We start from the raw sequence: 144,179 nt of genomic DNA, 5'->3' as shown, positions 1-144,179 counted from the left end.
CTGTCATTGTCTGTCTCTCTCCCTCTTCTCCCCCCCCATCATCTCTGTCTCTCTTTGTCTGTTTCTCTCTCTCTCCCTCCCTATCTCTCCCTCTCTCTGTTTCTCTCGCTGTCTGTTTCTTTCTCTCACTCTGTCTGTCTCTCTCTCTCTGTCACTCTGTCTTTTTCTCTCTCTCTCTCCCTCCCTCTCCCCCACCCCCAACCCGTCTCTGTCTCTGTCTCTCTCTCTCTCTGTCTCTGTCTCTGTCTCTCTTTTTCTCTCTCTCTCCCTGTCTCTCTGTCTGTCTCTGTCTCTGTCTCTCTCTCTCCCCGCCCCCCCCCCCCCCCCACCGCCCCCCTGCTCTAAAGTGAGTGTTGGTCCTATAGAGAGAGAGTCTGGGTATTTAATGGAAAATGAGGAGATGGCAGGTGAATTGAATGGGTATTTTACATCTGCCTTCATTTTGGAGGATACAAGTAACATCCCGGAAACAGCTGGGAAAAGAATGGCGGGAGGAATTTGAGAAAATTACAATCCTTAGGGAAGTTGTACTGAGCAAACTGATGGAGCTGTGGGCTGACAAGTCCCTGGGTCCTGATGGACTTCACCCTAGGGGCTTAAAAGAAGTGCCGAATGAGGTTGTAGATGCATTGGTTTTAATTTTCCAAAATTCCCTGGATTCAGGGAAGGTTCCAGAATGTTACAGTCATAGCAAGGATGTAGAGAAAGATCAACTTAATGTGAGGTAAGTCCATTCAAAAGTCTGACAGCAGCAGAGAAGAAGCTGTTCTTGAGTCGGTTGGTACATGACCTCAGACTTTTGTATCTTCTTCCCGAAGGAAGAAGGTGGAAGAGAGAATGTCCGGGGTACGTGGCGTCCTTAATTATGCCGGCTGCTTTGCCGAGACAGCGGGAAGTGTAGACAGAGTCAACAGATGGGAGGCTGGTTTGTGTGATGGATTGGGCTACGTTCATGACCTTTTGTAGTTCCTTGCGGTCTTGGGCAGAGCAGGAGCCATACCAAGCTGTGATACAACTAGAAAGAATGCTTTCTATGGTGCATCTGTAAAAGTTGGTGAGAGTCGTAGCTGACATGCCAAATTTCCTTTGTCTTCTGAGAAAGTAGAGGCGTTGGTGGGCTTTCTTAACTATGGTGTCAGCATGAGGGGACCAGGACAGGTTGTTGGTGATCTGGACACCTAAAAACTTGAAGCTGTCAACCGTTTCTACTTCGTCCCCGTTGGTGTAGACAGGAGCATGTTCTCCACTAGGCTTCCTGAAGTCGATGACAATCTCCTTTGTTTTGTTGACATTGAGGGAGAGATTATTGTTGTTGCACCAGTTCACCAGATTCTCTATCCCATTCCTATACTCTGTCTCATCATTAGAAATCATAGAATCCCTACAGTGCAGAAGGAGGCCATTCGGCCCATCGAGTCTGCACCGACCACAATCCCACCCAGGCGCTACCCCCATATCCCTACATATTTACTCGCTAATCCCTCTAACCTACACATCTCAGGACACTAAGGGTCAATTTTAGCACGGCCAATCAACCTAACCCGCACATCTTTGGACTGTGGGAGGAAACCGGAGCACCAGGAGGAAACCCACGCAGACACGAGGAGAATGTGCAAACTCCACACAGACAGCGACCCAAGCCGGGAATCGAACCCAGGTCCCTGGAGCTGTGAAGCAGCAGTGCTAACCACTGTGCTACCGTGCCGCCCACTACGGTGGGTCGGATCTCAAACAATGTAAGTTTCTATGAGAGAAACTTATAAAATGATAGAAGATTGGCTAGCTAACAGATCATTTTCTGGTTGGCAAGATATATCGAGTGGTGTGCCACAAGGATCAGTGCCAGGACCTCAACCATTTCCAATATCTGTAAATGTCTTGGATGAAGGCACCGAATGTATGGTTGCTAAATTTGCTGATGACACAAAGATAGGTAGGAAAGTAAATTGTGAAGGGGACATGTGGTTACGCAGGAACATAGATAGAATAAGTGAGTGGGCGAAGATCTGGCAAATGCAGTATAATGTGGGAAAATGTGAAATTGTCCATTTTGGCAGGAAGAATAAAAAAGGAGCTTATTATCCAAATAGTAAACAATTGCAGAGCTTTGAGATGCAGAGGGATCTGGGTGCCCTAGTGCATGAATCACAGGGACAGCAAGTAATTAGGAAAGCTGATAGAATGTTATTTTTTTATTGCGAGGGGAATTGACTGCAAAAATCGGGAGATTATGTTTCAATTATAGAGGGCATTGGTGAGACCATATTTGGAGTACTGTGAACAGTATTAGAACAGTACAGCACAGAACAGGCCCTTAGGCCCACGATGTTGTGCCGAGCTTTGTCTGAAACCCAGATCAAGCTATTTCCTCCCTATCATCCCGAAGTACTCCATGTGCCTATCCAATAGCTTCTTAAATGTTCCTAAAGTTTCTGACTCCACTATCCCTGCAGGCAGTCCATTCCACACCCCAACCACTCTCTGCGTAAAGAACCTACCTCGGACATCCTTCCTATATCTCCCACCATGAACCCTATAGTTATGCCCCCTAGTTACCGCTCCATTCACCCGAGGAAATAGTCTTTGAACGTTCACTCTATCTATCCCCCTCATCATCTTATAAACCTCTATCAAGTCTCCTCTCAACCTCCTCCTCTCCAAAGAGAAAAGCCCAAGTTCCCTCAACCTTTCCTCATAAGACCTACCCTCCAAACCAGGCAGCATCCTGGTAAATCTCCTTTGCACTCTTTCCAGTGTCTCCACATCCTTCTTGTAGTGAGGTGACCAGAACCGCACACAATATTCCAAACGTGGTCTCACCAAGGTCCTGTACAGTTGCAGCATAACCCCACGGCTCTTAAACTCCAACCCCCTGTTAATGAACGCCAACACACTATAGGCCTTCTTCACGGCTCTATCCACTTGAGTGGCAACCTTCAGAGATCTATGGATATGAGCCCCAAGATCTCTCTGTTCCTCCACATTCTTCAGAACCCTACCTTTGACCCTGTAATCCACATTTAAATTTGTCCTACCAAAATGAATCACCTCGCATTTGTCAGGGTTAAACTCCATTTGCCATTTTTCAGCCCAGCTCTGCATCCTATCTATATCTCTTTGCAGCCTACAACAGCCCTCCACCTCATCCACTACTCCACCAATCTTGGTGTCATCAGCAAATTTACTGATCCACCCTTCAGCCCCCTCCTCCAAGTCATTTATAAAAATTACAAATAGCAGAGGACCAAGCACTGATCCCTGTGGCACTCCGCTGGTAACCGGTTTCCAGTCCGAAAATTTTCCATCCACCACCATCCTCTGTCTTCTGTTAGATAGCCAGTTGCCTATCCAATCGGCCAAACTTCCCTCTATCCCACACATCCTTACTTTCTTCATAAGCCGACCGTGGGGGACTTTATCAAACGCCTTACTAAAATCCATGTATATGACATCAACTGCACTACCTTCACCTACACACTTAGTTACCTCCTCAAAAAATTCTAGCAAATTTGTGAGGCAAGACTTGCCCTTCACAAATCCGTGCTGACTATCCCGGATTAAGCTGCATCTTTCTAAGTGGTCGTAAATCCTATCCCTAAGGACCTTATCCATCAACTTACAGACCACCGAAGTAAGACTAACTGGCCTATAATTACCAGGGTCATTTCTATTCCCTTTCTTAAACAGAGGAACCACATTCGCCACTCTCCAGTCCTCTGGCACCACCCCAAAGATCAATGCCAAAGGCTCTGCTATCTCATCCCTTGCCTCCCAAAGAATCCTAGGATATATTTCATCAGGCCCAGGGGACTTATCAACTTTCAGTTCATTCAAAATTGCTAGTACATCTTCCCTCCGAACATCTACTTTCTCCAGCCTATCAGCCTGTGACACCATCTCTTCCTCAAAAACATGGCCCCTCTCCTTGGTGAACACCGAAGAAAAGTATTCATTCAACACCTCTCCTATCTCTTCTGACTCCATGCACAAATTCCCACTGCCGTCCTTGACCGGCCCCAGCCTCACCCTGGTCATTCTTTTATTCCTCACATAAGAGTAAAAAGCCTTGGGGTTTTCCTTGATCCGACCCGCCAAGGACTTCTCATGCCCCCTCCTAGCTCTCCTAAGCCCCTTTTTCAGCTCATTTCTTGCTAACTTGTAACCCTCCATCGAGCCAACTGAACCTTGTCTTCTCAACCTAACATACGCTTCCTTCTTCCTCTGGACAAGACATTCCACCTCTTTTGTGAACCATGGTTCCCTCACTCGGCCATTTCCTCTCTGCCTGGCAGGGACATACCTATCAAGGACACGCAGCATTTGTTCCTTGAAAAAGTTCCACTTATCATTAGTGCCTTTGCCTGACAATTTTTGTTCCCATCCTATGCTTCCTAATTCCCGCCTGATTGCATCATAATTACCTCTCCCCCAATTGTAAACTATGCCCTGAAGTATGGCCCTCTCCCTCTCCATTGCAATAACAAAAGACACCGAATTGTGGTCACTATCTCCAAAGTGCTCTCCCACAACCAAATCCAACACTTGGCCCGGCTCATTTCCCATTACCAAATCCAATGTGGCCCCACCTCTTGTCGGCTTATCCACATATTGTGTCAGGAACCCCTCCTGCACTCACTGCACAAAAACTGCCCCATCCGAACTATTCGACCTATAAAGGTTCCAATCAATATTTGGAAGGTTAAAGTACCCCATGACAACTACCCTGTGACCTCCACACCTATCCATAATCTGCTTAGCAATTTCTTGCTCCACATCTCTATTACTATTTGGGGGCCTATAGTAAACTCCTAACAACGTGACCGCTCCTTTCCTATTCCTAACCTCAGCCCATATTACCTCTGTAGGCAGATCCCCTTCGAAATGCCTTTCTGCAGCCGTTACACTCTCCTTGATTAACAGTGCCACTCCTCCACCTCTTTTACCAGCTACCCTACACTTACTGAAACATCTATACCCCGGAACTTCCAACAACCATTCCTGTGCTTGTTCTACCCATGTCTCCGTAATGGCCACAACATCGTAGTCCCAAGTGCCAATCCATGCCCCAAGTTCACCTACCTTATTTCGGATGCTCCTTGCATTGAAGTAGACACACTTCAACCCACCTTCTTGTCTGTTGGTACCCACCTTTGACCATGATACCCTTCCCAGTACCTCACTACACTCACTGACCTCCGGACTACAACTCCTTTTCCCATCCCCCTGACAAATTAGTTTAAATCCCCCCGAAGAGCCGTCGCAAATTTCCCTCCAGGATATAAGAACATAAGAACATAAGAAATAGGAGCAGGAGTAGGCCATCTAGCCCCTCGAGCCTGCCCCGCCATTCAATAAGATCATGGCTGATCTGACGTGGATCAGTACCACTTACCCGCCTGATCCCCATAACCCTTAATTCCCTTACCGATCAGGAATCCATCCATCCGCGCTTTAAACATATTCAGCGAGGTAGCCTCCACCACCTCAGTGGGCAGAGAATTCCAGAGATTCACCACCCTCTGGGAGAAGAAGTTCCTCCTCAACTCTGTCTTAAACCGACCCCCCTTTATTTTGAGGCTGTGTCCTCTAGTTTTAACTTCCTTACTAAGTGGAAAGAATCTCTCCGCCTCCACCCTATCCAGCCCCCGCATTATCTTATAAGTCTCCATAAGATCCCCCCTCATCCTTCTAAACTCCAACGAGTACAAACCCAATCTCCTCAGCCTCTCCTCATAATCCAAACCCCTCATCTCCGGTATCAACCTGGTGAACCTTCTCTGCACTCCCTCCAATGCCAATATATCCTTCCTCATATAAGGGGACCAATACTGCACACAGTATTCCAGCTGCGGCCTCACCAATGCCCTGTACAGGTGCATCAAGACATCCCTGCTTTTATATTCTATCCCCTTCGCAATATAGGCCAACATCCCATTTGCCTTCTTGATCACCTGTTGTACCTGCAGACTGGGCTTTTGCGTCTCATGCACAAGGACCCCCAGGTCCCTTTGCACGGTAGCATGTTTTAATTTGTTTCCATTGAGATAGTAATCCCATTTGTTATTATTTCCTCCAAAGTGTATAACCTCGCATTTCTCAACGTTATACTCCATTTGCCATATCCTCGCCCACTCACTCAGCCTGTCCAAATCTCTCTGCAGATCTTCTCCGTCCTCCACACGATTCACTTTTCCACTTATCTTTGTGTCGTCTGCAAACTTCGTTACCCTACACTCCGTCCCCTCCTCCAGATCATCTATATAAATGGTAAATAGTTGCGGCCCGAGTACCGATCCCTGCGGCACGCCACTAGTTACCTTCCTCCAACCGGAAAAACACCCATTTATTCCGACTCTTTGCTTCCTGTCGGATAGCCAGTCCCCAATCCACTTTAACACACTACCCCCAACTCCGTGTGCCCTAATCTTCTTCAGTAGCCTTTTATGGGGCACCTTATCAAACGCCTTTTGGAAATCCAAAAACACCGCATCCACCGGTTCTCCTCCATCAACCGCCCTAGTCACATCTTCATAAAAATCCAACATGTTCGTCAAGCACGACTTTCCCCTCATGAATCCATGCTGCGTCTGATTGATCGAACCATTTCTATCCAGATGCCCTGCTATCTCCTCTTTAATAATGGATTCCAGCATTTTCCCTACTACAGACGTTAAGCTGACCGGCCTATAGTTACCCGCCTTTTGTCTCCTTCCTTTTTTAAACAGCGGCGTAACATTAGCCGTTTTCCAATCAACCGGCACTACCCCAGAATGCAACGAGTTTTGATAAATAATCACTAACGCATCCACTATTACCTCTGACATTTCTTTCAATACCCTGGGATGCATTCCATCCGGACCCGGGGACTTATCCACCTTCAGTCCCATTAGTCTACCCAGCACTGCCTCTCTGGTAACATTAATTGTATTAAGTATTTCTCCTGCTGCCAACCCTCTATCGTTAATATTTGGCAAACTATTTGTGTCCTCCACCGTGAAGACCGACACAAAAAACTTATTTAAAGACTCAGCCATATCCTCATTTCCCACTATTAACTCCCCCCTCTCGTCCTCCAAGGGTCCAACATTCACTCTAGCCACTCTATTCCTTTTTATATATTTATAAAAACTTTTACTATCATTTTTTATATTAATTGCTAGCCTAGCTTCATAGTCTATCCTTCCTTTCTTTATCGCTTTCTTAGTCTCTCTTTGTTGTTTCTTAAATTTTTCCCAATCACTTGTTTCTCCACTATTTTTGGCCACTCTGTACGCAGCTGTTTTTATTTTAATACTCTCCTTTATTTCCTTCGTTATCCACGGCTGGTTCTCCCTTTTCTTACAATCCTTGTTTTTTGCTGGAATATATTTTTGCTGAGAACTGAAAAGGATCTCCTTAAAAATCCTCCACTGTTCCTCAGCTATCCTACCTGCCAGCCTGCTCTCCCAGTCTACCTTAGCCAATTCATCCCTCATCCTATCATATTTCCCTCTGTTCAAACAGAGGACACTGGTTTGGGACCAAACTTTCTCCTCTTCCATCTGAATCAGAAATTCGACCATATTGTGGTCACTAGACCCAAGAGGGTCCTTCACAATAAGATCCTTAATTCTACCTACCTCGTTACACAATACCAGATCCAAAATAGCTCGTTCCCTCGTCGGTTCCGTAACATGCTGTTCAAGGAAACTATCCCGACAGCATTCTAAGAACTCTTCCTCCATTCCACCCTTACCGACTTGAGTCTGCCAGTCAATGTGCATGTTGAAGTCCCCCATGATTATTGCTGTTCCGTTTTTACACGCATCCCTTATCTGCTTGTTTATAGCCCTCCCTACCTCAACATTATTATTTGGGGGCCTATATACCACACCTACTAGTGTCTTTCTCCCTCTACTATTCCTCATCTCTACCCATAATGATTCCACGTTTTGTTCCTCAGAGCCTATGTCATCCCTCAGTACTACCCTGATATTATCTCTTATTAATAGCGCGACCCCACCACCTTTTCCTTCCTGTCTATTCTTCCTAAACGCCTGATACCCCTGGATATTCATCTCCCAGTCCTGGTCACCTTTCAGCCACGTTTCTGTAATGGCCACTAGATCGTACCCACTCGTGCTGATTTGCACCATCAACTCATTTACCTTGTTCCGAATGCTTCGTGCATTCAGGCAAAGTGTCCTTATTCCAGCTTTTATCTGGACCCGCTTTGATGAGTCGCGAACACCCTCTCCCTCTACTCCCTTATCTAAATTACCGCCTTCATTCACTTGCACCCTCTCCTCTACCATTAATTTTGTAATTCCCCTTACCCCTGCATCCTCCACCCCATCAATTAGTTCCTTGATCCTAGTCAACTCTTCTAGCTCCCCTCCCCCCAACCTATCTAGTTTAAATTCTCCCCAGTAACCTTAGCCAACCTACCGGCCAGGATATTGGTCCCCGTGTGATTCAAGTTCCACCCGTTTTTTGTATACAGATCACCCCTGCCCCTAAAGAGGTCCCAATGGTCCAGGAACCTGAATCCCTGCCCCCTGCACCAGTCCCTCAGCCACACATTCATCTTCCACCTCACTCCATTCCTGCCCTCACCTTCCCGTGGCACAGGCAGTAATCCTGAGATTACTACCTTTGCTTTCCTCTTTCTCAGCTGTCTCCCTAATTCCCTGTACTCCCTTTTCATGACCCCTTCTCCCTTCCTACCCACATCAGCGGTACCAATATGTACCGCTACCTCAGGCTCCTCTCCCTCCCACCTCAGGATTTCCGGGACGCGACTAGCGACATCCTGGATCCCGGCCCCAGGGAGGCAGACCACCATGCGAGAATCCCGCCTACCTCCGCAGAAACGCCTGTCTGTCCCCTTCACCATCGAGTCCCCGATTAATACCGCCTTCCTCCTCTTTTCCTTAGCCCTCTGAGTTACAGGGCTGGACTCCACTGCGGAGACACGGCCACTGCTGCTTCCCCCAGGCGGGCTGTCCCCCCCAGCAGTACTCAAGCAGGAGTACTTGTTGTGCAGGGGCAAATCCACTGGGGTGCTCTCAACCACCCTAGCCTTACCCTTCCTGGCCATCACCCACTTGGCCTCCTCCCGTTGCCCTGGTGTGACCACCTGATGATAGCTCTTGTCTATCACCTCCTCATTCTCCCTCATCAGCCTAAGATCCTCGAGCTGCAGTTCCAGCTCCCTAACACGGTCCCTCAGGAACCGCAGCTCGACACACCCCTCACAGATGTGGATGTCCGGGAGGCCAGATGCCTCCAGGACCTCCCACATCCTACACTGGGAACAACACACTGGTTTCACACTCATACTGGACACTTTATGTCAAGTAAGACAGTGAAAAGTTAATAAGAGTGTAAGGAAACAAAAACTCACCCCTGCTCGTCCAAGCCCTGTGAGCCAAAGCCCTGATATTGGTGCCCTTCTGGTTCAGGTGCACCCCGTCCTGTTGGTACAGGTCCCACCTTCCCCAGAAAGTGTTCCAATTATCCACATAGCTGAAACCCTCCCTCCTACATCATCCCTGCATCCATGTGTTTAACTGCACTCTCTCCCTGTTCCTCAACTCGCTATCCCGTGGCACCGGCAACATACCAGAGATGACAACCTGTTTTGTCCTGGCTCTCAGCTTCCACCCAAGCTCCCTGAATTCCTGTTTTAAATCCCCGTCCCCTCTCTTACCGATGTCTTTGGTGCCGACGTGCACCACGACTTGTGACTGTTCCCCCTCCCCCTTTAGAATCCTGAAGACACGGCCGGAGATGTCACGGACCCTGGCATCCGGGAGGCAACATACCATCCGTGAGTCTCTCTTGTTGCCACAGAACCTCCTATCTATCCCTCTAACAAACTAGTCCCCAATAACTATATCTCTACCGCTCTCCCCCTTTCCCTTCTGAGCCACAGGGACGGATTCAGCGCTGGCGATCTGGTCACTGCGGCTTACCACTGGTAGGTCGCCCCCCTCACCTGTATCCAAAGTGGAATACTTGTTGCTAAGGGGAACGACCACAGGCGATCCCCGCACCGACTGCTTCCTCCCAGCCCCTCTCACTGTCACCCATCTATTTTCATTCCCTGGAGCAACTATATCCCTGAAGCTTGTGTCTATGGCCCTCTCTGCCTCCCTGATGACCCTAAGCTCATCCAACTCCAGCTCTAGCTCCCTAACGCGGTCTTGGAGGAGCTGCAGATGGGTGCACCTCCCACAGGTGTAATCAGCAGGGACACTGACGGTGTCCCTCACCTCGAACATTCTGCAGGAGTTACATTGCACTCCTGCACTAAGGAGTATTGGTCTCCTTATTTACAGAAGGATGGAAATGCATTAGAAGTGATTCAGAGAAGGTTTACCAGACTAATACCTGGAGTGGGTGTGTCACCTTATGAGGAAAGGTCGGACAGGTTAGACTTGTATCCACTGGAGTTTAGAAGAATAAGGCAATTTGATTGAAATGTAAAAGGCCCTGATTTTGTATTTTATTTATTAGTGTCACAAGTAAGCTTATATTGAAAGGTTTATTTATTATTAATTAGTCACAAGTAAATTTACATTTACTGTGAAAACCCCCTAGTTACCACACTCAGGTGCCTGCTCAGGTACATTGAGGAAGAATTTAGCATGGCCAATGCACCTAACCAGCACATCTTTCGAACTGTGGGAGGAAACCAGAACACCCAGAGGAAACCCACGCAGACACGGGGAGAACGTGCAGACTCCGCACAGACAGTGACCTGAGGCTGGAATTGAACCCAGGTCCCTGGCGCTGTGAGGCAGCAGTGCTAACCACTGTGCCACTGATTTCTTCTTGTGAGAGAATCTAGAACTAGGGGGGGGGCGGTCACTGTTTAAAAATAAGGGGTCACCCATTTGAGACAGTTGAGGAGAATTGGTTTTTGAGCCTTTGAAACTCTTTCTCAACAGGTGGTGGGAGCAGAGAGTTTGAATATTTTTGAGGCAGAGGTAGATAGATTCTTGATAAGCAAGGGGGTGAAAGGTTAGGTTCTCAGGGTTAGGTAGGAATGTGAGGGTGAGGTGACAGTCGGGTCATCCATGAGCTTACTAAATGATGCAGCAGGTCAGAGAGGTCGAGTGGCCTACTCTGCTCCTAATTCCTGTGTTTATATGTCTTTCTAAACGACCTCACTGCATTCCCGAAATGATGGTTTTCACTAACGTGTAACTGGTGCGTGATCGACATCGGTCCATCCTGTAGCTCTGTGCAACCTTTGCAAGTAGCTCTGATGATGACTTTACCATTTCCTCAGTTCTCTATTCCCTTCTCTTGGTGAACAAACAAGTCAGAAGCGGCAGTTACTAATTTGCCTTGGTCCCAAACTGATTGCGAATCCACCGTACATTGAATCAACACAGAAAGCGGCTCCATCTCCCTCTCTCTCACTATGTGTCCTGATAGGATTCACTTCATATTCTGGTTTAGAGCTTCTGTAATGACCACTATTTGGCAAACAAATGTGTTCAGACCTGGTAATTATACCGGGTGTGGATAGTTATTACAGTCACACAGGATCTGCACTGGCTGACTGAGATTATCACGTGTAATGAGCTGATTATCAAATCTACATTAGAAAATTGAAAGCACAGAAGGTAAGGATATACAGCATTTAGAACGATTTGGCATGACTGTGTGTCTTGTGCGTTGTGTGTGGAAGAACTATGTCTTATCTTAACATATCGGCCGGGATTCTCCCATCCTGCTGCGCTGCTCCAGTAGCCTCTGCGCATCTCCCAGGGTGCAGAGCTGATTTTTCATATTGAAGTGAGTATTTCAACATGATTAGTGGGCCCTGTACGGTATTCTCCGGGGCCGTTAGCCTCTCCCCCCACTCCCCCTGCCAGGAGTGCTTCCCTCCAGCAGTGTTTACGACTGCCCCCCACTAACAGGGACCAGGCGCCCTGACCCCACTGGAGAGCACAGAGGACATTGAGGCACCCCGGGGAGGTCAGGGGTAAGGGGGGGGTGCCTCTTGGGCGGTGCCAGCCTGGCACCCTCGCACTGCCCAAGGGGCACTGGCACTGCCCACTGGGCACCAGGCAGTGCCAAGGGAGCGGGGCCAGAGATGGTGGGGCATACTGGGGGGTGCAGTCTGTTGGGGGGCGATTGGTGGTTGAGGGGTGACCCGCTGCCACTCTGCAAGAGGATCAGTGGGGGAGGGAGGGTGTGAGGAAATCGGGGCTGGGCGGTGGGGGGTGGGGGAGGTGTCGGGACTATCGGGGCAGGCAGGGAGATCAGGGCTGGGGGGGATGGGGGGACACACAACACAGGGTCTGGCCTGGGGAGGTTCGGGAGACCAGCGATCAGGAGGGGTTGCGGAGCTGGCCAGCGATCAGGAAGGCCAGTGATTGTGAGGCCGGCAATTGGGGAGCCACTGCACATGCACCGATCTCGGCGCTGGCAGATCGCCGCATGCACAGTGGCTCGCTCAGCGCTAAACTGCCAACCCCTCCAGCGGGAATAGTCCCCGTCCCCTGCTTTCCAGAGTGAATCACACTGAGGCACTCTGCAATGCCCAGAGTGTCAGAGATTCGCTCTGGTAAGTACGCTCAAATACCCAGTGGGAATTACTCCTGTTGTCCTGCACGCTGGGAATTTAGATTTCTTTTTGGGAGAATCCTGACCATCTCATCTGTTGAATTTCATAGCAAGAGGATTTGAGTATAGGAATAGGGATGTTTTAAAGCAATTGTATGGGGTAATGTGGAGTATTGTGTGCAGATTTGGTGTCCTTATCTGAGGAAGGACATCCTTGCTATAGAGGGAGTACAGCAAAGGCTTACTCAGGCTGATTCCTGGGATGGCAGGTCTGTCATATGAGGAGAAACTAAATTGGTTAGAATTATATTGATTGGAGTTTAGAAGAGTGAGAGGGGATCTCGTAGAAACTTATAAAATTCTAACAGGGTGAGACAGGGTAGATTCAGAAAGAATGTCCCCAATGGTCAGGGAATCCAGAATTGGCAGTCATAGTTTGCCGATAAGGGGTTAACCTTTTAGGACTAAGGTGGGGAAAAATTTCTTCACAAAGTTCTAACATGAAAACAAAAACAGAAAATGCTGGAAAATCTCAGCAGGTCTGACAGCATCTGTGGAGAGAGAATAGAGCTAACGTTTCGAGACTGGATGATTCTTCATCAGAGCCCTGATGAACTTTGGCTCTTTTCTCTCTCCGCCAGTGCTGTCAGATCTGTTGAGATTTTCCAAAATTTTCTGTTTTGTTTCAGATTCCAGCATCTGCAGTAATTTGCTTTTATTTGATTTGATTTGATTTATTATTGTCACATGTATTAGTATACAGTGAAAAATATTGTTTCTTGCGCGCTATCCAGACAGAGCATACCATTCATAGAGAAGGAAACGAGAGAGTGCAGAATGTAAGTTACAGTTATAGCTAGGGTGTAGAGAAAGATCAACTTAATGCAAGGTAGGTCCATTCAAAAGTCTGATGGCAGCAGGGAAGAAGCTGTTCTTGAGTTGTGACTTCAGACTTTTGTATCTTTTTCCCGACGGAAGAAGGTGGAAGAGAGAATCTCTGGGGTGCGTGGGGTCCTTAATTATGCTGGCTGCTTTGCCGAGGCAGTGGGAAGTGTAGACAGAGTCAGTGGATGGGAGGCTGATTTGCGTGATGGATTGGGCTACATTCACGACTTTTTGTAGTTCCTTGCGGTCTTGGGCAGAGCAGGAGCCATACCAAGCTGTGATACAACCAGAAAGAATGCTTTCTATGGTGCATCTGTAAAAGTTGGTGAGAGTCGCAGCTGACATGCCAAATTTCCTTAGTCTTCTGAGAAAGTAGAGGCGTTGGTGGGCTTTCTTAACTGTGGTGTCGGCATGGGAGGGACCAGGACAGGTTGTTGGTGATCTGGACACCTAAAAACGTGAAGCTCTCGACCCTTTCTACTTCATCCCCATTGATGTAGACAGGGGCATGTTCTCCTTTACGCTTCCTGAAGTCGATGACAATCTCCTTCGTTTATAAAAAGTGTCTCACCGATCTTCCTGAAAGCTTCATAAGTGTACAACAAAATTGATGCAGAGTGACCTTAATCAGGGTGGATACAAGTTTGACCCCTTGTATATGCTGCACTGATCTCGATAAAACTGTGCAACAGGGTGTGTGTTATTTTTCATTTGGAGAGATGCCTAAAGAAAATCAGCATGTTCTCAAATTAAATGTGTTCTCTGATGTACTCCAGGAAATGCTGTGTCGCTTAATTTTGCTTGCTCAAAGGGCTGACTTCAAGCGGATCATTTTAAAAGAGAAATCATCAATTCAACAACATTCTGTAGCATTCTCTGTTCGCAGAATCCAAGCTGGCTGCTGCATCTGAAACCAAGACACAGAGGCTTTTCTTTATATGAGAGAATTGATCAATTTGCTCAGTCTCGGAGCTCTCCTCCCACTCAACCCAGTGTCCCAGCTATCCCCGATTCATACTCCTTTAAGAAAAACAATAATCAATAAATTAAACAAATATGATAGAGGCGACTGCCCTTTGTGGGGGGGACTGCAAACAAAATAAAACGCCCAAAAGGAAACTTAACTAATTAAGTCAAAATGTCATTCCCGGGGGGGGCGATGATGCACCCCAGTTCCCGCGGCAACCACTGGTTGCAGAAGGCCTGAAGCATGCCAGTCCCCTATTTATATGTGCTCACTGAGATGATACTGTGCCTTTAAGAAATGTATCTTTATCATATGTCTTGTGAGGGGTATGTTGAAAATTGAGCTCTGTTTACAGTGCCGATTCGTCTGCTCCAGGCGACCCACGTGCTGAGAATGAAGGAGAATAATTGATTCTAGATCATGGGGTGTTTGTTTTAATCTGAGCTAATGCAGTTTTGTTTATTTTTTGGTTTTTCCCTGGAGTTTCAGAGTCGGGTTTAATTAGATTGATTGACAAGAGACAGAGTCATGTAAATGGGTGGAATTAAGCTTACAGGGGAAAACAGTTATATTCTGCTTGTGTCTGCAGGAAGCCAAGAGGTTTCTTTCCCTCTCTCTCTGAGGCCATTGTTTGAGTGTCAGAAGACAGGTGCCTCTCTGTATCTATCTCCAGGGGTGTTCAAAGACTTGAGGCCCACTTACCAGCATGTACGCCCATGTTGTTTACCAATTGATTTTGTAGAGGAGTTTAAGTCTATGAGGAATATTGCTTAAATTGGAACTAATAGAGATAGATTAGCATTTAAGAATTGCATCGTGTCATGTTTAAGTATTTCACTTGGTAAAAGTTAAGCTAATTCATTCGTTATATTTAAACTGTATTGTTAAATAAAGTTTGTTTTGATAAATGCTTCCGAGTGTGTCAATAGAATCATACCAGGAATAAAACATCTTATCCTCGCACTCGTGCCAAAATACAAACAAAGTTGGAGTCTAGTCTAATTTCACAATGTACCTTGGGGTTTCTGATCTGGTCCCTAACATCATGGACAGTTAAAACCCATCACATGTTTCACTTAACCTTAACAATGTAACTGACACCTTAACAATGTCATTGATGAGACATTGGCATCTTCAGAGGTAACTAATTAAGACTCACTGGTAAAAAAAAATTGTGCTTTCTCGGAAAATGATGACACTCTTGAGGGGAGAAAAAAGTCTCTCATGGCTGATAATTTTTTGATCTTTTCCTAGGTTCTGACAGGTTTATGGGATCACGAGATCCACCTCGTTTGATCAGTAGGGATCCATCCAGCTGGACTGTGGAGGATGTGATGCAGTTTGTTCGTGATGCAGATCCACAGTCTCTGGGCCCTCACGCAGACCTGTTCCGAAAGCACGTACGTGTACAATCCTGTATTGGCACAGGCCTCATGAGCCCATGGGCCAGGGATCCAGTGTATAGTTAGCATTAAGATCCAGGGAAGTGACTGCCTCTGCTTCTATAACCTTTCATCTCAAGCCAAGTCATGCTCAAATAAACACTAATATTACAATAATAAAGCCACTCAAATGTCAGAAGAGGCTTTGTTGTTGTAATTACCCCACAATCATGAAAATAATATTTTTAATTAAAAAGATTTTTAAGCTACGTTTCAATTCAACATAGTCCTTTCATCTCTTCTCTCATTCCCATATTTTTCATTTTAATTCCCTATCAAATTTATGTTTCTCTTTTAAAAGAAAAATGGTAATTAAAGTTTATGCCTAACCTTTCAGCTTCTTCCTGGTTCATTTATTGAGATGTGAACAATTTATAGCAAAGTGCTTTCCCTCACTGAAACACAATATCAGTCAGTAGACAGATGGATGAAAGAGTGGAATGCTTACATCACAATTATGCTTATTGTTTTAAAAAAAGCACTAAATGAAACAAGCGTGCATCCAGACAGCTAAACTCACTGCAGCATACAAAGGTTTAAAATCCAACAAGTTGTTCTTTTGGTATTGCATGCAGATGATTGAAGGTTCATTTTTAATGGTGATTCTACATGTAACTCCCTTTTGAAAAAGGTTACTTAACTTTTTACACTGTTCAAATGCGTTAAGCCCTCCTCACAACATTGCTTATGATAATGTTATTGGCGGCGCGGTGGCATAGTGGTTAGCACTGCTGCCTCACAGTGCCAGGGACCGGGTTCAATTTCGGGTGGCTGTCTGTGTGGAGCTTGCACATTCTCCCCATGTCTGCATGGGTTTCCTGTGGGTGATCTGGTTTCCTTCCACAGTCCAAAGATGTACGGGTTAGGTTAATTGACCATAGTAAATTGCCCCTTAGGGTTCGGAGGGACTAGCAGGGTAAATAAGTGGAGTTACGGGGATAGGGCCTGGGTGGGATTGTAGTCGGTGCAGACTCAATGGGCCAAATGGCTGCCTTCTGCACTGTAGGGATTCTATGTTTATGGGTGGCATGGTGGCATAGTGGTTAGTACTGCTGCCTCACAGCGCTAGGGACCCAGGTTCAATTCCACCCTTGGGTGACTGTGTGGAGTTTGCACGTTCTCTCTGTTTCTGCATGCGTTTCCTCCGGATTCTCCTGTTTTCTGCCCAGAGTCCAAAGATGTGCAGGTTAGGTGGATTGGCCATGCTAAATTGCCCCTTTGTGTCCAAAGATGTGCGCATTAGGTGGATTGGCCAGGGTAAATTGCCCCTTCATGTCCAAAGATACGTAGGTTAGATGGATTGGCCATGCTAAATGCATGGGGTTACGGGGAAAGGGCAGGGGGTGGGTCGGGCTAAGATGCTCTTCAGAGAGTCAGTGTGGACTCAATGGGCTGAATGACCTCCTTCTGCTCTATAGGGATTATCTGATTCTAATCCTGATTTTCAGGATTACTCTGCTTTCCTCCTCCTATAAGTGATAAGATTACAAGTTAAAATTGTGGAGGGTCCTCCAAATTTCTTCATGTGACCCTTCGACACTGCCCATGCAATAGATTGGTTATAAATAATCATTGTGTTGAAAGGTGAACAAGCGTAAATGGTCCCTTACTCTTTCATGGGATGTGGGCAAGACCAGCATTTGTTGCCCATTCCTAATTGCCCTTGAACTGAATGGCTTGCTAGAGGACAGTGGTGTGTGCCTGGAATTCACACGTGGAGGCCAGATCAGGTAAAGAAGGCAGATTTCCTTCCCTAAAGGGCATTACTGAACCAGATGGGTTTTTACAACAATCACTGGCCATTATTTCTGAGACTGGCTTTATATTTCAGTTGTTTTTAATGGAATTCAAAACCCCTCCAACTTTGTGGTGGGATTTGAACCTATATCCACAGAACATTAGCCTGGGCTTCTAGATTATTAGTCCAGCGGCCATATCACTCACTATACCATCCTCTTCCCATCAAGGCCCTGATGTCACAGTGAATAGATCAAAGACCTGGATGTAAATCCTAGAGCTTCAGCAATATTTCAGATAGACTATGGGTGGGATTTTCCGCAGCCCCCTTTGGCGTGTTTTGCGGAGGCCATTGGGCGGCGGCGGGATCTTCCAGTCCCAACATTGTCAATGCATTTTCGCATTGTTTGCACCCTCCGCTGCCAGGGAACGCGCGGTGTTGGATGGGGGGGTGTTCGCGAACAGCGAGACTGGAAAATCCTGCCAGCAAGCCCAGGCTGAAAATGTTGCCCTACGTTATTTGACCATTCATCAGCGATTTAAGGACAGTTCTCTATATAAATGTCTTTCCAATAGACCTCGGAAGGAAAGCAACCGTCGAAATCAAAACTGGATGAAATAGAACTCCTTTTTTAGTGGTCTCAGCTGCGTGCATCGCTGGAAGAGAGGCCTGATCTGTATAAAATGACCGAGTCATTCTAAGATTCGTGTTGATTATCTTAGAATCATAGAATCCCTACCGTGCAGAAGGAGGCCATTCAACCCAGCGAGTCTACACCGACTCTCCGATAGAGCATCTTACCAAGGTCTGCCACCAGCCCTATCCCCATAACTCAATGCATTTACCCCACTAATCCCCCAAACCTACACATCTTGGGACATTAAGAGGCAATTTGGCATGGCCAATCCACCTAACCCGCACATCTTTGGACTGTCGGAGGAAACCCACCCGGAAACGGGGAGAACGTGCAAACCCCAAACACACAATCATCCAAGGCTGGAATCGAACCGGGTCCCTGGCGCTGTGAGGCAGTGGCATTAACCACTGTGCCACTATGTTGCCCCTTATGGTGCATGTTCATAGAATCATAGAATCTCAACAGTACAAAAGGAGGCCATTCAGCCCATCACATCTGTACCGACCATATCACACACAGACCCTATTCCCCTAACCCCAATCATTTACCCTGATAATTCCTCTGACACTAGGGTCAATTTAGCATGGCCAATCAAACTAACATGCACATCTTTGGAGTGTGGGAGAAAACCGGAGCACCCGGAGGAAACCCACGTAGACATGGGGAGAACATACAAACTCCACACAGACAGTGACCCGAGGCCAGAATCGAACCCGGGTCCCTGGCGCTGTGAGGCAGCAGTGCTAACCACTGTGCCACCGTGCTGCCCTTAAAGGCAGCTGCTGCGGCATAAAACTGGCTTGTTTCTGGATCACACTAATGAATTGTTGAACTCGATTGCATTGCAGGAAATTGATGGGAAAGCTTTGCTGTTGCTACGGAGTGACATGGTGATGAAGTATATGGGACTAAAGCTGGGGCCAGCCTTGAAGATTTGCTATCACATTGACAGACTGAAGCAGGGCAAATTCTGATTCGTGAACTCGCTGCACTGGAACGCATTCAGAAACTACAGAACTCCAGAATGAGCCACTCCCTGCCCCCTTCCCGAAAGGATGAAGCCAGTGGGGATTTACTCACTTTGGGCTCCGCTTTCAAATGCCATGTGTCTTTCTAAGATACCAATGAAACAGGATTGTTCGGTACTTTGAATCACCAGGATTGATGACAGGAGAAACCTTGGACTGATACATTTTTATGTAAAGGCTACAGCTCACAGTGAAGTGTTGCTCCTCTGAATTTTCAGATTTGGATAGGAGATGCTTCTATCCAGCTGACATGAAACATTTTAAGAAAATGCTCTGGATATTGCTGTTGTGTAGCAGTCGTATTTCATTTTATGAGTTTATTTCAGTTATTCATTGCTTATTCCTCTTGACAGTGGGACCGGCTTGTATGTTGTACAGGCATTTCACTGTGACTGGCATCTGCTTGTGACCTAGCATCACTTTACACAACTCAGTCAATGTCTCTCATGCCTTTTAAGTGCTGGGAAGAGTTAGAGAGACTCAAAAGCAGTGACGATGTGATGCCTCCTGTCTTTCTTCAGTTTGCTCCAAAGGGGTAAGAAAGTTTAAAAAGTAAGTTAAAGGAATTTTTTATATATATGAATCGAGCCTCTAAACTAAGACTCTCTGAGAAGAAAAGTATGGAAGGTACTGCTCTTCCTTTCATGGTGAAAAGTCCAGTTTTTTTTTGTAGCAAGAATCTGATTTCTGTACTACAACACTATGTACAGCCTCCTTTTATTTGCTTCTTTGCTTGCTTTATTTTATTGCTTTTCTTTTTTTCATTTTTTTGTTACCAAGTCTAAAGTTTTGTACAAAATATTATGTAGCAGAATTGAACATGTAGCATTTGTGGTTTCCGAATTTTTATGTGTTGCAGCCATCCAGTTGAACCCATCAGTAACATAGACCAAGTCAATTGGGAGACCTCCATTATTTAAGTGGCCTGTTTTTTTTTTAAAACTAACTTTTAAATTAACTTTGCTTTGCCAACTCCTCACTAAACCCAGCCTATTTTTCTGTCCACTGACTGAAGGTGGTTGCTGGGATATGGTTCTGAGGGCGCTGGTTGCCCTCAGCTCCTTGCCCTGGCTGTCATTTTGTAGATTGGCGTGGGCAGTTAAATAACGCAGCCAAGCTTAATCCTGCCCTCACCCATGTATCTTTTCCAAGAGGAGATAATGGTCAATAATCGGGAATGGGAGCCCTGATCTTTTTTCCCCCACCCTATCCCAGAGCACTAAAACCCATTGCAATCCCGTGATTATCATCACAGCAGCGATGGGCTAATTTAGCTTGAACTGGAACTCGTCAAAACCAGGAACTTGTTGCTTTGTGTGGCTCAGATATGAGCAAATTTTATCTACAACTATCGGGGGAAGCAAGTTTGAGCTGTTCTTTTTAATGTTGTGATGATTCCAATGTTACATAGAAAGTACGGCACAGAAAGAGGCCATTTGGCCCAACTGGTCTGTGCTGGTAATAAAAAAAAATGCTGGAAAAGTTCTGCAGGTCTGGTAGGGGGCGGCACGGTGGCACAGTGGTTAGCACTGCTGCTTCACAGCGCCAGGGAGCCGTGTTCGATTCCCAGTTTGGGTCACTGTGCGTGTGGAGTTTGCATGTTCTCCCCATGCCTGCATGGGTTTCCTCCGGGTGCTCCGGTTTCCTCCCACAATCTGAAAGACGTGCTGGTTAGGTGCATTGTCCAGAACAGGCGCCGGAGTGTGGCGACTAGGGGCATTTTACAGCAACTTCATTGCAATGTTAATGTAAGCCTTACTTTGTGACTAATAAATAAACTTTTAGCATCTGTGGACAGAGAAACAGAGTTAATGATTTGAATCTGTTTGACTCTTCTTTTGAAACAGAAACTCTGTTTCTCTCTCCACAGACGCTGTCAGACCTGCTGAGGTTTTCCAGCATTTTCTGTTTTCATTTCCGATTTCCAGCATCAGCAATATTTTTGCTTTTATTTTGTGATCAATGCCAGTGTCTAATGCCTCACACTAACCTCCTCCCACCCCACCACAGCGGAACCATCAGCAAAACCCTCTATTCCTTTCTGCCTCATCTGATTATCCTGCTTCCCCTTCAGTGCATTTGTGTTATTTCAATGATTTCATGGGCTGGATTTAACACTCCCCCGCCAACAGGTTTGAAGGCGAATGGAAGCCATGCCCACCCCCTGCCCCCACGAAATGCTATCAGCAACAGGATGGATGTTCAACATCCATCAACCTGCCGGCCAATTGAGGCCATTATGTCCACTTAAGGGCCTCATCCTGCCACTGCCCGAATTTAACTGGTGGCGGGAGATGCCCTCGCCAGGCATTCATTGGGCTGATGGCAGAGGGGGGGAATCACTCCTTAACAGGCCGCTGGACCTTTCTGAGGCACTCATCCCAGGCCTGGTTCCTTCCCCCAATTATTGTTGCGTCCCATAGAATCCCTATAGTGCAGAAGGAGGCCATTCGGCCCATTGAGGTTGCACCAATCCCACCCAGGCCCTAGCCCCACAACCCATGTATTTACTCTGCTAACTCCCCTTGCCAATTTAGCATGGCCAATCCACGGAACCCGCACATCTTTGGACTGTGGGAGCACCCGGAGGAAACCCACGCAGACACGGGGAGAATGTGCAAACTCCACACAGTCACCCAGGGTGGAATTGGAACCTGGGTCCCTGTCGCTGTGAGACAGCAGTGCTAACCACTGTGCCACCATGCCACCTCCATCAATAGGATTTGCCAGGTTGGCCCCGGCAAGACTCCAAGCTCATCTGCCAGGCCGCCTCTCAGAATCACTGCAGCACTGGCAGTGGCGGGAGGTGTTACCAGCTGGCCTCCCAATGGCCAGCAGTTATCTGAGGCAGGACTTCCTGTTTCTGAGGGACGTAAGGTCACAGGTCGACTCAATTAATTCCCAAAACAGCAACCTTCTGAAGGGAGGGAGTGGGGTCTGTGGATCGCTGTTAAATCCAGCCACCTGTGGCAGAGTGTCCCAGAGAATAGTTCACAGAGAGGGAAGAATAGGTGGTCATTATAAACAATTGAATTACTTGAGCAATATTCAAAGTAAGTTAATTGTATGTTTAGCTACACTCATTGATAATGTTACAAGGCCTGATTAAGTATTAAGCAGGACAAAGGAATTCTTCTCACTGCCCTGCTGAAGGTTTTAGATGTTACCCTGAAAATCCCCTCCACCACATTGGAGAACTGCAGTAACAATAAGGCCAAAATAGAACCAAAATAGATGCAGTAGTGGATTAAAAGTCTAGAATGAGGTATACCTCCCAATCAATGAACAACCATCACCCTTTCATACCTTCCGGAGGAAACGCAAGTAATTTATACTGCACGTGATCTTAAACAAAGTTCCTCTCCTGTCACTCACCATATGGGTGGCACAGTGGTTAGCACTGCTGTCTCACAATGCCAGGGACCCGGGTTCGATTCTGGCCTCTGTTCATTGTCTGTGTGGAGTTTGTACCTTTTCCCTGTGTCTGCGTGGGTTTCCTCCGGGTGCTCCGGCTTCCTCCCATAGTCCAATGATGTGCAAATTAGGTTGATTGGCCATGGTAAATTGATCCTAGTGTCAGGGGATTAGTGGGGTAAATATGTGGGGTTATGGGAATAGGGCCTGGGTGGGATTGTGGTCGGTGCAGACTCGATGGGCCGAATGACCTCCTTCTGCACTGTAGGGATTCTACAATTCTATATGTAATATCTGGGTTTGGCCATTTGCACAATGGCTATTGTTGACTAATGCATATTCTTTGGCCCCTCTCACCTTGCCCATTTTATTCTCAATTGTGAATTCACCAATCCAACAGCTCCAGGATCAACAACTAATTAAAATATTGCCTTTTTTTTAAAGTCAGGAGTTGGTTCTTATCTCTGGAAGGGATTTTGAGTCTGGGAGCTGGAATGCTTGGTGGGAGTGGTGTAGGACAGAAATGATCCAGGAGGCCTCGTATCTGGAATAAATTCCGTGTTCAACATCTAAGGAACAGATGATCAATTCCTTGTTTTATTTTTAAGGCCATTTGTTGCATAAATTATTTCTATTCAAGGCTGCACCCGGGGGAAAGTGTTAAGACGATGGTGTTGATCAACCTGTTGCCATGCCAAGCTAGGAGATGGTGAACCTCACATTTTGGAAGCGAGCCTTTATTCTCTCCTTCCCCGTGGCCTATCTGTGGGTAGATTTCCTGGGGGGGGGTTGCTGTTAACACCTGTAAACCCCACAACATTCTCTTTGTAATCTTCAGTCATGTGCCCGCTTGGGAGTAAATGTCACCTCAGGAAGGAGCCAGCACAGAAATGTCCATTTAATCCATGATCTGCAACCAAAAGAATATTGGTATGTCAACTCGATAAACAATGACCACTGGAAGAAAGTGACCACCTTATTTGGACATAAATGTGTAACATCACAAAAAGACTTACTTAACACCAAGGTTGTATTCCAATTTTTAAATGAATGAAGAGGTTTTTTTTGGTTTAGCTGGCATACATCTGAGGATAAAGTTAACTCTACGATTGCCCCTAAATTCTGGATAAATGCACAGACAAAGCTTCATTGCCTGACCCTCGACTGCAGGGATTGTCTTTTAGTATTTTGTTATTGCAGCATGACATAAAAGCCACCAGAACGATCTGAGGGATGTTTTATCTTTCCAATGAATTGCAACCTGTAATATCCAACAACAAAAAAAATCTGTTAAAGGACTGAATATCACTGCTGCCATTTTGTGATGGTGTCACTGTCCACAAAGTGTCATTATCTGCAGAGAAAGCCTCTCGGGCCGTTAAGTATTAATGAAAAAAAATGGTCTGTGCATTGTGGCCCATTCCAAAAAAAAAACTTGTAAAATCAGATGCCTGGAAAAGATAATAAGCTATTGACCGTGTATAACTGAGGCCCTTTAAGGACAGGGCTTGTGTGAAAGCTCTGACTATTCTGCTTGGAAATGCGGTTTGCCAAACACTGTCTGTGGTAGAACACTAACCCGGGAGCAAACTATTGCATTCTCTCTCTCTCTTGCCACAGCCCCTGGTATGTATGACTCTGATCATTCATTGCCACTGGCATGATGCACTTGGTTTAACAAACATGTCCGTTTGTGCATTGAATATCAGTACACAACTTTGTTCATTAAATAAACCAATAATTTATTGTAAAATCTGCTGTTGACTTTCTCCCATATCTTCACTGGTTTATTTTGGTTTGATTTAATTTATTTTGCGCAGTGTATAATTACTGGGTGTTCACAGATTGTTACAATGTTTCCGAATTGACCATTTACATGAAGCCGTGTTCCAGTGGAATAAATGACCATGAGGGGCATCACTTGTCAGCTTGCAGCTACCCTAGTCCAGCATCCACTCCTGATGCACTTTGCTGCTTCGAACAGCAGGCAGCATTGAGAAGCATCCCTCAGAGGGATTGCTTTTGGTTGAGGAAGCAACATGCTAAATCCGTGCAAAGCATTATTCAACATGCCCAGGCCTCCAAGATGGGGGCAACTCAATCTCATTTGCACCTATGTGTTATTTTCTGATTTGTTCCTTTTGAATACTGGGGCTTTGTGAACTGAGCTCTCTTTAAAGAGCTTAAGGGATAAATCTTAAATTTAAAATGAGTCCTGGTGGCATCAACAACTTGAGGTGTATACGACTTGCCGAAACCCTAAATGTAACTTTAAAAATCCTGGATGGAGTTCACCGTGAGAGTTGGTACGTTACAGACAGCGAGCTATGAACAAGGAGATGTGATGGTACAACAATCATTCTCTACTGACTGAAACCTAATTGTAATCTGGATTTTTATTCTAACAGTTAGTTGCTGATGCATTTCATGAACAATTATTTCTGGGCACAGCGTCGGATTTTAGAAAGGAATTTCTAAGGTTTTACAATATGGAGCATAATTCAGACTTGTTTCCACAACTTGATGCAACATCATTTACTCTGCCACGGTCCCCCGACACTGAGGGGTAATTTGGCTCGGCCAATCAACCTAACCTGCAGATCTTTGGACTGTGGGAGGAAACTGGATGAAACCCACGCAGACACGGGGAGAACGTGTAAACTCCACACAGTCACCCGAGGCCGTGATGAACCCGGGTCCCTGGCACTGTGAGGCAGCACTGCTAACCACTGTGCCACCAGGCCGCCCACTGTGACTGCTTCACAGCGCCAGGGACCCGAGTTCAATTCCCACTCAGGTCACTGTCTGTGTAGACGATGCATGTTCTCCCCGTGTCTGCGTGGGTTTCCTCCAGGTGCTCCGGTTTCTTCCCACAGTCTGAAAGATGTGCTGGTTAGGTGCATTGACCCGAACAGGCACCAGACTGTGGCAACTAAGGGAATTTCACAGTAACTTCATTTCAGTGTTAATGCAAGCCTTACTTGTGACTAATAAATTACTTTATATCAGTGAACCTTGTGCTTAAACGTGTACCTACTGAAAACAATAGTTTGGCTTTAAAATTTCTTACACCCATTTTGTTGTCAACGTGGAATTAGGAGCAGGAGTAGGCCATTCGGCCCTATGTGCTGGTAATACTAAGTCCAACGGGCTTTTTGTTTCAATATTAGAATTGAAAATGGATCTGGTTAGAAACGGATGCAGACTGGGATCATTCCAAATTGTCCCAGAGATCGAGAGAATAGCTCCGGAATATTCCAGGATCGCTGAATGCGGCACTGCCGGAGGATTGTCTGTGCGATCCTACAGAATCTGTGGAAACTTGGGACAATTATTTAATCATATTAACAAACCTGCTGCTGAGGATAAATGTCGAAAGGAACCGGCCGATAACCAAACAAATAGATAAATCCCCAGGACCTGATGAAGTGTATCCCAGGATGTTGTAGGAGGCTAGGGAGGAAATTGTGGGTCCCTTAGCAGAGATATTTGAATCATCAATAGTCACAGGTGAGGTGCCTGAAGATTGGAGGGTGGCAAATATAGTGCCTTTGTTTAAGAAGAGCTGTAGGGAAAAGCCTGGGAACTACAGACCGGTGAGCCTCACATCTGTAGTGGGTAAGTTGTTAGAAGGTATTCTGAGAGACAGGATCTACAGGCATTTAGAGATGGAAGGACTGATTAGGGACAGTCAGCATGGCTTTGTGAGTGGAAAATCATGTCTCACAAATTTGATTGAGTTTTCTGAAGGTTACCAAGAAGGTAGATGAGGGCAGTGCAGTTGATGTTGTCTACATGGCAAGGCCTTTGACAAGGTACCACATGGTAGGTTGTTGCATAAGGTTAAACCTCACGGGATCCAGGGTGAGGTAGCCAAATGGATACAAAATTGGCTTGGTGATAGAAGACAGGATGGTTGTAGAGGGTTGTTTTTCAGACTGGAGTCCTGTGACCAGTGGTGTGCCTCAGGGATCAGTGCTGAGTCCATTGTTATTTGTCATTTATATTAATGATTTGGATGAGAATTTAGGAGGAATGGTTAGTAAGTTTGCAGATGACACCAAGATTGGTGGCATAGTGGACAGTGAAGAAAGTTATCCAGGATTGCAATGGGATCTTGATCAATTGGGCCAGTGGGCTGACGAATGGCAGATGGAATTTAATTTAGATAAATGCAATGTGATGCATTTTGGTAGATCGAACCAGGGCAGGACTTATTCAGTTGATGGTAGGGTGCTGGGGGGAGTTATAGAACAAAGAGATCTTGGGGTACAGGTTCATAGCTCCTTGAAAGTGAAGTCACAGGTGGACAGAGTGGTGAAGAAGGCATTCAGCATGCTTGGTTTCATTGGTCAGAACATTGAATACAGGAGTTGGGACGTCTTGGTGGAGTTTTTTGAGGAAGTGACAAAAACGGTTGACGAAGGAAGGGCTGTGGATGTCGTCTATATGGATTTCAGTAAGGCATTTGACAAAGTCCCTCATGGCAGGTTGGTTAAGAAGGTTAAGGCTCATGGGATACAAGGAGAGGTGGCTAGATGGGTAGAAAACTGGCTTGGCCACAGGAGACAGAGGGTGACAGTCGAAGGGTCTTTTTCCAGCTGGAGGTCTGTGACCAGTGGTGTTCCGCAGGGCTCTGTACTGGGACCTCTGCTATTTGTGATATATATAAATGATTTAGAAGAAGGTGTAACTGGTGTTATCAGCAAGTTTGCGGATGGCACGAAGATAGCTGGACTTGCGGATAGCGATGAACATTGTCGGACAATACAGCAGGATATAGATAGGCTGGAAAATTGGGCGGAGAAATGGCAGATGGAATTTAATCCAGATAAATGCGAAGTGATGCATTTTGGAAGAACTAATGTAGGGGGGGAGTTATACAATAAATGGCAGAGCCATCAAGAGTATACAAACACAGAGGGACCTAGGTGTGCAAGTCCACAAATCCTTGAAGGTGGCAGCACAGGTGGAGAAGGTGGTGAAGAAGGCATATGGTATGCTTGCCTTTATAGGACGGGGTATAGAGTATAAAAGCTGGAGTCTGATGATGCAGCTGTATAGAACGCTGGTTAGGCCACATTTGGAATACTGCGTCCAGTTCTGGTCGCCGCACTACCAGAAGGACGTGGAGGCTTAAGAGAGAGTGCAGAGAAGGTTTACCAGGATGTTGCCTGGTATGGAGGGTCTTAGCTATGAGGAGAGATTGGGTAAACTGGGCTTGTTCTCCCTGGAAAGACGGAGAATGAGGGGAGACCTAATAGAGGTGTACAAAATTATGAAGGGTATAGATAGGGTGAACAGTGGGAAGCTTTTTCCCAGGTCGGAGGTGACGAGCACGAGGGGTCACGGGCTCAAGGTGAGAGGGGCGAGGTATAACTCAGATATCAGAGGGACGTTTTTTACACAGAGAGTGGTGGGGGCCTGGAATGCGCTGCCAAGTAGGGTGGTGGAGGCAGACATGCTGGCATCATTTAAGACTTACCTGGATAGTCACATGAGCAGTCTGGGAATGGAGGGATACAAATGAATGGTCTAGTTGGACCAAGGAGCGGCACAGGCTTGGAGGGTCGAAGGGCCTGTGTCCTGTGCTGTACTGTTCTTTGTCTTGTTGAAGTTGTACAAGACATTGGTCAGGCCACACTTGGAATACTGTGTACAGTTCTGGTCACCCGATTATAGAAAGGATATTATTAAACTAGAAAGAGTGCAGAAAAGATTTACTAGGATGCTACGGGGACTTGATGGTTTATGAGTCAAAAGGAGATGCTGAATAGACTGGGACTTTTTTGTCTGGAGCATAGGAGGCTTAGGGGTGATCTTATAGAGGTCTATAAAATAATCAGGGGCATTGATCAGCTAGATAGTCAATATCTTTTTCCCAAAGGCAGGGGAATCTAAAACTAGAAGGCATTAGGTTAAAGGTGAGAAGGGAGAGATACAAAAGGGTCCAGAGGGGAATTTTTTCACACAGAGGGTGGTGAGTGTCTGGAACAAGCTGCCAGAGGTCGTAGTAGAGGCGGGTACAATTTTGCCTTTTAAGAAGCATTTAGACAGTTACTTGGGTAAGATGGGTATAGAGGAATATGGGCCAAATGCAGGAAACTGGGACTAGCTTAGTCATTAAGAAAAAGAGGTGGCATGGACAAGTTGAGCCAAAGGGCCTGTTTCCATTCTGTAAACCTCTATGACTCTATGAATGGGAAATATCAAGTCAAGATCCCTGTGCTTAGTTTTTTTTCATTTAATCCTCGCTCTCAAACTTTTTGTTTTCAAACTTAATCCGAAGGTGTTGGGAAATCATCCCATGGAATTTCGTAATCTTCATAGTTTCTGTTGAACCGACTTGCTCGTTGTAATGGAACATCGCAACATGAAACTCGTTCCAGGACTCCAATGAAGCGAGCAATGCTTCTCGCTACTGGTTTTAGTTCAATTCTGCATCGACCTGCCTCTGTCTGTGATCCAATTATTAACTAAAACTGGATTGATAATTTAAGGGATCCGTCCAAACTGCCAGTCTGGGGTTAGTGCTGCTTTTCTGTATTTACTAAAACAAAAATTATGGACCGTACAACACCTCACCTTCCGATTGGGCACTTTACAGCCTTCCGGACTCAACATTGAGTTCAATAACTTCAGAGTGCGAACTCTCCCCTCCATCTTCACCCCATTTCCATTCATTTTATCTTATTTCATTTTTTAAAATTTATTTTAATTTCCTCCGTCATTTCATTCAGCCACTTTTTAATAAAATCTTGCTTTCCATCTGGCGCGTTGCAGTGGGGGGCGGAATTTTACAGCCTTGCTCGAGAGAGACCAGAAAATCCCGCCCGAGGTCAACGGACATTTCTATTGTCCGCCCCTCGCCCGCTGTGACTCCATGGCGGGCGGGCCGGTAGAATTCGGGCACCACCACTCTCTGCATGAAAAACTTCCCCCGCACATCTCCCTTAAACTTTCCCCCTCTCACCTTGAACCTGTGCCCCCTTGTAATTGTTATCAAACCAGGCTCATTTAAGACAAGACCATTTTTTAAATTAAGACGAAATTGTCGCTGGTTCAAATCTTTGATGAGGCTCTTTGGATTAACCATTAACAACTGCTGTGTATTGAGATGATTCACACATTCCTCCGACCCTCAGTGCCGTTGCTTCAGAGAAAGCCAAATGTTTATTGCAATGTAATGGCTGTGAGTTTAATCGCGGGGGCCAGCACACGCTGCTGCTTTAATGGTTGATATTACATCAGTCTTTTACATCATGTCTTGCGGTCCTTTATTACATCAGCTCACCAGGATAATTTATATTAAAATAAAAGAAAACCACTCACAGACTGTAGAAGAAACAACATCGATGATAAAGGTATCCCTGCTCTCTCTCTCTCTCGCATTATGGACTCACCGAATTTAGAGAATAATGTTATCATTTTGTACAATTATGTTCTTAAATAATAGCCCAAGCGGGAGGAAGGATAGCAGATTGGATGAATAATCCAGAGTAGTAATGGCTTTAGACACATTGAGAAATGAGTGTGCTTTCCAGGTAGTCCAAGATTCGTTTTTGGAACTTTGGAACACAAAACGTAGCAATATTACCCTGATACATATTATTGGACCTGCCAAAATGCTACACAATTTGAAGTTACCCCCCCCCCAATGTTCGCTTCCAGTCTCCGTGTGGTTATAATCTTCAGTTCTTTTTTGCGTTTTAAAATCATCTTTAAAAAAATGTTTCCCCAATTCTTACAGCGACGAGTATTTGTTTTCCCTAAACGTGTCTTCTTTTCAACACACGGAGTTTTTTTTATTTTGGGAAGGTGAGATTTGAAACAGCTTTCTGATGTTCCCAGTGAACCTTTAGCAAGTTTGAGTGTCACCACTGACCATTAACAATTGTGGACATCGATTGTGGAACCCGGTGGCGGATAGTTTGTTCCCCAGGTACAGGAGAATTGTCGGCCTCAGTAACTGTTTCCAGTCGGTGCATATTTTCAGGCGTTGTTACCCTGCGGGGAAGGAGATTAAAGTCAAGTTGAAACTAACTCGAAATGAAGAAAAGACCATGTGAACCCAGGCCTTAGGCGAAGTATTTGAGAAATAAAAACATATTTTCTGTTTGCAAGGGACAATTCTTTGGAAAAAGAAACAGTTTTGTTCGGGAATTATTTATGCTAGTATATCCCCCGAAACATTGCTCTTTGTATCAACTACAGACCATGCTGTATTTAAAGTAAAGTAAAGCTTATTTATTCATCACAAGTAAGGCTTACATTAACACTACAATGAAGTTACTGTGAAATTCCCCTAGTCGCCACACTCCGGCGCCTGTTTGGGTCAATGCACCTAACTATCGCTTCTCGGCCTTTTGGCTAAGATCAAGTGTAGTATCGGATCTGCACTTGGTTGAGGTCATGAGGTTACGCTGAGGCTTCATATGTTTCATATGAAGCAATTTTTAAAAGCGGCATCTCGGCCTTTTGGCTAAGATGCAAATGAGCTCACGTCTTGGAGGAGGATCCTCCCCCTTCTCCAATCAGCTTGACTCATGTAGATCAGGCCCAGGACAGGGTGGTTTAGTCGCCCGCCCTGTCTTGTCAGCCTGGATCGGAAATGTCTCAACTTGTTGAGACTCTGAATTGGATTTGATTTGATTGAATTGGAAAAGTATTAAAAAAAAACACGTCTCTCAGAATGTGGGAGGAAACCGGAGCACCCGAGGAAACCCATGCAGACACGGGGAGAACGTGCAGACTCCACACAGACAGTGACCTGAGGCTGGAATTGAACCCAGGACCCTGGCACTGTGAGGCAGCAGTGCTAATCACTGTGCCACCGTGCCACCCACATTTAGTTCTATATTCTGTTCAAGACATGTGTGACCGGGCCAGCCCTTATTGCCAGAATCTTCTTAAGGTGTTGGTGAGGCATTTTCTTAAACTGCTGCAGCCCTTGTGGTCATGAAATGCATCTTTGTTTAAATAGGTCTGTTCCTTTAAGCCACACCCACTCTGAATTGTGGTGAATTATCTGTTGTGTGTTATGTTTGTTAATTGCCAGTTTGTCAGTCAATCCCACCATCAGAAAATTAATGACTTCCTTTTGATTACGGCGGCACGGTAGCACAGTGGTTAGCACTGCTGCTTCACAGCTCCAGGGTCCCGGGTTCGATGCTCGGGTCACTGTCTGTGTGGAGTTTGCACATTCTCCTCGTGTCTGCGTGGGTTTCCTCCGGGTGCTCCGGTTTCCTCCCACAGTCCAAAGATGTGCGGGTTAGGTTGATTGGCCAGGTTAAAAATTGCCCCTTAGAGTCCTGGGATATGTAGGTTAGAGGGATTAGCAGGTAAATATGTGGGGGTAGGGCCTGGGTGGGATTGTGGTCGGTGCAGACTCGATGGGCCGAATGGCCTCCTTCTGCACTGTAGGTTTTCTATGATTATTTTGCACACCTTTGATACCTTGAACTGTGCAATTTGAACTGAAATAGGCAAAAGACTTTCTGAGCTGGTAAGTATTAAAGGTTCTCCTTTAATAAAGGTTCACTGTTACTAAAGGTGTAATAGGCATAGTTGGAAAGTGAATGCTAAGGCTGACGAGGGCTGTGTTTCATGTTGAAGTTTCAGCAGGGGAATTTTGTTCCAAATGTGTAGACTTCAGCTTGGAGACAGGGAAGCCGGAGGAAGTCAGAGGCAGGAAAGGATAACAGTCATCAGCTGTCCCTCGATTCGAGGATGCTGTTTAGTCACGGTGGTGAGTTTCCGCCAGGGGTCTTCCTGTGACTGAACAGGCCGCTTTCCCAAACTGCAGATCTTTGGGCACACGCGGCGGAATGTCCCGCGAGGGTCGTGGGATCTGGAGTCTAAGATTCGCTTCCTTTTCTTTCCTTCTCTGCCTTCGTTCCGTCTTATCGTTAAGATGTTGTGACTCAAAGTACGGGACAGTTTGATGGCACTGGATAAAAGCAAATTACAGCAGATGCTGGAATCTGAAACCAAAAGAGAAAATGCTATAAAATCTCAGCAGGTCTGGCAGTATCTGTAAGGAGAGGAAAGAGCTGACGTTTCGAGTCCAGGCGACCCTTTGTCAAAGCTTTGTCAACGATGTACAGGTTAGGTTGATTTGCCATGCTAAATTGCCCCTTAGTGTCCCAGGAATAGTAGATTAGAGGGATTAGCGGGGTAAATATGTGGAGTTATGGGGAAAGGGCCTGGGTGGGGTTGTTGACGGTGCAGACTCGGGTCGAATGGCCTCCTTCTGCATTGTAGGGATTCTATGATTCTAAAAGGCATAGAAAGTGGGGATAAAAATCAGCCATGATTGAATGGCAGAGCAGACTCGATGGGCCGAGTGGCCTAATTCTGCTCCTATGTCTTATGTCTTATCAATCAGGAGTCTTTCATTTACACAACTGGGAAGTTTTGGCAGAACATCCAAAATCCTATTCTGGATGGTAAAACCAACTCCATGGATATGAGGATCACTGCCAGTATTTCTCTTCCACTGGAAGGTGTATCCCCGCCCCCACCCCCCCGCTTGTTCCTTCAGCTGCCTCTCCTCAGAAAGGCGGATCTCACTGAGGGCAAGGATATCGATTTGGAATCTTGAGCTCGTGAGATACAATCACAGTTCTGCTTCCTGGATAGTCACTCGAGATTATGAGTGTTCTAGCATTACAAATTGTAAATTTAAAGCGGCAAGATCTCGAACCCACAGGGTGTAGTTCCCCAGCCAGGAGAAAGTGGGCAGCTTATCTTTGGGCACCTATTCTAGCCCCCTCCTCACTTGGGTGAGCAGAGGGTATCCTGAAGAGGATTGCTCAATCACAGATGTTGCTGCCCAAAGCCACCTCTTTGCCAACACAGGTGTTCAACGACCCTCCTGCATCTGTCTCCTGTGTGCAGATTCTTGGCTAGGGACAGCCAAGCTCATAGCCCTATACCCATTACCAATTCTCCTTCGCCTCAGGACTGGGCAAATTGACCCTGGTAGAAGCCTGCAAGTGATTTGTTTAATGTGGGGATCTTGGGTTGACGTCATGATCTTGACGGGTTAGTGGTCAGATTTGGTGAGGTGTCAAACCATGGTGACCAGGAGCACCCTGCCATTTCTGCCGCCTTCTGCCTTGTTAGCCGGTGAGACGCACAGTCTTCCTTCACCTGTTCTGCTATTGAGGACTTTTTGGACTGCACTTTGTCTGGCAACTATCCCCGTGACCCTACCAAGAGCAAAAAGCACCTGACGGCATCACTCGGAGTGCGCAAGCTTCTGCAGCACATCAAAATGATGACCCAGGAAGGAAAAGTGTAAGGGTCATACAGTCCTCCATTGATGAGGGTAAAAGTTTTATATTTGAGATACTGGGGAACAAATTCCTTTCAATTATTGGTACAAATCAGTTTATTTGAAAGGTTGTCAGGTGATTTGAAGTTATCAAAGTAGTCAGAGGAACAAACAGGGTTGATAGAGAGAAACTATTTCTGCTACCTGGGGGATTCTATGACAAGGGGGAATAGTTTGGAAACTAGAACCAGACTGTTCAGGAATGAAATTCGAAAACAAGTCTTCACAGAAAGGGTGGTAGAGGTTTGGAACTCTTATTCACAAATAGCAATGAATTCTGGATCAATTATTAATTTTAAATCTGAAATTGATCAATTTTTTTCAGCCAAAAGTAATACAGAATAAATGAAATTTAGAGTATACAATAAAGAGAGAAACCTTCAAGGAAGTGCAGGAACAGAGGGACATCAGCGTGCCTCTACATAAGTCATTGAAGGTGGCAGAGCATGTTAAAAGAACAATTAATAAAGCATATCGTACCTTAAGCTTTATTAGTGGAGCCTTACAACAGTAAGGAGGCCATATTGAACTTATATCAGACTAGGTTTGAGGACTCTGGATCTGTACTCGATGGAGTTTAGAAGGATGAGGGCATTGAAACTTACAGAATACTGAAAGGCCTGGATAGAGTGGACGTGGGGAAGATGTTTCCATTAATAGAAGAGACTAGGATCCAAAGGCACAACCTTAGAGTAAAGGGACAACCCTTTAGAACAGAGATGTGGAGGAATGTCTTCAGCAAGAGGTTGGTGAATCTGTGGAATTCATTGCCACAGAAGGCTGTGGAAGCTGAGTCACTGAGTGTATTTAAGACAGAGGTAGATAGCTTCTTGATTGGTAAGGGGATCAATGGTTACAGGGCAAAGCGGGAGAATGGGGGTGAGAAACGTATCAGCCATGATTGAATGGTGGAGCAGACTCAATGGGCCATATGCCTTACTTCTGCTCCTATATCTTATGATCTTAGTTAGGCCCCATAGAGTCATAGAGGTTTACAGCATGGAATCAGGCCCTTCGCCCAACTTGTCCATGCCGCCACTTTTTTTAACCCCGAAACTAGTCTCAATTGTCCTGGTTTGGCCCATATCCCTCTGTACCCATCTTACCCAACTGTCTAAATACTTTTTAAAAGACAAAATTGTACCCGCCTCTACCACTACCTTTGACAGCTTGTTCCAGACACTCACCACCCTCTGTGTGAAAAAATTGCCCCACTGGACCCTTTTGTATCTCTCACCTTAAACCTATGCCCTCTAGTTTTAGACTCCCCTACCTTTGGGAAAAGATGTTGACGATCTAGCTGATCTATGCCCCTCATTATTTTATAGACCTCTATAAGATCACCCCTCAGCCTCCTGCGCTCCAGAGAAAAAGTCTCAGTCTATTCAATCTCTCCTTATAACTCAAACCATCAAGTCCCAGTAGCATCCTAGTAAATCTTTTCTGCACTCTTTCTAATTTAGTAATATCCTTTCTATAATAGGGTGATCAGACTGTACACAGTATTCCAAGTGTGGCCTTACCAATGTCTTGTACAACTTCAACAAGACGTCCCAACTCCTGTATTCAATGTTCTGACCAATGAAACCAAGCATGCTGAATGCCTTCTTCACCACTCTGTCCACCTGTGACTCCACTTTCAAAGAGCTATGAACCTGTACCCATAGATCTCTTTGATCTATAACTCTCCCCAACGTCTTACCATTAACTGAGTAAGTCCTGCAATAGTTTGATCTACCAAAATGCATCACCTTGCATTTATCTAAATTAAACTCCATCTGCCATTCGTCAGCCCACTGGCCTGATTGATCAAGATCCTGTTGCAATCCAAGATAATCTTCTTCACTGTCCACTATGCCACCAATTTTGGTGTCAGCTGCAAACTTACTAACCATGCCTCCTATATTCTCATCCAAATCATTAGTATGAATGACAAATAAGAATGGACTCAGCACCAATCCCTGAGGCACACCGCTGGTCACAGGACTCCAGTTTGAAAAACAACCCTCTACAACCACCCTCTGGCTTCTGTCATCAAGCCAATTTTGTATCCATTTGGCTATCTCACCCTGGATCCCGTGAGATTTAACCTTATGCAACAACCTAACATGTGATACCTTGTCAAAGGCCTTGCTAAAGTCCATGTAGACAACATCAACTGCACTGCCCTCATCTACCTTCTTGGTTACCCCTTCAAAAAACTCAAATTTGTGAGACATGATTTTCCACTCACAAAGCCATGCTGACTGTTCCTAATCAGTCCTTGCATCTCTAAATGCCTGTCGGCCCTGTCTCTCAGAATACCTTCTAACAACTTACCCACTACAGATGTGAGGCTCACCGGCCTGTAGTTCCCAGGCTTTTCCCTGCAGCCCTTCTTAAACAAAGGCACAACATTTGGCACCCTCCAATCTTCAGGCACCTCACCTGTGACTATCCATGATTCAAATATCTCTGCTAGGGGACCCGCAATTTCCTTCCGAGCCTCCCACAATGTCCTGGGATACACTTAATCAGGTCCCGGGGATTAATCTACCTTGATGCGTTTTAAGATTTCCAGCATCTCCCTTTCTGTTATATGTACGCTCCTCAAGGCATCACTATTTATTTCCCCAAGTTCCCTAACATCCATGCTTTTCTCAACAGTGAATACTGATGAGAGATATTCATTTAGGATCTTACACTTCTCTTGCGGATCCGCACATAGATGACCTTGTTGATCCTTAAGAGGTCATACTCTCTCCCTAGTTACTCTTTTGCCCTTTATGTATTTGTAGAAGCTCTTTGGATTCTCATTTGCCTTATCTGCCAAAACAATCTTTTTGCCCTCCTGATTTCTCTCTTAACTCTACTCTGACACCCTCTATACTCTTCAGGGGACCCACTTGATCCCAGCTACCTATGCATGTCATATGCCTCCTTCTTCTTCTTGACCAGTGCCTCAATATCCCCAGTCATCCAAGGTTCCCTACTTCTACCAGCCTTGCCCTTCACTCTGAGGAATGTGCTTACTCTGAACCCTGGTTAACACACTTTTGAAAGCCCCCCACTTACCAGACGTCCATCTGGAGCCTGTGTCCAGTTCTGGGCACCATGCATGAGAAAGGATGTGAAGGCATTGGAGAGAGTACAGCAGCGATTCACAAGAATAACTCCAGGGATGAAGAATTGTAGCTATGAGGATAGATTGGAAAGGTTGGGTTTGTTTTCCCTCGGGGAAAAATAAGGCTGAGAGGAGACTGAATGGAAGTATTCAAGATGTTGAGGGGTTTGGACGGGGTAAATAGTGAAAAACTGTTCCCTCTCAAAATAGCATCAAGAACTAGAGGGCACAGATTCAAAATAATTGGAAAAAGGAATCAAAACGATGTGAGGAAACAATTGTCACCCAGAGGGTGGTTTGAGGTTGGAGTGAACTTCCTGAGAGAGTGCTGGAGGCAGGTTCAATCGAGGTATTCAAAAGGGAACTGGATTGCACTCTGAAAAGAGAGAATATGCAAGGTTACGTGGAAAAGGCAGGGGAGTGGGACTGGGTAGAAAGCTCTTTCAGACAGCCAGTGAAGACTCAATGGGCTGAATGGTGTCCTTCTGCACTGTAAAGGTTCTGTGATTGAGAATATGGGGCAAGGGCCCATATGGAGTTAGGTTGCACATCAGCAATGATCTCATTCAATGGTAGGACAAGTTCAAGGGACTAGATATCCTGTTCCTGTTTCTATGTTCAACATAGGTGATGATGGGATTTAGTGCAGGATAAACCATAAAGTTTTAGGCTAGAATTTTGGATGAGCTGCAGTTTGCCAGATGAAGGGGATTGTGAGGACAGCCAGAAGACTGCTGGAATAATTGAATCTTGAGATGGCAAAGGTATAAATAGCAATGGATGGGCTGAATTAGGAGAGAGGTGGAAGAAGTTGTGGCAGTGAATAGTTGGTGGCCTTGCCATTGAGAGGATTGCAGAATGGAGATGTTAGCCACTGATCTGTGTCCTTTATGACTTCTCTTCCAGGTAGAGAATTTCTGCCCTTAATTAAGGGGAAATCCGGCAAGAAATTGTGGCCTTCAAATCTTGTGGGGCAATGGAAACATCAGAGACAGCACCAAACATCTAAGGGATTGCTCACACCTCAACAAAATCTGCAAGATGCTTTTTTAGTAAAGCAATGGATGATGACAATGTCAAGGCTCCTTGTTTGTCATTATTTGTGGGTAACTTAAATCCTGATTACTCCAAGGAGCTGCTGAGTTACATGCTGAAAGATTTACTCACCACGATCGACATTGTCCTGCAAAGACACGACATAGAAGTCTTCAAGAAACACAAACGAGCTCATGCATTCATCCGCCTGAAGACTGAGAGTGGAGTTCAAAATATCTTGAAACAACTTCAGGATCCTGCCATTTTGGATGTTAACAGTATGAAAGGATTAGTCGTTAAAGGGAAAACATTAAAGGTTGCCAAGAATATCCGTGACTTTTCAGAGAACACTTTTGACAAGGTAACATTTCATTATCCATTTGCATTTGTCTTCCTTTAACTCTTCCCATCGACATTTAGAGGTACCAGAAACTTGGAACAAAAATCACTCATTTGGATTGGGAATTGATGCCAAAGAATTGTGGGGGAGGATCCAAGGCAATAAAAGGGTAAATGAAAGCAAGCCAGGAAATGATACACCGATCTATTTTTTTTCTCACTGGTATGCAAATTTCTTAGCACTGATTTTCTGACTGACACTATTGTTTAACCATTGATAATTCAGTTAGTCTGTAAAAGGTCACATTTGAGTAAACTCCAGTTAGGTTTTGGAATCTGTAATGCAGGATGAAATTAGTTCAGGAGACAAGTTAGAAGACACTACTTCACACACAGGCTGGTAAAAATATGGAGCTCTGTCCCACAAGAACCAAGAGTGAGGTTAGTTCATTAAATTGGAAATTGATCTGGATTTTGCTCACCAGGGATATTAAGGGACCTGGAGCCAAGGCAGGTGAATGGAGGTTGCATAGAACGGTGGATCAGGCAAAAAGGGCTGAATAGCTTCCAGCTCCTGCGTTCCGAAGGCATGGGGTCATCAGGACCACTGGCCCAGATTCCTAAAGAGTCCATGTGCTTGGCTAATTAAATCAAATGTTTTGAGTGTGCATAAATTGCATTGGGGGGGGCGGATTTGAGTTAGAAAACATGGAAAATAGGAGCAGGAGGAGGCCATTGGCCCTTTGAGCCTGCTCCGCCATTCAGTATGATTATGGCTGATCATCCAACTCAATAGCCTGATTCTGCACCCCCCCCCCAACTCACAACCGCACCTCCCCCTCCCCCCCCACATTTCATTTGATCCCCTTTGCCTCAAGTGCTATATCTAACTACTTCTTGAAAACATTCAATGAACTACTTTCTAGTAGCGAATTCCTCAGGCTCACTTACAGGAGAGTACATATTACAGAGAAGGAGGTGCTGGAAGTCTTATCGCGCAGCAAAGTAGATAAATCCCCGGGATCTGTTGAAGTGTATCCCAGGACATTGCGGGTCCCCCTAGCTGAGATATTTGAATCATCGATAGTCACGGGTGAGGTGCCTGAAGATTGGAGAGTGGCAAATGTTGTGCCTTTGTTTAAAAAGCGCTACAGGGAAAAGCCTGAGAACTACAGGTCAGGGAGCCTCACATCTGTGGTGGGTAAATTGTTGGAAGATATTTTGAGAGACAGGATCTACAGGCATTTAGAGACGCAAGGACTGATTAGGGACAGTCAGCATGGCAATGTGAGTGGAAAACATGTCTCACAAATTTGATTGAGTTTTTTGAAGGGGTAACCAAGAAGGTAGATGAGGGCAGTGCAGTTGATGTTGTCTACATGGACTTTAGCAAGGCCTTTGACAAGGTACCGCATGGTAGGTTGTTGCATAAGGCTAAATCTCACGGGACCAGGGTGAGGTATCTAAATGGATACAAAATTGGCTTCTTGACAGAAGCCAGAGGGTGGTTGTAGAGAGTTGTTTTTCAAACTGGAGGCCTGTGACCAGCGGTTTGCCTCAGGGATCGGTGCTGGGTCCACTGTTATTTATCATTTATATTAATGATTTGGATGAGAATATAGGAGGCATGGTTAGTAAGTTTGCAGATGACATTACGATTGGTGGCATAGTGGACAGTGAAGAAAGTTATCTCCGATTGCAACGGGATTTTGATCAATTGGGCCAGTAGGCTGACAAATGACAGATGAAGTTTAATTTAGACAAATGCGAGGTGATGCATTTTGGTAGATTGAACCAGGGCAGGACTTACTCAGTTAATGGTAGGGTGTTGGGCAGAGTTACAGAACAAAGAGATCGAGGGGTACATGTTCATAGCTCCTTGAAAGTGGAGTCACAGGTGGACAGAGTGGTGAAGAAGGCATTCGGCATGCTTGGTTTCATCAGTCAGAACATTGAATACAGGAGTTGGGATGTCTTTTTGAAGTTGTACAAGACATTGGTAAGGCCACACATGGAATACTGTGTGCAATTCTAGTCACCCTATTATAGAAAGGATATTATTAAACTAGAAAGAGTGCAGAAAAGATTTACTAGGATGCTACCGGGACTTGATGGATTGAGGTATAAGGAGAGGCTGGATAGACTAGGACTTTTTTCTCTGGAGCGTAGGAGGCTTAGGGGTGATCTTACAGAGGTTTATAAAATAATGAGGGGCACAGATCAGCTAGATAGTCAATATCTTTTCCCAAAGGTAGGGGAGTCTAAAACTAGAGGGCATAGGTTTAAGGTGAGAGGGGAGAGATACAAAAGTGTTCAGAGGGGCAATTTTTTCACACACAGGGTGGTGAGTGTCTGGAACAAGCTGCTAGAGGTAGTTGTAGAGGCGGGTACAATTTTGTCTTTTAAAAAGCATTTAGGTAGTTGCATGGGTACGATGGGTATAGAGGGATTTCTCGAGGAATTAAGGGCTATGGGGAGAGAGCGGGTAAATGGAGTTGAAATCAACCATGATTGAATGGTGGAGTGGACTCGATGGGCCGAATGGCCTTACTTCCGCTCCTATGTCTTATGGTCTTATGGTCTTATGGATATGGGCCAAATGCAGGCAATTGGGTTTAGCTTAGGGGTTTTTAAAAAAAAGGGCGGCGTGGACAAGTTAGGCCGAAGGGCCTCTTTCCATGCTCTAAACCTCTATGACTCTGTGACCACTCTTTGGGTAAAGAAATTTCTCCTCATCTCTGCCCTAAATGGTCTATCCTATATCCTCGGACTGTGACCCTTGGTTCTGGACATCCCCACCATCGGGAACATCCTTCTTGCATCTACCGTGTCTAGTCCTGTTAGAATTTTATAGTTTTCTATGAGATCCCCCCTCATCCTTCTGAATTCCAGCAAACATAATCCTTACCGTCTCAATCTCTCCTCATACGCTACTCATGCCATCCCAAGAATCAGTCTGGTAAACTTTCACTGCACTCCCTCTAGAGCGAGAACATCCTTCTTCAGATAAGGAGACCAAAATTGCACACAATATTCCAGGCATGGCCTTACCAAGGCCCTGTATAATTGCAGCAAAACATTCCTGCTCTTGTATTCGAATCCTCTCGCTATGAAGGCCAACAAACCATTTGACTTTTTTACCGCCTGCTGCACCTGCATGCTTACCTTCAGTGATTGGGGTACGAGGACATCCAGGTCTCGTTGCACATTCCCCCTCTCCTAATCTATGGCCACTCGGATAGTAATCTGCCTTCCCATTTTTGCCACCAAAGTGGATAACCTCACATTTATCCAAATTATACTGCATCTGCCAATCATTTGTCCACTCACTCAGCCTGTTCACATCACGCTGAAGCATCTCTGCATCCTCCTCACAGCTCACCCTCCCACCCAACTTTGTGTCATCTGCAAATTTGGAAATATTACATTTAGATTTGTGAAGTTTCCTTTGTGATTTTTTCATTAATTAGTATCTCTTTAAGAGGCTGTCTGCCCCATTTCTTTGTTAATTTGACCCTTGTTTTGCCCAAAATAGTGGGCAGAACTTCAACAGAACAGCATACCATGATGACTCATTTTACTGCCATCACTCCCAGGCAGCAGCAAGTATATTGGCTGGAATTTTACCACTTCGCTCGCTCACATTCTCCATTGGCCTCGGGTGGGATCTTACGAGCCTCGGGCAGGCGAGGCGGTAAAATTCCCGCAATTATCTTTTAATTACTTTTGCAACATGAAACAATTCATTGTTTCCTAATAAAAGTTTCTATCGTTCTGTCCCATTTGAAAAAAAACACTGAAACTCTCCACTTAAGCAATGGCCGGGACTTAATGAATCTAGTTGTATGGAATTAAGCTGCTGTTACTTTAGCTAATTTCCATACTGTCATTTTTCACCCAAGTTATCCGAATTCCAGAATAATTCTGCAGTTTAAATCTCCAACCCCATGTTTTAATTCGTGGGTTAACTTTTGTCAAGTCGTTATAGAGTTAGTTAGGTGCATCACAGTTTTGCATCAGCTTTAAATAACTCGCAAGCTCTAACTGTTGGCTGTGTAAGTAATTTAAGCTCAGAACCACGTTGTGGCAAATACATCCCCTCTATATTTGCCTTGAGGTCATTCACACAAGTCTGGACATCACAATCCTGTTGTATGGATCTGATCTTTGCTGTACTGCGAAAGATCTTAGAATCATACAGTGCAGAAAAGACCCTTCAGCCCATCGAGTCAGCACCGACACATGAAAAACACCTGAACTTTCACCTAATCGCATCTATCAGCACTTGGCCTATAGCCTTGAATGTTAAAACGGAACAAGTGCTCGTCCAGGTACTTTTTAAAGGATGTGAGGCCACCTGCCTCCACCACCCTCCCAGGCAGCGCATTCCAGACCATCACCACCCTCTGGGTAAAGAAGTTTTTCCTCACATACCCCTGAACCTCCTGCCCCTCACCTTGAACCTATGTCCCCTCATGACTGATCTTTCAACTAAGGGGAACAGCTGCTTCTTATCCACTCTGTCCATGCCCTTCATAATCCTGTACACCTCGATCAGGTCACCTTCTCTACTCCAACGGAAACAACCCAAGCCTACCCAACCTCTCTTCATAACTTAAATGTTCCCTCCCAGGCAGCATCCTGGTGAATCTCCTCTGCACCCCCTCCAGTGCACATACATGAGACAGGATGCGATTTAACACAGACCTCCTGTTGGAAGAGAGACAAAACTAGCACCTGACCCATCCCAAAGATCATTTCACACTCGCCAGAGGACAAATCAAATGCAAGTTTGGTGTAAAGGAGAGAGCTGATTGGCTGCACACACCTTAGGAAATGGGTGGGGTGTGAGGAGAATGTACAAAAAGGTGGGAAAACAACAGGAGATGGACAAGAAATAAACAAAGATATTCTTAAATAAGTCAGGCAGGCCCTGTCAAGTACTTACATTTGAGACAAGAAGACAACAAGCCAAAATATAAGAGCAAGGTATCACAGGGGACAAGAAAGGTTGGACATGAGCTGAAAGAAAAGTGGCAGAGCACGAAGAAAAGGGGACGTGTCTTCTCTCTGTCCAACCCCAAAAACCTAACAATATCACTGTGTTTGTGTAAACATAGTTAAGGTTATGCCAGTTCATGTTGCTGCAATGTCTTTGACATTTCTGCACTATTTTGTTTGGAACTGATGAAGCCTGACATTACGTTGTACGATTAAACTGTATTTTATAAATCACATCGACAAATTTACACAAAGAAGCTTTAAATCCACTTGTTCCATCAGTGGTCCAGAATTATTGAATCCAGTTGTATGGAATTAGCGAGCCCCAGTTCTAATCCAGTTTCCCTGATTATGGTAAAGCTCATGATATTTCAGTTTATTTTTTCCTGGTTTCATGTACCCATTCAACAAGTTATGGATGAAATTTGTCCTGAAAGTCTGAGTTTCTGTTTAAAGAGCATTTGAGCAACACTAAAGAAGGTTCCAATTTTATTATGAATGTAACATCCATCAACCCCAGGGCTTAGGCTGATATCTAAAACCTATAACTAGATGACTTGCAAGAGGGAGGCAGTAGCCTATATTGGTATTATCGTCAGACTATTAATCCTGAAACCCAACTAATGTTCTGGGGACCCAAGTTCGAATCCCGCCACGGCAGATGGTGGAATTTGAATTCAACAAAAAATATCTGGAATTCAGAATATACTGATGACGATGAAACCATTGCGATTGTCGGAAAAAAAACCATCTGGTTCACTGAAACCAAAAGAGAAAATGCTGGAAAATCTCAGCAGGTCTGGCAGCATCTGTAAAGAGAGAAAAAAGCTGACGTTTCAAGTCCAGATGACCCTGCTTCCATTTGATTCACTAATGTCCTTTAGGGAAGGAAATCTGCCATCCTTACCTGGTCTGGCCTACATGTGACTCCAGAGCCATGGCAATGTAGTTGACTCTCAACTGCCCTCTGAAATGGCCTGGTCAAGGGTAACTAGGGATGGGCAATGAATGCTGGCCAGCCAGCGATGCCCATGTCCCACAAATGAATATAAAAAAAAGAGTACTGGACCTGTAACTTACTTTTGCGTTTTGACTATTCCCAGAACAGTTCTGCAGAGATGTTAAAACATGAATCCTACACTCAAGCACAAAAGGACAAGAAGAGACTGGAACAAACACAGGACACACTTGGAAGCAGTCCTGGGAAATCCAGCTACCTGACAAACAAAATCATTGATCATTTATCAACCCCCCTGAGTGGCACAAAATCAGACAGCGCCATCATTGGTGGAGAGATCTCTGGGCAGGAACGTTTATTTTATGGGGCATTGATGGGGAGTGAAACGAGGAATGTTGAATTCAAGCGAGGTGGAGGAGAATACCTGAATATGACTCTGAAGAACCACGTCAGGAAATACGTCTGTGCGTTTCTCAACAGCGAAGGGGGCAGTTTGTTTGTGGGTGTGAATGACGACGGCACCGTGTGCGGAGTGGAATGCAATCACAAAGATGAAGATCGGGTTAGACTTCTGATCGACTCAATCGTGAAAGGGTTTAAACCACCACTCTTCCCAAATTCCTACTCCATCACCTTCCTTCCAGTTATCAAGGATGGGGACACCGGAATGTTTCTGAAGGTTGTGAGGTTAACTGTGCATCCGCCCAAAAAGAATGGTGATATTTTACTGTATGAAACTGACCAAGGTGAAGTGTACATTCGCAGGGATGGCAGTATCCAAGGGCCACTATCGGGAAGTTCCATTCAGGAATGGTGCAGACAGGTAAAACACACATTTCAATGAATCATTAGGCGAGTATTTCATTCTCACGCTCCCAATCCAGTTTGCGTTTAGCCATGTAAATTATAAAATAGATCCTGTTTCTCCTATCAATTGCCTGAGTTGAGAATGAATACTGGTTTGAAAAGTCTGCCAAGCAATAAGTTTGAATAAGCTCACCCCTCACTCTTCTAAAGGAATAGAGATTAGTAAGCAGATCCAACAAGTAGTTAAGAAGGCAAATGGCATTTTGGCCTCTATTGCAAAGGGGTTGGAGTTTAATAATGGGGAAACTTTGTTGTAATTGTACAGGGTGTTGGTGAGGTCGCAGCTGGAATACTGTGTAGTTTTAGTGCCCTTACCTTAAAAAGGATAAAGTAACATTGGAGGCAGTCCAAAGGAGCTTCACCAGGCTAATTCCTGGGATGAGAGGGTTGTCCTATCAAGAGAGACTAAATAGTCTGGGTTTGTATTCCTTGGAGTTTAGAAGAGTGAGAGGTGACCTTATTCAAACATATACGATCCTGAGGGGGCTCGACAGGGTAGATAGTGAGATGTTTTCACTAGCGGGGGAGTCTCGAACAAGGGGACATTGCGACAAGATAAAGGGCCGGTCATTTAAAACTGAGATGCATCAAAATTTCTACTCGCAGAAGATGGTGAATCTCTGGAATTCTCTGCCCAAGGGTGGTGGAGGCCGGATCATTAGAAGTATTTAAAGTGGAGGTGGATAAATATTTGATAGATCGAGGAATAGAGGGCTATGGAGAAATGGCGCAGAAAAGGAGTTGAGGCTGGCATAGATCAGCCATGATTGAAGTGAATGGCGGGGCAGGCTTCAATGGCCTGGTGGCCGACTCCTGCTTCTATTTCTTGTGTTTTTGTATGAGAAAGGACAAGTATTTTCACAGTTTTGCTTCTTATAATTTGTGTGTAAATATACAGACATTTTAATTTGGAATTCTTGGATTCCACAACTTGACATTTTATCCCCCCAGGTCCTTATTTTTACTACCTTGTCCTGTTTAATCTCCTTCAAACATCCAGCTTCCAATGTATTTTGTGTGTACCTTTCCCTTGCTTTACCTTCTCCCCACAATACTCGATTAAATCTTCCTCAGTTCTGACTCAGCTCTTTTTGTGGATATATGAAATTGGCATTAAATTGATGGCCTGCCTTAACCTCGCAGGTGGACATAAAAGATCCCACTGCATTATTCAAAGAGTAGGGGAGTTCTCCCAATGACCTGTTCAACATTTATCTCAAAACCAACTCTTAAAAAAGCAGCGACGGCTGGAGTCACTGCGGAGTGAGATGAGAGGGGGTTTAAACTAATTTGTCAGGGGAGTGGGAAAAGGAGTTGTAGTCCAGAAGTCAGTGTTGAGGGTGGTGAGGTATTGGGGAAGGTATCAAGGTCAAGGGTGGGTACCGGTAGACAGGAAGGTGGGTTGAAGTGTGTCTACTTCAATGCAAGGAGCATCCGGAACAAAGTAGATGAACTTGGGGCGTGGATTGATACTTGGGACTACGATGTTGTGGCCATTACGGAGACGTGGGTAGAACAAGGACAGAAATGGTTGTTGGACGTTCCGGGGTATAGATGTTTCAGTAAGTGTAGGGAAGCTGGTAAAAGAGGTGGAGGAGTGCCATTGTTAGTCAAGGATAGTCTAACGGCTGCGGAAAGGCACTTCGAGGGGGATCTGCACACTGAGGTAATATGGGCTGAAGTTAGAAATAGGAAAGGAGCGGTCACGTTGTTAGGAGTTTACTATAGGCCCCCAAATAGTAATAGAGATGTGGAGGAAGAAATTGCTAAGCAGATTATGGATATGTGTGGGGGTCACAGGGTAGTTGTCATGGGGGACTTTAACTTTCCAAATATTGATTGGAACCTTTGTAGGTCGAATAGTCCGGATGGGGCAGTTTTTGTGCAGTGTGTGCAGGAGGGTTTCCTGACACAATATGTGGATAGGCCGACAAGAGGTGAGGCCACATTGGATTTGGTACTGGGAAATGAACCGGGCCAAGTGTTGGATTTGGTTGTGGGAGAGCACTTTGGAGATAGTGACCACAATCCGGTGTCTTTTGTTATTGCAATGGAGAGGGATAGGGCCGTACGGCAGGTACAATTGGAGGAGAGGTAATTATGATGCGATTAGGCAAGAATTAGGGGGCATAAGATGGGAACAGAAACTGTCAGGGAAAGGCACTAATGAAAAGTGGAACTTTTTCAAGGAACAAATACTGGGTGTCCTTGATAGGCATGTCCCTGTCAGGCAGGGAGGAAATGGCCGAGTGAGGGAACCATGGTTCACGAAAGAGGTGGAATGTCTTGTGAAAAGGAAGAGGGAAGCTTATGTAGGGATGAGGAAACAAGGTTCAGATGGCTCGATTGAGGGTTACAAGTTAGCAAGGAATGAGCTGAAAAAGGGGCTTAGGAGAGCTAGGAGGGGACATGAGAAGTCCTTGGCGGGTCGGATCAAGGAAAACCCCAAGGCTTTTTACTCTTATGTGAGGAATAAAAGAATGACCAGGGTGAGGTTAGGGCCGGTCAAGGACAGTAGTGGGAACTCGTGTATGGAGTCAGTAGAGATAGGCGAGGTGATGAATGAATACTTTTCTTCAGTGTTCACCAAAGAGAGGGGCCATGTTTTTGAGGAAGAGAAGGTGTTACAGGCTCATAGGCTGGAGGAAATAGTTGTTCGGAGGGAGGATGTACTGGCAGTTTTGAATAAACTGAAGGTCGATAAGTCCCCTGGGCCTGATGAAATGTATCCTAGGATTCTTTGGGAGGCAAGGGATGAGATTGCAGAGCCTTTGGCTTTGATCTTTGGGTCCTCACTGTCCATGGGGATGGTGCCAGAGGACTGGAGAGTGGCGAATGTGGTTCCTCTGTTTAAGAAAGGGAATAGAAATGACCCTGGTAATTATAGACCGGTTAGTCTTACTTCGGTGGTTGGTAAATTGATGGAAAAGGTCCTTAGGGATGGGATTTACGACCATTTAGAAAGATGCGGATTAATCCGGGATAGTCAGCACGGATTCGTGAAGGGCAAGTCGTGCCTCACAAATTTGATAGAATTTTTTGAGGAGGTAACTAAGTGTGTTGATGAAGGTAGGGCAGTTGATGTCATATACATGGATTTTAGTAAGGCGTTTGATAAGGTCCCCCATGGTCGGCTTATGATGAAAGTAAGGAGGTGTGGGATAGAGGGAAAGTTGGCAGATTGGATAGGTAACTGGCTATCTGATCGAAGACAGAGGGTGGTGGTGGATGGAAAATTTTCGGACTGGAGGCAGGTTGCTAGCGGAGTGCCACAGGGATCAGTGCTTGGTCCTCTGCTCTTTGTGATTTTTATTAATGACTTAGAGGAGGGGGCTGAAGGGTGGATCAGTAAATTTGCTGATGACACCAAGATTGGTGGAGTAGTGGATGAGGTGGAGGGCTGTTGTAGGCTGCAAAGAGACATAGATAGGATGCAAAGCTGGGCTGAAAAATGGCAAATGGAGTTTAACCCTGATAAATGTGAGGTGATTCATTTTGGTAGGACTAATTTAAATGTGGATTACAGGGTCAAAGGTAGGGTTCTGAAGACTGTGGAGGAACAGAGAGATCTTGGGGTCCATATCCACAGATCTCTAAAGGTTGCCACTCAAGTGGATGGAGCGGTGAAGAAGGCCTATAGTGTGTTAGCTTTTATTAACAGGGGGTTGGAGTTTAAGAGCCGTGGGGTTATGCTGCAACTGTACAGGACCTTGGTGAGACCACATTTGGAACATTGTGTGCAGTTCTGGTCACCTCACTATAAGAAGGATGTGGAAGCGCTGGAAAGAGTGCAGAGGAGATTTACCAGGATGCTGCCTGGTTTGGAGGGTAGGTCTTATGAGGAATGGTTGCGGGAGCTAGGGCTGTTCTCTCTGGAGCGGAGGAGGCTGAGGGGAGACTTAATAGAGGTTTATAAAATGATGAAGGGGATAGATAGAGTGAACGTTCAAAGACTATTTCCTCGGGTGGATGGAGCTATTACAAGGGGGCATAACCATAGGGTTCGTGGTGGGAGATATAGGAAGGATATCAGAGGTAGGTTCTTTACGCAAAGAGTGGTTGGGGTGTGGAATGGACTGCCTGCAGTGATAGTGGAGTCAGACACTTTAGGAACATTTAAGCGGTTATTGGATAGGCACATGGAGCACACCAGGATGATAGGGAGTGGGATAGCTTGATCTTGGTTTCAGATAAAGCTCGACACAACATCGTGGGCCGAAGGGCCTGTTCTGTGCTGTACTGTTCTATGTTCTATGAGTGTTTCCTGGACTATACATTTCAGGAAATGGTCACCCACTGACAGTGAGGGGTCAGGATAGCAGATAGATGGCCACCTGGAAGAGGCAGGAAGTACAGAAATCTTCAGGGTGTGTGTGCCACTCTCAAACTGGTACTTAGTATTGAAGACTGCTGGGAGTGACAACACACGGAAGGAGTGCAGCACAGACTATGGCACCAATGAGCAAGGATTGCATAAGGGGAACAGCAAAGATTAGAAATGCAGTCATAATAGGAGCTTCCATAGTTAGAGGAGACAGAGAAGCATCTATGTAATTGTCATTGTGAGTTCTGCATAGAATCATAGAATCCCAACAGTGCAGAAGGAGGCCATTCGGCCCATCGAGTCTGCAGCGACCACAATCCCACCCAGGCCCTATTCCTGTAACCCCACATATTTACCCTGCTAATCCCCTGACACTAGGGTCAACTTAGCATGGCCAATCAACCTAACCTGCACATCTTTGGACCATGGGAGGAAACCGGAGCACCCGGAGGAAATCCACGCGGACACGGGGAGAATGTGCAAATTCCACACAGACAGTGACCCGTGGCTGGAATTGAACCCGGTCCCTGGCACTGTGAGGCAGCAATGCTAATCACTGTGCCACCGTGCATAGCGTGTTTCCTCTCTGATGCTGGGATAAAGGACATCAAAAGTTTAAAGTAAAGTATATTTATTAGTGATAAGTAAGGCTTACATTAACACTGCAATGAAGTTATTGTGAAATTCCCCTAGTCGCCACATTCCGGCACCTGTTCACGTCAATACACCTAACCAGCACGTCTTTCAGGCTATGAGAGAAAACCGAAACACCCGGAGGAAACCCACGCAGGCACGGGGAGAATGTGCAAACTCCACATAGACAGTGACCCAAGCCGGGAATTGAACCCGGGTCCCTGGCGTTGTGAGGCAGCAGTGCTAACCACTGTGCTACCGTGATGCCCATCATGGAGAGAATGCAGATTATTCTGCAGGGGGAAGAGATTGATCCAGAAGTTGTCATAGGTGTTTGGTGTCATGGATATAGAGATGGCAGACACTGAGGTCCAATGGTCAGATTATCAGAGACGTAACGAAACAAGTTTGACCTCAAAGGTAGTAATCTCTCAATTACTCCCAATGCTATGCGCTTCTGAGTGTAGAAATAGGAAAATAGGGAGGCTCGATACATGTCTTGAGGCAGAGTGCAGAATGGAAGGCTTCAGATTGTTGGAACATTGGGACCAGTTCTGGGTTAGGAGGTGTCAGTTGAAGAGAAATGGGTTGCACTTCTATAGGACTGGGATCAAAGTGCTCATGTCAAAGTTCACTACTGTGGTTGCCGGGGGGGCGGCGGGGGGGGGGGGGGGGGGGTGGGGGGGGTCAAATTGGCAGGGGGATGGGAACAAATATTTGGATGTAGAAAAGAGGAATGAAGTGCATAAAGGAGGAGTAAGAGTTTTGGATGCTTGATTTGATTTATTATTGTCACAAGTATTAACATACAGTGAAAGGTATTGTTTCTTGCGCACTATACAGACAAAGCATACCATTCATAGAGAAGGAAACAAGAGAGTGCAGAATGTAGTGTTACAGCCATAGCTAGGGTGTACAGAAAGATCAACTTAATGCAAGGTATGTCCATTCAAAAGTCTGACAGCAGCAGGGAAGAAGCTGTTCTTGAGTCAGTGGGTACGTGACCTCAGACTTTTGTATCTTTTTCCTGACAGAATAAGGTGGAAGAGAGAATGTCCGAGGTGCATGGGGTCCTTAATTATGCTGGCTGCTTTGCCGAGGCAGTAGGAAGTGCAGACAGAGTCAATGGATGGGAGGCTGGTTTGCGTGATGGATTGGGCTACATAATACTGGAGAAGGAAGTAACTTCATATGAGAAAGGAGTAGACTAAGAAACACTATGAGGAACGCAAAGACAGGTTTAAAATGTATGTATGTAAATGCACAATGTGTGGTGAATAAGGTTGGTGAGCTGCAAGCACAGACAGCTACGGGGGATTATGTTGCAGTGACAATACTGGAAAGATGGCTTAAAATGCTGAGAACTGATGCTTAATATTCAAGGATATAAACATAGAACAGTACAGCACAGAACAGGCCCTTCGGGCCACGATGTTGTGCCGAGCTTTATCTGAAACCAAGGTCAAGCTATCCCACTCCCCATCATCCTGGTGTGCTCCATGTGCCTATCCAATAACCGCTTAAATGTTCCTAAAGTGTCTGACTCCACTATCACTGCAGGCAGTCCATTCCACACCCCAACCACTCTCTGTGTAAAGAACCTACCTCTGATATCCTTCCTGTATCTCCCACCATGAACCCTATAGTTATGCCCCCTTGTAATAGCTCCATCCACCCGAGGAAATAGTCTTTGAACGTTCACTCTATCTATCCCCTTCATCATTTTATAAACCTCTATTAAGTCTCCCCTCAGCCTCCTCCGCTCCAGAGAGAACAGCCCTAGCTCCCTCAACCTTCCCTCATAAGTCCTACCCTCCAAACCAGGCAGCATCCTGGTAAATCTCCTCTGCACTCTTTCCAGCGCTTCCACATCCTTCTTATAGTGAGGTGTTTAGTTCTAAAGTATTTAGAAAAGGTAGGGAAGAGAAAATGGAAGTGGTGTGACAATACTTATCAGGGAAGACACTGCAATGCTGGAAAGAGGTCTCCCTAGAGGGGATAAAAGATGGAATCCATTTAGTTAGAGTTGAGAAACAAACAGAAATGATCTCCAAATAGAAATACAAAAGCAAATTAGCAGGGAAATCAGCGATGTGCAAAGACTATAGAATGATGATATTGGGGGACATTAGTTAACCTGATATTGATTAGGATTGTGTTAAAGGGGTGAAGAGGGGGAGAGCTTCCTTGACCAGTATGTTCTCAACGGGAAACAGATTCAAAAGGCACCTGTGCAGAGGGATCTGGGTGTCCTTGTGCATGAGTCTCAGAAAGTGGATATGCAGGTGCAGAATGTTATAAGGAACGCAAATGGAATCTTGGCACTTATTGCAAAGGGTCTAGAGTATTAAAGTAGAGAAGTGTTGTTACAATTGTAACAAGTCCGACCTCGAGTCACTGTCTGTGTTGAGTTTGCACATTCTCCCCGTGTCTGCGTGGGTTTCCTCCGGGTGCTCTGGTTTCCTCCCAACGGTCCAAAGATGTGCGGGTTGGGTTGGTTGGCCATGATAAATTGCCCCTAGTGTCAGTGGATTAACAGGGTAAATATATGGGGTTACGGGAATAGGGCCTTGGTGGGATTGTGGTCAGTGCAGACACGATGGGCCGAATGGCCTTCTGCACTGTAGGGATTCTATAAGGCATTGGTGAGACCACACTTGGAATATTGTGTTCAGTTTTGGTCACCTTCTTTGAGGAAGGATGTGGTGGCACTGGAGGTGGTTCAGAAGAGGTTCACTAGATTGATTCCAGTTTTGAAGGGGCTGTCATACGAGGAGCGGTTGAGTAGCTTGTGCTTGTACTCGCTGGAGTACAGAAGAATGAGCGGGAATTTGATTAAGGTATATAAAATACTCAACGGGATTGGTAAAGTAAATGTTAACCAAATGTTCCCCTTTCTAGAACAGTCTTGGACAAGAGGTCATAGTTGTAGAGTAAGAGGGGTGAGGTTCAGGGCAGAGATAAGGAGAAACTACTTCTCACAGAGGGTTGTGAATCTATGGAACTCACTGCCCCAAAGTGCAGTGGACACAGAATCAATCAATGGATTCAAGAAAGAGATAGATAAATATTTGATCTAAGCAGGATAAAGGGTGATGGGGAAAAGGCAGGGAAGTGGAGTTAGGATGAGATGGAGATCAGCCACGATCATATAGAATAGCGGAGCGGGCTCGAACGGCTGAATTGCCTACTCTCACTCCTAATTCTTATGTTCCAATGTAACCGAACGAGGAAGGAGGCATTGATTGAGTTGGTGCTGGGGAATGAAGTGAGCCAAGTGCTTCCTCTAGGGGAGCATTTGTGTAAGAGTGATCATTATATCATGAGGTTTAGATTAGCAGTGGCAGAGCAAGGAACAATCTAACTTAGAACTTTGAAATTGGAAGAGGGCTAACGTCAATGAGATGATAGAATATCCAGCCAAGGTAAAATGAAGTCAAAGATTGACAGGAAAATTCCATAACGGAACAATGGACGACTTTTAATGGGAGTGATATTTCAAGTATAGGCTAAGTACATTCTGGCATGGGAAAAAAGCAGGGAGACCAAAACCAGGACGTCAAGGATGACAAGGGAAATAGAGAGCACGATGAAACAAAAGGTGAGGGTACAATCTATGTTAGCTGAATTCTTCAAGTGAGAATGAAGTCAAATAACAGAAATTAAGAAAGGAAGTGAAGAGGAAAATGCAACTGGCAAAGAGAGTATGTGAGAACGCAACAGATTTTAACATAGAAGGGAACCCAAAAATCTTCTACTGGCGTGTAAATAGTGAATGGGTAAGAATAGATGGGGCAGAACCTATTAGAGACAAAATGAGTGATATAAGTTTAAAGACACTGGGCAAGGCAGAGTACTTGAAGAGTACTTTGTATCCATGTTTACTATGGGTGGGATTTTCTGCCTTCCATTTGCCTTCCTAATCCCTCGCTGTACCTGCATACTAACTTTTCTGATTCGTGTACCAGAACACCCAGATTCCTTGTACCTCAGAGTTTTGCAATCTTTCCCCATTTAAATAACACACAGTTTGTTTATTCTTCTGCCAAGGTGGGTGAATTCCCATTTTCCAACAATTATATTCCATCTGCCAATTTTTGCCCATGAACTTAACCTATCTAAATATCTTTATAGACTCTTTATGTTCTCCTCTCCTCACAATTTACCTTCCTACCTATCATTTTGTCATCAGCAAATTTAACAACCGCGCATTTTGTCTCTTCATCCAAGTCATTGATATAAATTGTAAATAGTTGGAGCCCCCAGTGGCACTCCACTGCTCATATCTTGCCAACCTGAAAATAACCTGTTTATCTCTACTTTATGTTTCCTTTTCGCTAACCAATCTTTTATGATAATATGTTACCATACCACAGGGTCATCTGGACTCAAAATGTCAACTCTTTTCTTTCCTTATAGATGCTGCCAGACCTGCTGAGATTTTCCAGCATTTTCTCTTTTAATCCTTCACTCTCACTTATCTTCATTAATCAATATAGATTGTAAAGATAACATAGGTTAAAACACATATCTTGCATCACAATGTTCTCAGTAAACACAAAGTCCCTGTAACACAACAGGCTAACTGTGGTCAGACACCCTACTCTGAAATCTAGTGGCAGATGCCACTCAATCGGTCTGCGATGCATTGTTCCTCAAACTCCCCTCCCAACCCCTCTATTGATTGTTACACGAGTGTTTTCAAATCCTACTCTCAAAAAGACACACTTTAAAATGTTCTTTTAAGCAATGTTTTCCCTCAGCTGTTTTTAATCAAGGATCCCCCTCCCGGGTTTCCAACTTTCCTTTCAAACAAGACTTTCTCTCAGCTGTTTCAGCAAGGATTCGCCTCCAGGTTTTACAACTCTTCCCTTCAGTATTCCTTTGTCTTGAATTGCCACTTGCATCCAAACTTCCACACAAACTCTCAGGTACTCGGTTCCCAACAGAATACTACTGTTTCAAAGCCTGAAAATAAGGACACCAAACCTTACAATTGCCTCAGATATGTGGCTTTTCTCGAGCCAACCTCATCAGCTCTGCAGTTCACATGTTTGACTTTAACTTCAACAAACAGTGCTCTGTTCCACTTGCAGTCCCTCTTTGTTCCTTTTTACTTCAATTTTCCAGGAAACCTCTCTTCATTCCCAAGTTTCTGGAACTAACTGTCCTGTAGCTTCTCTGGGTTTCCACTGTTGCCCATTCTTCCATGATGTGGTTTCCCTGCTTTTAGCAAAGCTGAGAGATGTTCATTCTGTCATGCATCTGCCCAGTGACAGCAGTAGTCAGCATTCAGAGGGGATGATGAGATGCTACCTTTCCCAGTAACGAGATTAGCAGGCATCCAGGCAGAATCAGGTGTAAATAGCAATCATCAGGTAACAGCTTACCTAGGTGGCTAAGGGATCAGTGGAGGTAGACAGATGCTAATTTCGAGAGTCACAGAATGTGAGATATGCAGACAGCTGAAATACAGAAAGGGGAAAACCACAAAGGAACCAGGATATAATTGTCAACACCTGCAGAAAAGCAGGCAGACTAGTTTAACATCTCATAGCTGAGAGGCCATTTTAAGATCTAACAGCCAAGAAGGCATTGTAACATCTAAGAGCTGGAGGGGCCAGTTTTACAGTTCAGGATCTGAGAGACCATTTTAACACCAAAGCAGTCATTAGAACCAAGATAGAGTAGGAACCTTCACAAAGACAGTTTAAATATCTTCACTGGACCAGGAAAAGACATTTCCCAGACTCAGTCATCTGCCTTGTATTGTATGGTGACCATTAACTGAATTCCACTCATAGGTTTATTTCATTTGGATGTTATTTGGGAACAGGAAAGTCTTTAACAGTTCAGGGATCACAGATAATATGTATGTTTTGGAACGAGGGGTAATTTCTGCATAAACTGTCGTATATTTAATTGCCTCAGAGTGTTCTAGTCCTACTCATTCTATGACACTATGTATATATGTCTTCTCTTTAATTTAATAAATAGCCTTTAGTAATTGTTGCACGATGACTGGGCTGCTATTTCTCCCTGCGGGGTTTCACATCACTCCTCACACCATTGCAAAACAAAACTATACACAGCTTGAACTGATGTTTCAAGTTGAGACGCCCTCACAAATAACATCAGTGTGGTTCGTGACACCTCTCCAGCATCCTAGCTTCAACTGCCTTTTGAGTTCAGTCAAACACTAACAAAAAGGTTTTTTTCTTAAAAGGTGGTCCCTGGTTGCTAAGCAACAGCTCATTCTTTCTCCAAGCTCGTGTTTACTTTTCCCATCGCAAACTCGCTCTCAGCACAACATAAACACAGTTTGAACTGAAACTAAAAGCCATCAACATGCAAACACCATTGTCTAACACGAATCTACCTAGAATCATACTATTTCCTACACAGAAACACTAAATTGAACCACTTAAATCTAAACCTTACTTCTAACATCCAGCAATGCAAACATAGATCACTTCAAACTACCGCTGCTTCCTGACATTTGTTTTTATATTTCTAGCTAGCTTTCTCTCATTCTCCTATTTCTCCCTCCTTATTAATATTTTAGTCATTCTTTGCTGAAGTTAAAATTCTGCCCAATCTTCTGACCTACAACTAATCTTCACAGAATTGTATACTTTTTCTTTCAATTTGATATCGTCTTTAACTTCCTTATTTAGCCATAGTGCATTCATCTCCTGAAGATTTTCTTTCTCACTAAAATACATCTTTGCTGAATGTTGTGAAACATCATCTCAAATGTCTGCCACTGCATTTCTACCGACCTACCCCTTAACCCAATTTCCCAGTTCACTTTAACCAGCTTCATCTTCATAGCTTTGTAATTGCCTTTAAATTTAAAACACTAGTTTCAGACCCACTCTTCTCTCTCTCAAACGGAATGCAAACTTCTATCAGTGCTAGAGGCTCATTTACCAAGAGGTCATTAGTTAATCCTATCACATTGCACATTACCAGATCAAGAATAACCTGCTTTCTGGCGAGCTCTTCAACAATTGCTCTTAGAAATTGTCCCAATAAGATTCTATAAACTCATTCTCCAGGTTACTTTTACTGATGTGATTCGTCCAATTTTTGTGCAGATTAATATTACCCATGAAAATTTCAGGGCCTTTTTAAAGCCCCCATGGTTTCTTCTGATATACCCCAACCCTCAGCGTTGTGACTGTTAGGAGGTCTATAAACTACTGTTACAACTGACTTCCCTTTGCTATTTTTATTTATCTCTACTGAAACTGATTCTACATCTTGATCTTTAGAACTGAAGTCATCCCTCACTATTGTACTAATGTCATCCTTAATTAACAGAGCTACCCCACCACCTTTTTCTAGATTCCTGTCCTTATGAAATGTCATGTATCCCTGAATATACAGGTCCCAGCACTGGTCACCTTGCAGCCATGTCTCCGTAATGGCTATCAGGCCATACAAATATACTTGTATTTAAGCTGACAATTTTGATCTGTATTGTTATGAATGCCAGCCAATGCGTTCAGATACAGAGCCTTGAGTTTTGTCTTTTTGTAAACTCCAACCTTATCTGCTGTTGCAGTCTTAAATTTGTACCATCTATTCATTCCTGCCTTGCTCTGATTCATTACTCTTATTGTTACCTTGCCTGGTCCTTTTATTTGCGTCATCTTTGCTCCTGTGATTCCTTGTCCCTACTATTTAGTTTAAAGCCTTTATATTGCCTGAGTTATCCCACTCTCCAAAACACCGGTCCCAGCGTGGTTTAGGTGAAGATCATCCCAACAATACAGCTCCCACTCGCCCAGTATCAGTGCTAATTCCCCCTAAATCAAACCCCATTTCTCACACATCAATATTTAAGCCTCTTAACTCTCTAATCTGATTTACTCTATACCACTTCCCTCATGGCTCAGGTGATCATTATCGTTGAAGTGCTGCTTTTTTGATTGAGCCCCAGTCTGCTAATATTCCCTCTGTATAACCTCTTTCCTAGGCCTGTCAATGTCATTGGTTGCCATGTGGATCAAGCCAATTGGATCCCCCCCTCCCCTCAACCCCACTGCAATTTCCTCTCCAGCATAGGTAAGGTGTATCACCAAAGTCTTTTCCCCGGGGTAGGGGAGCCCAAAACTAGTAAGCAGAGGTTTAAGGTGAGAGGGGAAAGATTTAAAAGGGATCTGAGGGGCAACTTTTTCACACAGAGGGTGGTGCGTACATGGAATGAGCTGCCAGAGGTGGTGGTACAATTACAACATTTAAAAGATATTTGGACAGGTACATGGATAGGAAAGGTTTAGAGGGATATGGGCCAAATGCAGGCAAATGGGACTAGTTCAGTTTAGGAAACCTGGTCGGCATGGATCAGTTGGGCCGAAGGGCCTGTTTCTCATTGTATGTCTCTATGACTCTCTGACATCACCCCTTTAATTTTGTTTCTGAATGGGGATTCCAACCCGCCCTGTTCTTTCAAATCCTCATTTCCTCTTGCTGGTTACTGCCCTGCTTTTCGCTGCTGTATGTTTTAAGTAACTGTACGCAAAGTTATATTTTTTTTAATTCTCTCTCTCTCGAGAAATGGACAACAGAAATGAAGAAATTGCAGGACAGAATTGACAGTCTGGTGAAGGTAGAACATCGTCTGCAGGAAGAAGTTCGCCAGCAGCAACAATCCATCCTGGAATTACAACAGTTACAGCAAGAGCTACAAGCAATGAACTCGGACAAGGCGGCCATATCCAATCTCTGCTGCGTTATCTAACAACATGGGACATCCAGCCAGCCCAGAGGAGGACAGCTACAAATTCTGATCGAAGATCTTACTAGAATCGACGAGGGAAACAACCATAAAGCAAGCAGCTCGGAAATGACAGTTTAATAAAAGCACTGCCGCACTCCTGAAATTCTCAATAGGCCTCAAAAGGATTAATATGGTGCTCCAGATTTCAGTATGGTTTGTATTCAGCTTTGTCACTATTGATATTTGGGATTGAGATTCCAAGTATCCTGTGGTCAAGACTTTAATTTCCTACTCCCCACAGCGATGCAACACGAACTGGTACAACCCAGGTTTAATTATCACCCCTAATGCCAGTACTAAGAGCTTTCTGTTCCAGCCTGTTAGGGTGTATATAAAACCTTGGGTAAGTTGATCCGTATTCTGCAGCTTGACAGCTAAATCCTGCTCTTTGGCAGTCAAAAGAAAGACCAGCACTTGAATTTATCATATCTTTAATGTGGTCAAATTTCCCAAGACGTTTCCTTAGCAGCATTCATCAGACAAAATGGAACAGAGCTCACACATTAATACAGATGATAAAAAGCTTGGTCAAAAAGATAGGGTTTAATGAATGACTTAATGGACAGGTTAAGGAGGGAATTCCAAGCTCAGGTCTTCAAGAGCTAAGGACACATCACCAATGTTGGAGGAATGAAAACTGATGATGAGCAAGAGGTGGAGATCTTGTTCATTGAGATGGGGAGGGGTAAAGTCACATAATCATCAAAGGTAAGGATTGAGAATTTTAAAATGGTAAAGTTGCGAGACTCCCGAGCTAGTGTAGGTCAGTTTAGCAAAGGGATGATGGGAGAATGGGACCAGATGCGATTTGGGGCTGGCAGCGGTTTGGATATGCCCATGTTTAACAAAATATGCAAGTCTGGACAAGACCAAGAGACTATTGGAGTAGTCAGTGTGCCGCAGGTCCAAAGTGTTTTAGAGATGCAGATATTTTTGCAAATAGACATCTGTGCACAAAGGAACAGGAGCCATGGTTGTGGTGGAGGGGCAGATAAGGGCAAAGCAAATATCCCTCATATTCACCAAAGCCACCTTGTTCAACAGGCAATGCTGACGCTTCTCCCAGAATGGTAATTATATTATGTAAATTAAGGCAATCACATTAAAATGTTGTTCACGTTCTATTTGAGGCATGTCAGAAATATTTTTTGTTCATTCATGGGCGATGGCTGTCCATCCCTAATTGTTCTTCAGAAGGTGGTTGGGAGTTCCAAAATTTTGACACAGTATCGGTGAAGGAGGTGGCGATATTGTTTCAAGTCAGGAATGTGTGACTTGGTCAGAAACTTGCAGGATTGCTGCTTGCACAGTGACACAGTGGTTAGTACTGCTGCCTCACAGCGCCAGGGACCTGGGTTCGATCCCAGCTTGGGTCACTGTCTGTGCGGAGTCTGCACATTCTCCCGATGTGTATGTGTGGGTTTCCTCCCACAGTCCGAAAGACGTGCTGGTTAGGTGCATTGGCTATGCTAAATTCTTCCCCCAGTGTACCCGAACAGGCGCCAGAGTGTGGTGACTAGGGGATTTTCACAGTAACTTCATTGCAGTGTTAATGTAAGCCTACTTATGACACTAATAAACTTTAAACTAGTTCTTCTACATGGTAAGGGTCACAAGTTTGGAAGATGCTGTCAAAGGAGCCTTAGCAAGGCTGGGGAAGCAGTTATATTTCAATGTTGAGATTAGCAATGTTACATGGATTGCCGTTGGTATACACTGCTGTCATGGTGCATTGATAGTGGAGTGAAGGTCCATAAACGCTGCTTTGTCAAACGTATTGAGTGCTCTTGGAGTTGCACTCATCCAGGCAAGTACTGGGTATTCCATTACACTTCCGACATGTGCTTTGTCGAACGTAGACAGGCTTTGGTGAGTCAAGAGGTGACCACTGACCTGCTCTTGTAGCCACATTATTTATGTCAGAGAGTCATAGAGGTTTACAGCATGGAAACAGGCCCTTCGGCCCAACTTGCCCATGCCGCCCTTATTATTTTTTTTTAAAACCCCTAAGCTAATCCCAATTGCCCGCATTTGGCCCATATCCCTCTATACCCATCGTACCCATGTAACTATCTAAATGCTTTTTAAAAGATAAAATTGTACCCGCCCCTACTACTACCTCTGGCAGCTTGTTCCAGACACTCACCACCCTCTGTGTGAAATAATTGCCCCTCTGGACACTTTTGTATCTCTCCCCTCTCACCTTAAACCTATGCCCTCTAGTTTTAGACTCCCCTACCTTTGGGAAAAGATATTGACTATCTACCTTGTCTATGCCCCTCATTATTTTATAGACCTCTATAAGGTCACCCCAATGCCTCCTACGCTCCAGAGAAAAAAGTCCCAGTCTATTCAGCCTCTTCTTATAACTCAATCCATCAAGTCCCAGTAGAATCCTAGTAAATCTTTTCTGCACTCTTTCTAGTTTAATAATATCCTTTCTATAATAGGGTGACCAGAATTGCACACAGTATTCCACGTGTGGCCTTACCAATGTCTTGTACAACTTCAACAAGACGTCCCAACGCCTGTATTCAATGTTCTGACCGATAAAACCAAGCATGCCGAATGCCTTCTTCACCACTCTGTCCACCTGTGACTCCACTTTCAAGGAGCTATGAACATGTACCCCCTCGATCTCTTTGTTCTGTAACTCTCCCCAACACGCTACCATTAACTGAGTAAGTCCTGCCCTGGTTCAATCTACCAAAATGCATTACCTCACATTTGTCTAAATTAAACTCCATCTGCCATTCGTCAGCCTACTAGCCCAATTGATCAAGATCCCGCTGCAATTGGAGATAACCTTCCTCACTGTCCACCGTGCCACCAATCTTGATGTCATCTGCAAAATTACTAACCATGCCCCCTATGTTCTCATACAAATCATTAATCTAAATGACAAATAACAGTGGGCCCAGCACTGATCCCTGAGGCACACCGCTGGTCACAGGCCTCCAGTTTGAAAAATAATTTTCTACAACCACCCCCTGGCTTGTCAAGAAGCCAATTTTGTATCCATTTAGATACCTCACTCTGGATCCCGTGAGATTTAACTTTATGCAACAACCTACCATGCGGTACCTTGTCAAAGGCCTTGCTAAAGTCCATGTAGACAACATCAACTGCACTGCCCTCATCTACCTTCTTGGTTACCCCTTCAAAAAACTCAATCAAATTTGTGAGACATGATTTTCCACTCACAAAGCCATGCTGACTGTCCCTAATCAGTCCAGTTCAGTCAATGGTGACTTCTCATAAAATGTTGGTGATGGAGCATTCAGCAACGGGTAATGCCATTGAACATCGAGAGGAATTGGTTAGACTGGCATGGTTGGAGATGGTACTTGCCTGGCACTTGTGTAACTGTCGCACATGCAACAAATGCAGCCTAGTCAGTTTGCAGTTTCCTCAACATGGTTGGCAGTTGAGAACTGATTTGCGTCAGAAGTAGACATTACAAGCACAGCGATGATATGTATGAAAACTCCACAAGTGAATGTTAGTGCAGTAAAAAGACTATTCCGTGGGTTTCAACAGGAGTTTTTCTGTAACTCAAGTTGTGTATGCATGTCTGGTCATTAATAGTTCAGAGCATTTCTAACCTGCAACACTAGGAACCATCAATATAAGATAATGAACAAGAAACTAAATAGGAAATTCCGAAGAAACTTTCTTTACTTAACGTCACTAACATGGGATAGTTTAAAGGGAAGCTGAATAAACACAAAGGAGAATGGAACAGAAGGTTATGCTGTAACCATCTATTTGGAGAGTTGATTTAGCTCAGTTGGCTGGATAGTTGGTCTCTGATGCAGAGCAACACCAACAGCATGGGTTCAATTCCCATACGGGCTGAGGTTATTCATGAAAACCTTTTCAACCTTGCCCCCCTCACCTGAGGTGTGGTGACCCCCGGGTTAAATCACCACCAGTCACCTCTTTCCCCCTTAAAGAGGAGAGCAGCCTATGGTCATCTGGGACTTCACCTGACAAGAGTTAAGATTGGAGAAGAAGCTTCAGTGAAGCATAAACAATAGCATAGACTCATTGGGCCGAATGGCCTGTTTCTGTGCTGCAGATGCCACATAATTCTGTGTTACTGGGAGGAATGATTGTTTGTGGTATAACCGTCACTGCTGTACATTTATTATGGTCACATGTATTTACAGTGAAGAGTATTGATTCTTGCCCGCTACACAGACAAAACATACCGTTCATAGAGAAGGAAACAAGAGAGTGCAGAATGTAGTGTTAGAGTCATAGCGAGGGTAGAGAAAGATCAACTTAATGCAAGGTAAGTCCATTCAAAAGTCTGACTGTGGCAGGGAAGAAAGAAGCTGTTCTTGAGTCGGTTGGTACGTGACCTCAGACTTCTGTATCTTTTTCCCGACAGAAGAAGGTGGAAGAGAGAATGTCCAGGGTGCGTGGGTTCCTTAATTATGCTGGCTGCTTTGCCGAGGCAGCAGGAAGTATAGACAGAGTCAATGGATGGGAGGCTGATGGGAGGATAGAAAAAGATAAGGACCCAGATTATAGCGGCTGGTTTTAAAAGTCTGGTTGCAGACCAGAGGCAATTCTGAGAAATCTCAGAGGAGATAGAGTTCAAATATAGAAACTTTGAAAGAAAGTGACCCAGATACTGGACACTCTCTGGCTGAAGAAATTCCTCATCTCTGTTTTAAAGGATTGCCCCTTTAGCCTGAGGTTGTGCCCTCTGGTTCTAGTTTTTCCTACTAGTGGAAACATCCTCTCCACATCCACTCTATCCAGGCCTCGCAGTATCCTGTAAGTTTAAATAAGACCCCCCCCCCACCCCTCATCCTTCTAAACCCCAACGAGTACAGACCCCGAGTCCTCAACTGCTCCTCATACGACAAGCTCTTCATTCCAGGGATCATTCTTGTGAACCTCCTTTGGACCCTTTCCAAGGCCAGCACATCCTTCCTTAGATATGGGGCCCAAAACTGCTCACAATACTCCAAATGGGGTCTGACCAGAGTCTTATACAGCCTCAGAAGTACATCCCTGCTCTTGTATTCTAGCCCTCTTGACATGAATGCTAACATTGCGTTTGCCTTCCTAACTGCCGACTGAACCTGCACGTTAACCTTAAGAAAATCTTGAACAATGACTCCCAAGTCCCTTTGTGTTTCTGATTTCCCAAGCATTTTCCCATTCAGAAAAGTCTATGCCTCCATTCCTCCTTCCAAAGTGCATAACCTCTCACTTTCCACATTGTATTCCATCTGCCACTTCTTTGCCCACTCTCCTAACCTGTCCAAGTCCTTCTGCAGCCCCCCTGCTTCCTCAATACTACCTATTCCGAAATTAAAATGGGCAACAACTGCACAAAATAGGCTTTCCTCAGTCTGCAAGGAGTTGGTAACACAAACCGAATTCACAAACACAATTCGTAAAGAAATGTTGATCAAAAGTGCTCCTTTAAAACTTAACAAAAAGCATCATACACAAATCTAGAAGCGGTACAATATTTCCATTCATCTTTTATTTCAAGATTATATTAAGAGTTTGTTTCCATGATGAAATATAAAAGCAGGCAGTTTGATTTCAAGTTTGCTGCTGCTACAGAAGGGACATCAGTACCAACCTACACTCCACAAGATTCACCCTCCAGCTGTGGCTCATCCCAGTCGGCTAAAACTAACTAACAACAGAACGAGTGGAACTACAAACCAAAAATGTGAAATGACGATATCGATAGATTCAGACTCTTGTTTTAAAGTGATGGGGGAGGGGGGTAGTCATGAAGAAAATGTACTTCTGTTTTGCCAGTTAGAAGTTCGAGTGTTGCACCCGGGTGGCACGGTGATTAGCACTGCTGCCTCTCAGTGCCAGGGACCCGGGTTCGATTCCCGGCTTGGGTCACTCTGTGTGGAGTTTGCACGTCCCCCCCCATCTGTGTGGGTTTCCTCCCACAGTCCAAAGATGTGTTAGTTGGATTGGCCATGCTAAATTGACCCTTAGTGTCCCGGGATGCGTAGTTAGAGGAGTAAATATGTGAGGTTACGGGGATAGGGTCTGGGTGGGATTGTTGTTGGTGCAGACTTGATGGGCCGAATGGCCTCTTTCTGCACTGTAGGGATTCTATGATTCTAAGCTTGTTAAATTTGAGTTTCCCGTATCATCAAGGAGGCAAATAAATTTGTCGGCAATTCCATTCTTATTTCTGACAAAACCGAGGCCGGAATTTTCCTGTCCCGCCTCCCATGGTAATCGCAGTGGGCAGGACACGGACCGTGAAACGGCCCACTGACCTTGGGCTGGATTTTCTGGTTTTGGGAAGAGCGCGGCCACAAAATCCCGCTCCAAGTATTTAGTCACCGCCTTTACCTGAACAACAATTTCAAGTTACATAAAGAATGGGAGTGGAAAGTGAGCTTGCTCTGCCAATCGCTAAGATGACGGCTGATCTAACTTAACGCCACCTTCCTGGATTATCCTCTAATTCCCTCAGCACCCAAAAACCTCTCTGTCTTGAATATACTAAATGCCTGAGCTTCGACAGCTCCTTGGGATAAAGAATCCCAAAGATTCACAACCCTCAGAGTGAAGAAACTTCTCACCTCATTCCTCATTAGGAGAAGGAGTCAACCAATACTGTGACCTCTATTTCTAGCCCGAGGAAACCGCCTTTCAGTATCTACCGTCTCGAGTTAAGTTACATCTGGTAGAGTTGGGGGTGACACAAAAACAAAAGGCATAAAATGTGTCTTAATTCTAAATTTATTGAAAGCCTGTGGGAGGGTATTTCAAAAGCCTTAAAAGAGATCTGTACATAATTCAGGTACAGCTATCCATTTTGATGTGTTCCAGCCTTGGATCCAAAGAGAGAACGCCAGCATAGACTAGGTGAGCAACAGGGTTCATTGCCACTTCCATGCGGAAACGTGCCCTGGTGGGTCACCTGGGGGCCGGCCTTGGGAGTCTTGGCCAATTAAGGCAAGCAGCCCTCATTGCGTTCCGCGCCTCGATGAAGGGATGGTAGAAAAGATCTGGGATGGTTCAAAAGGATTGCGTGCGACCACCTTTTGGGACTGGGAACCTTTGAGACCGCCTTTCGTAACACTGGTTGTGCTCCGAGCATTCGTCAGGTTTAATTACGGGAACAAGGCTGAAGTTCTGAGTAATTACGCTGCGTAGTTTCAAATGTTCCATGTGTGCTCAGGTCGATGAAGTTAGTTGTAGCTCACTTGATTGAAATGATGGAAACATGAAACAGACTGCACCGAAACTCCAATTACAACCTGTTAATTACAATCTGTTTTGTATGGCAGTAGTGTGATTGCGTCCAAAATAAAATCAAGCATTTCCACCTTTGTGTAAAAATAAAAAGTTAAATCTTTCACCAATATCAAATGAACTTTTACAGTCACAGTTTCACACTGAGTGTAACAGTAGATGCTAAACAGAATAATGCAATCTTTCCAACCCCACATATACAACTGCAACACGCTGAGGTATCAAGAAAATACATCAGGAGGAGCTTAACCTAGATACTGCTAAACAAAAATAAAGTAGTACATTGTTCAGGTGACATTTTGCGGAGGTAGCTTTGAAAGAAAAATACAACTTGCCAGAGATTTAAAATGGAGTTTGGAAGGTGGGAACTTCTCAAAATGAACAACTGGCGTTACACAGCAATGTTCCAAATGAATGCCACATGATCCAGCTCAGTAATTCCAACCCAATATGTTACTTTGATTTTACGTAGCTGTAAAAAATTCCAAGATTCAAAAACTCAACTCTTAAAATCTACACAGGCCGTCAAGAGATGTGAGCAGACGGTAATTCCTTTTATGTGAGAGATGGGTAGAATTTTCACCGTTTTGACATTACACAGCAACACAAAATTAAACAAATGATGGTTTTTCTCTTGACAGTGTGCTGAGTGGACAGGATCGACAGACCAAAGCATCAACGTGTATATGTAATACTGTAAAATTTAATGGATGCTGCAGTTCAAAGGCCAACGCTTCAGATCTGTAGAATTAAGCGACACCTGCATGAAGAGAGGGGGAGAGAAAGGGAGATATTTAAGAGAGTCCAGAACCAAGAGTCAAAGGCTTAGAATGGTCACTGTCTTAGGGCAGTCATTTAGGATTCAGATGAAAAGGAATGTCTTTGCTCAGAGAATTGTAAACCTTCAGAATTTTCTATCACAGAGGGCTGTGGTTGCTCAACCGATGAGTATAATCAAGATCCAGAGCGATATAACTTTGGGGCACAAAGGGATCAAGGAGGTGGGGACAGGGCAGGGATGTAAAGCTGACATAGAAATTGAAACATGATCTTACTGACTGGCAGAACAGGCTCGAGGGCTGAATGGCCTACGTCTGCTCCTGTTTCTTATGTTCTTGTATGCAAACTTAAAAGAATCTTTTCCACTAACTTTCTCCCTCTGCTCCTGAAGGTCTGAGCTGAGTACAATTCTACAGGTGCCATTCGCTAGTTCTTCAACCATTTTTCATGAAAAACTAGACAATGTCAGCCGCCTCCTGCTCAGTCGAATCTAATCTTGCCCTCATGCCATACCGGCTTTCCAGGTGGTCACTCAATTGTAATTAGGAACATGAATCCTGACGTATCCCTTTGCAAGCCCCAGGATAGAAGCTCAATATCGCACTTACTGCTGCCCTGACCAAACTCAGCACAGAAGAGATCTAACCTTCCGGGATCTCCTTTCGCAGTGAAGCTCACCTGCTCAATACCTATCCTAGCCCGGCCACCTGGGGAGCAGGCTTAAGGTGCAGCGGTCTCCAATTTGAAGTGGTGGCTGAAGATTCGAATCGAGCAATAGCAGCAGCCAAAGAGGGTGGATGGGGTACAAAGTTCCACTGTCCAACTTGGACGTTGGTCAACTTGGAGAGCGCAATAGCAAGTGTACAGCTCTGGAAAAGAAAATAGGGAAAGGCTGCCACACTCAATCCCAAATAACTAAAGAGGGTTTTGCATGGGTGCCATAGATTCCACGGTACTGTGTGAAGGAGAGCAGGGAGGTTCTCCTTTATACCATAGTGTCAGTATTTATCGCTCAGCTAGCATCACTTAAACAGATCATCCTCGGTTCAACTTATTGTTATTCCCGGGATCTTGCACAAATCAGCTGCTGCGTTTCCATCATAACAGTACTTCAAAGGTGCTTCACTGGCTACAGCGAGTGCTTTGGGAAGTTCAGAGATCAGGAAAAATGTCAAGCTTGAAATGATTTCTCGAATTTGAAAAACTCGCCAATATATTTTTTTTTAAGCAAGAATCAGCTTTAACAAATAAATAGTCATCTTAAAGACAGATGCTTCTTTCCTTGCACTGTGCAATTTATTTGATCAGGGGGCCACTGTCTAAATAGTTGCGATCTCTGCAGACCTCTGCTGTGAACCAGAGCAGTTCCAAAATCCAAAGCTGGTCACAAAACTTACCATATATCAGTCTTGTGGGAGGATAGCTGACAGCTTTAGATCAACAATTTCAGAATCTGGAGAACTGCTACCGCTTTGATCACTGTACGTATCTCTGGAGAGAGCAGAATCACAGGATATTGGCGTGCTGGCATTTGGTAGGTGGGTGAGGGGAAGAAAACAATTTTTTTGTTACAGACACACACATCCCAACCTCCTCACCCACCCACCATCTCCAACCCCGAGCACAGTTCATTTAGAGATTAACAGGAGGAGGCCTGTATGTTACCTTAGGGTGTCGCTGGCTGGGCCAGCATTTATTGCCCATCCCTAGTTGCCCTTGAAACTGAGTGGCTTGCTGGGCCATTTCAGAGAGCAGTTGAGAGTCAACCACATTGCTGTGGCTCTGGAGTAACATATAGGCCAGGTCAGGTAAGGACGGCAGATTTCCTTCCCTAAAAGGACATTAGTGAACCAGATGGGTTTTTCTGACAATCGACAATGGTTTCACGGTCATCAGTAGATTCTTAATTCCAGATATTTTTTATTAAATTCAAGTTCCACCAGCTGCCGTGGCGGGATTCGAACCCGGGTCCCCAGAACATTAACTGAGTTTCTGGATTAATAGTCTAGCGATAATACCACTGGGCCATCGCCTCCCACAATGCTGTTGGAGCAGATTGATTTGCTGGGATTAGCTTGAAATCGTGGGCAGCACAAATCAAGAGTGGGATCTTCCTCATCGAATTGGCTTCTGAAACCTCTCCCCATTGCCTCAGCATGATCCATCTAAAACAGATCTTTAATCTGCAAGCATTTGCCTTGTGAAAAGTGTTTCCTTTCCCCCCCCCCCCGCAAAAGAAACTCTGGTTAAATTCTAGAAGCAGAGGAACGTGAGAATTTAACTTAAGGCTGCTGTTATCTCCGAGTCGCTCCCATTCAATGCAATGTGATCAGACGGGCCCCCTAAAGGTATAATTGAAGACAATCAATATTTAATATTAAGAGGTGAGGAAGTACATGTCAAAACATGACATTTTTCTTTGCTCTGAAAATACAGCTTCAACGATTACACTTTCAACCAGTCGTGTGCATCAAAACGTGCTGTAAACTGAAATATGTGCAGCATTATTCCCCGGACACCTATAATGGGCAAGCTGCTTTTTTTTCCAAGGGTAACTGTGGTTACACGCTGCTAATAAATTTTACAGCAATCCAATCCCATTTACAGAGCAGGTATGTTAGCATGAAATTATTCGTATCTGTCAAGTTCTCTTCCACAAACGTGGCATTTGATTAAAACAGTGAATTACTTCACCAAATGGGAAGGTTAAACAGATGCGCCGCCATCAGTAATATTTGCACCATTGCTTCTCGGCCAAGGCTCTGAGAAAGGTGGTGGAATTTGGCAGTGAGCAGAGGCAAAGTGGGAGAGGGGCAGTGAGCAGTCGGAAAGGCTGGGGCTTGCGGTGGGAGGCCTCCAATAGTGGAGGCAGGGGATCTGCCAGCGGACACTAAGACATATAACTGGCTACTTTATCCATAGAACAGAATCACTACAGTGCAGAAGGTGGCCATTCGGCCCATCAGGTCTGCACCGACTACCCGACAGAGCACCTTACCTATCCCTGTACCTCCACACATTTATCCCGCTAATCCCCCTAATCTTTTTTAAGTTTATTTATGTAGGCTTACGTTAACACTGCAATGAAGTTACTTGTCGCCACACTCCGGCGTTTGTTCGGGTACACTGAGGGAGAATTCAGCATGGCCAATGCACCGAAAATGCGCATCCTTGGACTGTGGAAGAAAACCGGAGCACCCGGAGGAAACCCACGCAGACACGGGGAGAACATACAGACTCCACAGTCACCCGAGGCCGGAATCGAACCCAGTTCCAAGGTGCTGTGAGGCAGCAGTGCTAACCACTGTGCCACCCTATTTATTACTGCATGCTATCCAGACTAGCTGTTGTGAATTATATAGAATTCACTGCATGGAGACAGGCCATTCAGCCCGATGCTGTTACTTATCCTCTTTTCACCCAAATCCTTTCTCCGACGTACTTACCTAGCTTCCCTTTAAAATAATTATGCTATTCCTCTCAGTGATGCGGGCGGGCGAGCATGACAGCTATATTGTAGAAAAAGGCTTACACAAGCAAATTTTAAAAAATCTCAGTTGTGAGCCAACACTGAATCAGTGAGAAAGCTCGCGCAGATGTTTATATATTCACAATGGAACAAAGAAGCAGCTTGCGTTAGTTACCTGGGTGACAGTCTACAACCCTTTTCCAAGTAACGTTGAAGTTTCCCTGAGGCAGCCAACATCAGGCCAAAGTAAGGCGGTGATGGTTTCATGGGTCGGGAGGTAAACTCTGGGTGATACTGAACCCCAACAAAATAGGGATGCTCTGAAAAAGACATTGGTGAGAGTATTATCTCAAGCACCCACTCAATTGCAAAACTTCAGCTTAAGTTTATAAAGTGTCACAAGTAGGCTTACATTAATACTGCAGTGAAGTTATTGTGAAAATCCCTTAGTCGCCACATTCCGGCACATGTTTGGGGACACTGAGGGAGAATTTAGCATGGCCAATGCATCTAACCAGCACCAGTATTAGAATGTAACCGGTGACAATTTTGTATTGGATGTAATGTGACCAATGGGAACAAGATGTAAGGGTCAGCTGACCCAGTAAACCATGGAACCAATTACAGAGTGATGTAATAGTCAGCTGACCAGCTGATTCGCTATAAATAAGGAAGTATGTAGACTTGTGGAGAGCTTGGAGTGGCCCAGGGCGAGGCCCCAAGTTTGGAGTGATGATGTTTCTTTATTAAACCCTTTCTTTGATTTATAAGTTGGAGTAAGTTTTGTTGTATTTTCATTAGCTGCATTTTGCAGAGTTCCTTCTGAAGAAACAATCCAAGGCCGGGAATTGAACCAGTGCTAACCCAAACTTTTAATACGCAAGTTTAATAATTTTTTATCCAGGATGTTGGTTCAAATTGTAAACTTTATCAACAGGGCACTGTGATCAGTGATTCAAAATATTGCAGCTCATTTTTGACAATTAAGGCATCTCTTCACTCACCGTCCAGTTCGATTATTTCCATCCGTTCACCCTCCACATCCTGACCAACAAATCGAAATCCCCTTTCCTCAAAGTTATTTCTCATTTCAGGATTTACCTGAAATACAACAATGTTGGAGCGTTTTGGTCCTTTGTTTCAACACAGTTAGGTCGAATGTTTTGGTGGAATCCAATTGGGAAGAAAGGTTTTGGTGTCAAAGGATTAACGCACAATGCAAAGAAAAACATTACCATTTAGAGTCATAGAGGTTTACAGCATGGAATCAGGCCCTTCAGCCCAACTTCTCCATGCTGCCCAATTATTACCACTAAGCTAGTCCCAGTTGCCTGCTTTTGGCCTATATCCCTCTATACCCATATTACCCATGTAACTGTCTAAATGCTAATTTAGAAAAGGAAAGAATTGTACACTGAAAACGTCACTGAGGGCGTCAAGGACAAAGACAGACCTGATGCTCTGGACAGACTGGAGGGGAAAAAAATGTTACAATAAAAATACTGCACGTTTTCATAGAATCCTGCAGTGCAGAAGGAGGCCATTCGGCCCATCGAGTCTGCACTGACCACAATCTCACCCAGGTCCTGTATCCATAACCTCATACATTTACCCTAACTAGTCCCCTGATGCTAGGTGACAATTTAGCACGGCCAATCCATCTAACCTGCACATCTTTGGACTGTGGGAGGAAACCGGAGCACCCGGAGGAAACCCACGCAGACACGGGGAGAATGTGCAAACTCCACACAGACAGTGACCCAAGCTGGGAATCGAACCCGAGTCCGTGGTGCTGTGAGGCAGCAGTGCTAACCATTGTGCCACCATGCCACCCAAACAAAGACTGCAGAAAGCCCTGAGAAAAGCAAGCAGATTGTACCTCATATCGATGTCGGTGTCGCTCTTCGACATAGTCACAGTTCTTATACAACCTCCCTATAGGTCAAAGAAAGCATATATTAAAACCTTTTATACAAGAACACTGACACAAAAATAAAACTGACCAGCTTTGGTTCAGGCAAAACACTTTGGAGCAAAGATGTCGAGGAACATTGGAATTAGGAGCAGAAGTAGACAAATTCGGCCCTTCGAACCTGGTCCACCAGTCAATGGACCTACCTCGCATTAAGTTGATCTTTCTCTACACCCTAGCTATGACTGTAACACTACATTCTGCACTCTCTCCTTTCCTTCTCTATGAACAGTATGCTTTGTCTGTATAGCACGCAAGAAACAATACTTTGCACTGTATACTAACACATGTGACAATAATAAATCAAATCAAATCAAATCATGGCTGATCTCTCCCTTGTCTCAAATCCAACTCCGCATCTGTTCCCCACATCCTTTTTTTTATTAGAAATATATCGATCTCCTTTTTGAAACGATTTAACGATTCAGACTCATTGGGTGAGATTTTCCAGCCGTGCTTGCCCTAAAACAGGAAAATCCCGCCCAACGGATGGGTATGTGTGTGTCCAATGTGAGAGAAGAGTGTGTGTGTGTGTCCAATGAGAGATGAGTGTGTGTGTTGCAATGTCCTGGTCCTGTCCAACCTGTCCTGGTCCCTCCATGTGGACGCTATCGTTAAGAAAGCCTACCAACTTTTACAGATGCGCCATAGAAAGCATTCTTTCTGGTTGTATCACAGTTTGGTCTGGCTCCTGCTCTGCCCAAGACCGCAAGGAACTACAAAGTGTCGTGAATGAAGCTCAATCCATCGCGCAAACCAGCCTCCCATCCATTGACTCTGTCTACACTTCTCGCTTCCTTGGAAAAGCAGCCAGCATAATCAAGGACCCCACGCACCCCGGACATACCCTCTTCCACCTTCTTCCGTCAGGAAAAAGATACAAAAGTCTGAGGTCACGTACCAACCAAGTCAAGAACAGCTTCTTCCCTGCTGCTGTCAGACTTTTGAATGGACCTACCTCGCACTAAGTTATGACTGTAACACTACATTTGCAGTCCCTCCTTTCTTTCTCTATGAACGGTATGCTTTGTCTATATAACAATACTTTTCACTGTATACTAATACATGTGACAATAATAAATCAAATCAAAGGAATATAGAACTTTAAGGTTAAATAAGTAACCTAATCTCACAGAATACCTTCACACTTAAAGGGTTGTTGATTTATGGGCAGACTTACACCAGCTGGGTGCATATGGACCTGGAAGAACATTGAAAGGAGAACTTGCTTTGATTCCTATTGAGGGATGGTTAGAGTTGTTCTGGGATTAAAGTAAATGCAAGATTCAGACAGAGTCTTGAAAATGGATCTGAATTGACTGCGGCCTTTCTCTATTTCTGTTTCTACATTTCTCTAATTGTACCTTGGATTATCAATTACTCGTAAAACTTTTAAAATTTACCCAAATTACCAGGTTAATCTTGTACCGTCCCACTGAAGCCAAAGTCAACACTTAGAAAAACTTCCGTCAGTGAAGGGCCTGGAGCATTTGAAAACTTACTTTACATAGAGATACAGTGCCCTTAACAAAGCAAAATGTCCCCAGTGATTTACTGAGACAACAAACCAGTTCTCTAAGTAATTCATTATATTCCATATTTACGAAGTCCTTGCTCTTTCCACCCTATTCACTGCAGTAAGGTTACATTTATGTACATATTAAATGATGTGATTATATATTTCTTTGGCAGGGGCTAGCCCTTCAACTCTTTGGAACAAACTCAAGTGGTATCATTGGCTAAACCGTAAAATGGTTCAGAGCACAGGAGGCAGCTATTTGGCCCGTTGTGCCTGTATCAGCTCTCTGCTGCTCAGCTAGTCTCCCTGCATGCCTTTTCCCTGTAGCACTGCGAACCTTTTCCTTGTAGTCATGCGACTGTTTTTTCCTTCAGATAATTATCCAATTCCCTTTTGAAGGCCATGATTGAATCTGCCTCCACCTCTCTCTCAGGCAGTGCATTCCAGTTCCCAACTACAGGCTCCATGGCAAGATGTTTTTCCATGTGTTGCCGCTGCTTCTTCCTGTTAATCAGTTTAACTCAAGAGTCCTTTGTTTCTCAATCTTTCTACCAATGAGAACAGTTTCTTTCCATCTCTTCTGTCCATACATGACATAATTTTAAATATCTTTATTGAATCTCCTCTTCTCTAAAGAGAACAGCCCATTTCACCAATTTATCATAAGAACATAAGAACTAGGAGCAGGAGTCGGCCATCTGGCCCCTCGAGCCTGCTCCGTCATTCAATAAGATCATGGTTGATCTTTTTGTGGACTCAGCTCCACTTACCCGCCCGCTCACCATAACCCTTAATTCCTTTACTGTTCAAAAATCTATTTATCCTTGCCTTAAAAACATTCAATGAGGTAGCCTCAACTGCTTCACTGGGTAGGGAACTCCACAGATTCATAACCTTTTGGGTGAAGAAGTTCCTCCTCAACTCAGTCCTAAATCTGCTTTCCTTGATGTGAGGCCATGCCCCATAGTTCTAGTTTCACCTGCCAGTGGAAACAACAAAATACTGTTCTTATCCTTTTTATTTATTCATTCATTCCCGGGATGCAGGCATCGCTGGGCCAGCATTTATTGTCCATCCCTAATTGCCCTTGAATTGAATGGTTTGCTGGGCATTTTAGAGGGCAGCTAAGAGTCAACCACATCGCTTTGTATCTGGAGTGAGATTGGGTAAAGATAGCCGATTTTCTTCCCTATAGGACATTAGTGAACCAGGTGGGGTTCTTTGACAATGGTTTCATGGTCATCATTAGACTTTTAAAAGTTCAGATTATTACTGAATTCAAATTTCACCATCTACCATGGTGGGATTCGAACCCGGGTCCCTAGAGCATTACCCTGGGTCTCTGGGTTGGTAGTCCACTTACAATGCCACTATTCCCTTGCACAAATGTTCAGCACCATTCATGACTCCTCAGATGCCACCACCTCCCCTGTCCTCATAACTGAAATCCCTCATCTATGGAACCATTCTTGAGAATCCTTTCTGCATCCTCTACAGTGCCTTCACATCTTTCCTAAAGTGTGGTGCTGAGAATTGGATACAATACTCCAGATCAGGTCAAATCAGGATCTTACACAGGTTGTTATAACCTCCTTGCTTGCGCACTCACTGCTTTAGTTGTAAAGCTCAGGATCCCTTATGTCTCACCAAACACTTTCTCAAGATACTCTCACCTCAGCCCCAGGGGGCATAACTTTCTCACAGAAACCAAACCTTATTGCCTGTTCAGTCCAGGACACTGTCCCATTCCAACTGGGACAAACCCAAAAGAAAATTTCTCTATGGTACAAGTCAAAGTGTAAGCAGAAGTTGTGTAAAAACAAACAACTCGCTCAAGCACTTCTCTGGGGAAAAAAATGTCGTATTTATAAGTTATTGTGCACGTTAGGCTGTGTGAAAATACTGCTGGAGAGGGAAATATTAAGCAGCAACATTCAGAGGCTTAGTTATTGTTCCCATTGGGCTGCATCACACAAAAACTTCCAATATTATTGCATTCACCACATTAATTCTATGCTGTACTATTCAGACAGGTAACCTAACCCACATGTACAACTAAAATAGACTCGCACCCAATCCACAAGCAGGAAAGCACAGTTGTTTAAAGACTGCCTTTCAACGAAAGGTATAATCTCAGACAAAATCAGCACAATTTACTCATTCGATTCCCACCTTTCAGTGGCAAGGGAACACCTCACATCAAACTCAATATTCAGGCTTGAGAACGCAGGATATTCACACTTGGGAGAAAGCTGTCCCACCCCCCTTGCAGCAAGCAAAATGCTCTGCTCTGCCCCGCAATCCCCGCACGCGAAGGCTGCAGCAATCACTGTTGGTGAGAGTTTAATATCACACAGTTGCAGCACAGTGCTTTCACCAGTTAGAGGGAGAGAGAAGGGAGACTATACAGTAAGTGGCAGAACCCTTAAGAGTATTGATAGGCAAAGGGATCTGGGTGTACAGGTACACAGGTCACTGAAAGTAGCAACGCAGGTGGAGAAGGTAGTCAAGAAGGCATACGGCATGCTTGCCTTCATCGGCCGGGGCATTGAGTTTAAAAATTGGCACGTCATGTTGACGCTTTATAGAACCTTAGTTAGGCCGCACTTGGAATATAGTGTACAATTCTAGTCGCCACACTACCTGAAGGATGTGGAGGCTTTGGAGAGGGTACAGAAAAGATTTACCAGGATGTTGCCTGGCATGGAGGGCATTAACCATGAGGAGAGGTTGGAGAAACTTGGTTTGTTCTCACTGGAACGATGGAGGTTGAGGGGAGACCTGATAGAAGTCTGCAAGATTATGAGAGACATGGACAGAGTGGATAGTCAGAAGCTTTTTCCCAGGGTGGAAGAGTCAATTACTAGGGGGCACAGGTTTAAGGTGTGAGGGGCAAGGTTCAAAGGAGATGTACGAGGCAGATTTTTTTACGCAGAGAGTAGTGGGTGCCTGGAACTCGTTGCCGGGGGAGGTCGTGGAAGCAGATGCGGTCATGACTTTTAAGGGGCGTCTTGACAAGTACATGAAGAGGATGGGAATAGAGGGATATGGTCCCCGGAAAGGTAGGGGGTTTTAGTTAAGTCGGGCAGCATGGTTGGTGCAGGCTTGGAGGGCCGAAGGGCCTGTTCCTGTGCTGTAATTTTCTTTGTTCTTTGTAATTGTTGCATAAATCCCAGGACTGACTCAAACTTGATTAACTACAATAACTACAATTAACTACAGGGCAACATGGTGGCACAGTGGTTAGCACTACTGCCTCACAGAGCCAGAGACCCGGGTTCAATTCTCAGCTTGGGTCATTGCCTGTGTGGAGTTTGCACATTCTCCCCGTGTCTGTGTGGGTTTCCTCCGGGTGCTCTGGTTTCCTCCCACACTCTGAAAGATAGAGTCATAGAGGTTTACAGCATGGAAACAGGTCCTTCGGCCCAACTTGTCCATGCCACCCTTTTTTTTAAAACCCCTAAGCTCATCCCCAATTGCCCGCATTTGGCCCATATCCCTCTATACCCATCGTACCCATGTAACTATCTAAATGCTTTTTAAAAGATAAAATTGTACCCGCCTCTACTACTACCTCTGGCAGCTTGTTCCAGACACTCACCACCTTCTGTGTGAAACAACTGCCCCTCTGGACACTTCTGTATCTCTCCCCTCTAATTTTAGAGTCCCCTACCTTTGGGAAAAGATATTGACTATCTACCTTGTCTATGCCCCTCATTATTTTATAGACCTCTATAAGGTCACCCCTCAGCCTCCTACGCTCCAGAGAAAAAATCCCAGTCTATTCAGCCTCTCCTTATAACTCAATCCACCAAGTCACGGTAGCATCCTAGTAAATCTTTTCTGCACTCTTTCTAGTTTAATAATATCCTTTCTATAATAGGGTGACCAGAATTGCACACAGTATTCCAAGTGTGGCCTTACCAATGTCTTGTACAACTTCAACAAGACATCCCAACTCCTGTATTCAATGTTCTGACCGATGAAACCAAGCATGCCGAATGCCTTCTTCACCACTCTGTCCACCTGTGACTCCACTTTCAAAGAGCTATGAACATGTACCCCTAGATCTCTTTGTTCTGTAACTCTCCCCAACACTCTACCATTAACTGAGTAAGTCCTGGCCTGGTTCAATCTACCAAAATGCATCACCTCGCATTTGTCTAAATTAAACTCCATCTGCCATTCGTCAGCCCACTGGCCCAATTGATCAAGATCCTGTTGCAATTGGAGATAGCTTTCTTCATTGTCCACTATGCCACCCATCTTGGTGTCATCTGCAAACTTACTAACCATGCCCCCTATATTCTCATCCAAATCATTAATATAAATGACAAATAACAGTGGGCCCAGCACTGATCCCTGAGGCACACCGCTGGTCACAGGCCTCCAGTTTGAAAAATAACTCTCTACAACGACCCTCTGGCTTCTGTCAAGAAGCCAATTTTGTATCCAATTAGATACCTCACCCTGGATCCCGTGAGATTTAACTTTATGCAACAACCTACCATGCGGTACCTTGTCAAAGGCCTTGCTAAAGTCCATGTAGACAACATCAACTGCACTGCCCTCATCTACCTTCTTGGTTACCCCTGATATGCTGGTTAGGTACATTTACCCGAACGGGCGCTGGATTGTGGCGACTAGGGGAATTTCACAGTAGCTTCATCGCAGTGTTAATGTGAGCCTTACTTGTGACTAATAAATAAACTTTTACTTTTTTAAAAAAAACAAATACTGCGGATGTTGGAATCTGAAACAAAAACCGAAAATGTTGGAAAATCTCAGCAGGTCTGACAGCCTCTGCGGAGAAAGAATAGAGCCAACGTTTCAAGTCTGGATGACCCTTTGCCAGAGCCGCACTACAAGGGTGGCATGGTGGCACAGTGGTTAGCACTGCTGCCTCAGAGCGCCACGGTCCCGGGTTCAATTCCGGCCTCGGGTCACTGTCTATGCGGAGTTTGCACATTCTCCCCGTGTCTGCGTGGGTTTCCTCCAGGTGCTCCAATTTCCTCCCACACTCCAAAGATGTGCGGATTAGGTTGATTGGCCATGGTAAATTGATCCTAGTGTCAGGGCGATTAGCAGGGTAAATGTGTGGGGTTGGGGGAATAGGGCCTGGGTGGGATTGTAGTCGGTACAGACTCGATGGGCTGAATGGCCTCCTGTACCATAGGGATTCTATGAACATCCTCAAAATGCACCTTCTGGCCGCATTAAGTTTTAGACTCCCCATGGGTATTATTAAACTAGAAAGAGTGCGGAAACGATTTACTAGGACGCTACCGGTACTTGATGGTTTGAGTTATAAGGAGAGGCTGGATAGACTGGGACTTTCTTCCTTGGAGCTTAGGGGTGATCTTATAGAGGCCTATAAAGTAATGAAGGGTATAGATCAGCTAGACAGTCAACATCTTTTCCCAAAGGTAGAGAGTCTAAAACTAGATGGCATAGGTTTAAGGTGAGAGGGGAGAGATACAAAAGGGTGCAGAGGGCAATTTTTTCACACAGAGGGTGGTGAGTGTCTGGAATGAGCTTCCAGAGACAGTAGCAGAGGCGGGTACAATTTTGTCTTTTATAAAGCATTAGACAGTTACATGGGTAAGATGGGTATAGAGGGATATGGGCCAAATTCGGGCAATTGGGATTAGCTTAGTGGTAAAAACTAGGCGGCATGGACAGGTTGGGGCGAAGGGCCTGTTTCCATGTTGTAAACCTCAATGACTCAATCTCCTTATATGTCTGGCTGTCATATTTTGTTTTATAATGTTCCTTGAAGCACCTTGGGACATTTCATTACATACCATCATGCCCAGTACAGACATGTTTTTCCAATTTGAAATTACATTTTTAAGTGGACAGCTAAATTGGCTGTAGTGAATCATGTGACGTGGCAATGTGCAACTTTGGACAGTTCTAAAACTCCGGCAAATACCTAATTACAGATGGACAAATACAGCCACTTGTGAAACTCACTCGGCTTTTGTTAAGGACGCACTGTCAACGGAAAGGGCCATGGACAGTAGCGATGTTGAAACTCAACGGGTGTTAAGATGAAGATGAAATGGATCTCACCCACCTTTCATTGTATTGTGCTGGCACCCAAACCCAAACAGACCTTAGCTGTCTAAAATGCTCAGTGAGTGAAAAGCCACAACACAGGATGGTTACTGGTCCAACAAACCACCTTATCTGGAAAAGCGCTTTGGACTCGCAGGTCATGTTTGTCACCGGTTTCAAAGTAAAAAAACAGGAGAAGCCGTCCTGGGACCATGAGAAACACCATCCGAGCCATTGGGCCAGCTACCAGGTAACTTGATTGTAAAATTATCTTTACTTTTAAATTCACAAAAGCTTGTTGCTGCAAGTAAATTAAATTGGAACAGATCACTATGACGGTGAGAAAACACAGTAAACTCACGCATTGAAACATTGGGATCACAGGTGACAATAAAATGCATAAACTTTGTCTGCAAGTCGTTGTTGTTGTAAATAGCGCATTGCTCCAAAGGGGAAAAAAAACAATGCAACCATCCTTCATTTTGTGCAGCAGATGCACAGATTGGGGTCATGGGGTGGGTGTATGGGACAGGAAGTATCCCCTTCCTCCTTATCTCAATAATCCTTTCTCCCCTAAGATGTCAGTACACATAGACACTGTCCCCATTATAACAAGTTCATTGCCTGGTTATGTGGAAAGGCTGTGAGAGTAATACTGCAGCATGTGTCATAATCCTACAGCAGATAAACATCCTCGATTCAAGCAGTTCAGACCTGCTAACTAAAGTTTATTTGTTAGTGTCACAAGTAGTCTTACATTCACACTGCAATGAAGTTACTGTGAAAATCCCCTAGTCGCCACACTCTGGCGCCAGTTCGGGTACATTGAGGAAGAATTTAGCATGGCCAATACACCTAACCAGCACACATCTTTGGACTGCGGGAGTAAACCGGAGCACCTGAAGAAAACCCACGCAGACACGGGGAAAGCGTGCAGACTCCACACAGACAATGACCCAAGCTGAGAATCGAACCCGAGTCTCTGGTACTGTGAGGCAGCAATGCTAACCACTGTGCCAACATGCCGCCCTGTTCGTTCCCTAGCATCTAGGATCGCTCCCCAAGATGCGAGTTCACAGTCCGTTGCTGCGCTTTCACTTATCGCAGCTTCTATGAAGCAGCAGCTAAGAGGGATAGGAAAACTCTAAAAATATATAATATATAAAAACAAACTCCTACTTAGCACTGAATTCTTTTCCTTCAGAATTGTTTTTCTCTTGCCGAGTCTCATGGTTCCTCCCATTTCCCCAGGGTTGTGTTCTGGCATGTCAATCACCTGTGCAAAACATGAGACCGAATTTTAAAATCTTTGTCTAGCGTAAGGCGCCAGCATTAATTAAATTCATTATTTATAATTAAGTGACCTCAGCATCGGTTGTTAAATTCTCCCCGCAGCTTGATGTAGTTTTATATCTTTTGTCGTCCCAGAACGCGCGATCTCAGGAAATTAGGGAGGTTCAGTCATTCAGTATATTCAACACAAACAGAATTATTGGACACGGGGATAGTGTGAGGTTTTGTGGCGCAGTGGCAGTGTCCCTACCTCTGGGCCAATAGCTCTGGTTTCAAGTCCCACTTCGGGACTTGATGGTCATGGAAGATGCATCCATAATGTGGCCAAACATGGTTGATTATCAGCCTGCAAATCTGTCCAATTCGCCTGACGACGGACGGGCAGTCAGAGTGGAAGAGTTTCCTGTTCAGCCATTACTGCAGAAGATAATGGCCAACCACTGCAGTATTTTATCCAGCCTAATCACGGACCAATCCAATGGAAGTCCGTAGTCAATATGGTACCTGATCGGGCAGGAGGAGAGGGACAGTGTGGAACGGTGGAGTGGAGGTAGGAGATCAGGCAGGACCATATCGAATAGCAGAGCAAGATTGAGGGTTTGATGCTCTTATATCAGTGTTCAGGAAAGTTTATCCACTCACCAGTCCATTTTTGATGCCTTGGGGTTTCTGACCTGGTCCAGCATGTACTTATCAAGGACACATAGCAATAAAAGTGGTGAGGCTCCCTTTCTTTAACCTCTTTTTCAATCTTACAGAATTTTCCCCCTGACTCAAGGGTTTTTTTAAAAAATTCATTCCTGGATGACGCTGGCTGGCCAGCATTTATTGCCCATCCCTAGTTGCCCTTGGAGAGCAGTTGAGAGTCAACCACATTGCTGTGGCTCTGGAGTCACATGTAGGCCAGACCAGGTAAGGAAGCCAGGTTTCCTACCTTAAAGGGACATTAATGAATCAGATGGGTTTTTCTGACAATCAACCTTGGTTTCATGGTCATCAGTAGATTCTTAATTCCAGATTTTTTTTTATTGAATTCAAATTCCACCACCTGCCCGTGGTGGGATTCGAACCCGGGTCCCCAGAACATTCGCTGAGTTTCTGGATTAATAGTCCAGCGATAATACCACTAGGCCATCGCCTCCCTCCATAATTTAGAAATAATAATCTAGAAACAAGATCGGAGAGTCTTGAATGGCCTGTGTGTCAAGAAAGAAAAGTGTGACTTTTGCCAGATGTCAGGCTAGTATTTCAGTCAGATTGTTGACAGTAAAGGCCTACATAAAGCCCTAAAAAGATGGATAGTATTTTAGAAGCAGCACAACAGATAAATGTGAAGCAATTCGGGTCATTTTTAGGATTAGTAAATTATTGTGGTAAATTTTTTCCTAACTTAGCTACATTATTGAAGCTAAGTTAGGGGACAAATTTGATGGCCTAGTGGTATTATCATTAGATTAATAGTCTAGTGATTACACCTCTAGGCCATCACCTCCCTCATTCTGTGGGTCTCATGTGACTGCAGTATAACAATGGCTGGAGGAAACAAAGCACTGGGCTTTTTAAAAACAGGACACACGCAAAGGCAAGTGGATCTGCTGTCAATAACAACGTGACGAAAGGTTGTATCACTTTTCATGGGGCAGGTATGGAGCAATCAGCAAAACTGATGTGACTACTTGCTTCACGGGAGATGGCGAACCACCTCAGTTGGAAAGGTAGGAAAATGTTTCACAGAAGCAATGACTTTCTAGTAGATATTGCATACATACCACAGGGTGGCTTGTATTCGGATTAAATTCAGTTGAATTGGCATCTGTAAAAGCAAATCCATTCAATAAAACTTACTGGATATAAACCACATATTTTTCTTACCCGGAATAAACCTAATCACAAGATCAGTGATTTTATAATAATGGACTGGAAGAAACAGGACTGGAGTTTGGCACATATTTTGCATACTGCACTATTTTGACAGCTTATTTTCCCTATTAAAAAAACACAGGACCTTTAAAAAATAAAATTCTTCACAGTAAAAGCACAGCAGTGAAAAAGATCATTTTGGAATATGTTTGCCAGATGTACTGATTTGATTGTAAAATGTACAGTTCACGTTAAATTTATAACATTAATAAGAGAATATAAATGACAACATATGTTTCGGTCAAAGTGAAAAATGGGCTCTTAAAGTCTTCATCCAGAAATACAAATTGAAGTCACCAGGACAAAAAGTTTTTTTTTACCTGGGCCAGGCATTAACATCAGTTAAAATAAAAAACCATGCCCCAGATTTTTGCAGGAATACTGATGATGAAACTAGTCAGTGTCATTACTCCACTCAAGGACGGCACGGTGGCACAGTGATTAGCACTGCTGCCTCACAACGCCAGGGACCCGGGTTCGATTCCCGGCTTGGGTCACTGTGCGGAATCTGCACATTCTCCCCGTGTCTGCGTGTGTTTGCTCCGGTTTCCTCCCACAGCCCGAAAGACGTGCTGGTTAGGTGCACTGGCCGTGCTAAATTCTCCCTCAGTGTACCCGAGCAGGCACCGGGGTGTGGCGACTAGGGGATTTTCACAGTAACTTCATTGCAGTGTTAATGTGAGCCTACTTGTGACACTAATAAATAAACTTTTAACTGAAACTGACAGCAACATCTGGAGTCCATACATGTGCAGCTGAATGCAAAATCCAGAAGTTGCTTTCAGTGAATCTGTACTTCCCCATTGGTTCAGCGTTGAAATCTCCCTGGACTGGAATATGTTAGAAAGCAATGAACTGAAAAGAACTTGCTCTTTATTAGTCTCACTGTAAAAACCCTGGAGAAAGCAACACCTGCTGAATGAATTATATCTAAGTCCATAATTACTGCTGGAAAACCTCTCTGGCCCTGGAAAACTAACTTTATATTTGTGGAATGCCAAATTTCTCCACTATAATAAAAAGCAATATTTTTAAAGTAACATTTTTTTTTAAATTGTTATTATTTCAGCTCCTATCTTAATCCCGTGTGCAGAGAAAATGAAGTTAAAACAAAGGATAATTAGTACATTGTACTTCCTGATTTGTAAAGTTAAAAACTTTATTTATTAGTGTCACAAGTAGGCTCACATTAACACTGCAGTGAAGTCACTGTGAAAATCCCCCAGTCGCCACACCTGTTCGGGTACACTGTGGGAGAATTTAGCATGGCCAATGCACCTAACCAACATGTCTTTCAGACTATGGGAGGAAACCGGAGCACCCGGAGGAAACCCACGCAGACACGGGGGAGAATGTGCCGACTCCACACAGACAGCGAACCCGGGTCCCTGGCGCTGGGAGGCAGCAGTGCTAACCACTGTGCCACCGTGCCGCTCTGCAGATTTGCTGTCTGAGAATGGTGAAATGTGATTGGCTGACTATCCTCATGACTTGGCGCAAGATTCAAACTAACTTTAGGAAAGGGGAAATCCACAGCACAGATATCACTGGATCTTTGTGGGGAGCTTTCTTTGAGTTGATTGGCGACTGTGTCACTTCAACGCTGAATATCATAGAATCACTGCAGTGTAGAAGGAGGCCATTTGGCCCATCAAGCCTGCACCGCCAACAATCCCACTCAGGCCCTATCACTGTCATCCCTCACATTTACCCTGCTAGCCCCCCTGACACTAAGGGGCAATTGAGCACGGTCAATGCACCGAACTCACACATCTTTGGCGTGTGGGAGGAAACCATTTCAGTACATACACAGAATATGTTCATCCTTACCTGACCAGTTCAGCACATTCCGTGCAAACTCAACAACCGCTAACTGCATTCCAAGGCACACACCTGAAACAGATACAGCAAATTAATTACGCGGCAAAATGATGGCCAAATGTGTAGGCAGTCAGTCATGAACCAAATTGATAGAATCCCTACAGTACAGAAGGCCATTCGGCCCATCAAGTCTGTACCGACCACAATCCCACCCAGGCCCTATTCCCGTAACCCCATGCATTTACCCTGATAATTCCCCTGACACTCGGGTGAATTTAGAATGGCCAATCAACCTAACCCGCACATCTTTGGACTGTGGGAGGAAACCGGAGCACCCGGAGGAAACCCACGCAGACACAGGGAGAACGTGCAAACTCCACACAGATAGTAACCCGAGGCCGGAATTGAAGCTGGGACCCTGGCGTTGTGAGGCAGCAGTGCTAACCACTGTGCCACCAAGACGCCCAAATTAATTTTCACAGAATCAAAGGATGTGTAGTACTATGTGTAGTAAAAAATGAGTAGTATTGGTGGATGTAGGTGAGGTGCAGGGGTGGAAATGGTGGTTAAAGCCGGGTAGAGAGATAGATCACTGAATAAGATATAGAGGTTTGAAAGTTTTCTTTCTTTATTCGTTCCTGAGATATGGGCATCGCTGGCAAGGCCAACATTTGTTGCCCATCCCTAGCTCCCAATGGAGGGCACTCAAGAGTCAACCCACCTTGCCGTGGGTCTGGAGTCACATGTAGGCCAGACCAGGTAAGGACAGCAGATTTCCTTCCCAGCTTTGGTCCTTATCCAACACCATCAAAGAAAAATGGTAACATCTGCTCCTGCTACCAAGTATCCTTCAATCATTCTCGATTGAACACCAGATTGTAGTCCATGATCAGATTTTCTTCCTGAACGAGGTGGGGGTTTTTTTAAACAACAATCAACAATGGTTTCATGGTCATCATTAGAGTTTGAATTCCAGATTTTTACTGAATTCAAATTTCACCATCTGCTGTGGTGGGATTTGAACCCGGGTCCCTGGATCACTGTCCTGCGTCTCTGGATTATTAGTCCGGCAACAATACCACTATGCCAACGCCTCCCCAATCAATTTACAACCTTGAAGTGAGATCCCAGACTAGGAGCCATTCTCCTCACGTACCATTCTGCCATAAGTTAGTGACATGGTTAATGCACACTCAGTTAACGCAAGGATATTTGAACATTCAGCCTGGCACACCCCACCCACCCACCCCAATGGACTTTCAGAAATGGTAAAGTGGTCCCATTCTCGCACAACTGGCAGTTGTTATCCGCCCTCAGCCCTCGCTCTAGTCTCAGCTTCCCCACTGCTCAGACCGTCCTCAGCTACTGCAGCACCATCTTCCCTTGGCCGTGGCACCGTTTACGTTTGCATGCTGTGCTCCCACACTTCTCGCTACACCTCAGCCCGCACCACGGCAGCTTGCCTAGTTTCTGAATGTTAACCTGCACACGTGGAACTGTTAATTAACCGACAGCACAATTCCTGGCACGTGGTGTTCAGTGCCATTAACCGTGCATACGAAAGTCCTGCAGCAGCAGATACAAATCAGAGTCAATCTTACACAATCTTCCGCTAAAAGTGGTCAAACTCACAGTGGGTGGTTGAGTTGCCTGCAACCTGCCCTCAGCCCTCACTCTGGTGATTTCAACCTCCTGAACCCCATCCCTTTTATGAGGGGCATGGACAGAGTGGATAGCCAGATGCTTTTTCCCCAGGGTGGAAGAGTCAATTATGAGGGAGCATAGGTTTAAGGTGCGAGGGGCAAGGTTTAAAGGAGATGTACGAGGCAAGGATTCTTTTTTACACAGAGGGTTGTGGGTGCCTGGAACCCGCTGCCAGGGGAGATAATGGAAGGAGATACAATAGTGACTTTTAAGGGGCGTCTGGACAAATACATGAATAGGATGGGAATGGAGGGATATGGTCTCCGGAAGGGTAGGGGGTTTTAGTTCAGACGGTCGGTGCAGGTTTGAAGGGCCGAAGGGCTTGTTCCTGTACTGAAATTTTCTTTGTATCCCACTGCTCTGATGCAGCAGCACCCTGTTCCCTCACTGCCACTTAGATTCCCACGCTCCATTCCCCCACCTCTTGCGAGACCTTACGCCACAACTGCATGGGATCATCACCCAGGATTTCTGATTGGGTGAACTTGAAAATGCAGAACACTTATGCACCTGGCATTTCAACGCATTCACATCCCTGCCCGTGTCTAGATAGAAACTAACCACATTCTGCATTAATTCAGTATGTATCCAGAAATAAATTACAGATTCATTTGATAAGAATATATCACAGCGATGTGTAATATTCTCACTGTTCTACATGCATGTGCGTTCATCTGTAACATTGGTTCACATGACATGATGCTGTACCGTGTTTCCCTGCAAGTTAATCAAGATTTAGAATCTAACTTTCTGCGCCTTTAGTTTAACAAATAAATAAACAAATTCCTTTATTTTGATTCCTTTATTATTGTCACATGTATTAGTATACAGTGAAAAGTTTCTTGCACGCTATACAAAGCATACCATTCATAGAGAAGGAAAGGAGAGAGTTCAGAATGCAGTGTCACAGTCATAGCTAGGGTGTGGAGAAAGATCAACTTAATGCAAGGTAGGTCCATTCAAAAGTCTGATGGCAGCAGAGAAGAAGCTGTTCTTGAGTCGGTTGGTACGTAACCTCAGACTTTTGTACCTTTTTCCCGATGGAAGAAGGCGGAAGAGAGAATGTCCGGGGTGCGCGGGATCCTTGATTATGCTGGCCAATTAGGTCAATGTTTGTGCGATTTCATATTCCATCGACAAGGTGGATATTCAACCAGGCTTTCTTGCATTACTGAGGAACAAACGCATGTCTTCATCAACGACAGCCTAGAAAAGTTCTGCTCACCACTGGCCACAGACACCAGGAGAGTTAAGAGGACGTGGAGAGCAATAAATGTGTTGGGGACACCATCTCTCAGCTTATTTTTGTGCAAACAGTTCCGTATATCTTGTGGTGATTCACACTTTGGAACTCATCTTGCAATGGCTGGCAATTGACTGCACAAATCTGAAGCATCAACATCTTTGGAGTCCGCATGCTTTGAAGCTTGCTCTAGCTTCACGCAATGTTACATAACCTGCTTTGATGTGCTATTTTGCAAACCGTAAACATAATAGAGGAAGTCAAACACAGCACTAATTTGATGCATCTGTGTGAATCTTTCTTCAACCAATTACATTTCTCTGCCAGGGACTGCAAAATAAAACAAAACAGCAAATGCTGGAAAATCTCAGCAGGTCTGACAGCATCCGTGGAGAGAGAATAGAGCCAACGTTTCGATTCTGGATGACCCTTCGTCAGAGCTCTGACGCAGGGTCATCTACACTGTAAACGTTGGCTCTATTCTCTCTCCACAGATGCTGTCAGACCTGCTGAGATTTTCCAGCGTTTGCTGTTTTTGTTTCAGATTCCAGCATCCACCGTGTTTTGCTTTTATCCAACTGCAAAATAAAAGTTCACTTTGAATAATTTCCTGATTGCCTATTTCACACACAGTTTCCTCTTTCTCGGAATACAGACTGGATTAGTTCAAAGTGTGATGACATCTCTAAATATTCAGCTGATCCACCAGTCTTTTCTCAAACTCTTCACCACTCTGATAGTCTACGACAAACACCTTGGATTCTCTCAGTTGCTTCCTGGCATCATGTATGTCAAATCTTTCACCTGAAGTGGTTTGCCAGGCTTATTGATCTCAAAACAAATGTCATACTGCACAAGAGAAACCCACTAACTTAAAACTTGAAATGTCCCTTGCTAGAGTTTGTGCAGTTACTGGTGAGGTATTGCCAGACGCTCAAGTTGGGGTAGTGAAGATGTTGGCTGAAATCTTGCTGCCACTCACGCCAGTGGGATCTTTACGCCCCGCCGATGGGATACTCCTGCCGCAGGTTTCCCGGCAGCTAGAGTGTGTTCAACGAAAAACCGTGTTGACAAAGGCGGGACCATAAGGTCCTGCCACCAGCGAGCGACGCTATGCGTCCTGCTACCGCGGAGAGGGAGAGAAATTCCACCCAGCTTCTATTATAGCAGCACCACTTGTCTCCCTTATCCCAAGAGCTGTTGCTTTGTGCAGACAAGCTCACAATTAAGTGCCTAAAAAGCTCTATCCACAAAGCGATTGACCATGGCCAATCGATCATGGGCTACATCTGGTGAAAAGACCAGGAATGATTGAAAAATACTTGGCAGCTGAGCAGATGTTACAATTTTTCTTTGATGGTGTTGGGTAAGAGCTAAATCAGTTCATCTTGTATCTTTATCCCCAGGTAATGTACACATGTCTCATTGCGTGTTCACCGAAAGGCCAGATTTTGCAGAGCAGGAACTTTCACTAAAGCGATCAGTTGTTCTAAGGTTTGCTGACAATACTTTTCTTATTGTTAAATGAGGCACAAATTTCCTTTGTCGATGTTTTTCTAGTTTTTCCAATCAGAATTCAAGTTCTTTCCACTTTTGAAAATTATCTCAATGTTCACTTCATGTCTGGGGCGTGGCAAGAATTGCAGATCTCTTTTACCAATCTTTGGAAACTTTATCAGTAAAATGAGATGACGCATCACTGGGAGACAGCTTGCAACAGAAGAAAAATACAAAGTCCTTTCAGAGGGAATTCCATAGCCAGAGAGTGAATTTCTCCCTTTTAGAATGATGCAATGCCCTACCTATGTTGGGGGTTGTGGGTTTTAAACAAAAAGAAAAAGATGTGGTTTGCACACAGAGATTCAAAATAACAACAGTTTATTGAAGGAGCTGTTGCCTGCATAGAGTAGAAAATGAAATTCAGACAGCAGCCCCTGAAACACCTCAATGACATCACCATCAAATCCTGTGGCCAGCTCTTCAAGTAATCATGCAACCGCTTAAATATATAATAAATGATTTGTTGAGAATTTGCTTTCTGATCTCAGGGCATTCTGTTCCACCAAGATCTGCTGCACATGATCAACACACCTGGGGCCAATGGCAGAATCACCAAAATTCAAACTCATCGCACTGGTGCCAAGTTCTTGCAAATCTTCATCTTGGTGGACTTCTTCATTTGGCTCTTCTTCTACCTTCAGATGTTCCTCAAACTCTACTTCAACTTATGAGACTGGAGGCAAAACTGTCAACTCAGTTCGAGTCTCACGCTGATCCTTTCAGGCTCCTTCATCTTCTCGATGTTGTGGGCAAAGGTTCTTCAGAAAGGAACCTTCTTACTTCGCCTGCTCTTTTCCCTTTTCAGCCTCCTGTTTACGATACTGTGCCCCAGACAACCTTTTTCCATCTCTGTCGGTCATGATGCCACCTGACCTGAGGTTTTCCCTGGATTTTGAAGCGGAAGCTCAGGAACATTCTCACCATTCCTTATCTCTGACTCAGTCCATCAGGGAGCCTCCGCTTTTCCATTTCTCTGGCTGCTCCATTTCCTCGTCCCAGATCCGGGTCTCCAATGGTCGTTAGTTGTCTTTGAGCTTAACGGATGGTCTTCAGGTCAGAGCATTGCGCCGTCCTCCTGCTGCTACCACTGAACGAAGACTCGGAAAAGCAGCCAGCATAATTAAGGACCCCACGCACCCCGGACATTCTCTCTTCCACCTTCTTCCGTCGGGAAAAAGACACAAAAGTCTGAGGTCATGTACCAACCGACTCAAGAACAGCTTCTTCCCACCGACTCAAGAACAGCTTCTTCCCTGCTACCAGGGAAGACTTTTGAACGGACTTACCTTGCATTGATTGGGCAGTGCCAGCCTGAGTCACAACCAATGGCCTTTTTAAAAAAATTGTGACACAGAGAGCGGCTCTCAGGAATTTGTAGGGGAAATTCCGCAGGCGGCAGCTGGAAACAGGCTGAAGGGTGGCTGTGGGCAGCTGAGTGAAAACAGGCAAAACCAACAGTGCAACAAAGCACAGCCAGTGATAGCCCGAGTCAGCCAATGGGGTCACAGGTTCTTCAAAGGGTTGCAAAGGGGGGAAAACGATTGGACCAGTCATTCTCCTATTGGAGGATCAGTGAGTTGGCCAAGGAAAGGGAAAGCAACTGTATGGTCAGCGAGCACGTGCGCACAACGGCAAACACCCAGGGGGTTGCTAGGCGAGGCAGGAGGGGGAGGAGCAGGACGGGGCTGGGGGGAGGGGGGAGGCAGGACCAGGGAATGGGCAGGTCCAGGGTGGGGCGGGGGGGGAGGCTGGGAAAGAGCTGCTCACTAACTGCCTGCTAGAAAATTCAAGAGGGAGGGAGGGACTGACAAAACAGTTCAACGCGGTGCCCCACTCCCTTGGCCACTGCCGTTGTGGAATTAAACTGCTGATCATTTTAAATTTTCAGAATTCGTAGCAGACACCGCCACCACCCCACCCCTCCGAAACTGCCTCGTTTCCTCAGTGGTTGCATCAGCCCTGTTGTGTTAACTCTGCTGCTGCTGCATTGCCACATGTTCGGAAAATGATTCAAAACTTTTAAATTTGAAATGATGTGTGCGGGCGGCACGGTAGCACAGTGGTTAGCACTGCTGCTTCACAGCTCCAGGGACCTGGGTTCGATTCCCGGCTTGGGTCACTGTCTGTGTGGAGTCTGCACATTCTCCTCGTGTCTGCGTGGGTTTCCTTCGGGTGCTCCGGTTTCCTCCCACAGTCCAAAGATGTGCGGGTTAGGTTGATTGGCCATGCTAAAAAATTGCCCCTTAGTGTCCTGAGATGCGTAGGTTAGAGGGATGAGTGGGTAAAATATGTAGGGATATGGGGGTAGGGCCTGGGTGGGATTGTGGTCGGTGCAGACTCGATGGGCCGAATGGCCTCTTTCTGTACTGTAGGGTTTCTATGATTTCTATAATTGGAACAATTTCAATAATTAGCAATGACTAAAATCCTGTTGCTCTGAAATAAACATTCTAAAATGATCTGAAATTGAGCTATTGACTGCAGCTACAATGGATAACAAAACCATAACACGCTGAACAACAACTGCTGCTTTTTAGAGCGAGCGAGAACCTTTTGATTTAATGATCTTACAATCAATATGAAGATCAGGAAGTTAGTGATCCATTACAGTTAATGCGAGTGTCAGAACACAGGGCAACACAAGTTATATTGTTGCTGTGAGGGTACAATAAAACTATAAGAATACTAGATGTGTCGAATAATTCAACTGTTTGAATTTAACACGTCTTTAAAAATGGAAAAACATCCCAGTGTTCCACAGGAGTGTTATTAAACAAACTGATACTGAGGCACAGAGTGGATATTGAGTGGCGCGGTGGCACAGTGGTTAGCACTGCTGCCTCCCAGCGCCAGGGACCCAGGTTCAATACCGGCCTCGGGTCACTGTGTCTGTGTGGGTTTGCACATTCTCCCTGTGTCTGCGTGGGTTTCCTCCGGGTGCTCCAGTTTCCTCCCACAGTCCAAAGATGTGCGGGTTAGGTTGATTGGCCATGTTAAATTGACCCTTAGTGTCAGGGGGATTAGCAAGGTAAATGTGTGGGGTTACGGGGATAGGGCCTGGGTGGGATTGTGGTTGGTACAGACTCGATGGGCCGAATGGCCTCTTTCTGCACTGCAGGGATTCTGTGATTCTGTGAAGTGGGATGCAAGGAGGGGAGAGAGGTCGAGAGGCGGAGAGGTTTGGGGAGGGAATTGCAGAGCTTTGGGCTCAGGCAGCTGAGAGCACGGCCACCGAAGGAGAAACCGGAAACCCGCAGGTGGAGGAGGTGGTTAAGAAGGCGTATGATGTGCTGGCCTTTATCAATTGAGGGATTGAGTTTAGGAGTCCGGGGATAATGATGCAGCTATATAAGACCCTCGTCAGACCACACTTGGAGTACTGTGCTCAGTTCTGGTCGTCTCATTACAGGAAGGATGTGGAAAAGATTGAAAGGGTGCAGAGGAGATTTACAAGGATGTTGCCTGGATTGAGTGGCATGCCTTGTGAGGATAGGCTGAGGGAGCTCGGTCTTTTCACCTTGGAGAGACGTAGGATGAGAGGAGACCTAATAGAGGTATTTAAGATGTTGAGAGGCATAGATCAGGTGGACTCTCAGAGGCTTTTTCCCAGGGTGGAAATGGGTGCTACGAGAGGACACAGGTTTAAGGTGCTGGGGGGTAGGTACAGGGGAAATGTTAGGGGGAAGTTTTTCACACAGAGGGTGGTGGGCGAGTGGAATCGGCTGCCGTCAGTGGTGGTGGAGGCAAACTCAATAGGGTCTTTTAAGAAACTCCTGGATGAGTACATGGGACTTAATAGGATGGAGGGTTACAGGTAGACCTAAAAGGTAGAGATATGTTCGCCACAACTTGTGGGGCCGAAGGGCCTGTTTTGTGCTGTAGTTTTCTATGTTTCTAAACTCTAAATGAGGGTGCATTGTCAAACAATGAGTTGGATTAAATCTCTTACCCAAAAAAGGTTTCTTCTGTCTTCTGGCCCAAGCAATAGCGAGAATCTTTCCCTCTGTGCCTCGAAAGCCAAAACCACCGGGAACCAAAACTCCACTATAAAAAACCGTAAACACAATGGTGGTAATGCCACAGCAACCAAGATGCAATGCAAATACGGCAATTCCATGATTCGCTCTACTCATTATACTGGTTTCTTTCAAACCAACCCCCAGGGATTTTTTAAGGTGATGTTTGATTTTAAAAGTATCTAATTGGGAGAGACAAAACGGCGAATTCTCCCATTGTCTTCCTTCCCCTATTTTGTGATTGGTCAGTGTTTCACGACATCTACATGGGTGGCACAGTGGTTAGCACTGCTGCCTCACAGCTCCAGGGACCTGGGTTTGATTCCCGGCCTCGGGTCACTGTCTGTGCGGAGTCTGCACGTTCTCCCCGTGTCTGCGTGGGTTTCCTCCGGGTGCTCTGGTTTCCTCCCACAGTCTGAAAGACGTGCTGGTTAGATGCATTGGCCGTGCTAAATTCTCCCTCAGTGTAACCCGAACAGGCGACTAGGGGATTTTCACAATATCTTCATTGCAGTGTTAATGTAGCTGACTTGTGACACTAATAAATAAACTTTAATCTAGTTTTGACCCACTGAGTTTTCAGCACACTGTATCCCTCTGGGTTAGCTCAGCTAAATCTTTACTGAAAGTAACTTTATTCTTGAAACTCAAATTTTACGTTGAATACTTAAGAATCGCCACAGTACAGGAGGCCATTCGGTCCATCAAGTCTGTACCGACCACAATCCCACCCAGGCCATATTCCCGCAAGCCCAACCATTTACATTAGCTATTCCCTAGACACTAAGGGGCAATTTAGCATGGCTAATCCACCTGACCCGCATATCTTTGGACTGTGGGAGAAACCGGAGCACCCGGAGGAAACCCACGCAGACACGGGGAGAACGTGCAAATTCCACACAGTGACCCATGGCCAGAATTGAACCTGGGACCCTGGCGCAGTGAGGCAGCAGTGCTAACCACTGTGCCACCTAAACTTAGTTAACTTAAATTTCATGCTGAAGGGACAGTTTGAGTCTGAGGTTCGCGACATGTCCCCGTCTGAAAAGGTGTTGCAATCTTCATCGCTTTCAACTTTCCAGATGCAGCTCATTTACAGTAGCTAGTTTCCCTGACACTATGGGGCGTCCCGAGGGTATAAACGACACAATGTGTGCTGGCCGAAACAGCTAATTTGTTTTTTTTCACCTGTCCAGCAGGGTAGATGCAGAGTATTTTACCGGGACGTTTGTGCGGTATTGGTGGACAAGTCAGAAAGAGATATTTTTTGTGCTTACTTGGCACTGCACAGGTTCTGCCAGGCCTCATGGTACTTGACTGGTTCTTCCTGCTGTCTGTTAGGCTCCAAATCCGCAGAGTCAATGTACTGTGAAGATAGAAGAGACCTTTCACTCACTTCAGAATCGTACACACCACACTAATGCTCGCAGACTGATTAGCAATGTTTAAAAATCCACAATACGACGCTTAAGAAAACGTTTGTATATGCTATTCAATTTAGTATACTGCACTCAATGCTCATGATGCAATCTCCTCTACGATGGGGAGACCAAACGCAGACTGGGCGACCACTTTTCGGAGCAGTTCTGCTCAGTTCACGACACCAGCCCTGAGTTTGTCATTTTAATTCTCATCAACGGTCCCAACCTGTCTCCTGTCACCTTCCAATGAAGTTGGCCTCACAGCGCCAGAGACTCCGGTTCAATTCCGGCCTCGGGTGACTGCGGAGTCTGCACGTTCTCCCCGTGTCTGCGTGGGTTTCCTCCGGGTGCTCCGGTTTCCTCCCACAGTCCAAAGATGTGCTGGTTAGGTGGATTGGCCATGCTAAATTGCCCCTTTGTGTCGGGGGGATTGGCAGAGTAAATACGTGGGGGTTACGGGGATAGGGCCTGGCTGGGGTTGTTGTCGGTACAGGCTCGATGGGCCAAATAGCCCTCCTTCTGCACTGTTGGGATTCTATGATCAAGGAACAGCACAGTGAGACGCAAAAGCCCAGTCTGCAGGTACAACAGGTGATCAAGAAGGCAAATGGGATGTTGGCCTATATCGCAAGGGGGATAGAATATAAAAGCAGGGATGTCTTGATGCACCTGTACAGGGCATTGGTGAGGCCGCAGCTGGAATACTGTGTGCAGTATTGGTCCCCTTATATGAGGAAGGATATATTGGCATTGGAGGGAGTGCAGAGAAGGTTCACCAGGTTGATACCGGAGATGAGGGGTTTGGATTATGAGGAGAGGCTGAGGAGATTGGGTTTGTACTCGTTGGAGTTTAGAAGGATGAGGGGGGATCTTATGGAGACTTATAAGATAATGCGGGGGCTGGATAGGGTGGAGGTGGAGAGATTCTTTCCACTTAGTAAGGAAGTTAAAACTAGAGGACACAGCCTCAAAATAAAGGGGGGTCGGTTTAAGACAGAGTTGAGGAGGAACTTCTTCTCCCAGAGGGTGGTGAATCTCTGGAATTCTCTGCCCACTGAGGTGGTGGAGGCTACCTCGCTGAATATGTTTAAAGCGCGGATGGATGGATTCCTGATCGGTAAGGGAATTAAGGGTTATGGGGATCAGGCGGGTAAGTGGTACTGATCCACGTCAGATCAGCCATGATCTTATTGAATGGCGGGGCAGGCTCGAGGGGCTAGATGGCCTACTCCTGCTCCTATTTCTTATGTTCTTATTGGACACTTTACAGCCTTCAGAATTCAACACTGAGTTCAATAATTTTAAGTCCGTGTCCTCCCACTCCAGGTTACTGCTTTTCTCTTTGTTTTTTTTAAAATCCCCTTCTCGTTTCTCTTTTTTTCTCCCTTGTTTCCGCTTACGGATGGCAGTCATTCATCACTCAGCCAATCACACCTCCTCCAGACACGTCTTTTGTTTCTTTACTTGACCCCATTCAGCCGTGCCCCATGAAACTTCTCCTGCCCTCGCCCAATCGCAGAGCTTGCCTTTTGTCCTTCTCTCCACCCTCCCCGTTTCCTCTTGTTTAAAAGGTGTTACATTTTTAACTTTTTTCTTGGCTGTGGGATTGAAATGTTGGGCTGGGATTTTTCGGAGTGCTGCTGTCCGTGAGCTGCCACACAGCAGTGTAACACCGGGGGAAGTTTCTAATGTTTAAAGACGCGTCTTCCACCCCCAGTCTCGGCGGAAGCTCCACCTTCGGGAGCTACTGGCCAATCGGATGGCCCGCAGGTCAGTGTCCCAGTAGCACCATCCAGGAGTGGTGGCCCCTGCAGAGACTGCAGGGAGACCATCCACACTAAGGAGCCCAGTTAAACCCAGAGTTGGGGGTCTCGGTGAGGGAGGGAGGGTGGAGGCGGGCATATTTAAGAGTGTAGGGGGAGGGTTAAAGTGGGGGTGACATGGGCCAGGGAAGGGGTGAGGGGTGGGGTTCCTTCAAAGGGGTCACGACACGTAAAGAGGTTTTGCCCACACCTTGCTTGACAGCAGCCTGCACGGCTAAAGCTGCCTCCCACCCCCCCACTTCCCACTCTCCCTTCCTCAGACTTTGCCTCCTGCCCTCTCCTTCCCTCCGCCCCATTCCCCAAGCCTCACCTCCCACCCTCGACAACCGCACCACCCCCCCCCCAACGCTTCTCACCCTCGGCCGGAGCCTGTTCCTCCCCCGGCTGCTGCGTTTGCCTGTGCTGAACTCCGCTGAAGTCCTGGGCTCCATCTAAAGGCAGAGGTTGGACAGTTCAGGCAGCTCTGGAATTCAGTTAATACCTGCACCGACCAACCTCTGCAACTAGGTGGAGCCTGCCCAATCTAAAAGTACCTGCATGCTGAGTGAAGCTTTCATTGTTGATCATTATATATTGAGTGATGTATTTTATTTTGCAACTTATTTCAGCCAGGAATACACACTGCTGCACTTGTACGATACAGTATTTTAAACTTGTACATTGTTTCCTCCAGAAAATGTCCAAAATAACCTAATTTCAGCTTTCATAGAATCCCCACAATGCAGAAGGAGGCCATTCGGTCCATCGAGTCTGCACTGCCCACAACCCCAGCCAGACCCTATCCCCGCAACCCCACATATTTACCCGGCTAATCCCTCTGACACTCGGGTCAATTTAGCATGGCCAATCAATCTAACCCGCACATCTTTGGACTGTGGGAGGAAACCGGAGCACCCGGAGGAAACCCACGCAGACACGGGGAAAACGTGCAAACTCCACACAGACAGTGACCCACGCCGGGAATTGAACCCTGGTCCCTGGCGCTGTGAGGCAGCAGTGCTAACCACTGTGCCGCAGTTTTAACAACGATTCCTATGGGAATTCCCGATTCTTTCAAAGTCGTGATTTTCAGGAACGTAAACAGAAAGACTTGGTGCATTTTTGCTTTTCCTGTAAGTTATCCTGTTAATCACATAACAAACACTCAAAAGGCATATCTCGACACTGCGCGATTATTGCAATGACTGATGTTCCAATCCCATGTCAACTGAGAAAGAGATTTCTAACTTTAGAATTAGATGTTTAGAATATTTTTAATATTCTAATTTTAGACACCTTTACATCCACTGTTATTACTGCAACATACAAAATATCTGTGTGTATGAAATTGTGAGGCAGTTTGTGCCACATAAGATTAAATTTTCATCTGAAAAAAGATGTTGCTCTCTGAAAACTTACCTTAAAGCTCGTGCTACTGGCTACCTGGTAATATAACATTTGACAAGGTGCCACAGTGATTAGCACTGCTGCCTCACAGCGTCACGGATCCAGGTTCAATTCCAGTCTCGGGTCACTGTTTGTGTGGAGTTTGCACATTCTCCCTGCGTCCGCATGGGTTTCCCCCGGGTGCTCCAGCTTCCTCCCACAGTCCACAGATATGGGGTTAGGTGGGTTGGCCATGATAAATTGACCCTTAGTGTCCCAGGATCACAGAATCATAGGATCTACAGTGCAGAAGGAGGCCATTCGGCCCATCGAGCCTGCACCGACCACAATCCCACCCAGGCCCTATCCCTGTAGCCCCATATATTTACCCTCCTAGTCCCCCTGACACTAAAGGTCAATTTAGCATGGCCAATCCACCTAACCCGCACATCTTTGGACTGTGTAGGTTAGGGGGATACGGGACAGGGGGATACAGGGATAGGGGCTGGGTAGGATACCCTGTCAGAGAGGTTAGTGCAGACTCGATGGCCTCCTTCTGCACTGTAGGGATTCTATGAAAATATGATTTTGTTTTAATAAGGCTGAAAGGCATCTTTTTATTAAAAATCCATTTTGCTCAGTTTGTTACCGTTTTTAAGAAATTCAATAACAATGAGTGACTCACCTTGACTTCCAGTTTCTGGTTAATAGCCAGAGCAGAGTGTTCCAAAGCTTTGATCACAGAGGCATATGAGTCAGAGAGTTTGGTGTATTTACCAACTAACGCAATGGAGCAGTTTTCTAACGTGCGATCATACCTACATTTAACAATTAGGAGAAAAGTAGAACAGCGGTCACAGAACTGGAAGAACTGAATAAAATGTACAAGCTTCACATTTCAATCAATCCAGTTAGCATGGGATCGTCCGAGAGAGGAACTCACCTAATCAGGGAATTCCACTATCCAGCTAAACGAAGAAAGGATTTACATTTTGCATCTCAGGACTTTCCCAAAGGGCTTTAAGACCAATTAAGTCATTTAAAGGGGCGGCGCGGTGGCACAGTGGTTAGCGCTGCTGCCTCACAGCGCCAGGGACCTGGGTTCGATTCCGGCCTGGCGTGACTGTGTGGAGTTTGCATGTTTTCCCCGTGTCTGCACGGGTTTCCTCCGGGTGCTCTGGTTTCCTCCCACAGTCCAAAGATGTCAGGTGGATTGGCCATGCTAAATTGCCCCTTAGGTGTCCCAAGATGTGTAGGTTAGGGGGATTAGCGGGGTAAATATGTGGGGTTGTGGGAATGGGGCCTGGGTAAGATGCTGAGTTGGTGCAGACCCGATGGGCTAAATGGCCTCCTTCTGTACACCGTAGGGTTTCTAATGATTCTGTGAAAGAGTAGTTACTGTTGTCAGATTGGGAAACATAGCAGTTAATTTTCACATGGCAAAGTCCCACAGACTGCGTGTGGATTAAATACTGGTCCAGGAACCAGGAATACTCCTCCGCTATGTTATGACCATCGCCACAGTGTGTTTTATGTCCAGCTGTGGGGCTGACGGGGTCTCAGTTTTAACAGCTTCTCTGAAAAACAGCGTTTTGAACAGTGCGGCTGAAGACTGACATCTGTGATGGGGGAGGTGAATCATCCACTTGGCATTTCTGGTTGAAGATTGTTGCAAATGCTTCAACCTTACCTATTGCAATGAAATGGTGAGCTCCTTTATCATTGAGGATGGGGATATTTGTGGGGCCTCTTCCTTCAGTGAGTTAATTATCCACCATCATTCATGACTGGATGTGGCAGGACTGCAGAGCTTAGATCTGAAGTGTTGTTTGTGGAATCTCTGATCTCTTATCACTTGCTGCTTATGCTGTTTGATATGCAAGTAGTCCTATGTTGTAGCTTCACCAGGTTGGCATCTCATTTTTAAGTGGTGCTACTCCTGGTATGCCCTCTGCACTCTTCATTGAACCAGGGTTGGTTCTCTGGCTTGGTGGTAATGGCAGAGTGGGGGATACGCCAGGCCATGAGGTTACATATTGTGGTCAAGTACAATTCTGCTGCCGCTGACACCCCACAGCGGCTCATGGATGCCACTCTTGAGTTGCTAAATCTATTCAAAATCTATCCTATTTAGAATGGTGAAAGTGCCACATAACATGATGAAGGGCATCCGCAATGTGAAGATGGGATTTGCCTCCACAAGGACTGCGCGATGGTCCCTCCTACCGATACTGTCAATGACAGAGGCACTGCAGCAGGCAGGTTGGTGAGGATGAGGTCCCAGCCTAGCAGTTATGTCCTTTAGGACCCAGCCAGCTCGGTCTGTGATGGTTCTACCGAGCCACTCTTGGTGACGGACATTGAAGGTCCCCACCCAGAGTACGTTCTGCGGCATTGCACCCCTCAGTGCTTCCTGGGTGTTCAAACAAAGCAAGTGATGGAGTCACAAGTAGGCCAGACCAGGTAAGGACGACAGATTTCCTTCCCTAAAGGACATTCGTGAACCAGATGTTTTTTTTATGACATACGACAATGGTTTCATCATTAATATAAAGTTTATTTATTGGTCACAAGTAAGGCTTATATTAACTGCCATGAAGTTATTGCGAAATTTCCCTAGTCACCACACTCCGGCGCCTGTTCGGGTCAATGCACCCTAACCAGCACGTCTTTCAGACTGTGGGAGGAAACCGGAGCACCCGGAGGAAACCCACGCAGACACGGGGAGAACATGCAAACTCTACACAGACAGTCACCCAAGCCGGGAATCGAACCCGGGTCCCCGGCGCTGTGAGGCAGCAGGGCTAACCACTGTGCCACCGTGCCGTCCATTAGACTTTTAATTCCAGATTTCAAATGCCGGGATTCAAACTCGAGTCCTCAGAGCATTATCTCTGCATTACTAGCCCTGTGATAATAGCATCACGTCACTGCCTCCCCGATTCTGCAATGGAGGTAAGTTAATTCACAAAGCTGCTGAAGAATTCTGGCATGATGCAGGTGAGAGTAACAAAACCAAGTGTGATACATTGCACTGGCTGACTGGAATCACAACATGACAGCATTCTCGCAGCGCATTGCCACACGGAATTTACAAGCTCCGGTTGTGTCAGACTGAAAAAAACAAACTCAGCTGGAACCGTGTCTGAGGCGTCTCTTCACAAAGGACTTGCTTCAAGACTCACTTATCAACCGCATGCTGCATCCCCAACTCCCAAACAGATCAATACTGCAACCAACTAAACACTTGGCTGGAAAAGGGAACAATATCTCCCATTTTCCAATTCAGCACTTTACTGCACTATTGACTCAAGACAAAGTTCAACAATTCCGTTGTCTCTTCTTTTTCAGTTGGCAGTTGCTGGTGACTATTTTATTTTATCCATTTACGCTCACTTGGAATCAATCTATCTTTTTGTTTCTTTCCTTGCCCCATTCTCATTTCACTTCTCCCTGAACTGTCATCCCGTTTGTCATTTAATTTCTCCGACTTCCCATCCTATCACATCATGTGGAGGTGCCGGCGTTGGACTGGGATGGGCACAGGAAGAAGTTTCACAACACCAGGTTAAAGTCCAACAGGTTTATTTGGTAGCACGAGCTCTCGGGGCACCTGCTCCTTCATAAGAACATAAGAACTAGGAGCAGGGGTCGGCCATCTAGCCCCTCGAGCCTGCCCCGCCATTCAATAAGATCATGGCTGATCTGACGTGGATCAGTTCCACTTACCCGCCTGATCCCTATAACCCCTAATTCCCTTACCGATCAGGAATCCATCTATCCGTGATTTAAACATATTCAACGAGGCAGCCTCCACCACTTCAGTGGGCAGAGAATTCCAGAGATTCACCACCCTCTGAGAGAAGAAGTTCCTCCTCAACTCTGTCCTAAACTGACCCCCCTTTATTTTGAGGCTGTGCCCTCTAGTTCTAGTTTCCTTTCTAAGTGGAAAGAATCTCTCCATCTCTACCCTATCCAGCCCCTTCATTATCTTATAGGTCTCTATAAGATCCCATCTCAGCCTTCTAAATTCCAACGAATACAAACCCAATCTGCTCAGTCTCTCCTCATAGTCAACAGCCCTCATCTCTGGTATCAACCTGGTGAACCTTCTCTGCACTCCCTCCAAGGCCAATATATCCTTCCGCAAATAAGGGGACCAATACTGCACACAGTATTCCAGCTGCGGCCTCACCAATGCCCTGTACAGGTGCATCAAGACATCCCTGCTTTTATATTCTATCCCCCTTGCAATATAGGCCAACATCCCATTTGCCTTCTTGATCACCTGTTGCACCTGCAGACTGGGTTTTTGCGTCTCATGCACAAGGACCCCCAGGTCCCTCTGCACAGTAGCATGTTGTAATTTCTTTCCATTTAGATAATAATCCAATTTGCTATTATTTCTTCCAAAGCGAATAACCTCGCATTTGTTAACATTCTACTCCATCTGCCAGATCCTCGCCCACACACTCAGCCTGTCCAAATCTCTTTGCAGACCTTCTACGCCCTCCACACGATTCACTTTTCCACTTATCTTTGTGTCGTCTGCAAACTTTGTTACCCTACACTCAGTCCCCTCCTCCAGATCGTCTATATAAATGGTAAATAGGTGACCTGATGAAGGATCAGCGCTCCGAGACCTGTTGGACTTTAACCTGGTGTTGTGAGACTTCTTCTTGCACCTTATCACAGACCTCTTTCGCTGCTGCCTCCCTTCCCCCTTTCTGTTTTACCTACTTGCTTAAAAGCAGGATTATATTTCCAACCTATTCCTGTTAAGTGGCGCAGTTGCGCCACAGCACCAGGGACCCGGGTTCGATTCCCGACTTGGGTCACTGTCAGTGTGGAGTTTGCACGTTCTCCCTGTGGCTGCGTGGGTTTCCTCTGGGTGCTCCGGTTTCCTCTCACAGTCCAAAGATGTTGCATCTTAGGTTGATTGGCCAGATAAATTACCCCTTAGTGTCAGGTGTTAGTAGGGTTATGGGGATAGGGGCTAGGTGGGATTGTTGTCAGTACAGACTCGATGGGCTGAATGGCCTCCTTTCTGAACTGTAGGGATTCTGCGATATCATGGCTGATCTGCAACTTAGCTCCATATACCCATCTTTGGTTAACAAAACTCAATCTTAAGATTAAAATTATGACTCCACCGCCCTTTGTGGAAGAGAGTTCCAAACTTTTAGAACATAGAACAGTACAGCACAGAACAGGCCCTTCGGCCCACGATGTTGTGCCGAGCTTTATCTGCAACCAAGATCAAGCTATCCCACTCCCTATCATCCTGGTGTGCTCCATGTGCCTATCCAATAACCGCTTAAATGTTCCTAAAGTGTCTGACTCCACTATCACTGCAGGCAGTCCATTCCACACCCCAACCACTCTCTGCGTAAAGAACCTACCTCTGATATCCTTCCTATATCTCCCACCATGAACCCTATAATTATGCCCCCTTGTAATAGCTCCATCCACCCGAGGAAATAGTCTTTGAACGTTCACTCTATCTATCCCCTTCATCATTTTATAAACCTCTATTAAGTCTCCCCTCAGCCTCCTCCACTCCAGAGAGAACAGCCCTAGCTCCCTCAACCTTTCCTCATAAGACCTACCCTCCAAACCAGGCAGCATCCTGATAAATCTCCTCTGCACTCTTTGTCTGTGGAAGTATTTCCTACTTTTATTTGTGAAAGATCCAGCTTTAATTTTTGACCATGTTCCCCTAATCCTAGACTCTCCATCCAGTGGAAATAGTTTATCTCCAACAAGCCCATCCGCTCCCCTTAATATCTTGAAAACTTTGATCAAATCATCCCATCCTTCTAAATGCCGCTTAGGACAACCCTAATCTATTTAAACTCTTCTTGTAGCTTAACTCTGAGTCCAATTACCAGTCTAGTGAACTAATGCTGCCCCCTACCCAAGGCCAATATATCTTTCCCATCCTATTCAGTGGCATAACTATTCAGAATCCAGATCTCCCTCAGTATCAATCCATAAACAGATAAACCACACAAAGAAAGTTCAAAAGGTACTAATAACGATAGGTCATCAAATAACAAGAATATTTAAAAAATACTCATTCTCTCTCTAACCAACAAAAATAGCTGTTTTATTAAACCATAAAACTCTAGTTAATGTACTAATTACTGAGTACGCTTCGCAGGTGAGTGACGGGTTAAATATATTTTTCTTGAAGTCCACTCATATGAATAATTAAAAAGCAAATTAATCAAACCTGATCGTATGAAAACCATGTGGACATATCAAAAGGTGAAAGGTTACTCAATGAGGCCCTGGATTCCTACACTTTGAACACAAACCGAGAAACAACAAATCTATGTATTCTTGTGAGGAAATGAGCCTGTTACTGTCTAAAATGAAAGTATCTTTTTTACCGCAGACAGAGAGAATTGCTGTACCTATCTGCCATATCCTTCCACTTGTTTAGTAGTTTTCTGGGCTTCGCTTCGAATTCGAGGTTGAGCCTGTCCTTAAAATAGCCCACGACACCTTCAGCTTCGAGTAACAAGGGAACTCGGTAGAGGGAGCAGACGTCATACACACAAATGACCTGAAATCAAACAGAACTATTGAAGGTAATTAGAGAAAAATATCAATCTCGATAAACACCATGAATATGTAACCCGAGACTGTAAAATGCCCAACGACAGGAAGAGTTGGAAAAGAAATGTCTGAAGCGTCACCGGCAGAAGTAGCCCCATGACAATTTCACTGCAAACATTTCAAAACAGCCTTTTCAAAAAATGATGCGAGGAGAATTTGTTTAAAAATCAATATTTATCTTTAATCCAAAGATGTGCAGGTTAGGTGGGTTGGCCGTGCTAAATTGCCCCTTAATGTCAGGGGGATTAGCTGGGGCAAAATGCATGGGGTTACGGGGAGGGGCCTGGGTGGGATTGTGGTCCGTGCAGGTTCGATGGGCCAAATGGCCTCCTTCTGCACTGTAGGATTCTATGATTCAGACTGATTAAATTGAGAAAACTAAAGAACATTGCAGGCACAATGCCTCACCAGATTTTTCTGCAGGTTGTTCTCCCCTTTCTAAGATTCCTCTTCCTTTGAGATGCTCCACAGACTCTGCCAAGAATGTTTGAATATTGCCAACTAGGAGGTGAATTATCTGACGGGTGATGCCAGAAACGTGTGGGCATAAATATCAGGTCAGGATTGATAGGCTGACTCCTTAGTCTCTTGAAAGAAATGCCTGAGGCTTGATCTAATAAAGGTTAGGAAGGTTTTTTCAAAAAAAAATTATTAGTTTCACAGGTAGGCTTACAAAACACTGCAATGAAGTTGCCAAACTCCGGCGCCTGCTCGGGTACACTGAGGGAGAATTTAGCATAGGCAATGCACCCTAACCAGCACGTCTTTCGGACTGTGGGAGGAAACTGGAGAACCCGGAGGAAACCCATGCAGATAAGGAGAGAACGTGCAAACTCCGCACAGACAGTGACCCAAGCCAGGAATCAAACCTGGGACCCTGTGAGGCAGCAGTGCTAACCACTGTGCCACCGTGTTTTGGCAAGCGTGGATACAGAGAGAATGTTTCCTCTTGTGGGAAGAGCATAACTAGAGGCCATCAGTTTAATATAGTCAACAAGAAATCCAACAGGGAATGGAGAAGCAACTTCTTCATCCAGTGAGTGGTGAGAATGTGAAATTTATTCCACTGTAGGAATTGAGGTGAATAATATAGATGCATTTCAGAGGAAGTTCGACAAGCACATGAGGAGGGAGTAAATTTTTTAATTAACTTATGAGATGTGGGCATCACTGGCTAGGCCAGCATTTATTGCCCATCCCTAATTACCCTTGAGAAGGTGCTGGGGAGTTGCCATCTTGAATTGCTGCAATCTACATGGTGTAGATGCACCCACAGTGCTGTTAGGGGTGACCCAGCGACAGTGAAGGAACTTCAATACATCTCCAAGTCAGGATGGTGAGTGACTTGGAAGGGAACTTTGTGGTGTTCCCATGTATCTGCTGCCTTTGCCCTTCTAGATGGCAGTGATCGCAAGTTTGGAAGGCACTGTCTGAGGAACCTTGGTGAGTTCCTGCAGAGCATCTTGTAGATAGTGCACACAGCAGCCACTGTTTGTCAGTGGTGGAGGGAGTGAGTGTTTGTGACTGGCGTGCCAATCAAGCGGGCTGCTTTGTCCTAGATGGTGTCAAGATACTTGTTCACACTGGTAGATTTGGAAGACAAAAGATGGGAGGAGGCTCGAGTGGAACGTAAGCAGAGACAAAGTGGACACTCACTGGGTAGATCCTATGTAATCATATATAAAGGCAACTTGGGTGAATCACTGAAATAAAAGCAAAATACTGCAGGTGCTGGAAATCAGAAACAAAAGCAGAAAATGCTGGAAAAACCCAGCAGATCTGACAACATCCGCGGAGAGAAACAGAGTTAACGTTTCGAGTCCAACTGATTTCTTTACTGGTGAGTTCTTGCGCGACTGCTACTCAAACCATAGCCAAGATTCAAAGAAACTTTATACACCATGAAATTAGCCATTCCATCGCTAGTTCTTATGCGCCCATTAATGAGTGCCACCTCTACTTCTCTGGAGAGCAATTAGGAGAGGTATCTTTAAATAAATAAAAACCAAAACAAAATTCTTATGCATCCTGATGGTGTCCTTTTACAATGTGCAAAGTGTTCTGGCACAGATCTCGACATTAAAAAATGCTAAATGTATAACTCCTTTCCTGCAGCAAAACCTCCCAAGACAGTTCACAGGAACTTCTACACATGTTGCGTCTGTTGTTGACTTTCAGGTGACTCTTGAATTAATCTGCCCTCTTTCTAGCTTGACTTTACTGTAATACCAGCATCACGTTGGCACAACAAATACAACAGCGGCTCTGTAAGCAGAAAGCAGACCTTACTCTACAGAAAAAAAGATACTGGCATTCCCATTTCCAAACATTTAAATCCCTATGGGGCAGTAGCAAAGTGTTAATGTTACTGCAATAGAAATCTAGAGGCCTGAATAAATCCTCCAGAGACACAAGCTCAAAGCCCACCACAACAGCTGGGGGAACTTAAATTCAATTAATTAATAAATTTGGAATAAATTGCCAGTCACACTATAATGATCATGAAACGACCAGAACTTTGTAAAAACCAATCTGATTCACCTTTCCTAGCCGCTCTGGCCTACACGTGATTCCAGATCCACAGTGACGAACTGCCCTTTGAAATGGCCCAGCAAGCCACTCAGTTCTAGGCAGCTCACCACCACTACCAACACAAGGGCAATTAGGGGTGGATAATAAATGTTGGCCAAGCCAATGACACACACATCCCACGAACAAGTAAGAGACTACGCCAACAGTATTGAAGTCGGGAATGGGTTAATGAACGTTGTCACACTTAAGCATTAAGACCCGAACTCTGTGATTTTGTTGAGAACACTGCAGAGTTCATGTTTTCGTCAGAGTTCGGTGTTTTTCATGTCTGTACCAGATAAGAGGAACAGCTATTCTTGCTGTCTCCACTTGTTATTCATGAACGCGGTTAACCCAGCTCGAAATAAGCTAAACAGTCTCCATTTTCATGTACCTTTGTTTAACACGATGGAGTTGACATGTATGCCTTCTGTGATCGTATAACCATAGATTCATATATATATATTCATCATATATTATTCATCTTATACTGATATAAAGTATTATACAAACTTGTATGTATATCAGTTAACTTGTTTGTGCAAAACCTGTGATGTTGTTTCAAGGCTATAAATGACGAACAATCGTGGCCTTGGAGATTGAACAAACTACGCAGAGGAAGATACTGCTGATGCAACAAGAATCTCACCATGAACAATGACAGACATCTTAGAGAATTGCAATGTAATGGGGTGGGGCCCGGGACATATATAAACTCTGTTCTTACTTGTGTTCGAGGAGAAGGCTGGGGGTCCAATGTTAGGAACCTCACTTCTCCCACAATTGTGAAAATAAACCTGCACTTTGGTCCACTAATAGTGTCAGAGGTTTTTTTACCTACAACAGTATCATAGAATCCCTATACCGCAGGAGGAGGCCATTCGAGTCTGCACCAACAACAATCCCACCCAGGTCCTATTCCCCGTAACCCCATGTATTCACCCTGCTAATTCTCCTGACACAAAGGGGCAATTTGGCACGGCCAATCAACCTAACCCACACATCTTTGGACTGTGGGAGGAAACTAGAGCACCTGGAGGAAACCCACGCAGACACAGAGAGAATGTGCAAACTCCACACAGACAGTGACCCAAGGCCGGAATTGAACCCGGGTGTCTGCCGCTGTGAGGCAGCAGCTCTAACCACTGTGCCACTGTGATGGAGCATTGAACTGCTAAAGAGTTTTGGCACCAGTGACAGAGAAACATAAGGCTAGTTGCTGTGGAGTATAAACGCAATCTCAATGACTTGTCCCCCTTTATCAGCCTTCTGCATTACATCCACTGCTCCTGCCTGCATTCAGAGAGAAAGGAGAATGCAAGAAGTTGATTGTTGACATATTAAGGTTTAATTAACCAGCCTCAAAAAGTGACAGCATTCATTACAGTAAGCGTACTCTAGTCAAAGTCACCAAAACTGCTGGGAAACACTCAGCAGATCAGGCAACATCTATGGAGAGAAAAAAAGAAATAATATTTCAGGCTGATGATTTCAGCATTCGGAAAATTGTCAACCGGAAATGTTGGATAGGATTTACCACATTCCTGCGGCGTGTTTTGTAGAGTTTATTTATTCGTCACAAGTAGGCTTATATTAACACTGCAATAAAGTTACTGTGAAAATCCCCTAGTCGCCACACTCTGGCGCCTGTTCGGGTTCACTGAGGGAGAATTTATCATGACCAATTCACCTAACCTGCACATCTTTGGAGTATGTGAGGAAACCGGAGCACCCGGAGGAAACCCACGCAGACACGGGGAGAACATGCAAACTCTACCCAGAAAGTGACCCAAGGTTGGAATCGAACCCGGGTCCCTGGTGCTGTGAGGCAGCAGCACTAACCACCGTGCTGCCCATGCGGAGACAGCCTGCCATTGGCTGGTGGTGGGATCTTCTGGTCCAATCACTGTCAACATTGTCCCACTGTATGCACCCCGCCCCCCCCCCCCTGCCTCCTGCCCCCCACCCCCCAGAAACTCATGGTAGGCATTCGCTGTTGGCGGGACCAGAAGATTCTACCGGCACGAATTCTGTCCATTTACTCCGGTTCCCTCTCCGCAGATGTTGCTGGGCCTGCTATTTCCAGCATTCCTGTTTTTATTTCCGATTTCCAGCATCTGACCCTTTTCTCTCCATGAAATAACGTCTGCTTTTAATTTTACCTGTTCGGGTTCTACATGGCAGAACATAGAGATCTTTTCTTTTACAGACTTCTCCATGGGAGTTGTACACCGGCAAACAATCTACAGAAACAGTTAAGGCAACAAGAGAAACAGAGTTCATTAAAAGGTCGGATAAATACACCACAACCAAAGGAGAATGATTTCTGCTTTCACTGATGCATCTGAGGGGGTGGATGACAAGTCAGTAGAGCGTATTCACTCTTTTCGTTTCAATGTGTGTTAGCTGATGAAATACAATCAAGATGTTTTGAACCTCTATTGGTCAAGAGTACTTTACGATGGGAAGGTCCCATGGAGGGCAGATTATTTGACGCCATCACTATAAAGTCAGAAATGTTCACCATCTCCAGCACAAACATCCTTCAACGTAATAAACACAATAAAATGCAAAAGCAGCAAAATGGAACAATGTAGGGCAGGCCAGTATTTTGGAAGAATGAACAACGTAACTTACAGTGTAAAGTGTTCCCAGGTTACATCTTCTAAATCATTGTGGTTGACGTTATTTTTCGATGTGTGTCATGAACAGAACAGTTTTGACTCTCACTTTCAATGACAACCCACTGACTGAAGCCCATTGCTACAAATTAAACATCAGCAGCCCAGAGCGATACAACAGATTAGTTTTGAGTTGGTAAATTTGTTGGATAGTGACAGATTGATTCATCAGCAGAACTATTTAAGGTCCAAAGTAATCATGCTGAAGAATAATGACAAGTCAAATTTTATATGGAACTCTCTTTGTTTTAAGAGTCCCCACAGTGCAGGTGGAGGCCATTTGGCCCATCGAGTCTGTACCGACTCTCCAACAGAGCATCTTACACAGGCCCGATCCCCATAACCCTACATCTTTAGCCTGCTAATTCCCCCTAACTTACACATCTTGGGACACTAAGGGGCAATGTAGCATGGCCAATCCACCTAACCTACACATCTTATTACACGTCTTCCTCCTGCTTCTCTTCTTCGCCTATCGCTTTCCCTGAAATTACTGTCTCTCACCTCCTTCACTTATCCATTGGTGTCTCTCCTGCCTTTCATGTCCGTACCCTCTCACGCACAACTGTATCTTTTTTGTGTGTACTCCCATGTCTCCTCCCTCAATTCTGAAATCCCCAAACCACCCCCCACCTTCACCTTCAGTTTAACCTTGCTCAGTCCCCTCCTTTTTTTTTTAAACCTCTTTTCCTCTCCCTGTTTTTTTCCTCTTTATTTTCTCTCTCCTACCTTCTCATTTGCCTTTCTGTACCTTCCAATTTTTTAAGCTTTCCCCTGCTTGTCTCAAATCTAACACATTACCATTTGGATCAAGGCAAATTACTGCGGATGCTGGAATCTGAAAGCAAAAGAGAAAACGCTGGAAAATCTCAGCAGGTCTGGCAGCATCATGATTAGCGGGTAGGGCCTGGGTGGGATTGTGGTCGGTGCAGACTCGATGGGCCGAATGGCCTCCTTCTGCACTGTAGGGTTTCTATGATTCTACGATTCATCTGGAAGGAGAGAAAAGAGCTGACGTTTCGAGTCCAGACAATCTTTTATCAAAGCTTTGACAAAGGATCATCTGGACTCGAAACGTCAGCTCTTTTCTCTCCTTACAGATGCTGCCAGACCCGCTGAGATTTTCCAGCATTTTCTCTTTGGGTACATTATCATTTGGAATTTGCCAAGCTAACATTCTTTGCAGGTCGGCAGTGACAGAGCGTTGTCTATCCACCTGCTCAGGGTGAGAGCAGGCTGTGATTGACACAAACTGCAGCCAACGGGGAGTGTTCTGACCTCAACATTTCTTTCCCTCTGCTTAAAAATAGTAAAATCATTGGCTCTGTGGCATAGGAACAGTTCCCACCGTGAGTTCGCGAGCAACTCAATTTTTTTTTTTGTCACAACTAGAACAACTGGGTTTCAGACAATACAGCACTGAACTCAAATAACTTTGAAAATGGTTAACTTTTTGTTTTACAACTGGTAAGGTCACTAGGGTTAATCGAGGAGTTGATAATTTGCCAGCAATTGAACAAGTATTTTTAGTCCTGAAGTTTGCAATTTTGCACAAACCTTGAGCAGTGACTGACTCCCGATTACACTAGTGAAGCTGTTTAAAGTGGGATATTATTTCTCACTTACTAAATCTGGCGACAGCCCGAGTCCTCGAAGCTCCCGAACGCTGTTCTGTGTTGGTTTTGTTTTTTGCTCTCCTGTCGTACTTGGCTGAAACAAATAATCACGTATTTTGTCGTGTGCAGTATGTTATCCAGGGTAAAGTCCCAGAATGTACGTGGTAACTGAACAAGATTCTAGTATTGTTGGAAGTTGTAACATTTTCACAATTAACACAGAAAATAACCAATGTGGACCGAGTATGTTTCACAACCCCTTTATCAAGCCATCATAATCAAGTGATTGATGGATAATGCTGCCCTTTGAGTTTCGGAGCAGAGAACAGCCACATCATTTTATTACACACACAGTGTATTAGAACGAATATTACCCTCAGCCATCCAAATCCCCAACTTCATCAATGATTTCCACTGAATTAGCTCAGGCAGGTGTGAGGGTGAACGCAGAATCAGAGTTATTAGGGTGGCATGGTGGCACACTGGTTAGCACTGCTGCCTCACAGCTCCAGGGACCTGGGTTCAATTCCCGGCTTGGGTCACTGTCTGTGCGGAGTCTGCACGTTCTCCCTGTGATCTAGGGTGATCTTATAGAGACATATAAGATAATGAAGGGGCTGGATAGGGTAGAGGTGGAGAGATTCTTTCCACTTAGAAGGGAAACCAGAACTAGAGGGCACAGCCTCAAAATAAGGGGGGGGCGGTTCAGAACAGAGTTGAGGGGGAACTTCTTCTCTCAGAGGGTAGTGAATCTCTGGAATTCTCTGCCCATTGAAGTGGTGGAGGCTTCCTCGTTGAATATGTTTAAATCACGGGTAGATAGTTTTACGATCGATAAGGGAATTAGGGGTTATGGGGAGCAAGCGGGTAAGTGGAACTGATTCGCTTCAGATCAGCCATGATCTTGTTGAATGGCAGGGCAGGCTCGAAGGGCCAGATGGCCTACTCCTGCTCCTATTTCTTATGTTCTTATGTCTGCGTGGGTTTCCTCCGGATGCTCCGGTTTCCTCCCAAAGGTGTGCAGGTTAGGTTGACTGGCTATGTTAAATTGACCCTTAGTGTCCTGGGATGTATATGGTAGAGGGATTAGCAGGGTAAATATGTGGGATTTCGGGGATAGGGTCTGGGTGGGATTGTTGTTGGTGCGGATTCAATGGGCCAAATAACCTCCTTCTGCACTGTAGGGATTCTATGATGATTACACTGCTGTCTCGGTGCAGGTCAATCCAGTTCGCCCCCTCCCACACTCTATCCCAGCAGTCTTGCAAGTTTAATTCCATCAACCACCCAACTAATTAAGGAGTGGCAAAATATCAGTTAGGCTTTCAGCTCTTGATAAGAAATAGAAGCAGGAGAGAGTCTTATCGACCAATCGAGCTTGCTCCGCCATCCAATAGGTCAGGACTTTCTGCCTCAACTCCACTTTCCCACTCGCTCTCCGTACCCCTCGATTCCCTGAGATCAAAACTCCGTCCAGCTCAGTTTTAAATATATCCAATGATGGAGCAGCCACAACGCTCTGGGGTAGAGAATTTCATGAACCAATAGCACCCATGGAGAGAGATAGCTGAACAATGATATGCCCTGTGGGCATTTACAACACTGCCATGCATGATGCATGACTGCTTGGAATTGGTTCTAATACACCATCAATGCCTGTGGAATTTTACCCCAATGTGACCAGCCGTCTATCCGAGCATAGGATGATCCTCGTCAGGAAAGGTCTGGCTGATGCATCAGACAGCTGGAGCACCATGACTAGACACTTGCCAGACACATCATCACCTGAGAGAGATTTTTTTTTTAAAAAACCAGGGTCACGAAAGGAAACAATTCTGGAAAGGATACAAGAGGGAAAAATCATTGGAAAGATTTGTGATTTTTACTTTCGTAAAATGGTGACAACACAGTCGGCCATTTGCCCACTGTTTGTGCTGGCCCTCTGAATGAGCATCTAGCGACATTCCCCTTTCTTATCCCCATATCCTAGCAATATTCCCCTTCAGACAGTGATCAAATTCCTTTTTAAAAGCCTCAATTGATCCTGCTTCCGTCACACTCTTAGTAGAATTTCACATTTCACTTGCATTGCAGAAGCTCTTAGAGTAACGGCAGGATATGTAATGGTCACTGTACATCGATGCACCTAATGGCCATACCTGGATCAAAAAGACATTGCCAGGAACCTGGAAGCAGATAGGCCACTCTCAGTCAGTCAGGGACAGTGTGCAGGAAGGAAAAGAACAATTGTAATTACACTGGAAAAACTAAACTCTTTTTCCAGCACATCAAACCTTTCTACAGGGAAACAGATGGGGAGAGATTTTGCTTTTGAAATAATAGTAAGGTTCCGCATGCTCCCTGTTAGTTACGTACAAATTGGACAGCAACTTGGAGCAATCACACAAGCAGTTAAATGTGGAAATATGGAAGATGCTGTTCCAGATGCACTGCTCTTCCTGAATCTGTACCAGAAAGGCATTGTACCGTCTGACTCTCCTTTCAAATGAAGAGTTGAAGTTTCCTGCACTGACATCACGGACACGGACCAGAACCACCACAAAACTTAGGGTTTGTCTATTCCAGACTAAGAATGTTTTTACATCATGTTAAGTCTCAAATTAACGGTGGCACAGTGGTTAGCACCGCTGCCGCACAGCGCCAGGGCCCTGGGTTCGATTCCAGCCTTGGGTGACTGTGTGGAGTTTGCACGTTCTCCCCGTGGGTTTCCTCTGGGTGCTCCGGTTTCCACCCTTACTCCAAAGATGTGCAAGTTAGCTGGATTGGCCATGCTAAATTGTCCCTTAGTGTCCCAAGTTGTGCAAGTTAGGGGTATTAGTGGGGTAAACACATGGGGCTGCGGGGATAGCACGGGGGCCTGGGGGAGATGCTAAGTCAGTGTAGACTTGATGGGCCAAATGGCCTCTTTCTTCACTGTGAGGATTCTATGAACTGCCAAAAATTATCGTCACACTGAATAGTAACTTTTGCAAATGTGGAGTCTCATTCTTTCTGCTTTTAAATATTGAAGACTTAAAAAAAACTAAACAACATTCACTTTTTCTTTGCTCTCTTTATTTCGCTTTCTTTAACCAATTTCACTATTCTAACAATTCCTGGTTCGGACACTGTGCAAATCATTAGGAACTCTTCAATCTTATTGCTTAAGGAGGTCCTCAGTTACCTTCTCTGGTCACAAGCTCCCAGGTGGATTGTAGAGGGTGCTGCACGTTTTGGGTGATTGGCAGACTATAACTTGCCATGCAGAAGCTAACAGAAAGGCTCTAGGCAACTACAAGTCTTTCAAGCAACATTCAGCCCAGTAAAATTCGACAGAGCCTCCCAAGACTCAAATATCAGCAGTTCAGAAAAATTGTGTTCTACCTTGAGAAAGACCCAGATGCAGCCTGAATGCTAGAGTAGATTCACAATCCAAGAACTCACCTGAGGAACTAAACTGACGTGAATATTGCAGAAATTCTCTCGCTTGGCTTTAAACTGGAACTGCCGGAACGCTTCAATGAAAGGCATGCTTTCAATATCTCCCACAGTACCACCCAGCTGAGTAATGAGAAGACATTGTTAGGAGAGTCACATATACTTGGAAATCAAGAGTCACACATTGTAACTGAGACTGACCGAGTTAGCAGCCCTATTGCTCTTATCTACGAGTCTTTGTTTTGTGTTTTACAAGTATTCCATCTGCAAGACCTCCCTTTTATATCTGCAATCCTAATTCTCTGACCGATGGGGCCTAATTCTCAGGCTTCTGCCAACCTGACCCTGTGAAGAGTAGATAGGAACAAAAAGCCTTTGAAAACAACTCTTGGACCCCCTGTCCCCTCAGTTGCAGAAATCACCTAGTATCTGCCAACCTAGGTGGTACACAGAGCCTAGGAGAACATAACCGCCCCCACTCCCCTAGGGGTGGTACACAGAATTTAGAGAGAATGTTGTGGGAAATGTACCACTGAGTCAGGCTTGAAGGTTTCAAGAATACAGTTTTATTTTAACGAAGCTTCGTGGAGAAAAGGCACTAACAAGCAGCGAACCTTCTCTCAATGAGACAATAGGAGCGGTCCATCTTTGTACCCTTTACACAATAGATGGACCGGACATCTAGCCATTATCACATCGTTGTAATCAAGTAGGTGATCGATCGTTAACACATCGATATAGACAAATACAGACAGATACAGACATGAACATGTTAACATCGCATTGTTCTGTGAATGGATACATTTCCTACGTCAGTGGCTATCAATGGTTTTAGTTTCGGCCTATTCATATAGTAATTTACAGTAATTGGTTTTCCTGCAGTTATGTATTCCCGATCCCACCTGTAGCTAATCTCATTATCTACCCCTATTGTCCTTATCCTTAAGCCCTGGCTGGCTTCCTGTAGGATTTGATTCCTGCATGTTTAACTTTGAATAGCTGTCTGTCCTTTATATTTTAATCTCAGGTGACTGTCTGTACCGAAAGTCAGTGCCTGTTTAATGTCTCTTTCCCAGGTGACTGTTTGTGTGCCAGGCAGCCATCTTATGTGTACCCATCTGTATATTTTTCCCCCTTCAGTCCCCACTTTTGGTCAGATTATGAGTTTCACTAATCCTTAGACCAGCCATTTTTATATGTATAATTCTTTGTTCTTCTTCTTTCCTTCTTCATTTCTTCTGATGTCTTCGGGGATCTTCATCAGGGTTTCTTCTTCGATGTATACACTGGCTCCTGGCACAATTCTAGTCACCATCACCTTGCACCAGACTTTTAGGCATCCAACAGTCAGACAACAGACAATTACAATGGAAATGAGGATGACCAATCCAAGTAAGTAAGAAAGATTCCCAGGACACCCCCCACTAGCCATTCCAGCCAGTTACTTCCTTTCTTGGGTCCCTGTCTGAAGCTATCAAGTTGTTCTCTGATGCTCTGATGTCTGTGACATGGGTTATGCAGTTATTACCTATAATTGTACACACTCCCCCTTGTTGTGATAACTGATAGTCCACTGCATATCGTGTCTGTTGTGCATATAATCTCAGTTCAGTCATTTCTTGGTTAACAGCCTCCAGTGCTTTTGAAGTGCTGTTTCCCAGGACTGTTAGTCCACAAACAATATGATTCCTATTCTTTGCACTAATCACTCCTGCTGCACCCCCCCCCCCCCCCCCCCCGCCGCCCACTCCCCCCCAGAGATAAGGCTCCAAGGAATCCATATCCCAATGAGGATCCCATTGTGCCCGGGGCTTCCTAGTCAGCACAGAATTTTTTGCTGATAGCCCGAGTTACTATTCTCCTCTGAATATGCCCCTTCTGAGGGCATGGAACAGTCAGTGGTCCAATTGTTCCTGCTGCAAAATGGTTTGGTGTTTCTGTCATGTAAGTACCATTGAAGAGGAACACATATCCCTTCTTAGCCCGGTAACATTTAGTGTCTTGATTATGAGTTTGTTCATATTGCCAATTGTTCGGTTTACTTGACTCCCCGTTTGATCCCACCACCTGGTAAGTACCAAATGGGTCTGTCCATTTGGCTGAGCTTACGTGAGTTTCATTGCATTGTCCACAAATAAGCTGTCTTCCCGCGGTTATATTCAGACATTTCTGTTCATCACAAGTGCACGTAAACTGTCCCTTATTAACCCGACAATGTTGACGGACACACTGCGTCTGTACGCAGGAATCATTCTTAGGGACCAAGGCATAGGCACATCCCCATCCCTGCCCCGTAAAACAAAGCGGATAGCTTGCAGTATCTGAACAAGCTTTTCCTCCCACCTGTTGGAACCCCCTGCACACAGGATCTGTGGGGTTTACAAGTCCCACACATCTCCCCTCTTTTATATTTGCCAATTTGTCCCTTACAGGGTGTATCTGATGTATCTACAGTATATAAGTCATGAGGGATCCACCCAGGGGTGGCTACAAATAGGGCTTCTACCGATTGCGCTAACGGGTAACATACAGTTTGATTCCCATGTAAATGTATGTGAGCTTTGTCAAACAAGTTATCCTCCAATCCAGTTAAATTTACAGTCGCGACAACGCAAAGTAGTAGTTACATACGCGATTACATACATATTCGCAACGATCAAATATCAAACCTAACACTATAATTCATATAATCTTTACAAGTTATATTATCTATCAACCCGCGTGCGCCATTGTTCTTGCTTGCAGTCTTTGCCTGTGTTGAGGAAAGCATTTTCGTTAGTTCATCAACTTAATTACTTATTTGTTCCCTTGTGCAATTTTAGCTGCGTCCAATGTTTCCAGACACCTTTCCCTCTTATGTCGATACAGGCACAGGTGTCTCCACTAATTACAACTTCACCATTTTTGTGCAAACCCTGGTTTGTCGGGTAATGTTTTCACTAGGACGCGACTTCCCGCTGTTGGGATGTTAGGGAGCATTTCAAGCTCTCTCTCTGCGTCTTTTATTTCCTGATTGTCCTTTACCAATTTGCGCATCCCCTTTAGTTGGGTGCTCAGTTCCAGAACATATCTCCTGATTTTATCGTTTAGTGGACCTACATCGGTCCCACCTGTTATGATGCTTTCGGGTAATTGTATCGCCCGTCCTGTCATTAGCTCATAAGGGGTTAATCCAGTTGTCTGGTTTGTGGTAGCTCTTAATCTCATTAGTATAGTGGGCAATACCTCTGTCCACATTTTCCCCGATGTTTGTATGGCTTTAGCTAATGCATTTTTTAATGTTCTATTCATACGTTCCAACATTCCAGAACTCTGTGGGTGGTAAGGGATGTGAAATTTTTGTTTTATCCCCATTAATTGGCATACTGTTTTTACCACCTTTCCGGTGAAGTGCGTCCATTGGTCCGAATCGATTTGTAGGGGTACTCCCCATCTAGGGATTACTTAGAACCATAGAAAATTACAGCTCAGAAACAGGCCTTTTGGCCCTTCTTGTCTGTGCCGAACCATTTTATGCCTAGTCCCACTGACCTGCACTTGGACCATATCCCTCCACACCTCTCTCATTCTGCCAATATCCTAGCCACCGTGGTAGCAGTACAATTTGTAGTAGGGAACGCTTCGACCCACCTGGTGAACTGGTCTATAATAACCAGACAATAAGTTTTGCCATGGGATTGTGGTAGTGGCCCTGTGAAATCTATTTGCAGATGTTCCCAGGGTCCCTTTGGTCTCGGCTGGTGTCCCATTTTAATTTTTATGGCTCTACCAGGGTTGTGTTGCGCGCACGTCACGCATCGGTGACAGTGTCGGGCTATATCTCTTCCCATTCCTTTCCACCACCATTCCTTTCCTATACTAGTTATCATGGCCTCTCTACCCACATGTGAGAGTCCATGGTGTAGTTCCAATAGGGTGTTTTGTATGCACTCTGGTGCTATTACCTTATCTTCCCATCTCCAAATGTTATCAGTCCCTTTGGCTGCTCCCTGCGCTTCCCATTTCTCCGTTTCCTCCTTTGGGGTATCCTCATGTAAGTCCCGAATATCTATTTCGTCTCCTGTCTGTTCTGTTGCTGCTCGCCAATTGTCTCCTGTCCTAAGGCTAACTGTGCCGCCCTGTCTGCGGCTTGGTTCCCTTTGAAATTTAACCGGGTTATCTCTTCCTGGCTCTTTCTGGTGCGCTTTAATTTTGATTACTGCGGTTTCTCTAGGTTTCTCGCTAGCTCTCAATAATGCCTCAATTCTTTGCTGGTGCTTAATAGAGGTCCCTCCTGTGGTTATGAACCCTCTTCTTCCCCATGCTGTCATGTAGTCATGTATGACTCCGAATGCATAGCGACTGTCTGTATAGACGTTTACCGTTTTACCTTCAGATAACTCTAGTGCCTGTGTGAGTGCCACTAGTTCTGCCACTTGCGCGGATAGACCTCCGTCAATCCTTCCTGACCTTACTGTCTCTAATTTGTCATTTACTACTGCCCACCCTAGTCAGGGTGATCCTTCCACATATTTGCGTGACCCATCCACAAAAAGGGTCTCCTCAGCTGTTATTAAGGGTATATCCTTTATCTTACCCTCTTCTTCGTCCCTATCTATATCTTCACAATTGTGTGGCTCTCCTTTGTCTAAAATCCCTTCTGCTGGGTTATTCCCTGTATCCCTTATTATTATCATGGACTTGCTTGGAGGTAGGAGGACAGTTTCCCACTTAGCCCTTCTCATGTTTGAGACTGACCTTAATTTTCCCGTGTTCAATATTTCCACCAAGGTGTGTTTGGTGTGGAGGATTATATTCCCTGTCATGATTACTGGCTCGCTAACCTTTACAGCCCAGGCGACGCAATCCAAGGTGGCTATGCACCTTGGCAGTCCAGTGACTACCGGCCCTTCTGCTGTGGAATAATATCCTATGGGTCTCTTTCTGTCGGATCACAAACCCACTCAGGTCAACCTATAACACAGACTACGCTGAGAGACTTTGCCGTCGCACCTCTCTCACCCTCAACCACCTCATACACCAACTGTACAGCAAACGCCGCAGCCTGGAAACCAAGATAGAGTCCATATTCTCAACTTGCGCTCAGGATGCAGACCAGCTGCGAAACTCTGCCAAGCAGACGAGACAAAGGAACTACGCCATCTACATGCACACCAAGAACAGGAAACTTGAGAAACTCGGCATCACCACCAGCAGCAACCAAGCCTCCCCCCGTACCACAGTAGAAAATAGTACCACTGCAGGGAAGTCCATTGTCAACTTGTCCGACGGCATCTCCACATCATCTCTTTCTGTCGCCATGGTCTTGTGTTACCACGGCGGAATAGAATCCTCCCTCAGTACTACAATGGATATGGAAGTCCTTATTAGAATCGGGTAATCCTAGTCCAGGGGCTGATATCAGTTCTGTTTTTAGTTTAGTGTAAGCCTCTTCCTGCTCGGGTCCCCATTCTACGGGATCTAAAACTGGTTTTCCCCCTTTGACTAGTCTTTGTATGGGTTCTGCTAATTTTGTGAACCCTGGGATGAAACTCTGGCTATAGTTGAATAGTCCCAGCACCTTTCTGACCCCTCTTACGGTGACGGGTCGCGGCATCTGTTGTATTGCCTTCTTTCGGTCCGTTGGCATTTCTTTTAAGTCCTTGGGATATAAGGTGTCCGAGGTATAGGACCTGTGTTTTCCCGATTTGTGCCTTTTTGGGGCTCACCTTTAACCCTGCGGCTTTTAATTCATTCAGTACTAAATATAAGGCTTCTTGATGTCCTGACTTGGACTCTGAAGCTATCAGGATATCGTCTACATATTGTCGGACTGTACTACCCTCTGGCAGTCCTACTCTGTTCAGGATGTCACTCATTGCTCGATGGAATATAGCGGGGCTGTTGTGGAATCCCTGTGGCAAACGAGTCCAAGTGTACTGTCTGTCTCCCACTGTAAAGGCAAATTTGTCTTGGGATTCAGGATCCAATGGTAAGGACCAGAATCCGTTGGCTATGTCCAATACTGTGAATATTTTGTGCTCCTGTGACAGTCCATTCAGGATTGTCGAAGGGCTTGCTACAATGGGGTGCAATTTGGACGTGACTTTATTGAGTCCGGTGTAATCTATCGTGAGCCTATAGCTTCCGTCAGGCTTGCTCACTGGCCATGTTGGGGAGTTAGTGGTGCTTGTGGTTTCTCTCAGAATCCCCCTTTCCACTAACCCTTTAACTATCTCCACTACCGCTTTCTCTGCCTCTGGTTTGATTGGGTATTGTCGGTGTGGCTTATGCTCCGGTCCCGGTACCTTGATTGGGTCCATTTTAGTCATACCGGTATCTAACTTCGTTTTAGCCCATACTCCGGGGACGGAGGCACAGATGGCTCCGAACCCTCCTGTTTCTAATTCCCAATTTCTGTTGATGACTGTGGCAGTTTCCCTATTCTCGTTTTCCGACCGTCCTGTCTTGGCCAGATTAATTCTCCCTTTCCACAGTCTGTCAGAATCTCATATTCTTTCATCAGATCATTTCCCATTATTGTACCCTCATTATTTTTGCACACATAAAACCTCATTGGTATATACAGATTATTTATCTCTCCTAACGTGGTCTCGCTCAGGTAGGCGGGTGTTTTGTTCCCTCCTATCCCGGTCAGGTAAATCATTTTATTTGTAGTGGGTAAGGGTAGGTCGGTGACAGATATGGATGCTCCTGTGTCCACTAGCATCTCACATTGCCTGCCCCCTACTCGTGCTGACACGTAAATCCTTCCCTCCTTCTTACCCTTGTGAATGGGGGCTGCAGACCGTCATTCTTGCTGACCCCGGAGGTCCTGTGGTTCCTCCGGTTCTGCTGTGGTCATGGATCGGGTCGTGGGTTTCCCATGCTTATTCCAACACACTGCTTCTGTGTGTCCATATTTATTACAGTGGCTGCAATGTTTCCCACTGTTCCCAAATCTGTTCCCTTTCCGTGGAGTCCCGCAATCCCTCGCAAAGTGTCCTTGCCGGCCACAATTGTGGCAAATCAGTTTAGACTTTGTTCCATTCCCATTACTGTAGGCTGCTACTCTTTCTAGCCTTCTTCTTGCCTGGAATTTCTCTTCTCCCGGTACTCCGCTAGCCCACTCTACCAATTCATCATAATCTTGGGACATAATCACTCCCATTTTTAGGATGACCTGGTGAGCGCTGGAGAGTCCGTCCTTAAAAGCCTGGATGAACGTTCGACCCCCTCGACCTGGGTTCCCTTGTCCTGAGCACTCTTGATATACCTGGGACAACCGTTCCCCGTATTCAGAAGCTCCTTCCCCTTTTAACTGTTTTGTTGTGGTAATTCTGCTCCAGTTGGTGGGAGCATTCCCTAATACCCTCTGAATCTCTGCTTTAAACTGGGTGAAGGGTGCCTGTTGGGCATCTATCTCCGATGTTAGGGCAACTGCATGTGTCAACCATCCCCCATTATAATCCTGTGCTGGAAGAGCAGCGGGTCCACCTGCTACCTGCCTCCACTTATCCGCTGGACAGGCTGCCCTGACCAGCTGGTGTACGTCTCTCGGGTGTAATTGGTGTCCTACCCAGATTGTGTCTAATTCTTCCCAGAATTTAGTGTTTGCGCTTCTAGGTTGTAATTTACCCAGGGAAGCCATTATCTGTTGTCTCTCGCCTGGGGTGAAGGGTTGATAAGTTGCCGTTGGTCGCGCATTTGTTCCCCCTCGGGTTACTGGTGCTAAGTTGTGTTCTAGCGCTTCCCACTCCTCTGGGGGAGCGGTTGGTTCCTGCTGTGTGGACTCATAAGGAGGTAGAGGAACAGTTTCCCCTCTCCATTGCTTTTCTTCTAAAACCTGGTTTTGCTTTTCCAGTTCCCTCACTCGGGATTCTAATTCTCTAATCCTTTCTTTATCTTCTCTCCACTTCTTAGTAGAGGCGACTACTTGCTCAATTAGACCAGCTAACTGATGTGTTAACAATACTCCTATCTTCTTTGTCTTGTTTCTCTTTTCTTTATCTGTCCACTCTCTCTGCTGATCTAAGGTGTGAGAAGTATCCCAGCCATCCTTTTGCATTCTCTTTATTAACTCTTTCCTGTCTGTCTTGTAAATTTCAATGAGGGATCCTGCAGGTCCCCTTTTAACTTCATTATCTGCCATTTCGCAGACTTCACTAACCCCGGCCACGATTACTCCCCAGTAAAGTGTGCTCTCTACCATAGGGACTTCACTACCCCCGGCCACTATTACTACTCTAGCACTGTGTTTCACTACCGTTACAGGCTTTCATGTTATACTCACGGCTTCCACTATTACCACCTTGGCAATGTGCTTCTCCACCGGAGTCCGGTTTAAGTCAGAGTTGATCAAGCTCCTTTTCCGCCCCGCTTTTCACAACATTGACAGTACAGTTCCCAACTTTTCAAACTTTCATGCAATCAGATGGCAACTCTGCGTTTGTTCGCTACTACAGAGTTTGATGTTAACCGACCTCTGCCACTTGTGCTTCACAATCCTAAGTGCCCTTGGTGTCTCTTTACCCACTTCAATCTCCTGGCCTTCGCGTGGGAGGTTTCTCCTCTTAACAGCCGGTCTAAGGCAGGGTTTTGAGACAGGCACGACTTTGTCCTCTTGTCGGTCAGCACAAGCAACAGTTACTTATCACTATCAGCAGTTAGTACTTATCACTATATCATATACAACGATACTTATTACTACAAATACCCCTTAAGTTTAACCCCTTAAGTCTAACCCCTTGCAAACCGTATTCTTGACCTTGTCTGACTCTCACAGATTCAGTGATCTCTACCCCGGCTCCGATCGTGGCCAATCGATCTCACCAGTAATAGGATCCTGCTGACTACGCCAATTGTTGTGGGAAATGTACCACTGAGTCAGGCTTGAAGGTTTCAAGAATACAGTTTTATTTTAACGAAGCTTCGTGGAGAAAAGGCACTAACAAGCAGCAAACCTTCTCTCAATGAGACAATAGGAGCAGTCCATCTTTATACCCTTTACACAATAGATGGACCGGACAACTAGCCATTACCACATCGTTGTAATCAAGTAGGTGATCGATCGTTAAACACATCGTTATAGACAAATACAGACAGATACAGACATGAACATGTTAACATCGCATTGTCTTATGAATGGATACATTTCCTACGTCAGTGGCTATCAATGGTTTCAGTTTCGGCCTATTCATATAGTAATTTACAGTAATTGGTTTTCCTGCAGTTATGTATTCCCGATCCCACCTGTAGCCAATCTCATTATCTACCCCTATTGTCCTTATCCTTAAGCCCTGGCTGGCTTCCTGTAGGATTTGATTCCTGCATTTTAACTTTGAATAGCTGTCTGTCCTTTATATTTTAATCTCAGGTGGCTGTCTGTACTGAAAGTCAGTGCCTGTTTAATGTCTCTTTCCCAGGGTGACTGTTTGTGTGCCAGGCAACCATCTTATGTGTACCCATCTGTATATTTTTCCCCCTTCAAGAATATAACCCCCCCTCCCACTTCTCTTAGGGGTGGTACATAGTCTAGACAGAACATAATCCCCCTTCCCTAGGAGCGGTGTGCTGTGAATCTGAAGAGAACATAACCCATCGGCTGAGCCTAGGGAGCTGACTGGGGAAAAGGGGCAATCCTGCTTTTACACAATGTTAATGACTCGAGTGCTTCAGGGCTATTTGGTGAGATGGAGAATATCAGCCAGGATTCTTGCTCATTATCCATTCGTCACTGCTGAAAACTGGCCATCAGGTGGAACATTGTTGGCAAGCTATGGAAAGCATCACTGTCAATCACTGTCTGGGCTTACAAAGCATTGTTATGTGGGTGGAGCACCATGGCGCTGATGGATGTAAATACAAATACACTGACAAGCAGTTGGTGCCCCAGGAGGTGGTTGGTGCCGGGGGGCTGGCAGAAAAACTATAATTTACCTTTCTGGAAACATCAACTTCACAATAATCTGTAGCTCTGAGCTTCAAGGCCAGCTCACAACTACCCACCTTCCCGGCTCAGCTTGCCTTGAAGTCAGAAGGCTGTTGAATCAAACTCTACTCCAGCATAAATTAGGACACTTCAGTGCAATACCGAGGGAGTGCTGAATTGACAGAGGTCAGACATCCCTCTTCAGGAAGATTAAAAAGATGCCACAGCACCTTTCCAACAGTAGGAAATTCTCCTGGAGTTCTGGCCAGCGTTCCTCCCAAAACCCACCGCAAAATAGTAAGAAGTCTCACAACACCAGGTTAAAGTCCAACAGGTTTATTTGGAATCGCAAGCTTTCAGGTGAGTGACTCACCTGATGAAGGAGCAACGTTCCGAAAGCTCATGATTCCAAATAAATCTTGTTAAATTTTAACCTGGTGTTGTGAGACTTTTTACTGTGCCCACCCCAGTCCAATGCCGGCATCTCCACATCATGCCCCCCCAAAATACAATATCCTTGTTGTTTGTGGGGCTTTTCTAAATGCTAACTACCTGAACAATACTCCAAAAGAAGCAACTGACCAGTGATGAAGCACTTTGCAACATTCCGGGTTATGCTAAACGCTATAGATGGCAAAATGCGTACTTTTTTTCTTTACCTCAATAACGCACACTTCAGGCTCCACCCCATCAGTGTCCACAGGAATGAGAGCCTGCCGCACTACCCATTCCTGAATAGCGTCCGTGATGTGTGGAACAACTACAAGGAGAACATAAACATCAACATTGGTCACATAAACCAGTTTCCCAACGTACCAGATCAATCACTGCCACCCTCACAACTCTCTGGACAAATTCTCAATCGGGTGGGCCGTTCGATAAAATTGCAAAAAAAATACATCTAATCAGAAAATGACACTGCAGACGGCAGCATCATCATATTGCTGAGGGTGAAAAGGTTCCTCCAATGTGAAAAAGTTTTCCCAAGGTCACAGGTATTCAAGTGTCCGATTGTACAGACCGTTCTGGCAGCTGTGTTGCTGTTCGTTCAGTTTGCGAGGCAGCGAAGGGCTTCGGCGAGTATCGCTGTTTGTGAAACAGCACATCAATGTAATCGGGGAAATCAAACTGAGGGGTAACGAGGATTTAAAAATGCATTTTGAATTTGGGACGCACTTTCTGATAAGGTGGTGGATACAGGTTCACCAGCAATCTGCAAAGGGGACTTGGATGAATACTTGACGCAAAGAAAATTGGAGGAATATAGAGAGAGAAAGGGCAGCGACTAACTGGACTGCTCGTCAAAAGATCCAGTACAGACAAAGGGCCGAATGGCCTCCTGTGTTGCGAGACGCTATAATTACAGACCAAATATTACAACTACTGCAAGGCCTAAATCTACCAACAATGTCTTGTGTATAAAAGCACTTAGACATAGCAAAGATACTTTGTAAGTGTGTGAGGTATGAAAGGAGGACAGAGTTGCATGAAAAAGTAAGAGAGAAGCTGGCTGATGCAATAGGGGTTACAGAAGATGAGCAGCACCTCAAAATTCAGCCGAGAACTTGAGATGAGCTTTTGACCTTGTGCCCACTTCAAGATGACAAAGCATCTCCATAAACTCACCTGACATTACCCCTCTTCAACTCATTTACTGCTAAACATCCTCATCCATGCCCTTTATTACCCTTGAGCGTTCCACACACTTCTGGCAAGCTTCCCATTTTCCACTCTCTATAAACTAGAGACCAACTAAAATCCTGTTGTTCATGCCTTAATTCACACCAAATTCTGTTAAGGTTGAATTCCATCTGCCACTTATCCGCCCATTTGACCATATTCCTGTAACCCAAGACACTCCGCCTCACTGCTAACCACCCGGCCAATCTTTGTGTCATCCGCAAACTTACTGATCCTACCCCCCCGACATAGCCACCTGTGCCATTTATATAAATGACGAACAACAGGAGGCCCAGCACGGATCCCTGTGGTACGCCACTGGTCACTGGCCTCCAGTCACTGAAGCAACTGTCTGTCGCCACCCTCTGTCTCCTACCGCTAAGCCAATTCTGAATCCACCTTACCAGATCACCCTGTGTCCCATGTGCTGGTGCAGTTGAAGAATGTGCTACAGAGGTTGCAGTGAAATTTGTTCTGAATGTTGGACCAACAACTAACTACTTGTAGTTTATGCTTTTAATGTAAAAATATCTCAAGGTACTCTACACAGAGAGAGGCATGGAGGGAAAGATTAGGATGGAGAGAGTTGTGTTTAATTTTAAAAAGGTAGAAGGAGAAATAGCTGAATTTGTTGAAAGAGCTTCAGGGGACAGGGTTGTGGGAAGCTGTAGCCAGAGTCACTGACTGGCAAACATAGGAAAACTTTACACAGATTGAGCAAGGCAAGGCTGTGGGGGTAGAGATTTGAAAACAAGGCCCAAGGCATTGAACACGCGTGAGGAGAGAAAACCAACAGAAATTAATGAATTAGACAAATTAACTGAGAAAGACCCTTCACATACCGGAACGTTACTTACCCTGTACAGTTTTGCCCAGATAATCTCCTTTTCTTTCTTTATTAATCACCGACTGGTAGATCTTCCCCGTGGTAATGTTGTTGTCCCTTGTTAAACGGATGTCTAGAAATCGCTCATAGTTTCCCAGATCCAAGTCTACCTCACCACCATCATCCAACACAAAAACCTCACCTACACAAACAAAGGAACATTACTGCACATCCTTCATTCCGATTTTCGCAACTCAGCTGTAGATACCATCTATAACGCTACTCCCATGAACTAAACAATGCTTCGATAGAGAACTTTCTGCAAAATAACCTTTGCGTGAGAAAGGAAAATCACATTGCATTGCCTTTTCAAAAGTTGCCAATTTCCGACTTTCTCTCTTTGTGCATTCAGCTGATCGTGAACCGTAAGGCAGGTAAAACAACGTTTCATCAATTATACAGCCCAGCACATTGCCCAGTTATCCAAGTCAATGGGTAGATGTGATATGCTTTGTAACAATGCAACTTGGACCTTATTCTGGGACAGTGTCATCTCCAGTTGCTCTCAGAGGGTGATGAACCTATGGAATTCTCTACCACACAAGGCTGTGGAGGCCAAAATCACTGAATATATTTAAGAAGGAAATAGATCGATTTCTAGACAATAAAGATGTCAAGGAGCGTGGGGAGAGCATGGGAGTTTGCCGCTGAGATAGAGGATCAATCATGATCATCTTGAAAGGCGGAGCAGGCTCAAAGGGCAGAATGAGCTACTCCTGTCCCTACGTTCAATGTTTCTAATGCTTTTCAGATCAGAGAAGTTCTCCTGATTATCTGATCCTTGACTCATTGTTGTCTGTGGGACTTTGCTTTGTGTGAACTGGCTGACCTGTTTCCCTATATCACTATGGCAACTTTACGCAAGGCTTCTTCCAAAACTTTTGGTGGCTATAGTTAAAGTCATTACATTATCCACATCAGCATGCAAGTACATGTCATTAATTACTCATGTTTGTTTTAGATCCTTACATTTCATTCTTGCAACAAGTATTGTAAGAAATGTTTTAAATCTTCAACGCTAGCAGTTTATAAAGGCAGCACACCAATCCGCACAGTGGTTAGCACTGTGGCCTCACAGCGCCAGGGACCCGGTTTCAATTCCCGACTTGGGTCACTCTCTGTGCGGAGTCTGCACGTTCTCTCCGTGTCTGCATGGGTTTCCTCCGGATGCTCCGGTTTCCTCCCACAGTCCGGAAGATGTGCTGGTTAGGTGGATTGGCCAAACTAAATTCTCCCTCAGTACCCAAGCAGGTGCCGGAGTGCGGCGACTTGGGGATTTTCACAGCAACTTCATTGCAGTGTTAATGTAAGCCTACTTGCGACTAATAAATAAACTTTAAACCTTTAAAACCAATCTCTTGGAGGGACAGCAGTGCAATGAAAGGCGCAACCAGTGTAACATTGTTTAATGTTAATTCCACAAGAATTAAGGGCTATAAAATAATGAGGGGCATAGATCAGCTAGATAGTCAATATATTTTCCCAAAGATAGGGGAGTCTAAAATTAGGGGGCACAAGAGGGGGCAATTTTTTCACGGAGGGTGGTGAGTGTCTGGAACAAGCTGCCAGAGGCAAGAACAAAGAACAATACAGCACAGGAACAGGCCCTTCAGCCCTCCAAGCCCGCGCCGCTCCCTGGTCCAAACTAGACCATTCTTTTCATAGAAATCATAGAAATCATAGAAACCCTACAGTGCAGAAGGAGGCCATTCGGCCCATCGAGTCTGCACCGACCACAATCCCACCCAGGCCCTACCCCCACATATTTTACCCGCTAATCCCTCTAACCTACACATCCCAGGACTCTAAGGGGCAATTTTTTAACCTGGCCAATCAACCTAACCCGCACATCTTTGGACTGTGGGAGGAAACCGGAGCACCCGGAGGAAACCCACGCAGACACGAGGAGAACGTGCAGACTCCACACAGACAGTGACCCGAGCCGGGAATCGAACCCGGGACCCTGGAGCTGTGAAGCAGCAGTGCTAACCACTGTGCTACCATGCCGCCATTTTGTATCCCTCCATTCCCACTCCGTTCATGTGGCTATCGAGATAAGTCTTAAACGTTCCCAGTGTGTCCACCTCCACCACCTTGCCCGGCAGCACATTCCAGGCCCCCACCCCCTCTGTGTAAAATATGTCCTTCTGATATCTGTGTTAAACCTCCCCCCCTTCACCTTGAACCTACGACCCCTTGTGAACGTCACCACCGACCTGGGGGAAAGCTTCCCACCGTTCACCCTATCTATGCCTTTCATAATTTTATACACCTCTATTAAGTCTCCCCTCATCCTCCGTCTTTCCAGGGAGAACAACCCCAGTTTACCCAATCTCTCCTCATAACTAAGCCCCTCCATACCAGACAACATCCTGGTAAACCTCCTCTGTACTCTCTCCAAAGCCTCCACGTCCTTCTGGTAGTGTGGCGACCAGAACTGGACGCAGTATTCCAAATGTGGCCGAACCAACGTTCTAGACATCTGCAACATCAGACCCCAACTTTTATACTCTATGCCCCGTCCTATAAAGGCAAGCATGCCATATGCCTTCTTCACCACCTTCTCCACCTGTGACGTCACCTTCAAGGATCTGTGGACTTGCACACCCAGGTCCCTCTGCGTATCTACACCCTTTATGGTTCTGCCATTTATCATATAGCTCCTCCCTACATTGTTTCTACCAAAATGCATCACTTTGCATTTATCAGGATTGAACTCCATCTGCCATTTCTTTGCCCAAATTTCCAGCCTATCTATATCCTTCTGCAGCTTCTGACAATGCTCCTCACTATCTGCAAGTCCTGCCAATTTTGTGTCGTCCGTAAACTTACTGATCACCCCAGTTACACCTTCTTCCAGATCGTTTATATAAATCACAAACAGCAGAGGTCCCAATACAGAGCCCTGCGGAACACCACTAGTCACAGGCAGTAGTAGAGGCGGGTACAATTTTGTCTTTTAAAAAGCGTTTAGACAGTCACATGGGTAAGATGGGTATAGAGGGATATGGGCCAAATGCGGGCAATTGGGACTAGCTTAGGGGTTAAAAAAAAAGGGGCGGCATGGACAAGTTGGGCTGAAGGGCCTGTTTCCATGCTGTAAACCTCTATGACTCTACGGTTAAAATCAATGCCACAGTTCCTGCCTCCAGGCTCTCAAAACTTGCGCAGGTTTGTGTTCAATTTGAATGCATTTTCACTGCAGATAGAGCCAAATTATCCAGACATTTCAGGGATTCAGTGCCTCTGCATTGCAATCGAGAAAGTACCGTGTACATCCTGCTATACAAACAGATCAGAATTGTACGACTGATCAGATCTTTTGCTTTAGGTCAGAATGCATCCCTATACAAAAACATTCTTTCACCAGTTTGACTTCTCAATTCAGAGATGTTATTATCTTAATTCCACAAGTTACTCGACAATGCGTCGAGCCATTAAAACAAAGTTAGAATGGAAGTAGCCCAACCTTCGACCCATGTCATATGGTGATAACCTCCATTCGAACAGAAGGTTCACTGCCCCCTATGAAATATTTGATACTGAAAAGTCTCAATCATTCACCGTATCCCTTTGCTGGAGAACAAATCAGAATGAGCTGCTCCCGTGAATATCAAGCTGGGAAAACAGGCTTGCATTTAAAGAGCAACTTTAGGACATCCCAAAGCACTTTATAATCAATGAAGTACTTTTGAAGTGTCATCTCTGTTGTAATGGAGCCCAATGAATGCAATTAGTTATAATTCTGTCTGACTGATTGAATAACTTTTGACAGTTTTATAATTGAGATATTTACCACACTGTAGCACAGGGGCACAGTGGTTAGCACCGCTGCCTCACAATGCCAGGGACCCAGGTTCAATTCCAGCCTCGGGTCACTGTCTGTGCGGAGTCTGCACATTCTCCCCATGTCTGCATGGGTTTCCTCCGGATGCTCCGGTTTCCTCCCACAGTCCAAAGGTGTGCAAAATTGACCCTTAGTGTCAGGAGGAATAGCAATGTAAATATGTGGGGTTACGGGAATAGAGCCTGGGTGGGATTGTGGCCGGTGCAGACTCGATGGGCCGAATGGCTTTCTTCTGCACTGTAGGGATTCTATGGTACAATTAAAAGTCGTCATACAGAATAAATGTGTTCAAATCCTTCCACCCATTAGAGTAGTACCACAATGCAGAAAATTCAGGGAGTTCAAAGCATAGTCTCAGAATAAAGGGGCACCAATTTAAGACTCAGATGAGGGGGAATTTCTTCTCTCAGATGGTGGTGAGTCTTTGGAACTCCTTACCACAGAGAGCTGTGGGGGCAGAGTCCTTGTGTATATTTAAGGCTGAGATAGAGATTTTTGATCAGTAAAGGAAAGGGTAGGAACATGGACGTGAGGAATGTTGGATCAGCCATGATCCTATTGAATGGTGAAGCAGGCTCGAGAGGCCCAACAGCCAATTCCTATTTCTTATGGTCTTACGAAGTAAGAAAGTAGATGAAATAGAAAGGGTCGGGAGCTTCAAGTTTTTAGGTGTCCAGATCACCAACAACCTGTCTGGTCCCCCCAAACTGACACTATAGTTAAGAAAGCCCACCAACGCCTCTACTTTCTCAGAAGACTAAGGAAATTTGGCATGTCAGCCACGACTCTCACCAACTTTTACAGATGCACCATAGAAAGCCTTCTTTCTGGTTGTATCACAGCTTGGTATGGCTCCTGCTCTGCCCAAGACCGCAAGGAACTACAAAAGGTCGTGAATGTAGCCCCAATCCATCTCTCAAACCAACCTCCCATCCATTGACTCTGTCTACACTTTCCTCTGCGTCGGCAAAGCAGCCAGCATAATTAAGGACCCCACGCACCCCAGACATTCTCTCTTCCACCTTCTTCCGTAGGGAAAAAGATACAAAAGTCTGAGGTCACGTACCAACCGACTCAAGAACAGCTTCTTCCCTGCTGCTGTCAGACTTACAAATGGACTTGTCTTGCATTAAGTTGATCTTTCTCTACACCCTAGCTATGACTGTAACACTACATTCTGCACTCTCTCGTTTCCTTCTCTATGAATGGTATGCTTTGTATAGCGCGCAAGAAACAATACTTTTCACTGTATGCTAATACATGTGACAATAATAAATCAAATCAAATCAAAGGACAGTGGTGCAAATTTTTTTACCGTGTTCGTATGGTGAGAATGTCCCAGCATCAATATTAATGTACGGGTCGATTTTGATTGAGGTCACATGCAGCCCGCAAGACTTCAGAATGGTTCCAATGCTGCTGGCAATAATGCCTTTTCCAATCCCCGAGATCACACCACCAGTCACCAAAATGTACTTCATTTGTCTTTTGGTCTCTAGTGAGCACAAAAAAATAGGAGCAGGATGAACTGTCAGCTCTTAACAACATTTAACACGTGACAATATCAGCAACACATTCCGATTCGGAATCTTTCACACCTTATATTTATAGAGAAAACAACAACTGTCGCAATGCAATTTTGGAGTTGCATTTCCAAATACAGCAACCCCGGCTGTGATCTTCATTCTCCTGTGCATTCCACTGCGCCATTCACAAAACCTTTGGATTTTCACAAACTTGCAGATGATTTAAGTGCTCAAGAAAGTGAAAACATTCTCAATTTTCTCTGTCCAGTTTTATTCCAATAAGAGTATTTTAATTTTCAGCACAATCGAAGCTGGCACCTTAGTGCAGTACTGAAGGAATGCTGCACTGTCTGAAATGCTGTTTTGTTCTCTCAATGGGAGCAAAAAGAAATAGGAGGTCATCTGGCCTTTGGAACCTCTAGAATTTGGGAAGGTGGTGGCACTGGGCTAGGTAATCCAGAGACCCAGCATAACGCTCTAGGGACCTGGGTTCAAATCCCACCACGGCAGATAATGAAATTTGAATTCAATTTAAAAATCTGGAATTGTAAAGTCTGATTTGTTGATTGTTGTAAAAGCCCATCTTGTTCACTAATGTCCTTTACCAAAGCGAGTCCGGTCTACATGTGACTCTAGAACCACAGCAGTGTGGTTGACTCTTGAATGGCCTAGCCACTCAGTTCTAGGGCAATCAGTGATGGGCAATAAATGCTGGACCAGCCAGCAATGCCCACATCCATAGAAATCATAGAAACCCTACAGTACAGAAAGAGGCCATTCGGCCCATCGAGTCTGCACCGACCACAATCCCACCCAGGCCCTATCCCCATATCCCTACATATTTTACCCGCTAATCCCTCTAATCTACGCATCCCAGGACACTAAGGGGCAATTTTACCATGGCCAGTCAACCTAACCCGCACATCTTTGGACTGTGGGAGGAAACCGGAGCACCCACAGGAAACCCACGCAGACATGAGGAGAATGTGCAAACTCCACACAGACAGTGACCCAAGCCGGGAATCGAACCCAGGTCCCTGGAGCTGTGAAGCAGCAGTGCTAACCACTGTGCTACCGTGCCACCCCGATTCCCATGAATTAATTTTGTAACAAACCTGTCCTTCCCTTCAACAATATCCGACCTCACCTCCACTTTCCCACCCTGTCTCCCTATCCCTTCACTTCACCTTGTCTCCACTCTCAGATACAGGTACAAGATCCCACAGCACTTTTCAAATAAAATCAGAGAAGTTCCCTTGGCCAACATTAATCCTCAGCAAACAACACTGAAGCAGATGAGCTGGTCATTCACTGGTTATTGTTTGTGGGACTTTACTGTGTGCAGCGTGACTGCCTCATTTCCTTACATCAAGGCAGCAACTTCATTTCTCAACTCTGTCCCCAAATGTAAAGGGCTTTAGGATGCCCTCACGAAAGTTACTACATTCATGCAAATTCTTCTGTTCCCCCTGAATTTAATGGGAGGCAAGTCGATAGCTCGGGGAGCTACCCCGATCAATCCAGAAATAGAAACAACAAACTATTTTCCCTTCCCCTACAAATGAGTGAAGTGACCAGGAGCTTGGCGAGCCTGGAGTTCCTTGTAGCTTTCTCCATTGCATTGCCTCGGCCAGTCAGAATCTACTCGCCAACCAACCAATCAGCATCCCTTCCTCCTGTAGCATAAACTGTTGCGACCCTTTGAAATTTGGCATTCTTGTGTCTGTCCTAACAAGTGTGAGATGAAAAGCTCCCATGTGTGTCTCCTTTCAGTGAAAATAGATACCACCCTGATTAGTACATGTTAATCATACAAGGAAATTGCTTCCTTAAAAATAGTTAAATGGACAGTGCTCCTAAATTATTTCAAACAGTGTAAAATTCTGCATTAAGACAAAGTATTTTCAATTTCCTCTCCTCAACCCTTGAAGAAATTGACTCCAGTCAGAGACACGACCTGTGACAACAGCTTGCATTTGCCTGGTGCCTTTAGTGTCGTAAAACAAAGTTTGACATCAAACCACATAAGGAGACATTAGGATCGACAACCAAAGACTTGATCAAAGAGATACATTTTGAGTGATGTGGACAGTGTGGAGGTTTTGGGAAAGAATTCAGAGCTAAAGTCATGGCCGCCAATGGTTGAGCGATTAAAACATAAGGTGGTCAAGAGGCCAGAAGTGGAGTGCAGAGATCTTGGAGGGTTATAGGGCGAGAAGAGATTACAAAGATAGACCATGGACAGATCTGAAAACAAGGGTGAGAATTTCAAAATAATTGGTGCAATAAACAAGAGGGGAGTCTATAGCTATCTTGTTCACACTCTCTATCCAGCAAGGATTTAACCTGGGAATAGAAACATTGATCAATTCTCCCTTTTCCAATGGGGGCAGTGACCAGGAATGAACCAAATGGGTCAGCACCGACCTGGAACGAAACCTGTTAACGAGGGGAGGTGATGGCCCAGTGGTATTATTGCTAGACTATTAATCCAGAAACTCAGCTAATGTTCCGGGGATCCAGGTTCGAATCCCGTCACAGCAGTTGGTGGAATTTGAATTTAATAAAAAATATCTGGAATTAAGAATGTACCGATGATCGTGAAAACTTTGTCAGAAAAACCCATCTGGTTCACGAATGTCCTTCAGGGAAGAAAATCTACTGTCCGTACCCAGTCTGGCCTACATGTGACTCCAGAGCCACAGCAATGTGGTTGACTCTCAACTGTTCTCTGAACAAGGACAACAATGGATGGGCAATAAATGCTGGCCAGCCAGCAACGCCCATGCCCCATGAATGAATAAAAATAACTCCGGTAAGGCAAACGTTTGAGCCATTAAGATGGCACAGTGGCACTGGGGTTAGCACTGCTGCCTCAGCTCCAGAGAGACAGTTCAATTCTAACCCTTGGTGACTTGTCTGTGTGGAGTTTGCACGTTCTCCCCATGTCTGCGTGGGTTTCCTCCGGGTGCTCCGGTTTCTCCCACAGTCCAAAGATGTGCAGGTTAGGTGGATTAGTGAACTAAATGTGTGGGGTTACAGAGCTCGGGCAGGGGAAAGGACCTGCGTAATCGCTTCTCGGACTTTTGGCTAAGATCAAGTGTAGTATCGACATGCTATGCTTGGTTGAAGTCATTAGGTTACATTTTAGCTTCTATTGGAGCAATTTTTAAAAGCGGCATCTCAGCCTTTTGGCTCAGATGCAAATGAGATCAAGCCTTGGAGGAGGAGCTATGCCTACTGCAATCAGCTTGGATCATGTAGATCAAGCCCAGGACAGGAAGTGAGAGCCCTGTCTTGTTGGCTTGGATCGGGAATGTCGCAACTTGTTGAGACTCTAAATTGGACTTGATTTGATTGAATTGGAATAAAAACAAAAATAAAAAGAGGCTCTGTTAGAGAGTTGATGCAGACTCAATGGGCCAAATGGCCTTGTGTGCACTGTAGGAATTCTATGAAACATCTATGATGGCTAAGTTCTTTCTTTTTGCTGCTTTATTGATCCCAAAAAAAAACATTTACACCGGACTCATTCAAACTGCAAAGCAAACTTGAGCAAAACTGCAATCTGAAGGGGGGATATAAAGAATAAACTCGGAATAAGGGGAAATTTAAAAGTTCACTGAATGAAGGTAGACACATGTTCCCTGATTTACGACACACAAATATTGATTATGTTCATTTGTTTGCATCAAAATCCATTAGATGAGCCCAGCAGACTGTTTATGATCATCGCTTAAAACTGACTGGTTGTTTGACAGGAACAGGTTCCAATTAGAATAGTTGCAATTGATACAAAATAGAAAAAGAGGGATTCCCTTGCAATCACCCAGGAATCCCACAAATTCACCCTGAAATCACTCAGGTATCACACAAATTCACCCTGAAATCACCTGGGAATCCCTAAATTCACCCTGAAATCAAAGATCATAGAATCCCTACAGTTTCGAAGGAGGCTATTCAGTCCATCGAGCCTGCACCAACGACAACCCCATCGAGATGCTATTCCCATACACCTTCAAATTTACCCTGGTAGTCCTCCTGACACTAAGGGGCAATTTAGCATGGACAATGAACCTAATCCACACATCTTTAGACTGTGGGAGGAAACTGGAGCACCCGGAGGAAACCCACGCAGACACGGGGAGAATGTGCAAACTCCACACAGAGTCACCCAAGCCAGGAATCGAACCCAGGTCCCTGGCAGTCTGAGGCAGCAGTGCAAACCACTGTGCCACCACCACTGAATCCCCAATTTCACCCTGAAATCACAGGAGAATCATAGAATTTCTACAGTGCAGAAGGAGGCTGTTCGGCCCATCGAGTCTGCACCAACAGTAATCCCACCCAGGCTCTATCCCCGTAACCCCACGTATTTACCCTGCATTCCCTGACACTAAGGGGCAATTTAGCATGGCCAATCCACCTAACCCGCACATCTTTGGACTGTGGGAGGAAAGCGGAGCACCCGGAGAAAACCTACGCAGACAAGGGGAGAGCGTGCAAACTCCACACAGACAGTGACCCAAGGCTGGACTTGAACCCAGGTCCCTGGCGCTGTGAGGCAGCAGTGCTAACCACCGAGCCACCAAATCATCTCGGAATCCCCAAACTCACTCTGAAATCACCCAGGAACTACACAAATTCACCCTGAATCCACAAGAGAATCCCACAAATTCACCCAGGTACCCTCCAAGTTCACCCAGAAGTCCACCAAATTCACCTCGTAATAATCAGTGAATCCCCTAAAATTCATCCTGATATAATTGGGGAATTCTCCCTCATTCATCTTGAAATCACCCAGGAATCCCACAAGTTCACCCAGGCACCCTCCAAGTTCGCCACCAAATTCACCCTGAAATCACCCAGGAGTCCACCAAATTCACCTGGTAACAATCAGTCAATCCCTCAAATTCATCCCGATATAATTGGGGAATTCTCCCCCATTCATCCTGAAATTACCCAGGAATCTCCCAAATTCACCCCGATATAATCGGGGAATTCTCCCCCATTCTTCCTGAAATCACCCAGGAATCTCCCAAATTCACCCCGATATAATCGGGGAATTCTCCCCCATTCACCCTGAAATCTCCCAAATTCATCCTGATATAATCGGGGAATTCTCCCCCATTCATCCTGAAATCACCCAGGAATCTCCCAAATTCACCTGATATAATCGGGGAATTCTCCCCCATTCACCCTGAAATCTCCCAAATTCATCCTGATATAATCGGGGAATTCTCCCCCATTCATCCTAAAATCACCCAGGAATCCCACAACTTCACCCAGGCACCCACCAAATTCACCTGGTAACAGTCAGTGAAACCCCCCAAATTCACCCCGATATAATGGAGGGGGTTCTCCCCCATTCACCCTGAAATAACCCAGGAATAGCCCAGATTCGGCCAGGAATCTCTCCCCCCCGCCCAAACCACCCGAGAAGCCCTTAAAAGTTCCCCAGAAAGACCCGGAGTCCCTTCAAACTGAGCTCCAGCCCGGCACTCGCTACATTTCCCTGGGCCCCGATTGGCACAGATTGCCCGCGCTGCCACTCGCTACACTGATCAGTTACAGTAACAAGCAGACCCTGCCGCGGCTTCCTGTCCCCCCGCTGGCACAGTGCCTGCACACTAACCCCTCTCTCTCTGTGTGTGTGAGCTCCCTGCGGGAGAAGCTGCCTTTGCAAATGCTCCTCTGCAGCCCCGCCGCATTTCCCTTTCTTTTAGCCGGGGATGGGGGGGGGGGTGAAGGGCAGCTATACCCCCTTCCCTCCCTCCCAGTGCGAAACACACTCCCAGCAGCAACTCACCGCTCTGCGCCGGGAAGAAGCGGCTGGGTTGTTGGGATTTCAGGAGGCAATTGCGGAAAATTCTCCCCAAAGCCGGCAGCATCCGCGGGCCAACACGCTACATACACATGTGTCTGTGTGTGTCTCTGTGTCGGGCCTGACGTCAACACAGCGCCGGTTAGAAAGGACGGAAGGTGTCTCTTAGTGGCTGTCTATTTGTGTGCTGTATTCCTCTTCCTGTGTGTGTCCTACCCCCCACCCCACAAAACCAGCAACATTTCCATCCTCCTTCCCACACAGTTACACAATGCTTAAAGCTAACACTGGAGATATTTCCCAAACATTTGCAAGAGTTTTCCAAAATTTGCAAAGAAGTGGTGTTTGGCGGGGGGGGGGGGGGGGTAGGATTCTATGCCACTTTTTGTCAGCCCCATATCTGGTTGGGGGTGACCAACCTGGCATAAAAGGTTGGAGAATTTTAACTTTGTTACTTCAAGTGTCAAACGTGATCCCTTGTCAGTAAGGTTTGAGACAGGTGCTCATATCTAGCCCAATATAAATAGTCTTTGTTTTATTCTGGGCATCACTGGCAAGGGGAGCATTTATTGCCCATACATAATTACACTTGAGAAAGTGATGGTGAGCCATCTTATTGAACCACTACCACACTGAGTGGTTTACCCGCTGTTGCCATGGTATATTCTGTACAGCTCAGACACCGTGAAACACGGTGTGTACATTACAAGGAAGTCTTTATTAACAATAATGAACTATGTGCATAATTTACAATAAGTATACAAAGGAGTCTACACTACATTCTTACCCATTGCCATTCACCTCTAGACTGGCCCCAGTTCCAAGTCATGTGCCTTCTGATATCATCATGTGGGTGGTGCTGTACTCAGTCTCATGATAACCCTTTAGATACCAAATCTTTCCACTAGGTTATCCATGTGGTACAGCCACAGTGCTTTTACGAAAGGAGTTCCAGGATTTTGACCCAGTGACAGTCCAAAGATGTGTAGGTTAGGTGAATTAACCATGGTAAATGCACAGGGTTACAGGAATAGAACGAGGGTGGGGGGAGAGGGGGGGGGGTGAGCCCAGGTAAGATGCTCTTTCAGAGAGTCAGTGCAGACTTGATGGGCTGAATGGCATCCTTCTGCACTGCAGGGATTCGATGGTTCGATGGACAATGAAGGAACCGCAATATAGTTCCAAGTCAGTATGATGAGTGACCTTAGTTTCAGGAGCAGTGGGTACCTAAGGAAGGCAATTAAAGTCATAGAGATATACAGCACGGAAACAGGCCCTTCAGCCCAACTCATCCATGCCGACCAGGTTTCCTAAACTGAACTAGTCCCATTTGCCTGCATTTGGCCCATATCCCTCGAAACCTTTCCCATCCATGTACCTGTCCAAATGTCTTTTAAATGTTGGAATTGTGCCCGCCTCTACCACCTCATCTGGCAGCTTATTCCATATACGGACCACCCTCTATGTGAAAAATTTACCCTCAGATCTCTTTTAAATCTTTCCCCTCTCACCTTAAATCTCTGCCCACTAGTTTTGGACTCCCCTACCCTGGGGAAAAGATCTTGATTATTCACATTATCTATGCCCCTTGTGATTTTATAAACCTCTATAAGGTCACCCCTCATCCTCCTAGGCTCCAGGGAATAAAGTCCCAGCCTATCCAGCCTCTCCTTATAAGTTAAAGTTCCAGTCCGGATACAATCCTTGTAAATCTTTTTTGCATCCTTTCCTGTTTAATAACATCCTTCCTATAACAGGGTGACCAGAATAGTACGCAGTATTCTAAATGTGGCCTTACCAATGTCTTGTACAGTTATGACATAACGCCCCAACTCCTGTACTCAATGTTCTGACTAATGAAAGCAAGTGTGCCAAATGCCTTCTTCACCACCCTGTCTATCTGTGACGTCACTTTCAAGGGATCATGTACCTGCACCCCGAGGTCTGTCTGTTCGATAACACTCCCCAGGGCCCTACCATTAACTGTGTAAGTCCTGCCTTGGTTTGTCTTACTAAAATGCAACACCTCACATTTATCTGACTTAAACTCCATCTGCCATACTGCGGCCCACTGGCCCAGTTGTTCAAGATCCTGTTGTAGTCTTAGATAACTTTCTTCACTATCCACTGTCCATTGATGACTTTTGAATGGACGTACCTCGCATTAAGTTGACCTTTCTCAAAACCCTAGCTATGACTGTAACACTACATTCTGCATTCTCTCCTTTCCTTCTCTATGAACGGTATGCTTTGTCCGTGTAGCGTGCAAGAAACAATACTTTTCACTGCATACTAATACATGTGACATTAATAAATCAAATCAAATCAAATCACTGCACCACCAATATTGGTGTCATCCACAGACTTACAAACCATGCCTCTCATATTCTCTCCAAATCGTTTATATAAATGACAAACATCAGTGGACCCAGCACCGATTCCTGCGGCGCGCTGCTGGTCACAGGCCTCCAGTCTGGAAAAACCACCCTCTACCACCACCCTCTGTCCACCAGCAAAATAATTTTGTATCCAATTGGCTAGTTCTCCCAGGATCCCATGTGATCTAACCTTACTGACCAGTCAACCATGCTGTACCTTGTTGAAGGCCTTGCTAAAGTCGATGTAAACAACGTCTACTGCACTGCCCTCATCTATTTTCTTGGTCACCCCTTCAAAAAACTCTATCAAATTTGTAAGACAAGATTTCCCAAGCGCAAAGCCATGCTGCCTATCCCTAATCGGTCCCTGCCTTTCCAAATGCATATAACAACTTACCCACCACTGACGTTAGGCTCACCAGTCTGCAGTTCCCTGGCTTTTCCCTGCCACCTTTCTTAAATAATGGCACAACATTTGCCTCCCTCCAGTCTTCCAACCTCTCACCTGTGGCTGTCAATGATACAAGTATCTCTGCTAGGGGCCCCGCAATTTCTTCCCTAGCTTCCCATAATGTCCTGGGATACACTTGATCAGGTCCCGGAGATTTTATGCGTTTTAACACCTCCAGCACCTCCTCTTCTGTAATGTGGACACTTTTCAAGACATCACTATTTACTTCCCCGAGTTCCCTAGCTGCCACGTCTTTCTCCATGGTAAATACTGATGAGAAATATTCGTTTAGGATCTCACCCATCTCCTATGGCTCCACAAAGAGATGACCCTGTTGATCTTTAAGGGGCCCAACTCGCTCCCTCGTTACTCACTTGCCCTTAATATACTTGTAGAATTTCTTTGGATTCTCCTTTATCTTACCTGCCGAAGCTATCTCATGTCTCCTTTTTGCCCTCCCTTTTAAATATACTCCTACATCCCCTATACTCCTCAAGGGATTCAACTGACCTCAGCTGCTAATACCTGACATATGCTTCCTTCCTTTTATTGACCAGAGCCTCAATATCTCCAGTCATCCAGTCTTCCCTCCTCCTATCAGCCTTGCCCTTCACACTAACAGGAGCATGCTGGCCCTGAACTCTCCTTATCTCATTTTTGAAAGCCTCTCACTTGCCAACCTGCGAACAGCCTCCCCCAATCAACTTTTAAAGGTTTCTGTCCAATACCATCAAAGTTGGCCTTGCCCCAATTTAAAGCTTCAACTTGTGGATCAGACCTATCTTTTTCCATAACTATTTTAAAACCAATAGAATTGTGGTCACTGGTCCCCAAGTGCTCCCCCACTAACACTTCAGTCACTTGCCCTGCCTTATTTCCATTTACATATTGATTGAGAAAATCTTCCTGAACACACTTAAATTTCTCCACACCCAAACCCTTAACACTGGCAGTCCCAGTCCATGTTTGGAAAGTTAAATTCCCCCATGGTTACAATCCTATTATTCTGGCAGCTATCTGCCCTCTCCCTACATATTTGCTCTTCAATTTCCCGCTGACTATTGGAGAACCCATACTGCAATCCCATCAAAGTGATCTCCCCCTTCTTATTTCTTAGATCCACACATAGAGCCTTACTGGATGATCCCTCAGGAATATCTTCTCTAAATACTGCTTTGATGTTTTCCCGAATCAAAAATGCAATTATGAACAATTTGTACAGCAGTCAAGCCAAAGGAATCCTAAAGGATCCTAAAGGGCATGTAACTTGTACACTGGATTCACGGTTAAAAGTGGTGTAGAAGTTTTGTTTAAAAGAGTCATTGGAAAAACTGGACTGGATTTCAGAATGAAAACCACTAATGGAAAGCATTATTCTGAAAGTAGGTTTTGAATTCTGTTTTGGGAGTGGAGTTTGGAAACTCTCATGTGACAATCATCTGAGGAAATTCTGAGGAGAAATCTGCAGACACTTACTTGGGTTCAGAGCTGAGTGTGTATTTGACCACAGCCAATCTGTGTGCTTAAAAGAGAGTTTGTGTTACAGAGACCATTGCAGTTTAAGATGTACTTTATAATCCACGTTAACCCTAAAAACTGTGCATTTGTTAAACTAAAGGGGAGTAAAGGTGTATTGTGTCATAAGCCAATCTTTTCATGTGTAATAATTTTTTTTCTTGTTGTTGAAACTAATTAGAGGTCGTGTGATTCTGGTCCTCCATGTTTAAAAAAAAAAAAATTGGATCTTTTGAGCTAGCGTTCCCTTCTAGAATCTTCCCGTCCAGTTATAACTTCAACTGGGATCGTAATACACACCGTCCTGATTTGGAACTATATTTCACTGTTCTTTCACCGTCACTGGTCAACATCCTGAAACTTCCTTCCGAAGAGCATTGTGGACATACCTACAGCAATTGAACTGCAGCAGTTCAAGAAAGTGACTCACCACTACCTTCTCATGGACAATTAGGAATGGGCAATAAAATTGCTGGTGCAGCGATGCCCACAGCTGGGAAAAAAAATACCAGAATGTTGCTCAGACTGGAAAATTGCAGATAAGAAGAATGATTTGATTTTGATTTGATTTGGTTTATTATGTCATATGTATTAACATACAGTGAAAAGTATTGTTTCTTTCGTGCTATAACATACCTTTCATAGAGAAGGAAACGAGAGAGTGCAGAATGTAGTGTTACAGTCATAGCTAGGGTGTAGAGAAAGATCGACCTAATGCAAGGTAAGTCCATTCAAAAATCTGACAGCAGGGAAGAAGCTGTTCTTGAGTCGGTTGGTACATGACCTCAGACTTTTGTATCTTTTTCCCGAAGGAAGAAGATGGAAGAGAGAATGCCCTCGGTGTGTGGGGTCCTTCATTATGCTGGCTGCTTTGCTGAGGCAGCGGGAAGTGTAGACAGTCAATGGATGGGAGGCTGGTTTGAGTGATGGATTGGGCTAAAT

At 45.1% G+C, this 144,179-nt stretch overlaps 3 protein-coding genes and 1 pseudogene across 8 annotated transcripts in view; 3 read left to right on the top strand and 1 right to left on the bottom strand.

The window, feature by feature from the left end:
• Positions 1-21,061, top strand: part of LOC144509424 (polycomb protein SCMH1-like) — a 211,026-nt gene extending 189,965 nt beyond the window's left edge. For all 4 annotated transcript variants that reach the window (XM_078238292.1, XM_078238290.1, XM_078238291.1 and 1 more), the window contains 2 exons: positions 15,671-15,816; positions 19,082-21,061. In XM_078238292.1, coding sequence (XP_078094418.1) covers positions 15,671-15,816; positions 19,082-19,207 — 272 coding nt within the window. In that variant the 3' untranslated portion in view covers positions 19,208-21,061. The remainder of the gene's footprint in view (positions 1-15,670; positions 15,817-19,081) is intronic.
• A 9,964-nt stretch (positions 21,062-31,025) lies between these two features.
• Positions 31,026-31,155, top strand: LOC144509595 (U2 spliceosomal RNA; annotated as a pseudogene).
• A 7,021-nt stretch (positions 31,156-38,176) lies between these two features.
• On the top strand, positions 38,177-59,022 carry LOC144509423 (schlafen-like protein 1). Its single transcript, XM_078238289.1, has 3 exons — positions 38,177-38,512; positions 44,595-45,272; positions 58,837-59,022. Exons 1-3 carry the CDS (start codon positions 38,177-38,179, stop codon positions 59,020-59,022), a joined length of 1,200 nt encoding a protein of 399 aa, XP_078094415.1.
• A 6,768-nt stretch (positions 59,023-65,790) lies between these two features.
• Positions 65,791-139,082, bottom strand: LOC144509422 (CTP synthase 1). 3 transcript variants are annotated; one of them, XM_078238287.1, is made up of 19 exons: positions 138,879-139,082; positions 132,859-133,038; positions 127,668-127,838; positions 125,790-125,890; positions 115,227-115,343; positions 111,793-111,876; positions 109,648-109,728; positions 104,710-104,861; positions 98,976-99,108; positions 94,959-95,047; positions 93,615-93,709; positions 85,168-85,230; positions 83,187-83,230; positions 81,304-81,400; positions 72,453-72,508; positions 71,578-71,674; positions 70,749-70,893; positions 68,502-68,595; positions 65,791-67,084 (listed from the first exon to the last, which is right to left on the bottom strand). In XM_078238287.1, the coding sequence occupies exons 1-18, from the start codon at positions 138,958-138,960 to the stop codon at positions 68,508-68,510; spliced, it is 1,875 nt and encodes a 624-aa protein (XP_078094413.1). In that variant the 5' UTR covers positions 138,961-139,082; the 3' UTR covers positions 65,791-67,084; positions 68,502-68,507. The 3 variants fall into 3 exon arrangements, with proteins under 3 accessions (XP_078094413.1, XP_078094412.1, XP_078094414.1); XM_078238286.1 differs by having other exon boundaries at positions 68,502-68,628; positions 138,879-139,033; XM_078238288.1 differs by lacking the exon at positions 68,502-68,595 and having other exon boundaries at positions 138,879-139,033.
• Between the last annotated feature and the right edge of the window lie 5,097 nt (positions 139,083-144,179).

This window comes from Mustelus asterias, chromosome 21, assembly GCF_964213995.1.
Source record: "Mustelus asterias chromosome 21, sMusAst1.hap1.1, whole genome shotgun sequence".
Classification (NCBI taxonomy): Eukaryota; Metazoa; Chordata; class Chondrichthyes; order Carcharhiniformes; family Triakidae; genus Mustelus; species Mustelus asterias.
Note: the sequence above shows the minus strand (reverse complement) of the source record. Positions and strands in the feature narration are given on the sequence as shown.

What these genes read in the sequence shown, in the direction of transcription:
- LOC144509422 (XM_078238286.1), bottom strand. Translation starts at nt 138,960, where the DNA reads ATGCTGCCGGCTTTGGGGAGAATTTTCCGCAATTGCCTCCTGAAATCC. An exon ending in GCCATGTAGAACCCGAACAG is followed by an intron (nt 104,862 to 109,647) that starts GTAAAATTAAAA and finishes GTTTGATTTCAG; the next exon opens with GTCATTTGTGTGTATGACGT. An exon ending in CGAATACAAGCCACCCTGTG is followed by an intron (nt 81,401 to 83,186) that starts GTATGTATGCAA and finishes TGTTTTGCACAG; the next exon opens with GTGATTGACATGCCAGAACA.
- LOC144509423 (XM_078238289.1), top strand. Translation starts at nt 38,177, where the DNA reads ATGGATGATGACAATGTCAAGGCTCCTTGTTTGTCATTATTTGTGGGT. An exon ending in CAGAGAACACTTTTGACAAG is followed by an intron (nt 38,513 to 44,594) that starts GTAACATTTCAT and finishes GACTATTCCCAG; the next exon opens with AACAGTTCTGCAGAGATGTT. An exon ending in TTCAGGAATGGTGCAGACAG is followed by an intron (nt 45,273 to 58,836) that starts GTAAAACACACA and finishes CTCTCTCTCGAG; the next exon opens with AAATGGACAACAGAAATGAA.